The 124,521-nt window shown below is 34.9% G+C and overlaps 5 protein-coding genes across 6 annotated transcripts in view; 1 reads left to right on the top strand and 4 right to left on the bottom strand.

Moving 5' to 3' along the window:
• The window catches only part of LOC123535108 (heat shock 70 kDa protein 12A-like), a 7,466-nt gene extending 2,547 nt beyond the window's left edge, over positions 1-4,919 (bottom strand). Inside the window, exons 1-4 of the mRNA XM_053520543.1 lie at positions 4,847-4,919; positions 2,060-2,362; positions 1,613-1,834; positions 1,016-1,172 (exon numbers count right to left, since the gene is read on the bottom strand). Of these exons, the coding sequence (XP_053376518.1) occupies positions 1,016-1,172; positions 1,613-1,834; positions 2,060-2,362; positions 4,847-4,849 (685 nt within the window). The 5' untranslated portion in view covers positions 4,850-4,919. The remainder of the gene's footprint in view (positions 1-1,015; positions 1,173-1,612; positions 1,835-2,059; positions 2,363-4,846) is intronic.
• A 23,675-nt stretch (positions 4,920-28,594) lies between these two features.
• LOC123534961 (heat shock 70 kDa protein 12B-like) lies at positions 28,595-46,213 on the bottom strand. Its single transcript, XM_053519854.1, has 5 exons — positions 44,068-46,213; positions 40,558-40,860; positions 35,568-35,789; positions 34,997-35,153; positions 28,595-33,252 (listed from the first exon to the last, which is right to left on the bottom strand). The coding sequence occupies exons 1-5, from the start codon at positions 44,110-44,112 to the stop codon at positions 32,162-32,164; spliced, it is 1,818 nt and encodes a 605-aa protein (XP_053375829.1). The 5' UTR covers positions 44,113-46,213; the 3' UTR covers positions 28,595-32,161.
• Positions 46,214-54,781: 8,568 nt separating this feature from the next.
• Positions 54,782-85,048, top strand: LOC128547352 (uncharacterized). Of its 2 annotated transcripts, none has more exons than XM_053519852.1 (2): positions 54,782-54,883; positions 81,768-85,048. In XM_053519852.1, exon 2 carries the CDS (start codon positions 81,774-81,776, stop codon positions 82,863-82,865), a length of 1,092 nt encoding a protein of 363 aa, XP_053375827.1. In that variant the 5' UTR covers positions 54,782-54,883; positions 81,768-81,773; the 3' UTR covers positions 82,866-85,048. The 2 variants fall into 2 exon arrangements, with proteins under 2 accessions (XP_053375827.1, XP_053375828.1); XM_053519853.1 differs by lacking the exon at positions 54,782-54,883 and adding an exon at positions 79,889-80,072.
• Positions 85,049-96,904: 11,856 nt separating this feature from the next.
• LOC123534493 (heat shock 70 kDa protein 12B-like) lies at positions 96,905-116,401 on the bottom strand. Its single transcript, XM_045316773.2, has 5 exons — positions 116,321-116,401; positions 105,483-105,785; positions 101,027-101,248; positions 100,450-100,606; positions 96,905-98,000 (listed from the first exon to the last, which is right to left on the bottom strand). Exons 1-5 carry the CDS (start codon positions 116,321-116,323, stop codon positions 97,810-97,812), a joined length of 876 nt encoding a protein of 291 aa, XP_045172708.2. The 5' UTR covers positions 116,324-116,401; the 3' UTR covers positions 96,905-97,809.
• Positions 96,914-97,606, bottom strand: LOC123533298 (heat shock 70 kDa protein 12A-like). Its single transcript, XM_053520542.1, has one exon. It carries the CDS (start codon positions 97,604-97,606, stop codon positions 96,914-96,916), a length of 693 nt encoding a protein of 230 aa, XP_053376517.1.
• Positions 116,402-124,521: the final 8,120 nt, after the last annotated feature.

The raw sequence follows: 124,521 nt of genomic DNA, 5'->3' as shown, positions 1-124,521 counted from the left end.
TCTGTCCATCCAGTCAAATCGTGTCTGTACTGGCAGAGGATGAATTTGGCGCCCTGAGCGACTGCCTTTGCCAAGGGCGCTATGAATCCGTAAAAGTATTATATACAAAATGTACTACATAGATATGATAGAGGGAATTTATATGAACTTAATCACCACCACAATATACCAGACCAATTGAGCAAAGCGCCTAACACTGCAAACGAGCGCGCACACGCCGGAGCAAGTCCGCAAAGGATTAGAATCTCTTGATGGATGGCAGAGTTATAGACCGGACACGAAAGTATAGACGGACGGATTTGACTGACGGATTGACAGAAAACGCAATCCTGTAGAATGTAAGAGACTGATAAAAATACGCACATACAGATTTTGATTTGTTTCGAACTGTAACTTAAACATGAGAAACTTCATGTATGAATAGTTATTATAGATACATATTTTCATAATATTTCGTACATGTATTACGAATATGTATTCACGTTACTGCAATTATTAGAGAGCAATGTTTCATTGATCTAACTTGTTAAACTACATCTTAGCGGGCGACTTTCTGTAGATCATCTAAACTAAACTTTATTACCAGCCCTAGTTGAACAGAAAATAAATTAGAAAATTGATTTGGATAGAATTTGTCTCTAAATACACTGCCTGTAACGAAACACGTGCAACTTTGAGTTTTGTAACACTTCATACTATTGTTGTTAAATATACATCGTTATGGATACAATTAACCATATGAAATAAATACTGTTGTGGTGCTACATGTATATCCGTATACTTTGACTGATAAAGAAACAAGGACAAGGGTCTAACAGGAATATACACGTTTCAAGAAAGCAACTGCTCCACTGAAGCAAACGGTTGTAGTGTACGTATGGTAATGAACACTTACAGTTGATTAAAAGGTTAATCTTCACTAGATAATTAATGTTCCATCATAAGCTATACGTTACTTTCAACAATAATATTTTCTAAATATTAGCTCTACAACAGTTTTATGAGTATATTATACCTCCAGCGTCGAGAATCATGTATTTAGTTCCAGCTGGAAAAGAGGCAATGGATACCCCTGTGGTGTCAAGTCTTTTATCAACTGATAGATGACGACAGAAAATAGAAGCCGCTTCAGGTTCAAGGGCAATACTCAATTTGTTGGCAGCAATTCCTGCCTAAAAACAAATTCACGCTATATAAATACATGCAGAAAAGACCACACTCTATTGCAGCCGTTGATTTAACGAATCTAAATAGTTTAAAAATCCTAATAGAGTGTTACCGAGGAATGAGGAGATATCGTTTTAAGAAATTTCTTTTTAACCCCTGTGTTAACTATTTAAAACTTAACTGAACTATTTGAACAACTTTAGAAGAGATGCATGCTAACTTTAATCAACTTTCATTAAATGGTTTCAGACGAATAGACAACGCCGGACGCGGATGCCAACAGCACAGCACCTTGAGCACCTCGTGAACTAAAATATATAAAACTGGTTACGATGTAAATCTTAATCATTTCATTGCTATGTTAGTGCTGTTACTGAAGATCTCCAAAAATGGAATCGAATTTACAGTCCGGTCTAAAGAACAATACCATAGGTAAAACTATCACCTGTTCTCCAGCCTTTCTCATAAATTGCTTCGCAGAGTCTGTCCAAATTGCAGGAACAGTAATGACCCAGTGCACTTCATCCTTCTTTATCACTCCTGAAATCCTATGTTTTATCACTTTGTGCATATCGTCTACCAGGAACTTTATTGACATTGCAAAAACATCAATTGCTGGTAACGTACGCCCCATTTCATCTTCCAATATCATGCCAGAGTCAATTTTCTGTTAAACCAAATAGTTTGTGAATTAGATTATTTTAAAAGTTTCCGTAGACATAAAACTTTAAATAAAAACTGCAGTTTAGGACAGTTTTACTCATGGTTGTCTATATAACACAATTAAGACCTTGACGTTCCTGACATTAATTGGTCATTTTCACACAGCTAAGATGATAATTAATAATACCTTTAAGAATACTAATGCATATTAAACTAACTTTCACCTAACCTCTCCTAGTTGTTTATGTAGCTTCATTTTAAATTTCTTAAAGTAGTAGTAATTTTCATGTTCTTCTAACTCTATTAGTTCCTTGTATCTGTTCTCAGCATCAAAACCGAAAGCTTCCAGTGTCTTGCCATCAGGTTTTATTAGTACTACAGTCGGTGTCTTCTCTGTAGTGAGTGCGCCGCCCGAATACCAATGTTTCACAAATCCTTTTGTTGGTTCAGATTCGAATTCGTGTGAAAATAATATTGCCCAGCCAGAATATGTCGTCCCAAAGTCTATTGCGCCAACTAAAATGCCGCTCGCCTAGGAATATTCATAATTACATATATATTTATCACTCAGTTCTATATATAAAGTTAATAAAGGATATCCATTGCTTTATGTTTGATATCTTATAGCTCTCTTTCAGAAATAAAATCGGCCTACATGTGTACATATTTTAGATAATACACAATGCAAAAAGAACTGGAAATGTCTGCTGAGGCTGTTGTTTTAGTTTCTATAAAACTTTGTGTATAGTTATGTGCTACGTATCAGATATCTGTTTAACGTTCCTTATATAATTTTATACCCCAGTCACACATACGGCGCGGATAGCTACATCTAGCTACGGACAGAAACGTAGTAATCCGTATCGATCCGTACCTGAGCCGTACCACAGAGTAGTCATTCGTAATAATCCGTAACAAAACGCGGTCAAAACGTATTCAAAACTTATTCCAAACTTGCAAGTTTCTCCAACTTTTGAACATGCACAAAAGTTTGGGCGAACCGTAGCCATTTTCCCGTACTAAGACGTACTGCTCCGCAGTTATACACCCACAGACTAATCCTATCCGCACCGTACCTCAACGCACGGACATATCCGTATGTGTGACTGTAACTTTACAGAGGTCATTTTAAAGGAGAAAACATTCTATGACATGAATTAAATCACTCCCCATAAGAAAATCAATTTTCAAATGTCATACAAACTCATATATCATAGATCTATTAGAAATTGTTTTGAACATGTGTTAAAAACAAGGACAAATATCCAGCATGGGAAGGTTCTCATATTAGAACTATTATTCAAGGAAAAGTATATCCCAAACAGTGATTTGTCGTTTAATTATATCATTGTTCGGAGTTTAGAAGAGAAATAATTATATCAAGAGGTCGCAGCTAAACGACAAACAATGATTTTATTAGAGCAAATCACTGTTCGGAATATATTATTTCGATTCTAACACGGTATCAAAGAAAATTATATATCCACAAAATAGACATCCGCCATATAGATCTATTTGCCTCTTTTATGTGGGTTTCTTTCTCTGTGTACTGCTATGACGTTTGGTGCAATGACGTAATATTTGTGACGTACAGACAGTGAATTGTTACATAGTAACATACAGTATTCAGCCTTCTATGTCTCACAGGAAAACAAGTCTGGTCATGTTAGTATTAGCAATAGTATTAAAAGCCTTTCTTAATATATCAAGTGGTTATATTATTATATAAAGTGCATACTTCTTTATATAGAGTAATTACGTCATTATATAACAGTGCACACTTATATATATATAAAGTGATTTTGTCATCATATAAAGTGTAGAATAATATAACGATTTGATATAAAGAAGTGTTCATTTATTATAATGGCAAAACCACACGATATAAAGGATATCCACTTCAAATAAGGACAGAACCACACTATATAAAGAACAATTAACTTTATATTTATATATGACCACTCAATATAAAGTAAAAATCACTCTATATAAAGATGTATCTATATTTCTGCTTATAAGACAGCTAATGCTTTCCATACTATAGCGTAACACTGTGTGGTTGATTTTGTTTGAAAGACTTTTGAACGGAAGGAGACATCAAAGCAATTTGGGAAGATATAATTTCTGACATTTTCTATATATATATCTGTGATATAGTCTAAATAAAATTTTACATCAATATCTTTTTAGCTTTTAAAGAATAGTGTTATATTCGTAACTTTGTTAAATGTGTAGATAGAACCGCTATGTCGAAATCTTATTTTGTCATAATGAAATAATAATTTCGTTAAAACGAAATCTTCTTAGGTTATAATTCGTTGAAAGGAAATCTTATTTCGTAATAACGAATTTAGATATAGCTATATTCTTTAAAAAGAAACTTTTTTTTATTTAACTAAATTGCGTTTATTTTTTTTAAAGATTTCTTTTATTTGACTAAGTAACGGTTTTTGTTTGTTTCAGAAATATCAAACAGCTTAAGCAATTTAAACCAAACATTAGTTAGTTGTCCCCTTAAAAAAGAAATTCTAAGTACATAAAGGGTCATAATTTTTATCAAATCATGTCAGAGTTATGGTTCTTTGTCTAGTAGTAAAGTGGACATAAACCGAAAATTAAACCAACAAGTCCAAGTTTTCTAAATACAAAAAGGGTAATAATTCTGATAAAATGCGTGTGAGAGTTATGTTTCTAGGCTGACTTCTTACCTAATGATAATCAACAAGTGTAAAATGTTTCAAAGCTATAGCTGTAATAGATTTTGAGAAAACAAAAATCTTAACAAACGCCGACACGGACGCTGGCGATCTATTGACGACAATACCTTGATTTTTTTTCTTAAATCAGAAGAATGAAAACTTCATTGAGTATTTTCTTTAAGGGGCTCCGTAAATTATTACTTTATTTTTACGGCTATTTTTTAGTTCCCAAATATGTGTCAAGATTTAACCCAGTGTGAAGGTAAATACAACTTTATTAACATTTATTTCTTTTAGTGTTAATTAACCGTATTCACCATTTTCTAAGCGCTTATACACTGTACATAGTCCCCAGGAAGTTAATAATCCCCAGGAAGTAAATTAAACAGCACAGGTGTACTTTAGGTCAGATGGAAGTTACTAACTATGCTTCTGATTGGTTGAAAAAAGTATATGGTATTCCGCGATGTTTATTTACCATGTAAAGTGATCTCCCATTGGTGTAAAATATGTTGGATATGTTTGAAAACATAAAATAAAACTGTAATCCATGATTACTGGCTAAAATAATATGGAATGATGCATTTCGTGTGAGAAATATGCATGTTTAATAAGTAGAGCATTTTCACGAAACATAAAAAAATATCACTTCCGGACTATGTACTCCAGTCCCTAGGGCTGTTCCGTGTGCAAAAAAGGTCCAGAACTAATTTATACATCAAATGTGTAGTGGAATATCTCAGCTTTCAGAAAATCTTGGGTGCATTTTCCGCATCATGGTATGTTTTTAAGAAATCCAAGATGGCCGCCAAAATTTTTGAAATACACTAATTTTCACTTTAAGGTCCTTATCTTATAGAAATACGAATGGATGTTTATCCTGATGTACTAAAACAATAGAGAACACATTTTGTCACTGATTTAAACCCATTTTTGTCAGTTCTGGAGACATATATCGAAAAAAGGAAAGAAAGAAAAATATCGTGAAAATTTCACGAAAAAATAGCAAAAAAAAACAACAAACAAACAAGAGCTGTCGGAGGACAGCAACGCTCGACTATTAAACAGCCTTGTCAATTGAATGAATACAAAAGTTGAAAAAGTGCGTGAAGTTTCAATCCTTCCCCATAAGTGGATACTGAAATACCAGCTTACATACAAAATCTTAACCAAGATTTTCTAAGTCGAAAAAGGGGCATAATTTTGTTAAAAAAGCAAAATAGAGTTATGGAACCTGTGCAATATAGGTCAATTTATCACAGTGAATAAGTGTGTAAAGTTTCAATCCATTCCCATAAGTGGTTACTGAGATACCAGCTTACATACAAAACCTTAACCAAGAATTTCTAAGTCGAAAAAGGGGCATAATTTTGTAAAAAAGCAAAACAGAGTTATGGAAACTGTGCAGTGTAGGTCAGTTTATCACAGTGAATAAGTGTGTGAAGTTTTAATCCATTCCCACAAGTGGTTACTGAGATACCAGCTTACATACAAAACCTTAACCAAATCGGGACGCCGACGCCGAAGCCGGGTGAGTCCAATAACTCTACTATTCTTTGAATAGTCGAGCTAAAATTGGATATTGTTGTAAATTTTCATTTGTCTTTTTAAAAGTTTCAATGATAGTGACCAATGTTAGTATTTTTTTAAATTCGACAATATTTTTCATTACCTTTATACCATTTGTCTTGTATAATGACACCTCATTGTTAGCCTATGGCTAAAATAAGTGGGTGAGGTAAATTGAAGTTTTGCTAGGAATACACTTACCGAAATGTATGAAATTTCCATGATGGTTTTTCTTTCCTTAGAATTGTAAACACGGTGTTTACGAGGTTTTTATTGTAATTTACAAATGTGGAGATAAAAATCCTATATTTTGTAAAAAATAATTGGTCAGTTGTCATTGTTGCCATGGTAACAACAGTTAGATAACGAACATGCCATTATAACTGTTCAGGTGAGTTTGTTTTCATGAGAAAGTTAAGAACAATTTATATAATATTGTTTAAATGACAAAAGATCGAAAAACTGTTAGATTCATGGTAGCGAGAATGCGAAAGCTCATTCAGAAGTTTATAGGCAGTCGGGCAACTAAATTTCGGACAACATTTAAATGTATGTTGATAGTTCATGGACACTAATGTCATGTTTACTATCCCCTTACATAGCACTTTGCTGAAATGATCTGATTAAAGTCATAGCTGCCATATTAAACTATAAAAACTACAGTGCTGCATAAATAGTTTTGGGGTTTATGTTTTATATGTCTTTTTAGCAGAAGTATATAATGCAAATGTTATAATGTTTTAAAAAGTATACCCTAAAACATTACTTCTATACTTTCATACCAACAGTGTAAGAATAATTATAAAACGGCCTAAATATTAAAGATTGCTTAAAATTCAGTAATAAAATCGATTTGAGGTAGGCCTATCCTTTAAATGATTTTTGAGACGCACACAAGTTCAGAATTTCTATTTTCAATTTATTGCATTCATCTGGCGTTTAAAACATTTATTATGCATATAAATGTCAACACATAATCACGGTGTATTACACCAATTATTTGACAATATATACGTACTTCCATGTACATGACTATCATGTACAATACAATACCAGTTGTGTACATCAAAACATTACATATTTAAAGTACAAACATTGTTCACAGACTTGCATGAATACTGCTACAAATTTTTTTGGCATTAGAGTAAGTGCTTTCAAAACCAAAAAATGTTTTTGATGCCAATTCGTGGGTGCGGGTTACAGTTTTTATACAGGTAAAAGTTTTGTATAGTGACTAGTGATGTACAATGCCATTCATTCAGTATATTTCACATAAATTCTAATTTACTGTACGGATAATATACGTTTCTTTGTGTATTAACATCTAGTCTATCGAGCCCGAAGGTCGAGGTCACAAACATCTGCCAAGGGCCTCTGCAGACGTTAATACACAAAACAAAAGTATATTGTCGCTATTCTTGCATTAAAAAAACATTACACGACGACTAAATGCATTGTTTTTGTATGTGATGATTTTACGACTCCGGTACATTTTTTAACCCTTACCCTGCTAAATTTTTATAATGGACTGGTCCGTCATTCAATCTGGACAATACCATTTATTATTTGAAGGGGTGTTAACTCAAAATTTACTGACTGAATAGCGAACAGTGCAGACCATGATCAGACTGCACGGATGTGCAGGCTGATCTTGGTCTGCACTGGTCGCAAAAGCATAATCACTTGCCCCCAGCAGGCTAAGGGTTAATTACCATTCTGTTGTTCTTGGAAACGGTAAACATGTTTCAAATATTCATAACCAGGGCCCAGAAACACTTTCAAAAGCTTGTAATGAAGGTTTTTATCCATTTTTTTTCATTTTGTCATTATTACAAACATAAACTTACCCATATTTTTACATATCACTTAAAAATTTGGTAAACAGGAACACAATTTCAAAAATAATAACTTTATATTCGAATTATTTTGAGTAAGGATACATTTAGAAATGAATCGACTCCGACTTCTAAAAGGGGGTGTAACAAGGGTGGAGCGAGAACGTACATTTTTGGTGGTAGTGCGTTTGGTTTTGGTTACTGATACAGCAAAATATACTATGGATTAGATTGGGTCTTTTATGCTACAAGAAGAGAATATTATGGAAGAATCAAGACGCAGATACCAGATGTCAATCTGCGCAGAAATACATATACACATCCGTGACAAAGCATTTCAATCAAAGCACTGAGAGTACTGATGGGGCGGTGCATTTCAGCTGTTTTTGTAACATTCTTAGATGAAAGTCAAATATTGAGATAGGAACCTGTGGTTTGCGCAAGAGACTTCGTCTGACTGACGATGACACTCATGCCAAATATAAGATAGATTGCATGATAAAATGTGAAACACCATTTTTATCAATTATATTCAAAAAGTTTAATAAATTCAACGTGGATAGTCACAAATGTAAGATGAATTCATTTTATCACATGTTAGCCTTTCTTGTCGAAACACCAAATATTCGACTTTCTTCTGCTATATAAACAAGTCTATTTGACTGACGTCGCCTATACTATAAATCACGTCAATGTCAAAGCTTTATTACAATAGTGTAGTATCGTTTTTATTTAATGGCTGTATTACACTCCTGCAACGTCAAATATGTAATAAATCGAGAATATTAGGTTACTGTCATATCAATTTAAATTTATTAAGCGAGTCAGAGAAAATATAAACAAGAGGGCCATGAAGGCCCTGTATCGCTCCCCTGAGCTACTAACCTAAAGATTATCAAAATTAACATTCTGACCAAGTTTCATTAAGATATGGTCATAAATGTGGTCTCTAAAGTGTAAACTAGCTATTCCTTTGATTTGACCCGGTGACCCAGTTTTTGACCCGACATGATCCAAGTTCGAGCTTGACCTAAAGATCACCAAGATTAACATTCCGACCAAGTTTCATGAAGATACAGCCATAAATGTGGCCTCAATAAGCGTTTCCTTTGATTTGACCTAGTGACCGAGTTTTTTACCCCACCTCACCCAAATTTGCATTTGACGTAAAGAATATCAAAATTAATATTCTGACTAAGTTTCATTAAGATATGGTCATAAATGTGGTCTCTAAAGTGTAAACTAGCTATTCCTTTGATCTGACCCGGTGACCCAGTTTTTGACCCGACATGATCCAAGTTCGAGCTTGACCTAAAGATCACCAAGATTAACATTCCGACCAAGTTTCATGAAGATACAGCCATAAATGTGGCCTCAATAAGCGTTTCCTTTGATTTGACCTAGTGACCGAGTTTTTTACCCCACCTCACCCAAATTTGCATTTGACGTAAAGAATATCAAAATTAATATTCTGACTAAGTTTCATTAAGATATTTTCATAAATGTGGCCTCTTTAGTGTAAATTAGCTTTTCGTTTGATTTGACCTGGTGATCTAGTTTTTTTTATTCTAGATGACCTAGATACAAACTGGACCTTACGATCTTTAAGATCAACATTCTGACCAAGTTTCATGAAGATATAGTCATAGATGTGGCCTCTACAGTGTTAACAAGCTTTTCCTTTAATTTGAACTGGTGACCTAGTTTTGACCCAAGATAACCTGATATCAAACTCGTCAAAGACTTTATTGAGGGTAACATACTGGCCAAGTTCCATTAAGATTGGGCCCAAATTGTGACCTCTGGAGTGTAAACAAGCTTTTCCTTTAATTTGAACTGGTAACCTAGATTTTGACCCCAGATGACCCAATGTCAAACTTTTCTAAGATTTTATTGAGGGTTCCATTCTGACCAAGTTTCATTAAGATTGGGCCAAACATTTGACCTCTAGAGTGTTTACAAGCTTTCCCTTTGATTTGACCTGGTGACCTAGTTTTAGAGCTAAGATGACCCAATCGAGAACTCATCAAAAGTTTTATTAAGGCTAACATTCTGACTAAGTTTCATTGAGACTTGCTCAAAAGTGTGAAAATTTCTGCGTGATAACTGTTCAGATTGGGAAAAAATGCCATTTAATTATGGAAAGAAGTTGTTAGTGTAAAATAACTTATGGTGTCCTAAAAGTTGAGGGCATCTACAGCGCTATTTAAATCATATCACATTTAAAACAGTTATTCATTTTCAAAAGATATTTGAATAACGAAACATGAATATCGTTAGCATTTCGAAACTTTTTTGATTTTTTAGTATCTAAAAATGAACGAAATTATTAAGTATTAAAAATTCTAATCCCATACACAAACAATGTAAAATTATTTTTTTGCCCACCACCAGATAAACAGGTGTTGATGCGTGACGTCAGGGTGATCTATCCTATTTGATAAGGAAAGACTGTGGCTACAAACAAAAGTTGATTTCTTTCTTAATTAAGATTTAATTCGACATGGAAAAGGTTGTGAAACCAAAAATCGGTCAAGTGGTTTACGGAATACCTACCGGTAAGTTATTATCGATTCTGAAAATGGCAAATCGACAGGATACAGTTAATTGGAGTGGTATTTGTTGCACAAACAATTTGTTTTTCATTGTACACTAATAGAATGAGGTCCAATTGATTGGATACCAACTTGTAAAAATGTGCGTTTTGTAATTATTAAACCGAATGCGACTGGAGCCGTACACCTGTTGACTTTCAAAGAACAACTACCTTTGACGATGTAATTTAATGCTCGTTCATGATCATCATCAAATACATTCGACTACCCAGGTGTGGCAAATTCAATTGTCCGTATTGCCCAGGTTGTCCCAAAGCTTGTACGGACAAGTCTAATTTGACTAGAATTTACTAAATAACTACTATACGGACAAGTACAAAATAGCAACTGACAAAAAGGACAAACAAGTCAAAATCAGATTTTGCCACCCCTGCTACCTTGCATAAAAATCTGAAGATTAATACGTCAAACCGTTACAGTGTACGAAATTCAGATTTGAATCAACTAGCCCGTTCGAGCTACCCGATTGGAAATTTTCCAAGCCCAACACCAATTTCACTAGCCCGAACTTTAATACCTTAAAATACATAATTTTTGCACCATATAACATTTTGTTTTACAGACATCTCTATGCATGTTTGAAGTAATAAAAAAGACATACAGTACATGTTTGCCATGTTTTTGAAAAATTTTAACTCTAAATACTCCAGTCCAGATCAGCATCGTCAGAGTCCAAAAGCATTGGACATGACACTCCTTGCCAAAACAAAATCTAAACTGTTACGCCCGATTTTTTAGGATCCGCACTCGCCAATTACTGCAACTCGGACTGTTGACAATTTGCAAGATGAAATAACGAGTGCTGAATACACATTTACACACACGCTGATAGCATAATTTAAGCTCCGCCTACTGCAGGTACTTGTGAGATTTTTGCGAGAAGTATGAAAGCTAATCAAATTATCCGTTACGCTAGAGGTGATTGTATTCAGCCAATTAGCGCTGCGGTTACGTCTTTGACACTGTGTTTGATTGTCAACACGTGAGAGTGCAAAACCAACAATAATTCCATAAGCGTTTCTCAGTCTGGATGCAGTACTCGTTTAATTAGCATGATTTTTTAAACAAATTAGGAAAATTCGGTAGCCAGGTCGGGCTTGTACCTGCGGCAAATCGGTAGCCCGAGCTGAAATTTGGTAGCCACGGGCTGTCAGACTACCGCGAATTTCGAACACTGCCATTATCTATCTATAGATAAATTATTGAATAGAGCCTTTGAAATAAATCAAAAATATTATAAAATAAGAGTAGTCCAAAATATTAGATGTGTACATGCTCATTTTACCTTTAACATTCATTATTTTATATTTCATTTTTAATCTGCATCGGCAATGTTGCACACCATGTTACACAGCGATACATACAGTTGAAAAAAAAACAACTCTATATTTATACATGAAAAGTAACTTTTATTCTGTAATTATTCACATATGCAGTTGAAAAAAGGATTATTTTCGGTGTAAGTAGTGTTCTTTCACTTCGGATTGGGTTATGTTGTTCGTAATTTGAAGAATAAAGGCAACATGATGTGTGTTCACTTCTGGCTACATGTTATAAATGGCGATCCGATAAGACCGGACATAACCGATAGACGTCAAAATGTTAAAGGAAGTGTCTAGGGGTACGGATCCGTACTACTAGACAAGCCTGTTAGGAGTTTTCTAGGGGTACGGACCTCCTTTTTCTAGATATGTAGGGTTATTTATATCTTAAATTTTGTTGAAAATGAAATAAAAAATAAGACTTAACCAGTGTTCACTTAAAACTTGGATCTAAATGGTTTACAGATACCAGCATTCACCCGATGTTTACCTTCTGTTTCAAAACCTAAATAACCGAGGAACTCCAAAAGAATACACTGTTCCGTGCCGATAAGTTTGTTGTAAAATAAACTGTTGATAACAGATAAATGAGTGCTTGTAACCCTTTAATGAATTCTATTTGAAATTCAGCAGAAAAAAATAAATTAAGCATAATAATATGCACCTATTTATTTTGTTATTTAACAAGATATAATGATAATCGGCACGGAACTGATTGTATAATAATCAATTAACCGACATTAAGTAAAAGAAACTGTTTGTGAAAACGTCCACGGCTACCAAATGTGTGGAAAACATAAATACCCTAGGGGTTAATTATCATAAAAATAGTTTTTCCCCAAGATATTTAACTTTTTTTGTTTGTTTAATCTTTATATATATATATATATATTTTTTTTTTGCCAGTTCGAATCATTATGATTTATTCGGTGTTCCTCGGTTATTTACGTTTCGAAAGAAAATGTAACAAATCGGGTGATCGTTGTTAACAGTAAACCATTTAGATCCAAGTTAAAGGTGAATTCTGATGAATTCTTATAATATTTTGTTATTTCATTTTTAACAAAATTTGAAATGTAAATGACCCTTAATCTCTAGTAAATTGGAGGTCCGTACCCCTAGAAAACCCCTAACAGGCTTGTCTGGAGGTACGGATCCGTACCCCTAGACACTTCCAATGTTAAATTATGTTATGTCAGGTCTTATTGATAGACTAAAAATATGAGCTGATAAACAAACGCTAACCTTGTTTAGCTTTTTGCCCGACCTCTCTGTTCTGCTTAACATTCTTGAATAATTTTGATTTGCTGCCATGCAAAATTTTGTCCGAAGTTCAGTTGTTTACCGAATTACCCATCTTCACCAAGCAAACAAACGACGTGACTTATACACACGCCATTACGCCGCTTGACAGAACAAATAGGCAACCCGTATCCTCGATGATTTAATTCAATAACACTGCATTCCAGATGCAATATCTTCCTAATTTGAATTGCAGAAAGCTAAAATCCTGAACAAATGCTAACATGAGTCACTTTCCGTTTCCTCAAGCGTTTCCGTTATAAAAAACTTTTATGTAGTAATTGCAAATACGGTATGCATACACTATACATTTGTACCATGGTCTCACGAACCTAATAAAAGTCCAGTTTATAATAATAATCGCGTAGATATGTTTTTTTGCAGTTATTGGAAAGAACAAGATGGCGTCGTTTTAAGAAAAAAATTAAAAAAGTAGTCCGCCCGGCTACAAGTCACTGACTTGTATATATTTTTAGAACCAAGTGGGGTTTTCCCTCATGACGTCAGAGTGTAAAAATAGTCTGGTTTACCGGCCCCTCCTTCACTGTCGTATTAAAATACATAGTGCGACGGGAACCAGACAAGTCTAAAATAACCGCAATATAGGTCATATTCATCCGCTTTGTTTTAGGTGCTCTTCTTTATGAGAGGATGTAGAAAGTGGATGCGCTTTGCCGTTTTGCACTAAGAAGTGACGGGCTTTCATTTTTCCGTCTTAATTCCATTGGAGGCGGAGCTTACGCACCGCCCCAAAAATAAAAATCATGTATTAACAACACGTGAATTGCCTTGTTTGCACACGATTTTTCTCCCGTTAATACATGGGCGGATCAAGTAAAAAAAAAGTATTTTTTATGCAAGCATCACAAATTAAACATGTATTAAAACTCACAACACATCTGTATTATTGAGCCACCAGTAACATATATAATATAGAATCTCACGTACTTGTTTAACGAAGTTGCAATGGTATAAGGTTATCACAATCAGTTGGGAATATCAACTTATCACAGTGTCATATTAGACCTTTCTAACTTAAACGGACTTCGTAAACGGAATGCGTACTATGGAAATAATTGGGGGTTTATAATTGACGTTTTTAAATTTATTTGATGACATGATTCCGAAATTACGGTGGTATGTTTAGGACATGCAATTATTTTTTTAGGATTAAATTATCTTGAGCGATCAACATCATATCTCGTGCGCACGACATCTTATCTTGAGCGATCAACATCTTATCTCGTGCGCACGACATTTTATCTTGAGCGATCAACATCTTATCTCGAGCGATCAACATATTATCTTGAGCGATCAACATATTATATCGAGCGATCAACATCTTATCTCGAGTGATCAACATCTTATTTCGTGCGCACGACATCTTATCTTGAGCGATCAACCTCTTATCTCGAGCGATCAACATATTATCTTCAGCGATCGACATATTATCTTGAGCGATCAACATCTTATATCGAGCGATCAACATATTATCTTGAGCGATCAACATCTTATACATCGCTCAAGATAATATGTTGATCGCTCGAGATAAGATGTTGATCGCTCAAGATAAAATGTCATGAAATGTTACCAATGTATACACAGCAGTCTTCACAAAAAACTTTTCAAAGTACTAGTAATAGTGCAAATGGTAGGCAATATAATGCCTCCTTAAGGAGGTAACCGGTCTACGCCTGTAAACAAAGGTTTTTATATATCAAAATGTTCGTAAGGAACTGTAGATTATAGAACTGCTTGATGCAGTTGCAATTTCTGTGGTAGATTACCGATATTCAAGATGGCGTCCAAGATGGCCGCCAAAATAGATTGGTTTACATTTATTTACTTTTCCGTGTAAAATAATAGCATACATTATGTTATGAAGCTGAAACGGACTGGATAGTAAGATATAAATAAGATAAATGCAGTAATATAGTGAAAAGAAACAAATAATACTATAATTAAGAGATCTCAGCCCAAAAACAGACAGAAATAGTACATTTATAAGGGTTTCCAAAAGGTTTTGTTCTATATAAATTCAATATTGCATACATACATTAACTACAGATGGTCACTTTAAATAATACTTCTTTAACATTTTTGATTTATGGTACAAAACATACATTTACTCTCCCAGCTGGTTATTTATCCGTGTATTTGACATAGTTAATTCCCCTGTTACAATTTTTGCCATGAAAAAATCTGAGAAAGAAAACAACTATAAAGTATTACGCGCATAAATAATTTCTTGTAAGGACAATCTTCTTTTAAGAGGAATGTGCATAATTGAGCCGTGCCATGAGAAAACCAACATAGTGGGTTTGCGACCAGCATGGATCCAGAACTGCCTGCGCATCCGCGCAGTCTGGTCAGGATCCATGCTGTTCGCTTTCAAAGCCTATTGCAGTTAGAGAAACTGTTAGCAAACAGCATGGATCTGGTCTGGATCCATGCTGGCCGCAAACCCACTATGTAGGTTTTCCCATGGCACGGCTCATATGTAGATTTTGAAATGAATTAAAGAGCCATACCTTGTTCATACAAAAGTTGTGGCATGAACAAAAACAAGAACACCACCATTTTCAGACAATTAAAGGTATGGCATTCTTCGTACGAAGTACAAATAAAAGTCATATGTAACTCATACATGTATAACTCTAGAAACTAGTACATTTATACAGAAACATTGTTGTAAAAATCCAAACAGTCTAGGAGGGCTTGATACCATTTTTTATGTATTTGTCAGTGAGTAACTCGATCCGTAGTAGCTTTTGATCACTTTTTTCTTTGGAACTGAAAACCCAAATTGCCTAAAATGTCTAAAGGTACGTCTAAGGATAACTTTTAAAATCTAAGAATAACTCAGGTAATTTGCTCAAGATGTGAGTGTCACGGCTTCCTATGTATCTCTCAGATATCAGGACAAACGTGTTGAGGACATCAGCTATGATCGGTTTTACTTCTACTTTAAGCAGTTTTTCTGTTTGTCTTAAGAAATCTCTGGATGAAGCATAAATGCTTTGTTCTTTGGAAGAGTTGTGTTCATGGATAGTATTGCAGATAATAATAAACTGTCATAGGTACATCTGCAGTATGCAATAATACATTAATGTGAGACATTTCTTTGTAAATGCATGACAAGCTGGAGTACTTTTCTCATCTGTTTTATACAGCAGTAGTCTTAGTTGATACTGTTTCCCTTTTCCATCCATGGCATCACATTTAGTATTCAGTTTCAGTGTGTGTCAGATAAACATGCTTTGCCTTCCATTTTCTATTCTTTTAGTGATGCTGCATTTGTCAGGAGGTCTGCTGTTTTATTTCCAAGTATATAGGCATTTTCTGGTGTTCACACAATTCCAACGTGGCAAACTGTCTTGGAGTTCTTGATTGCACATTTTGATATCTTGTATTGTTGTATAGTAGTTGTGTGTCTCCCAACTAAGTTGAAGTATACCATTAGCTGAATATATCACAGAAACTTTATCCAAGCTGTTTCCATATATACAACTCATCTTTTCAAAGAAACGCAGAAGTGAGAATAGCTTACAGTTCTCCAAAAAAGCGGTAAATAATAGTCACCATTATTGATAGCAGTTTTCACTATGATGTCAAGTCGTCCTGGACTGGCATGCTTGCGATGAGCCAGCACTACATATTCTTTCCAATATTGCAGGATGTCCACCATCTCTAAAATTCCTAATTTTGCTAAAATCTCTAGAAAAATTATCTAAGGGAATTCTTAAAATGCCCTATTTTTCCCCTAAGTTCCTGCTTTTTGATATAAATTGGAATTTGGGAAGTTTTTTATGGTAAATATGTTTTAATGTAGTTTTGTAGGTCTTGTTATTCAGTGCAACAGTTTTATCCAATTTATAGACAACTGACCAGTAGTTCCATGGGTTCAGTGCATGTTGTTGTCTGTAACTATATGATAGAAACATGGAAAACGTGAATTCTGAATTAGGTTTATATTTTAGTAAAAGTTCTTAATTTTAGCCAGAAAATATCCAGGAAATCATAATAAAATCCTAATTTTAGCCCTAATTTTGGTTTAAAATTGCCCTTATGTCCTAATTTTATGTCAGAATGTGCCAGACAGCCTGAATATTGAGATATCCATCGGTAAGGCTGCAGTTAAAAGTTTTCTATGATGGTCACTTTGGAGAAAGAATCTTCATGTACAACTTCTTCTTGGTTACAATTGCTTCCTTCTTGTCATTTACTTATGCAAGAACACTCCACACTCCTTATGCCTCCATCTTAACAGGAGATTAATATTATGAATTGTTTTTACAATTTTTTACCACCAACTTTCCATAAGCTTGCAGGATGCTTCCTTAGATGAAGAATTCTACATGCCAAGCGAGATTTCGAACCTACACTGGTGATTGTTTGTGGTGGTGGGATGGGGATGGGTGTATGTGTGTGTCTGTGGGGGGGGGGGGGGGGGGGTAGGGGAGGTAAGTGATTTGAAGTCGACAACATTAACCAATCGACTAAGGAAGTTCTTATTCCAAATTACATGTCTTCTTTATTTTAATGTCTCAATTTCTGTACTGTATCTTCTTTTTTCTCTTTTTGCTGACAGATCTTAATTTGTTTTGACAAGTTGAATTCCTTCTGCAGGTGTTTAAAATCAGGCCAGGGTGCAGTTCGCAGTTCATATATTTTTACGTTCAACAGGGTATGTTTCAAGACAGAAATTAAACATAACTTCTACATGGTCTTGATTGTTTCTTGGTGATATTTATATCTACAATGTCCAATCATGTGACCTTGAAGTACAAAACTGACTTGACCAAACCAAGTATGCAACGAAGAGAATTATAATTTTCAAAGGTGCTTAGCGGCAGCTGTAAAAAGTCTCCCCACACTGTTATATTTTCTGTTCAGTTTTAATCAAAGAGTCCATTTAAAGATTATGTATGATAGAGATCCGCTTTAGTTAGATGTGTCAGGCGTGTTGCACATTTCATTTTCTCATTAGAAAACTCAGTCACATGTTTTATTATTTTGCTTTGTTCTATGCTTTCATAAGATCTTCTTATCGAATCTATTAATGAAGCAATAGTAACAGATTAAATATAGATACCAACTTCAATATTGTGTCATGTAAATGTTTTTACATATATATTAGTTATAAACACATATTCATAATGGTTAGAGACAGACGACTGAGTAAAGATAGAACTGTAAACTGTTGAATGTAATAGTTTAGTCTATCATCTTTAACAGGTTATCTCCCGGTATCTGTCGGTTTGTCTTCGAAGTCTTGAAACAAAAATATTATTCAATTTGGCAGCCATTATGAACACCATTTTAGGTATTAATAATGTTCCATAAAAAGAACCCTTTTATCATCCTCTTGACAACATACCATACATTTTAGTGCATTTCAATAAGATATATACAATTTATATACAATTTAGTACTCCTGTATATCCACAAGGCTCCATATACAGAAATTTAACAATTTTCGGCGGCCATTTTGGATGCCATTTTGAATATCAGTTATATACCACACATGATGCAATTGCATCATGCAGTTCTGTAATCTAGAGAGTGAAATGTGTAAATACATTTCCAAAGGACAGTATTGATTATTTGGTAAAGGAATTATTACTAGTGTGTCTACGAAGTCTTGAAACAAAAATCTTACTCAATTTGGCAGCCATCTTGAACGCCATTTTGGATATTAGTAATGTTCCATAAAACAACCCTTTTATCATCCTCTTGACAACATAACACACATTTTAGTGTATTTCAATAAGATATATACAATTTAGCACCCCTGTATATCCGTAAGTCTCCATATACAGAAATTTAACAATTTTCGGCGGCCATTTTGGACGCCATCTTGAATATCAGTAATCTACCACACATGATGCAACTGCATCATGCAGTTCTGTAATCTAGAGACCCTAACAAACATTTTGGTATATAGAAACCTTTGTTTACTGAGATAGACCGGTACCTTGTCAGATATGCTTAGGTATTTGCAGCAGTATAGCCAGCCGGACTACCAACATAGCAGAAATTACTAGCCCCAAAGGAATTTTGGTAGTCCGAACAGTAAATTATTAAAGGTGTATTTTTTATTTGTTTGGTGTCATTTTTAAATTCTGTGTGATATTGTTTGATATTGCTTATTGCATTTTTATCATACATATGCAAATATATGAACATAACTGCAAAACAAGCTTCTTTTCTTTTTATTTTGGTTCATTATACATTTTATTCACAAGAGAACATTTCAAGTATCGAGTTGATATAATCCTCACTCATGTCACACTCTGACTCATCTGATGGTAAGAGTTTTATTCATGAAATGTTATTACTTACCCATGATATTTGATTAAACATACATTTGTAAGTTTGTTTTTTTTATCTGACCCCTTTTATATATAATTAGATAGATGTGTATATTTTAGTAGAAACATTTGTTTACTTTACTTTTCTATTTTAGTAAAGGTCACGCTAGGTTAAACAGACTGGTTTTCCTTCTGCTTCTCGCTATGGATAATTCAGCGCAAGGAACGCTTAACCAGTCTATTTCCACTGGTGCACGTAATATCTACACTCGTCAAATACGGTGCGCCAGTAGAAAACTCACGCTATGGATTTTTTTTGGTAATTTTATACGTATTCTCTCGATTTTTTTACTAGCCTCTCGGACTAGTAACCTAGAGACAAATACTAGTCCGATCTAGGTTTTTACTAGCCTCGGGCTTCGGACTAGTGGCCAAATTCGAAGACTGTGTCACAGGTATGTTAAGTATGTGAAATGCACATATGTCATTGCGGAAACACCTACTGTTTGACAAGTAAGTTAATATATCTTATTGTTACAGTAATCGTTAAGTTGACATCAGTTTGTTTCTAAGATTGTATAAGTGTGTATCTTTGATAAAATGATAACATAACATGTGTAGTGTATGTTACATATTTACTGCACTATAATTTATATCTTATGGTAACGTATTTAAAATCACTGTTTGGAAAAATACATAACCTGCACACCAGCAAACTCAGGCAAAAGACTTCTTATGTACAGGGCTTAAAAATGTATGCATTCTATAGGGTGGGGCAGTGTCAGTTTGATCATAAAGCTCTATAATGGGCGCTAAAGAGCCAGTTTCCAGAGACACTCTAGTTTGTCTGTGGCTAATAAAAGCTATTTCGTTGGTTGGATGGTATTCTGGAGAGGGAATGGTTGCTGGGACACGAAAATGCAGATAAGTTTTATAATTTTCGTTGTTGTCATGCATAACAATGTTTATTTTGGAACAAGGAAAACACTTGTTGTTTAACGTTGCATAACTATTCATTCAAAACCTCCAGCTCTGTGCACATGTATGATTATTAACGACTAGACAATTATCATGTAGCCAAGACATAATTTACTGTTATTGAAGATGATCAAAAATGCTGGCAATGATAATAATGATGATTAATATACCGAATTAATGGGGACTACACTCCTTGTTCAGTTCCGTGGCAGTTTATCCACTTTTGACAAGTAATTGGGGAGTTCAGTTAGTCTAATTTATTATAGTTTGCAGCGCCTTTTAATACCTGTTTACGCATTTTAGCTCGACTATTCTTGCTCGACTATTCAAAAAATAGTCTAGCTATTCTGCTCATTCCGGAGTCGTCGCCGGCGAAGGCGTCGGCGTCACGCCTTGGTTAAAGTTTTGCATGCTAGTACATATGGCTATTATTTAAAGGCATACAGCTTTGAGACTTTTTTATCATTTTTCTAGGCCAATCACCAACTTCACTGGGTCAAGTCCCATAATTCTGACATGTACGAGTGTCCCAGAAAATCTCGAACTTTTTTTTATTATTTCTAAAATAAGCGACGCATAAAATAATTATTTTAACTGATGATATTTCAATGTATACTAGACAGGACTATATAGTTTAAAATTAAATAGCTCTCATATTATTTAAGTATTCTTTAAATAATGGACGGCAGTCAGTGGTAGTCGGCGCAAGCTTAGTTTTACTATTACAAAAAGAAGCGGCTTCCATTTAAAATCATGTAACTTACCCGATATACATCTCAGCGGATTAAAATTTATATCGACGTTAATTGCAACGTGTGGCATGTTATTATGTTGCGTTTCAAGTCTTTGATATCACTTGCTTTAAAATAGTGATGTAATTTTGAAAGTAGCGGTCGCACGCACTTTTAGAAATTGCGACGTCAGATAAGTTCACGGAAGTATTAATAAAATATTGTGTAGGTCGTGGTGCGACTCCTTCACAAACAAAACGGGAAGTGGAAAATTCTGAAAGTCGGTCAAATGTAAGCAGGACTGTTGTCTTTACGTGGTGCAAACGTTGTAAAGAAGGTTTGGCTAGTGATTCAAAGAGAGGGTGACAAAGTGCTTTTAATATTTTCTCGTATTTTGGCCAAATTTCGCCCACTTTTTGATGTATAAAATTCTGGTTTAATATTTATATGCAAAACTAATGCAGATATTGAATTGAAACTTCACATGGGTCTTCAGGTGATAGCATCGAGTCCCATAACTCTGACATGCATTTTGGCCAAATGGTGCCCGCTTCTGGAAAATCCTGGTAGAAGTTTTGTGTGCAAGTACATATGGCTATCATTTAAGGGCATACAGTTTTGAAGCTTTTTTTCTTTTTCTAGGTCAATTACCAACCTCACTTGGTCAAGCCCCATAACTCTGATATGTATTTTGGCCATATGTAAGTCGATATCATACCAGTTTATCATTAACGTTATCAGTCAAGTGTCAATAACACTATCCGTAAAATAGTAACGTTTGTTATGTATGTTGATTTATTTGACCTTTAATTGCGTGACTTATTCATTGCACCCCGAGATTTTTAAATTTCTTAAATTTATCACCTATCGTGAATTTGAATGAAACTCTTTCATGTTATTGTTTTATAACATATTTAAGTATCGTATAGTTTTAACGATCTGTTGATTATATTGAAGAAATGACAAATCAAAGACAACTGATATGATTAATTACACAATGTCAATACGTCAAAAGATGTAAGATACGACTTGTTAGTACGCATACACATTTAATGTAATAAAACAATAGTGAATAAGACTATGTCGTTAAGAATTTACAACAGAATTGGCCAGTTTATTTCGAAAGTTCTATTTGGAAATAAACAATAACTCCTTCTACTTCTATGTAGACAACATCAACTATATTATTTGGAAATTCATATTTTGTCATTAATATTTGTATGACTTGGTCACCGGTTCCCAGGGTCTGCTATGGATAATGTGAGGTGTTGCACATTCCATTACCTCTCATGAACAGACTTGAAGTTTTGTGCGTAAGTATATATGGCTTTCATTTAAATGCATATTACTTTGAAACTATTTTCTTTCTTTTTCTATGTCAATTACCAACCTGACTGGGTCAAGTCCCATAACTCTGACATGTATTTTGGCCAAATTATGCCCCCTTTTGGACTTAAAAAAATCTGATTAAAGTTTTATATCCAAGTTACTATCTCCAAAACTATAGTGCAGATATTAAATTAAAACTTCACATGTGTCTTCGGGGTTATGAGACTAGGTGACAGTATCAAGTCCCATAACATGCATTTTGGCCAAATGATGCACCCTTTTGGACTTTTGATTTGATTTTGAAGCTGTTTGGAGCTGCTTTTCATTGATAAATATTTCAGGAACTAAATTTTAAAAAGAAATGATAATAATATAGTTATGATAATATTAATTAAAATGCGTTTGAAGATGGCCGTCGTTGTCGGCAGATTTATGTCATATGCTACGGATCACCTACTCCTCTCTGTTTGGTGTTCGAACCATGTTCAGGGCTAAATGCAGAAGGAATCCAGCTGGCTTACAAAAAAAAATCGATTGTTCTACTGCAGCATTCGCTCTTGTCTTTTGTCATAAATTGTTTCTCATACGAGCAAGGCTGTTTGTCAAAGGACATCTGCTGTAACCTCAGTACGCTGCTATGAAATTGCAGGTAGTCAGATGTGAGCTCGAGGAGAGTATGGTGTCAAGTTTTATACTATTTCTGTTCGTAGCATTGAACCTCAATGACATTGAAACTCATTGAAACTCATTGAACCTCATACTAGTAGACCAGGCATTGGCTTATGTTTTGATACATATTAAGTCATACAAATAACTTTAAACTTTTTGACTTTTATACTTTCTGTTACCTTTCATCTAGTTTATTAAGATGTCACAAGTTATAAATGTTCTTATTTCGACAAGTGCTTTGTTTTTACATTTCAGTACAAGAAAACATGACATCTAGACCAGATACAAATTTCTTTTTAAAACTCATTGAAACTCAATGAACCTCATACTAGTAGACCAGGCAATGGCTTATGTTTTGATACATATTAAGTCATACAAATAACTTTAAACTTTTTGACTTCTTTACTTTCTGTTACCTTTCATCTAAAGTTTATTAAGATGTCACAAGTTAAAAATGTTCTTATTTCGACAAGTGCTTTGTTTTTACATTTCAGTACAAGAAAACATGACATCTAGACCAGATACAAATTTCTTTTTAAAACTCATTGAAACTCAATGAACCTCATACTAGTAGACCAGGCAATGGCTTATGTTTTGATACATATTAAGTCATACAAATAACTTTAAACTTTTTGACTTCTTTACTTTCTGTTACCTTTCATCTAAAGTTTATTAAGATGTCACAAGTTATAAATGTTCTTATTTCGACAAGTGCTTTGTTTTTACATGTTTTTACATTTCAGTACAAGAAAACATGACATCTAGTTTCAGATACAAATTTTAAGATGTCTGTTACTGTAAGACAGAATCCAGATGGAACTTCATTACAAATGTTAAAAACCGCCTTTTTTAAATCTTGAATCAGTGAAGGTAAGTTATTCCTTTATGTACTATTAAGCTCATGTAATTAACATATACATGTAATTCTAACAAAGAACTTAAAATAAACATTTCAACTAATAAATAACATTCTGTGTGCTGATTGGACGAATTCTATTTCATAAAATATTTAGTGGTCCTGACTCGATACACATTCGACCGCATGTGCATTTCGGTATGGCATAATACATGCTTTAACCTATGCCATATCGAAATGCACATGCGGTCGCAGAATTTGAATGGCGTAAGTGGAAAATCATAGTTTTCGTCAAAACGAAAAAAACTGTCCATGACAGATACGCCCTTCTAATTCTATAGAAATAACAGAAGGGCGTAAGTGGACCCTTCAGGTACAAAATTTAAGTGCAGATACGCCCTTCTATTACTATGATTCTGAAAAACTTGTAAACTTTTTACTTTCGCCCTTTTATTATTGGTGAATTTGGTCAACACAGCAGTTTAACAATTTTTTAAACAGGATTATGCCCCTTGGTATGTAGTTTTTAAAAAATGTATAATTCATAAAGGGTGTAACTAACACTTACGCCCTTTTTATTCTGGGGCGTCGAATTATAGCAATTTATAAGTTAAAGCAAATAATGAACAACTCGCATCAATTTCCTATCAGCTGTGAATGGAGGAATCTCTGCATATTGCCCGTTTCTTCTTGTCAGTTTATAACAAAGGCTTCTGCCTCTTTGCGTTGCCTGTAAGTTTCTATGCAATTTATCTAGGGATTTTTTTTTTCATTTCATGTTCATTTCTATAACTTTTAACATGCTATATGCCATAATATCAAAGAAATAAAGTCGCGGCCATTTCCCATATGCATCTAGCTCATGGTGTTTGTTTTTTGTGAATGCTAATAAGAATAGTGTTAGAATATTTGTACTGACGTGGACCAACGACCGTCATAGATATAGTGAACCTCATAAAATCTTTGTTCGAAACCGATCTTAAGTTGGTCCTTGCAATCAAGACTAGGCAGCCAGCTGCCTTTGGCAGCCGCATGGGTTCATTCCTTTGTGGGCTGCCTAATACAGGTTTGGCTGTATTTTTTTTGTAATTGAGAGGTTGCGATTTTGTACTTGTGCTGATACGCATACGTGTATGTTCAAGGAGCTAAAAATATCAGAAAAACAAAAATAATTAACATAAAAGTTATGTGCAATATGTACAAGGTATGTATCAGGTAAAGATTATCTGATAGTCTTTGGCAAGCACTGAATATTATGTATACATAATTCACATTTAGACATTTATTCACATTTTGTTGAGCATGTGCATGATATCGCTATCTCTCTATTACTAAGCATATTGCCTGCTGTTCATAATAGGTACTACCATCAGCAATAAAATAAGTTGATGTCGGAATTTCTAAATGATCTGAAGGATATATGTTGCTGTAGTAAATCATCATTGCTGCAAAGCTTAATTCAAGGTGGCAAGTTGTATTAATAATTTATTGGGTAAATTTATAGACCTAAGGAATTCAGAAACTGACTTTCCTAATTTTAACAACTAAAATAATCCAATGCCCGTTTAGGCGTATGGCTGGATGCGCTCTCTTGATGGAAAACCGAACCTATCACAGCTAACTTCGCTGGAAAAAAACTTTTAGTCACATTTATGTCCAAAATTTGTTCAAAAGGGTTTCAACCATTTCTGTATAGAATTTAAGATAGAATACAAACAAACTGAAATCTACATGTCGCCAAAGATCGACAAAAATGATAATATTGCATGCTCATTCATAATTTTTGCTAAGTTAATCTGTTGAAGATTCGGAACTCAGCATTGCTTTGAAACAAGACTTCTACAAAATTAAAGTAATTAATACTGCATCAAAAGAAACAAGCTTAAAGATCTTCAGTTTCTCAAGATCACTGACACCTTTAAATTCAACAACAAAAATGATACCAATATGTTCCACCTAAGTATCCGATTGCACAGTTTATAGTAAACCCTTCTTTTGTTGACTTGTTCAGTGTTGAGCTCTCGTACATTGCATTTTTCGTATCTTTACTTCCTAATTTTAGAAAAATAACACTGTAAATTGTTTCCGAAGAAACTGTTATTCTGGATGACATTTGTTTTTTATGTCGATAGATGATGCAAACGATAGGCTTAATAACCATATTGGCTGCCGTGGTATGTTGTTTAGTACGTTTCCTGAATGCCACCAATACTATAATGCTTGCATTTTAACCTAATGCTAAGACGAACCTTTCGTTGTCAGTAGTAGAAGTTAGCTTACAGAAATGTTATATACGAACTCATTTACTAATCTCTTTATATTTTTATATAAAGAGTCAGTCTTCTAAAGCCCAAGTACTATGCTGTCTAATTTTTCACCTAATTTGGAATAATTTATTTTCGTTGGCATGAGTTTTCGTGGTTTTGACAAATACGGCTGTTTGTCTAGGATATGACTTATCAGGTTTCAAATTTGGAACATAAAATGAATGGAAATTTTTCTTTTTCGTTGTTGTTAAATTTCGTTAATTGACTCAAACACCAAATCCACGAAAATCTGCCACTCACGAAAATCAAGGAGTCCACAGTATTTTCGCGTGTAACTCCGGTTTCTCGAGCAATCTTTTCCAAAATGTTCAGTGATAAGTTGAACACCTCTCGTAGAAAAGAAGGATAAAGCGAACAATAACGTATGTATGTATTTGACTTTTGACCAGATCACTGACCAGATATACTTGCGAAATTGAAATTTAAACTACACAGGAATGACATGATCATGTTCTACACTTTGTTATTACAACCTGTCTTTAAACAGTATACATGTAACTCGAAACGAAGGTATATGGTGGAATCAATAACAACGCTTATCAGTGTAAATTTATCACAACAACCTTTCGGTCTTCTCCTTCAGCATTGCAAATACAGATATTAACAACGGACGTCAAAAAGCGAAAAAAAATCAAACAATGCGTATAATAAAAAAACAACACTCAAGATGCATACACAACGCGTAAGTACAAAGTAAGCACAAGGAAATGCATTGATGCAAGGATCAAAGACGCCGCCAAGTGTTGTGTCTGAAGTACATTTATTGCAATATGAGAAATCACCTAATCATTACTTTATTAGTCTGACTGGCTACAAGTTATCAACATTAGCACATAAAACAATATATGTTATAAACTGTTTAAAACATGAAGAATAAACATGATAGAAAAGTTTTACCATGCAATACAAATCCTCTACCTGCAATGACATTAACATTGCGAGTAGGTGGTCCCTTTACATACAAAATTAAAGTAATTATTTCACTAACTAAGGTCACCTCCTGTGAAAAGTTCTTATATGCAGGAGCGTGTGTATGAAGTTTCACAGAAATGCAGTTTGTTGGGAAATGAGGAAATGGTGAAATTATTTCAAAGTTGTGGTTCACAGAAACCATTATTTTTATTATCATGTAATGTAATGAGTGTTTTCTATTTACTGATGAAGTTTTATGGATCTTAGTCACCTACATTATAGATTTCAGAATGCAGATTATACGCAGCAATTTACTGTTTCCGTTGCCAAAAACAACCAAAAATTTTGTCCAAGAAAAGAATGATATAACATAAATAATCTCTATATTGCCCCTATTCACAAAGCATGAATCTTTCTTATATACTTTTGAATATCATAGAATTCATTTTTTTTTTCGGACGAACGATAAACTTGAAGTCCTCGTTGAATTGTAAGGTTACTAGGAGTATGTCAGTGTCTAGATTCAAATCTAATATTACAAGAAATTTAGCAAGCATAATAACCCACTGCCAAAGTGTAGAAAATATTTCAATGAAAAAGTTTTGTTTTTTTTGTCAGGAATGGACAAATACAAAAACTATCTATTAAATTAAAAAGAAAAAAGAAAAAAGAAGCAAGTAACAAGATATAATAAAACCAGAGCAACTGACTAGTCATATAAGATCAATGAACATATAAATTCAACAAGGAATTCTATTTTAAAGTCACTGATGCTTTGATAAGTTATCGTCCAATGGCTTTTGATATCAGCCAAATGCTCTTCAGCCTATTGCACACCTTATTTGACAGTGTATATCTGTAAACAATGAGAAGATCTATATGACACATAAGCAAAAAAAAGAAAGAAAAAAGAAAAGAAAACAAACAAACAAACAAAAACAACAAATAGAAATAGGAATTTGCAAAAGTGTGCGCATTCTGAAATTACATCACTGTACCTATCAACAAAGAAAATAAGACAAAAGGTTAAAGATAAGTTAACAGTGGCACTTCCTTCGTTCATTTCAACATATCTATGCTTATTGATTCCTTTATTTACTTTGTAAATACGTTTTTTATCAAGGATTTTTTTATGCAGTCAAATTGTAATTTTCGGTATATTTTTTTAATATTCTCTTCGAAGCTTACTGCAAGATTATTGTATAGCACACGAACGCTCCCTTGTCCAGGCGATTCACGCATTGCAGTTTGGTATATCTGCGGTGTGTTCTATTTATAGAAAATGAGATAGGTAAGTAGGTCATGCTAAGAATAGAAATAGAAAACTTGACTTACAGAGTAATCTCCCTTATCAATAAATCGGATCAACATTTTTGACGAAATTATAAATAAAAAAATATGTTCTGCTCTACAAATAAGGAGAGGAAAGACAGATAGCATTGTTTTAAATCACATAATAAGTTGCATTACATATATATTTTATGTTTTCTTTTTGCCATTTTTTTGTTTATTCACTAAAATGCGATTTCAAATTGGTCATTTCGTCCCCCCTTTTCGGCCCCCCTTTTTAAAACGTATTTTTGAAAAAAAATCAAAGTATAATAAATTAAGACGGTTTTTTCTTTCAAATAAGTATATTTTATGCTAAAAATGTACATAAGTTTTCGTTTGTTTTAAGAACTTTTTTGCTTTAAAAATGATCGATTTAACAAGGAGGATTTTCTGGGGTTTTTTTTCTTTGTTTTTGTAAGTCTGCTATGTTGGATAACATGATTGCTGTTTAAATGTCCGTATTTGATGCTGCTTATTTTCAAACTCTTGAATAAGATTAAACTTTTTTTATTAAACTTTTTTTTTATAACAAATACTTTCCTCACTCCAATCAACTATTAACACATTTATTTCTACTAGGGGAAAATTTTGACACATTTCATTCAGTCAATCAACAACTTCTCATGCAATTAAATACCATTAACACCTTCCAATCAGCCCAATCAAGGCCTTTTAATGTGATTAATAACCTTTAACACCTCGTATGCAGGTATATGCTCATTCTACTTTTTTTTTAGAAACCACTGTCTCCCTACTTTTGAAGTATTTAAGTATTTCTTTTTTTATTTTAATGACAAAAATGGATAAATAGCATGTTGGTTATTTTTAGTAAAACATATGTGACAGATATTAGTTGTTTATTTATTCTTTATTTAATTTCTAATTAAAACTTTCTTTTATTATGACCAGAGGTAAGGATTTATTGCTCTCTCTATTCTTACTATGATTTTTAAAAAGTTAATTAGATTTTCTAATATATTATATTTAAAATACTAAGGGCATTGTATTTATTTTTTCATATTTTATTTCAGTTAATTGTCTTATATTTTCAGTATATTTCTTTTACTATTTTATCAAACCTAATTATTTAAAGTTAATTATTTCTAATATAACTCCTTCAAAACTCACGATGATTTTAAATAAAAGTTTTCAAAGTCAAAAAAGCAAAAATGCCTAAAATATTAAGGGGGACAAAATTTCTAAAAAGGGGAAGAATTGACCAAAAGGGGGACGAGTTGACCAAAATCGGGACGAGTTGACCAAATTTTATCATGAGGGGGACGAAATGACCAATTTTGGGGGACGAAATGACCAAATCGGGGACGAGTTGACTGGGGACGAGTTGACTAGGGGACGAGTTGACTTGATACCAAATGTATTGTGCAATATCGTTGATCCTTTTACAAACTATTCACTGTGTTCAGTTTATCACTCCGATACTATTCATTACCATCTTTACAGGGTCCGAAATAAAAGTGTATCCCATATACTCGACACCGCCTTCAGGGCGGCGTCGAATTATCTTGAATACATGTATGTTAGCACATATGCTATACTATACTTTACCGTACTATACTATACTGTACAACTCTTCTGTTGTTTCAACGAAAGAAATATATACAACATCCTAAAGGAACCACACTTGCTTGAAGATATTTGCAGCGTGCATAAGGCCTAAAAAAATTCTTTGTTTCCGGTAACATGCTCAAAAAAATTAGGGTAGGTAGGTAGGAAAATTTTTTTTTTTTTGGAATTTTTTTTATTAAGGGAGACTTTTCGGAAATTATTTTTGTGTCAAAAAATGAATACAAATAAGGGGGTTATGCCTTTAGAGCATCAGGAAGTGGATTTTTCACATCACTAACCATGTTTAAAGCATAAAAAGTGCAGTTTTGTCAAAAAGTTGAAAAAATTATTCTCCAAGGCCATAAAAACATTTAGGGTAGGGACAAAAATTTAGGGTAGGTCGGGATACCGGAAACAAACACTTTTTCTACGCCTAAATGAACTTGAACGTGTGGGTTCTAGTCAAAATGCACCCCTACTCCCTGAAGTAGGAAAAGGCCTTAAAACTCAAATTTAGCGTAATCCTTTTGATCTTTTCGAAAATTATATGCTTTTTGTCTGTCTATTTTTGAAAACAAACCAAATATTAATCGACCTTTCAATCACTAAACACATATTACGGTAGCTGGTTACGTCTTTTTAGTCGTTGTTTTGGCAGGTAGGAGTTTTAAATAAAACTCGGAGTGTAGATCAGACACCTAGTCAAATTTTGTACTGGTCCTTTCACAAATGAAAACAGTTCCACCATTCGAGAATTTTAATATGTTAATTCAGACCCGCCGTTTCATATGCGAGAGGAAAATGTGTGTTCAATTGAACCTTCTTACTTGAACATTTAGGAGGAAATGTCGTTTGAAGATTTTTCTATTTTTAGCTTTGGTGGCCCCCTATGTGTAACCAAGCGGAATCGTTTGAACAACTTTGGTAGAGGACCATCCAAGTAACATCCTCGCAAAGTTTCGTCAAAATCCATTCAGTGGTTTTGGAGGAGATGCCATTTAATAACAATTGTTGGCGACAGACGGACAACTTGACGGACGGACGGCGGACACAGCGTGATCACAAGACCTAACCATGAGTACTGAGCACTGCTAATTTACAAGTATGGACATGGAGTTTGTGTGATGTTCAGAAATTTCAATTCTGTAGAAAGCTATGTTTTCTTTGAATATGGAAATCACCAAAATAGCCAATTTTTTCTACCCTTTCAGTGGCCCTTAACTCTGGAACCCATTGTGAAATATGGCTGGTTTAATAAAGGAACCGAGATCTTATGGTAATACAAGTTGTGTGCAAGTTTAGTTAAATTCCAATTATAAATGAAACCGCTTTTGTGCAGACAAACCAAAAGAGCCAATTACTGGCCCTTTCAGGGTTCCTAACTCTGAAACCCATAGTGGAATATGGCCGGTTCAAGAAAGGAACCGGGATCGTATGGTGATACAACTAGTGTGCAAGTCTGGTTAAAATCCAATTATAAAATGAAACTGCTATTGTGCAAAAAAGACTAAATAGTCAATTTCTGGCCATTTAAGGGGCCGTAACTCTAGAAACCATCGAGGAATATGGCTGGTTAAAGAAAAAAAGGAACCGAGATCTTATGGTGATACAAGTTGCGTGCACTATACTCCACTATCGTGAAGACAACAACAAAAAAATAGCCAATTTGTGCCCTTTCAGGGGTCTTAACTCTAGAAGCCTTCATGAAATATGGCTGGTTCAAGAGAAGAACCGAGATCTAATGGTGATACAAGTTGTGTGTTAGCTTGGTTATATCAAATTATAAATGAAAACACTATCGTGCAGAAAAGAAATTGTTGACAGACACACGGTGCACGATGCACGATGGACGACGGATATCATGTGGTCACAAAAGCTGACCTTGAGCCTTTGGCTCAGGTGAGCTAAAACATCTGAAAATTTTGAATGAAATGACCTAGATTTGATCCTTTGTATCTCTATGTTTCAGTTATGTCTATCCGAGAAAGTTTATTGAAGATTTTGTCTCCTCTCCTGTTTTTTCATCTATGCCTGTCACTTCAATCTCTGTGCCGCTAAAAGTAAGGGAAAGATTCACTGCACGACTTAAGTCCCCATCGTGATCAGGCAGGTTTACTGACATTTCTCCGACATATTTGCACCCGACATCAGTATACTGTGGATCTTTAAGCTCGGACGCAAACACAGGGAACCTCATTGACTTTTGATCCCTATCCACAGGAGTATATTGGTGAGTGACTTGGGGTTCGCCAACTTTGACAACTTGGTTTCTTTCGACATGCTTATGAAACACATGTTTGCATTCTGGTCCAGAATCCTTCATTACTCGCTTACTTTCGGGATGCTTACCTTTAATAAAAGTAGTATACATTTCCACCCCATATGTATACTTTAACACCCTTTCCGAGATAGATTTTGGACTATGACCGAAGATCAACGCACCCCTCATTATAGAAGATGAAGCTTCTGCAGGTATTATGACATCAATACCTGGAAATGAAGATTTCACCTTCTCTTGCAGCATCGGCGACTCCGAAAAGCCTCCTACCATCAATATTGCCCTAATGTCGCGAACAGCTCGATCACGGAGGAGATTTTCAGTATGTTGAATAGTTTTTGACAAGGATGTATCGAAGAGCTTCCTAAATACTTCTACGTCAAACTTCATTTTGTCGCCAACAAAATGAACATTGTTCCCATAAGAAGAAGACTCAACAGCTTTTGCCAAGCTTTTTCCGCATTTTCTTTCGTAGACTTTGCATATAGACACAGGAACCCTCATTGCAACTACTTTTTGTTCTCGCTTTTGCTGTTGTCCTTTTGTATTCGGCATTTTTGGACTCACGTTTCTCTTCTTAATTTCAAAATCACGCCAGAGGTCCAGCCAGTCCTCCGTCTGGTCTTGTTTGAATTCTTTGTAAACATTCTTGCCAACAATATCAATGAGCAATTTTTCAAAAGCTTCATCAACAAGAGTTCCACCCCAGCCACCACCGCTTGCAGCTTTTATCTCTTTGACTGTGCCAGTAGGCTGAACTTCATGAACTGTGATATCTATTGTTCCACCTGAAATATCAAAATTATCTCTAGAATTGTATAAATAGTATTATTAAATTTCACTTCAAAAGAAAAGATTCTTTGAAAGTGTCACCATTTGAAAAATAAAGGCTGAACTGTATAAATTTGGATAACTCACACAGTGGGATAAAATAAGCCAGAAATTCAAAATCAAAGGAGGCGTTGGTAAAATCTCAAGATATTTTTGGTGTGTAGATCGGGGAAGGGGTGTAATGTAGAAGTGGTTGGTAGAGATGTTTTGTGCGACAGCGATGACGGAATTCTAAGGCAAACGAAACTGACTGTTTCTCTTTCTTTTGTGTGTGCGTGGCGGGGGAAGGTTAACATGTGTGGGGTTAAGTAAGGTGGTTTGTTGCACATCTGAAATCACTTCAGCATCACACACCTTTATTCCAAGTTTAAAGTCAATACCTTAAATAGTTAAATAGTTTCGAAATTGTGCACTGGACATAAAATACAAAGGAAAGATTTGAACTCAATTTGTGACCTTGACCTTTGACCTACTGATCAAGCACATCATCTGACTGCAACCTCCCTACATACTAAGTTCGAAGTCAATACCTTGAATTATTATCAAGCTATGATCTGGACACAAAATATGATAGACAATTTTGACCTTGCTATAAACCTGAACTTTTAGCTACCAAACTGGTTCATGCGCTAGAATACTAAGGCAAAAAATTATAAAATTGATTTTGATAGGTGAGGAGAAGGGAGGGGGTGGGACTATTGCACTCCTTAAATCACATCATCTCCACCTATCTATATTTCAAGTCGATACCTTAAACGGTTACCTCGCGCACCTCAAATCACTTTATTGTCACGCATCAATATTCCAAGTTAAAAGTCAATAGTGAATAGTTTTGAAGTTGTGCTTCTAACTTATATTCAAAGGACAGATTTAAACACAGTTTCTGACCTTGACCATTGACTTACTGACCAAGTTCCTGTGTTATACACATCATCTCATTGTCAGCTACCAATATGCCAAGTTCGAAGTCATTGCCACCTACCTATATGCCAAAATTTTAGTCAATAACTTGAATGACTATTAAGTTATGCTCCGGACACAAAATAAGAAATACAAATTTGAACTTTGGGCTCCATGACTTTGAACTTTAACCTACTGACCTGGTTTATGTGCTCTGCACATTGTCTTATCGTCATCTACATATATGGCAAGTTTAACGTCACTACATTGAATTATTATTAAGTTTTGCTCCGGACAAGAAATACGACAGACGGACTGACAAACGGAAGGACGGACAGACGGACGCACGCGCCATCACATAATACAACTGGCGTATGAAAGTGCTAAATCAATAAGAAATATGTCCAAGTCTGGAATTTAACTTGGCAATAAATCGGCAATACATACCGTCCAATACACAAAGGAGGATTATATAAAGCTTTACAATTAAGACACTTTACCTTCAGTGCTGGAAAAAATAGTAAAAACCACTAATTCTCGTGTGTTTCCACAGAATTTACAGCAATAATTTCCTGATACCTTAATATTTTCTATTTTGTTTTTGGTCGTACGATTTAGAGGTCAGTCCCTTTAATTGTATATGGCAAGGTAAACGTCTCTTTTTGTAATAGGCAGATATGTCAGGCTTTTATATGATACAAAAGCACCGGCATTGTCCAATTTCTGTCCAAAAGAAATAACATGCTACTTCTTCTAGTGTTTTGTTTCTTTAAAATGACAATAGTGCGAAACAAAAAGTACCTCCTGCATCGAGAACCATGTACTTAGTTCCGGCTGGAAAAGAGGCTATTGCTATGCCTGTAGTGTCTACTCGTTTATCAACTGATAGATGGCGGCAAAAAAGAGAAGCTGCTTCTGGTTCAAGCGCGATACTCAATTTGTCAGCGGCAATACCAGCCTGAAGAAATACATATTTAGAGCAAAGTTCTTGTTAATTGTAAATCTTACATTTATTCTGTATAGTTGATGTTTATAACAAACTATACATAAATATAAAGCAATAAAAACGGAATTAAGATTAACACTCAAAAGAGATTGCAGTACACAAGGAGTATTAATAAACTTTTTTTCTTAACTTTTGAACGAGTTTAATTTTATATATTTACACTTTATCTGTCAGAATTATTTGATAAGGAAAAATAAAACAATTCATAGAAATTGGAACACAAACAATACAATATCTTGATTAAGAAAAATGAAATATTTACAAAACGGTTGACTACAACTGACATGAAAGTTAGCATGTTGCACAAAATACTATTCATATTCCATGTGGTTTAAGTTTAAAAATGAAGTAAGGTAAGAATATTACATTTTCTCCAGCTTTTCTCATGAATTGCTTGGCGGAGTCTGTCCAAATTGCGGGAACAGTAATGACCCAGTGTACCTCTGACCTCTTGATTGACCCTGCAATCTTGTCCTTAACCACTGTATGCATATCATCTACCAGGAACTTAATTGCCAAGGAAAATACATCAATTGCTGGTAACTTACGACCCATTTCATCTTTCAGTGTCATGTCCAAGTTGATGTTCTGTAAAACGTATAGTTTGTCGGATTATTTCAAGTAATTGTGAATCTTTGAAAGAAGCAGTAGTTTCATACTCCTCTTCGTCCACTAATTATAGTTTTGTATAGTGTTTAATCATACACGATTGGTATATACCGTGCGCAAATGATAGCAAATTATCATGCACAGCAAATAACCTAGTCCGTGTGTGTATATAAATTAATTAAGACAGTTGTGCTATGTGACATTTCGTTTTAAACATGTTTTAGTAAAATATTTGATCAAATTTGAAAGCGTTATTTCTTGATGCGTACATGGCGCTTAAAATCACGACGACGTGACGTCAACATAATGTCGTTGTGATGATTCAAGCATTATTAGTTATATTAGAATTGTAATTGATATGAGTAAACATTTTGTTCACTGACAACCAAAAATATGTTCACCTACATTGCACCAGACCAGGAAGAAAATGCTATTGTACATGTAATACCCCTCCCCTAGGTATACTATGACGACCATAGTGGTGATCGGGAAAATATACTTTCTCATTTCAATCGCGCATTTCTCACCTAAAACGCGAGAGTTAAGTAAATTGTTTTTTTTTTTTTGTATATTGAAAGAGTAGTAATACGTGCACCAGTCACATTGTCTCACAGAGAAACTCTCCGTATTTCATACTGTCGTCAACGTTACATAAAAACTAGGATGAACTTCCCTAAGTTCCGGTCTAAACAACAACATATATTGTCATTGTCTGATGTGAAATTGTATGTCAATCGTCGTTTCAACTACACTTTTATGCTAGCATGTGAATGCTCATCATAAAAGCACAATGTGTTTTTATTACTAAATCATCAACACAAATGCGTACCACAGTATGATCAGAATCATTTCTAAGACGCCCTTCAAACATCATTTCTAGTTTTATTGTACGACTGTAAATAATGCACTTTTTGTTTTTTTGTTTGTTTACGTTTCGCCTAACACTATGCAGGAAGCCGTGTCTTCTAGACTGGGAGTTAACAGGGAAGTTCATACAAGGTTATGCTGCAACGATGACGAAAACATAAAGTACGCGGAGTCTCTCTACGGACGATGTGACTGGTGTACGATGGACGATAAATCATCACAATACCCATTTACTGAACTGAGTTTTATGTGTGAAATACGCGACTGAAATGGGTAAGTATATTTTCCCGTTCATGTCCATGCAAGGTTCTTATAGTATACATAGAGGTAGGGTATAACAAAATCTATAAGAAGATCCTTTGGAAGCACAGAAAGGAAAGCAACCAAGCAAAATAATAGCAGACTCGGTTTGTTCATGAGGAGTAATGGAAAGAGCAACACCCCTCAAGCCCCCTAGCACCGGCTTAAGCGGAACTCCATAACAAGGATATTGAATGGACTTCATGATCCCAAAGGACCAGAAAATATAACAACACTGAATCCAATATAACATGTATAGTAGCATTTTCTTTCTGGTTTGGTGCCATTGAACACGTTTTATGGTTCCAATAATGATCTGTCAGTAAACAAGATGTTAAAAAAAAGTTCACTCAAATTAAATGACTAATGTTCATATCGAAGTGCTCAACTGTCCTGTTTTATGATAAGCAGCATATGATAAGAACATTATTGTTATCATGATTGTTATGGTTGTTATTATTTATAACATTTAAACAGTTTTCACATTCACGTTATACATCTATATCTTCTAACGCATCATTTTTCATTCAAGTTTTAAGATTTCTGTTCGTAAAGGAACCAATTTATACAGTTTATACATTGTTACTCTGAAGGTAAATATTTTTTCTACATTAGGTATTTTAGCTAATTTGCATAAAATGAATCTATGCTGAAACAGGCATCTCTGGAAACAAGATATAACTAAAACTGAACAACATGATGAAATAAACTGTGATCAACAAACTTGTGATTATTTGAGCTATATCATATGAAAATGTAAAAATCTAGTGTAAATACTTATTTGTAGGAGCAATCTGTTTGTAACGTACTTAGTTTATACATAATTTATTTTAGGTCGATTGTGAAGCAAGTTCTACAACTTATAATAATCACTCTCGACACCTCATTCCTGATTGAATCCATCGCCACGAGGGTATGAGAGAAGAGGCCAGTTTCCCTTTTAATGCTGAGCACCAAGCAAGGGAGCTACTGGTACCATTTTTCACGTCTTTGGTATGACGCGGCCGGAGATCGAACCCACGACCTCCCGCACTCGAAGCGGACGCTCTACCACTAGGCTATCGAGGCGGTACCAATTTATGGGTTGTGTGTATGTATGTGTGTGTGTGTGTCGGGGGGTGGGGATTTAACACGAAATTAATATTTCGCGTAGGGGCCTATTCTATGTAATATAACTAAAGCAGTGTAAGTGTAAGACTCAATGACGCTTTTCTCCTAAATTCTACATAAAACGGACGGAGGGAGTGGAATTTTGTCTTGCAGCTTTCTTAGTCGTGCCCTTAAAAGTTAGGCTCTAGGTGCTCTGACTTCAGACAAGTTGTTGAGTACATTGGTGTAATTATACGTTAGATTTACCTTAATTTCATGTTTTACTTAATATGGTCTGGAATGTTTTAGCTAATGTTAAAGCCTTTGTCAGCGTGGATTTTATTTACATTGTGTTGTCTAACTTGTTAAAAATAGGGTAAGTGCGAGGTTGACATGCCCTAAACGCGTTTAAACCCCCAGTTTTCTTTATATAGGTTACTGACCGTTCCAAGGCGGTGCCCCTATTTTCAACTGGTTTTCTGTCTGTCTTGTATTTTGTGTTGCGTATGTTGTCTTGTTTGTTGTTAGCGTTTTTTCCTCCTTCTCCTCACTCCCCCTATCGCCCTTGCAATTGGGCTCCCTTGTTTTGGCATCTCCTCCCCTTTTATTATTAATTAGTTTTCGTGCCCCCCCCCCCCCCTCCCCCTTTATTTTGGCTGCCGGAATCCTAAGGCGGTACACGATTTTTTCCTGCTTATATGTGTGCGTTTGTATGCTTGTGTGTCTAAAGCGGTGCCCTACAGTGTTGTTGTATCTTACTTGTCTGTTTACCTATATTAGTTAGTTGGGTGTGGTTGTGTGTGTTAATCTTTGGTACATAAATGTCTGCGCTATTATGGTTTACGTTGTACTGTAACTGTAATTAAGGAACGTAGCATTCCCTTTGTATATTCATCCTTGTTCTACTTTCCCCTACAAACTCCCCCACCCCCTTTCCTCCCCCTTTATCTATAGCAACCCGTCTGTAATATTTTTTCGTTACAGTTTCTTTTTTATGTGGGCCTACATTGCAAATGCGTGGCTCTGGGGCTGTGTTTTAGTGCTCTGTGCTTCCGAGAAATCTGCCCTTACCTATTATCTTTTGTAAAAAAAAATCATTTTTCCACCTTTCTGACATCGGGCCTTAATGTTTGTTTGTTTTAGATTATGCGCCGTTTTATTTAACAGTATTTCAGTTATGTAACGACAAACCAGTTAACCTAACCAGTGTTCCTGGATTCTGTTCACCAATACTAACCTATTCTCCGCAAGTAGCTGCCTACTTCCCCACATGACCCAGAGATGGATCAGGACGAATGATTTCAGATGCAATGCCTTTTGTGAAAACGTCACGGAGAACATTTGCCTCGCCTAGGGATCGAACTCACGACCCTGAGATCTGTAGATCTGCACTATCCCTTTTGTGCTAAGTGGAACAAACCTTAATATCAAAATTCTATAATACCCTGCTAAAGTAACAAACCATTATATTTTGTGTTATATTTGATAACAGAAGCTTCTTTGGAGGCAAACAGAAGTCTGCAACTGATGCATGGTTGTACACCTACCCATAAAGCTAGGAAACTCGTAATTTGCTTCTCAGGCATTTAGTGAACGTTTTAAATTGGAGATATTAATCTGATAAAACACTTTAATGATATGTTGTAACAGAGGAGGCTGCTAGACCAAAAAACGCGTACAGCAATACTGTAAGGGTCAAAATTTTGAAATTACAGTCTGTCTATTTTCTATGCGAATTTTTTATGCGCAGCTACAAAATCTTCTTTAGCGACTCAGAACGGACATTAAATATAGCATTTCTGCCATAAATGTGCTCAAATGCCAAATGCGAAAAATCTCTAATAAACTCTAATTTATATTCTTGCGTTTGGCAGAATGACGATATATATATACACATGTATATATATATTTATGATTTTGTGTTTTTGCTATGAAATAATCTTTTAAAACAATGCAATAAATAAATGCAAACTTTTGTGACTTTTTAAAAATGGGTACAGATCGTAAAAAAAATAAACTTATATGATTCCGAGCTCTGATTTATAATTCATACTGATCTGTCATAAACAACATATTGTTTTAAATACATTTGACAAATTTCAAAATTATATTATCACTCGTTGTAAAGATATTTGCAATTTATCAAGTGTTGCGTTAAAACATTTGTAAGTGTGTCTTAATAAATATTTATGTCAAATGTGCTGACCCTGAAATGCATTTTAGTTAGCAATTTGAAATGCACTTAGTCAGCATAAAGTGCTTACATAATGACTAATACCTAACCATATAAATACCCGTATTTCTAACTTAACAGATTTCAAAATATTTGCCAGTTATCGATAGACAGGTTTGAAAATCCATCAGCACCATTACTAGTAGTTAATTCCATAAAGCATCTCAAGTCTGCTACCAATATAAAGTTTGAAAGACATACGTTTGGAGGCGGGGATCAAAACCGTCAAAAAAGCGAAAAACAATAATTTGGTCTAACCTCTCCTAGTTGTTTATGAAGCTTCATTTTAAATCGCTGAAAGTAGTAGTAATCTTCATGCTCCTCTTCGTCTATCAATTCCTTATATCTGTTTTCAGCATCATAACCAAAAGCTTCTAGTGTTTGACCATCTGGCTTTATCAGTACCACTGTCGGCGTTTTCTCTGTGATCAGTGTGCCACTCGAATGCCATTGTTTCACGAATCCTTTCGTGGGTTCAGATTCAAATTCGTGAGCAAACAATATCGCCCAGCCAGAGAATGTAGTCCCAAAGTCTATTGACGCGACTAAAATATCGCTCGCCTAGGAATAATATTTAATACGATTAATATATACTATACATTTCTATTATAAAACAAAATCAAGTTCTCTATTATCAACACTTCATAGGATTTTATTGATTTTCAAAAAGTTCAATCGTCTTTTTTAAATTTAGATATCCAAATATATTGTTACGTAAGCCTATGAAGGACCGTCAGTTTTTACTATCTTGATGCAACATTACTTGCAGAAAAAAAATTATTGAATATTTATGTTGTTATTGTTTCTTCGTTGCAATGAAATATATTTTGTATAGATTAAATTGTTATGTAGTAACATGGTAATACATTTCTATCTTTGGTGACTCAACTAGTACATACACTGTTTTGAATATGGTATTTTTAAAGATGTCATATGGGTAGCAAGCCCTTTTGTTATTTATTAAAGGACTACTGTTACTGTCAGTGAATGCTTAAAATGTAAAGATGTCTCTTTAAGTTTTAAAGTTATCACTTTAAGACAAAAAAGATATATTTTCAGTGCCAAGAGATAGCATTATAATAACTAAGAGATAAGACCTATATCTGTATAAGGCTCTTTGGGAATATCTCTTTCCATAAAAGTATTTTAAAGCTAGCATTTGTAGAAGAAGAGAGCTCTCTTTTGTTGGAAAAGATAGCATTTGACATAAGAGCTAGCAATATTTTAAAGCTAGCCCTGAAGGCAAAAGTGCTAGCATTGCAATTTAGAGATAGTTTGAGAACGTAACGGTTGGTAGTATTTTTGAAAGAGAGGGCCAAAAAGTAATGTTTACAAAAAATAATTGATTCCCTAAGAAATAACATGACAGGCCAATCAGAAACGCTCAGAGTAATTTGCTTCCGCTTCTAGCCGTGGCGAAGGGAGCAGTCGTTATCTTTCCTGCCTACTTCGGAACTGAAAAAGAGCTATCTCTTAACTTATTCAGGCATATATTCTTACCTTACTTAAGCCACAATCTCATCCGTTATTTGCAGTTCAATCGAAAGCTGATTAGAAAACTGATAACTGATTAGGGCCATTATGCAAGACAAACTTACCAAAAAGGAAATACATGTCGATAATAGATTAAACAAAGGTAAGGATAAATTTTCCGGAAGCAGAGAGCACCCCAAACAAAGCCATGCATCGCAAAGTAGACCAACAACAAAAAGAAAGTGTAACTCAAGAAATATATATAGCAGACGTGTTGCTTAAAAATTACAACAAGTACCTTTTAATTATATGCAAAATACAAAACAAATGTATAGATAAAAGGGTGGGGGTGTTGGGGAAAGTAGAAAAAGCAAGGATAAATATTCATCAGGGAAAGCCACGCTCCAAATCGCAGTCTCACTTCACCGCAAACCACAGCAGCGTAAATACGCATGTACTAAAGACACACACAAACACGCGCGCGGGCGCGCGTGCATACACAAACACACACACGCACAAACTGACAAGCAAGAAAAATACGACACGTGGGCACCGCCCACGGACAACCAGCGGCGGAAATTATGGTCGGCACCTATCTTCGCTCATAGTAAAAGCAGAGAGAGCGTAAATGCAAAGGGAAATGGGGAGGGAAGAGGAAAGAAACACCAACAACAAACAAGACAATAACATGAAATACGAAACGGACAAAAAAAAGAGACGAAAAAAAGAGCATCTCCTGGGAACGGTCAGAAACCTAAATAAAGGAAACTTGGGTCCTAAACACGTTTAGGGCATGCCAACCTCGCACTTACTCTACTTTCAACAAGTTAGACAAGACAATGAAAATGAAATAACTCTCCGCTGAGAAAGACTAACATTATTGATAAAGTACCTGATTAAATACACTAAGGTCAATCTAGATATTATTACATCAATGCACTCCACAACTTGTCTGAAGTCCGAATACCAAGAACCTAACTCTAAAGAGCACGACTGGCAAACTGCAAAACAAGTTCAACTTCCTCCGTCAGTTTTTGTAGGATTTAAGTGAAAAGCACACTTTATTAGTTATCGCACCTCAAATAAGAAAGCTTAGAGGGGCCAATCACCAACCTACATTCCCATAGTATTCGGGGTGTGAAAGAACAAGGTTTAGAAGTGTTTTAAGGTTTGTGTTATATTTCTTTAAAAGTTCGGACGATCTGTAGTAAAATTCAGTGCAAGCCTAATCTCCAAAGCAATAAGTAAATGTATAGATAAATAAAGGCCATGCAATTTCTTGAAAAAGTAATAAAAGCTGCCGGATTTAAAATTCCCAACCCACTCGTGTCGGCTACTTTAAATTTTACTGTGGAATGTCATTGTCTTGAAATTCATATTTGTTAGAAATATAAATGTCTCTTGTTTGAGGAACTAGGCTTTTGTGGTTAGATATTTGGCCTGAAGAGCTAATTACAACCTGGTAGTTAAACATGACGTACTTTCATGGCTATAAATAAAAGTTAAGCAGAAATCGAATCAATAAAATCAATACTTAAGTTTTAAGCAATGTCAATCTGATTTAAAACATATCAAAAGATAATAGATTAGAGATGATTTCGTAGTGGGTACGTTTGAATATAACTTCCTTATCACGAAGAAAAAATGTCGTAACGTTATTATTTGCTACCAGTTCTATTTGCAAACCAACAAACACTGTTTTGGTTAGTACGATGCTCCTTAACAAACTCTTTAATTATAGATAGTACATTTCGTATTTTTAACATTGTTTCGTATTTATATAATAATACTTCGTTTTTAGGATATAATATTCAGTTTTATCATAGATATTCTGTTCGTTCTTAGACAAAAGAATCTTTCAAAAATACGATATTTCATACTTAATGCAGTATTATTTCGTATGCACGAAATGAAAAAAAAGAATGTTATATCTAATTAAAATACAAGTTATTTCGCGAATCTTTGATCCTTTTGATGTCTAGGAATATGGCCGGTAAAATATTATTTATCTAAGCGTAAAAACTTTCTGAAATAATCATTACAAAATTTGGCATGATCAACATAAAATTGTCCTTCAGAAGAGTTGAAATTTTCATAATTTTGAAGCGTAATAGCTATAAAAAGTAAGTTTTGTTTTCAACGTGCCATGAAAATTTGCAAAGAACAGACATCTGACATTTCTGTATTGTTTGAGAATTTTAAAGGCCCTGATAATATAAGTTCAAATAAAAACATGGCCAAGATAAAAAGTTAAAAGCAAATTTCTTAAACGATACAAAATATAAATACACTCACCATTTTACGCTCTGCGTCAAAATGGCTGCCAGGAAGTAAATTCATTAGTGCGGATTCTATGAAGAAGAAACGAAACTCTAGGTAAAACTAACATTCTATAAGGCCATGCCAATCAATTAATGGTTCTTCGAAATCACTTCATCAAAATTTTCATCCTCGAGAAATAAATCACTCGCCATCGTGTACAGAAAAAAATATAAAACGGAATTTAAACACTTTTTCAACTTAAAATGCGCCCTGGTCTTCTACTGAGATTGGGCTATTTCTATTCTATCCAAAGGTAACAATTTCAGATTTTGAAGCAGAGCAATTACATTTGAAAAGTCAAGATTACCCTTATCCATACTCAGTCTTTCAAGACACGTTGCTCAGCAGGACCAGTAGGCACAAGTTATCATAGTTATATAGCAATGATCACTTTGTATAGATAAACTTGTAACCTAAGAACTGTAACTCCGTTTAGGGTTGTTATGTTTAATCATATCCTTAAGTTATAAAATAATGAAACTATGTGTTCGGAAAGAATAACTGCACCGGAGATTCAACCTAAGATTCCATCAGTAGGCCTAAGAGATAAATGACAGGCATTGACTTTGGTAAAATAGACTATGCGAACTATATATATTTGTATTTGAAAGTTGTGCTTGTGCAGATCTGTGGATTCAGTCAGTAGGAGCAGGATCATTGCTCTTGCATTTGACAAAATGACATTTATTTATTTGTAACGAAATAGTAACAAAGCTTTGTGAGTTTCAATCATTTCTTTTGACTACGATTTTACCTAAAAATGTAAAAAAAAAAGAGTCGGCAAAAGATGGCTTAAGTTTACAAATGATCTGATCTTTATTTATGCATACTATAAGCAATACAATTAATTTAAAGCTGTGATGCTGAGGACAAATGTAAATTTAGCATATTCCATACACTCAAACCTGTAAATTCATACATTTGAAACTATGTTCACAGACTGTCTATAGATATACACTAAAACGTTATGTGTTTTTTTTTCTTGTATAATCTAACTTTAAGTTTTCACAGTTAATCATCCTTAATTAAACCTTGCTTGTTTGATATTTAAGTGACCAGATACTATTTTTTCTATCCTACTTTTGCACGTCTCTCTTTGATGATACAACATTTACAATTATTTGTATTTGTGCCTCTCTTAGGTCAATTGAAAATTAAGCTTTTGCAAGATTATATCCCAAAATTATTGATTTTGATTTTGAAGTTATAGATCTACGTATATATTTTGTTACTACATCTATTACTACATTACTACAACACACTTTTCACCTTTTGGTCAAATCCATTTCATTTCAATTGTCGACGTTTGCACTTATCTGCATATGTTACAGCTGTTAACTGCAACAATTGAGATTGGCAGCAGTAAGAGCATTTAAATGCTACAACTGGCAGCAGTTAGAGCTGTCAAAGGCTGCAACTTGCACAGCAGTAAGAACTGTTAAAGGCTACAACTTGCAGCAGTAAGATCCATTTAAAGAAAAAAATCATACAGCACCTGCCACAGCAGTAAAAGCAGTTAAAGGCTTCATTTGGTAGCATTAAGAGCAGTTAAAGGCTACATCTGGTAGCAGTAAGACCACTTGGATGCTACAATTTGCACAGTAGCAAGCAAGAGCAGTCAAGGGTCACAACTTCCAGCAGTAAAGATCCGTTAAAGGCTACACCTGCCGCTGCAGTAAGAGCAGCTAAATGCTACAGTTGGTAGCATTAAGAGTAGTTAAAGGCTACAATTGGTAGCAGTAAAAGCAAAAGGCTACAGCTGGCACAGTTGTAGCAAGAGCAGTCAAATGCTACAACTGGCACAGAAGTAAGAGCGTTTAAAGGCTAGGACTGCCACAGAAGTGGGAGCAGTTAAAGGCTTCGATTGGTAGCAGTAAGGGCAATTAAAGGCTACAACTGTCCAGCAGTAAGAACAGTTAAAGGCTACAGCTGCGTCAGCAGTAAGAGCTCTTAAAGGCTACAAATACCAGCACGACAGTTAGAGCAATTTAAGGCTACAACTGGCAGCAGTTAGAATAGTCAAAGGGTAAAAAAGATTTATCCCCAAAGAAAAACATACTGCGGTAGATCTAATAATTATAAAATTTTGCATGACATAACATTGTTTGTTTGTTGTTGTTGTTTTTTTTTTTGTTTTTTGTTTTTGTTTTTTGTTTTTTTTTTTAAGAAAAATCTTAAGCCGACATGTAATTAAACAAAAAACAGATATCTGAAATACTTGTATCATTTGAGAATTTAAACGACCTGATTGTATAAATCCATTTTATAATGTTCGAATAAAACACGAAATATAAAAAAAAACACATCATTTCAAGACTGGTGTGTCAAAATGTCCGCCAGGAAGTAAATCAAATCGTGCGAATTCTACGAAGATAAAACGAAACTCCAGGTAAAAGTAAACATTCTGTAATAAATTGCCAAATCATGTCAAATAGATTAATTAAGAAAAACATATCTTTCACTAATATGACTAACAGGATAGGGGTTTATGTGTGTTTATTCAAACTTGAACATGTTCATAAACCCGAGTTTATCATCTTGGAGGGCAATAATATATAATACTTTGGATTTAAGATTTAGCCTTACGTACATTTTGAGAAAAAAAAAAAAACCAAATCATAGAAAGAAAAGTTTGTTTCACATGCAAATTGAACATGTATATTGATATACACAATAACTGTCAAATATGTATTGAATTCCGGAAAAGGGTTGCATAAAGGGCACTTTCGGACAGTTTAGCACCTTTAAAAACACACCATTTTCAAAGAACTGTTACAGTCAACTCGCCAATAGAGAATCACTGCCAACAGAGGGTCACTTGAAAATAAAATGTGAATCTCTCTTATACATATTAGAGTATACAATGTTTAAGTACTCAGTAATATAAACTTATCACTTAGCAATTATTACACAAAAGAAGATGGATCTAATCTAATGAGTTTGAGTTCCATGAATAGATAACTCTTGCAACCATGTTTCCTGACTTGGATTTTAGCACTCTTGAATTCTTCGAAGTAGAATAATTTTGAACATACCTCACAGTTTCTTAGATAAAACCACACAACTTTGGTACCATTTCGAAGAGTGAAACACACACTTTCATAGGAATAATATGATTATGAATTTTAGATTGACTTTGACGAAAAAAAGTGCCATCAAGCAGAGGCGGCCATTTAGCTAATAAAGGATCACCCATATCAGGGATAATCAATAGATTGTTAATTCTGCTTAAAAATACAAATCAATGGTTGATTTGATTTTATAATGGTTTGAACTGACAAATTTAGATTAATGAATAAGGTTCTGTGCATCAGTATTTTAATTTTAGTTTTAGATATAGTTGGTGCTAATTATGATTAGAAATACAACTGTGAAAACTAGCGCTATATTCCTTTTACCTGGTATCTCCCGTTTGAAATGTAAGTATACTGATTCTTATTATATTCTGCCTTGAAATGTTTATTTCCAATACCACAGTCATGTTTTGTCAGAAAAAAGACTTTTTAAATGGATAGAAACTATGATAAACTAACTATGTGACCCCCTATTGGTGAATCGGACAGGTTTAAATATTTCATCATAACTTCATACACAAAAGATAGATTCAAATAAATCAAACATTTAAATCAATGTGAGCAATAGTTTTAAGTGTTAGTAAGTTTAAATATCATGAAAGTCTAAACAGTATTCACCATGTGCTAAAAGTGACGATAGTGACCCGCTATTGGCGAGTTAGCTATCTGTATGTCAGAATGTCTGTTTGCAAAAAAATGATATGAAAATTTATACAATAATTCAAGTCTAAATATAAAATTTATCAATCTACCCTCTACTGTATACCCTAAAATCCGCTATACCCTAAAGCACTGTATATTTTGATCTACATAATGTTTGTAAATAAAATGAAATCCCAAAACTGTTTATACACTGGTATGCAGACTGACAAGACCTTCTGACATCATCTAAATTTCTATTTCAGTAAATATATGATGGGAATTTAAAAAGCTGGATGTTTTTGAAAATATAAGGTATATGTACGACAATGCTCCAGGGACATGTACAGTATTATTACAACTGTATTATTATTTACAGGCTATATAACACTTTTATCTATTCCAATTTTTTAAGTTTCATTTAGTACATGTGGATGGATTTTACACTCGAACTTGGAAAAAATTACCAAAGCTATCTCAGCGCACACTGCGGTACAGTAAATCTACTGTAACGGAATCGAGAGAAAAAAAAAACAAACAATATTTATTTCAATTAAAAGTTGAATGCCGTTTTTTTTTAAAGCTACTCAAATTATTGATCGATAAACTTTTTTTCTAATTAAGGCTGCAATTTAAACTACATTTGCAAAAATAAGAGTAAAAATCACTAAATAAATAAAAAAAATATCACTTACCGCTTACACGCGTTACCTCTCCTCAGGTCCGCAATGTGACTGGCGCTGAAAAAGATTGTCACGAGGTTATGTCTCTAGACAAAAATGTGTGACGCAGGAGGCTTATTACGGGTTTTCTTAAGAATTGAGATCATTTCTTTCCTTAAAATTTGAGCTATTTCCAAGCAAAAGTACTCATTACCTGTAAACTGTAGATATAAACTTTTATGCCAGATTAAATAACCAGAAATAACGGGGAATGAGGAGATGGGGAAATAGGTCATCATAATACATACCCTTTAAGGAACCTCAACTTGTTTACCTGTGAATTGCCAAATGAATTCCCCGAAAAAGGAATGCACCAAGTGACACTGACCTAAAACAGTGCAGTTTGCAAAATCGCAGAATTCAAATCCTTTTGCAACGATAAATCTAGATTTCATTTATGCGTCGACAATAAAATATTCAAAATAAAATTTCCAAGTACATATTCAATGAAGGCAGCAATCAGTAAAAAAAACCCCGGATTTTGCAATAAATTACAATCAATAGATCTAGATTTACAACAGATCTTGAAAGGAAATGAAATTTCCAAGAAACAATAAGGAGCTTTTATTTAAATCATTCCAATTTAATTACTAAAACTGGATTGACCTGGCATGAAATAAAATGAACAAACCTGAATAAAATATCATTTCCATTCTATTGCACAAAAATAACAAGAAAACATTTCAGTAGCTATTCCAGAACGCCGAATCTGTTTCAGACGACGAGCCATGTCCGTTCCAGAACAGCTAACTTACTCATTCCGGAACGTTTAACTTGATCATTCCGGAACGCCTAACTTACTTACTCCCGAACATGTACATTAGTCCTTCCAGAATGTATAACTCGTATGAGCGGGTTAGACGTTCAGGAACGTCTATTATATTTGCTAAGTTATGAATGACCAATGCAGGCCAATTACTGCCGGAAGGTCTAAGTTAGCCTTACTCGTAAATACAGGTAAGTGTTCTAGGAATATCAAATGTAGCCGTTCCAGTACGTCTAACAACATGCAATGGTGGATGTCCCATTACTTATACACTCTTTGCAGATCAAGACCAAAGGAGTTATCTACCGTATAAGAGAGCTCGGGAAAGATGGGTAAATGACGACTCGATGTCCTTATAACAATGCGTATAAACGGGAAAGAACGGCGGACAATAAGCAGTTGCTTTGTGTTTTGAATTAATCTAAACGCTATAGACTATAGGAAAGCTTATAAATCCCAGCATTATTGTCAGCTAGTAAGTATTAATAGAGGGACTCCTCTTTCAAAATAACCACTATAATTATATAAGAAATACCAGTTATAGTCTGTTGAAAAAGTCAAACATCTGAAGTCTATATTTAATAATAAGTCTAGAATTAAATAATACCCTGTTTTAATAGAAAATCTACAAAGAGAACTCCCTCAGAAAGACGCTATAAGCATAGACTCATCTTGTTCTTCAAAATGAAATCGAATTTGACCCCAACATATCTGTCTTCTCACGTTCCTGACTCAAGTGACACACGTTATAATTTAAGAAACGCAGACAACATCCACGGTATACTCGCAAGAACGACACTTTATTTTAATTGAGCAGGTTCCAATCACGTGTAGTTGAAGGCAAAAATGAATTTAATTCATTTTTGCCTTCAACTACATGTGATTGGAACCTGCTTAACTGTGATATTCGTTACTCTCAAACACTGTCTTGATTCAAACGAAACTTAAACAAGTGACGTACACCAATGTACTATTACGCTGGGGACAGGAAGTCTCAGGTTCTCCATACACGTCTCCGTACTAAATACAGTTCACTGAATTATCACTTGTTCTTTAGAAATATTTCTCCTACACCATTATGCCAATGTGGCAAAATTGAAACTAATTATCATTTTTTTCTTTGAATGCACACTTTACAATGATTGCCGAAACGGTTTTCTAAATAATCTAGCGAATTTTGATATTGACTTGGATACTGTTCTTTTTACCTTTCTGATCAGGATAACATGACTATATTCTTCTACGTGCATTCCTTCATATCGGACAGCAAGAGATTCTTATAAGTCAAATGACCCTATTCTTTAAGACAAACTTCAACACTTCTATCTTTATAGTAAAGACTATCACGCAGTAGATATCATTTCATTATTATTACTTCACCCTTCAACACCTCTATTTTCTTGTATTAAACCTTTTTACGTCTTTGTTTTTCTTTACAATAAATACTGAATTGATAATCTATGTGCATTTGTTTTCAGATAACATTATGACAACAATTTTTTTCCTAGTCCCATTTTAGATATAAACTTATGTCTACAAGTTAATTGTCCGCGCAGGAGAAGAATTCTATAAGACTTGCCTTCCATTCTTATCCTTTCTTAAGTTATAATATTCACTGTACATACGACTATGTATCAATATATATGTTTACTATTTGGGAATAAATATGTTTAAAAAAACTAAAGGTTATATTGTGCTACATTTCTCTTTGGGCTATTTTAGATTAGCATCCGCGCGGCGGATCATGGTATTGATAAGATACAGAAATTTGTTAGACTGTGTTACTTTCATTGTCTTACAGACTTTAGGAGTGTAAGAAATCTGTACGCTTGTAATTGGTTTGTTAATTGACAAGGGACAGTTTTGCATTTGGCCCTGGTAGGTTTTTTTTTTAATGAAAAAGGTAGATGTCCTGTAAAGGCCTTTATATTCAACATGGTTATTTATGGTGTTTATAGAACTAAGAATTCCTGCGTACGTGTAATTATTGTGTAAAATAAATAAACAAAATGCTTCAGTCGAAGCTCCTAGTTCCGTGTAGGCGGCCGGGTCTAAAATCTTACCTGAGGTAACGGAAGTCACAAAAAAAAATAGAAACGGTCATCCATCCATACAGTTTCCGCTCAAATCTGCGGAAAAAGTAAACAGTTATGAGACAATTTTCTTCCCACTATGATTATTTTCGTCTTTTCAAATTCTTTAAAAATATACAATGATTGATATGCGGTACAGGTTGTTTGCGCAAGGTGTGCATTCTGGGTCATTTTGCTTCAAAATTTAGTGTCCTGAAACCGGAATTTTACTCGTTTTTATCATACAAACAATGGAATCGGCAGGCTGAAAATGTCACCTGATGAATATATATATGCAATACGTCCGCTCAAAACTTTCCACAAATTTCTCAAATTTGGAGTTTTAATGATTTTTTTCGCACTGGTATTAACGCAGATTCTTGGAACTTTAAAATTTATTGTCCCTTGCCCCCATAACTGACGCTATATTGCTAAGACAGATCAGTGGAACAGACTACAAATGGAATCAGTTTCAATTCCGACTTAAAAAGTATTTTTAATCTTTCCCCTACCGATAGATAAATACCCAAAAAGAGCTGTTGTTTTGGAATCATTATACAATTAGCTAATATTGATACAACAAATATTTGTTATAACAAATACGCCAATATTGGCCATTTGCTTTCCGGTGTAAATTTCAGATTTGCAAAAAATCCTTTCGAAAACAATACTCCGGGATTCTTCTTCAGAAGTGTCTCCTTGATCTTGACAAAACAAAGCACTGGAAGCTAGTTTCCGAGATTTTAATTACTGAGTAGTCATCTCCTTGTTGTTATTACTGTACAGTTAGTATGATGGTTGATAGCTTTTACGGTAATCTGATTTTTTTTGTAAGTTTGTAGTTACGAGTGATCTTGTCTTAGTCATGGTCTTGCGCATCAGCGGTAATAATTGTCAACATTCCACAGTTATAGACATCAAGGACTAAAGTGAGTGAGATATTGATAACTTGTTCATCTGCGTTCAGCTCTGCGGAACCCATCTCTGTTACTCACTCCAATGACGTATACTTGACCTTTGACCTTTTTATGCGAGAAAGTTGTCACGAGCCTTGATTCACACTCTAATGGCTTTTACTGAAAGTCTGTTAAAAGCTGGCATGAAACCACAACCAAACAAAGAGGGTTTTTGAATTATCTGACTTTAATGGTGGTATTTAATAGGCTGGTATTACTGAGTGTATACATTTGTCCAACTGACAAACATGATCTGCAATGAGCCCCTCGCTGTCAGCACTTTCAGTGCTTTCATTACTTGACAATCGTACCGTACTTTCAAAATTAATGCTGGCAGTAGATAACCAGTTCGTTCATTTAAGAGGATTTTGGACTGTGCGACCATTAAGCCCTCCCTCATCAAGGAATCTAGACACCTTTGACACGTGGCTAAATACAGTATAGTCTCTCAAATCGCATCAAATCTTAAATCATTGGTCTTTTAAAAACTGTGTTGATATAGAAACAGATCAAATTCTTTCACAATTCTTAAAACTGGAATATAAGGGAGATTGTATTGATAGGGTATGCACAAAATTGTGTTTTGACATTGATTATCTTTTGATTTTCAGTATTGTGTTTTAATATTTGGCTACGGTAATGCATTTTCCGTGTGGAATCTAATTTTTGATATTATGGACTACACGACTAAAATGTATGTGTATATTAATCGTTTTCTTATACACGTATGTTTCCTCGTGCAGTGTAATCCAAATTCTAACACTTTTAAGATTTTCTTTATATAAACAAAGAAGGATTTTACCGTGTGTTGTCTTGTCGACGATTAAAACACATTTCGCAAAATGAGCTACATTTGGCTATTTCGCCTAAAAAGGATTCCAGATTAGAATTCCTTTCTGTTGTAATTCGAACATGTTAGAATGGAAATAGAGTTTGGCTTTCGTGATTAGATTACTACGCATCTGAACTCAAAACCGTGTATTATTTGCCAACAGAACACGCAAAAGTAAAATCTATTTCCCAAATTTAAAAATAGTCCAATATTAAAAAAAAATGTCGCTCGGGACATTGAATTATTCACGTTATCGGTCTACCAGAGGTCTCATTATTTAGACTAGTTAAACCCACAAAACGCTCTTGCGCTTTGTCAATCAATATAACACTCGATATCTGTTTTTGTAGGATAACAAAAGGTTATGCATACAAATAGTACTTTGCAAATCTTTCGTTTAAAAATAACTTGCCCTATAGCAAGTTTTCAGAAAATATACCGATATGTTTTGCTGAAAATGATAATCACGTGCCTCTGATTATTAGCTCGACTATTCGAAGAATAGTCTAGCTATTCTACTCACCCTAGCGTCGGCGTCATACCTTGGTTAAAGTTTTGCATGCAAGTACATACAGCTATCATTTAAAGGCATACAGCTTTGAAACTTTTTTTTCTTTTTTTTTTAAGGTCAATTACCAGCCTCACTGGGTCAAGTTCCTTAACTCTGACATGTATTTTGAGCAAATTATGCCCCCTTTTGGACTTAGAAAATCCTAGTTAAAGTTTTACATGCAAGTACATACAACTATTACTAAAAGGCGTATAGATTTGAAACTTTTTGTTTCTAGATCAATTATCAACCTAACTGGATCAAGTCCCATAACTCTGACATGAATTTTGAGCAAATTATGCCCCCTTTTTGACTTAGAAAATCCTGGTTAAAGTTTTACATACAAATTACTATCTCAAAAACTAATACAGATATTGAATTTAAATTGTTTTCGGGGTTATAAAACTAGCTGATAGCATCAAGTCCCATAACTCTGAACTGCATTTTGGCCAAATTATGCCCCCTGTTGGACTTAGAAAATCCTGGTTAAAGTTTTGCGTGCAAGTACGTACAGCTATTACATAAAGGCATATATCTATTTGAAACTTATTTTTTTATTTTTCTAGATCAATTACCAACCTCACTGGGTCAAGTCTCATAACTTTGACATGTATATTGGGCAAATTATGCCTCCTTTTAGACTTAGAAAATTCTGGTTAAAGTTTTACATGCAAGTTACTACCTGCAGAACAAAATTAATGCAGATATTAAATTGAAACTTCACATGTGCCTTCGGGGTTATTAAACCAGTTGATTGCATCAAGTCCCATAACTCTGACATGCATTTTTGGTCAAATTATGTCCCCTGTTGAACATAAAATTTCTGATTAAAGTTTTGCAAGCAACGGTTACTATCTCCAAAAAAATCTAATGCAGATACTGAATTGAAACTCTTTAGATATTTTAACATTTAGGGTAACATTTTCCTGCTTCTGGGACAATAATTCGAATAGTCGAGCATTGGCTGCCTTACGGACAGCTCTTGTTTGTAGTTTAAGTCATTCAATTGATAACGAACACCAACTCGTCCTATAACGAATTTTCAGAAAATATACTGATCTGCTTTTTGAAAATGATAATCACATGCCTCTGATTATTTGTAGTTTCAGTCATTACATTGGTAACGAATACTAAGTCCACTTTTTGCTTATTTGTGAGGAATAAAGCCACAGTAGCATGTAAGTATTGATAGTTTAATCCTGTTTGCTATATGAAATGACACGACATTACATAAATTTCGCAATTAATGGTTTGATTCTGAAAAATAATAAGAAGTATCAGTTATAGGAAATAACTTGATTGGTTTAAATATACTTAAAATATATCATTCTTTTTCTATTTTACCACCATGTCGTTCTTTGCTATTCCCCGATATTGGTATTGCGTTGCGCGTCAGTCTGTTCGTTCGTCTGTCCGTGTATGCGTTCACCCTTGCGAGTGTCCATCCGTCCGAAATTGAAAATATTTATAATTGAAAAATCATTTTAGTTAAAATTGTCAAACCTCACATAATTATTTAACATATGACCTTTGCTCACATATAGCATTTTCCCTTTTGATTTAGTAAAAGTAAATTTTCCACAAAATAATTGGTACTTTTTTATTGTATTTAAGAAACCTATTGATGGATCTTAATGAAACATTGGTGGCTCATGCGCAACTTTCGTCAGTATCACCTCAGTAACTTAAAGAGTGATTGCTTTTTAAATGTTTTGCAATCCATACTAATCCGTCGGTGGATCCTAAAGAAATGCACATCTTTCGTCACTGCAGATTGATTGTCTTACATTCCCATACAAAAATGGAACCCAAGGATGGCTATTAATGAAATTTAATACAAATATAAATCACTGTAGAGCTGTTAAGCACATGCATATTTTTGGCACTATATGTTTACTAACTTAAAAAAGTTATTTTCTTTTTTCTCTTTCGTTAAGTATGTTTATTTCACACTTTACACGCATCATCAGGCCAGGCACATCCTATTGTACATAAGTTGTGTATAATTTGAAAATAAGATATCTTTCAAAATGAAGTTACGCCATTCACAAAACAACCTATTCGGCTAGGGATACTTGAAATGAATTTGCTTGTTCATTATGATTCTTAAAATATAGCATCGTACTTAACTGTAAAATCAATTACTATCAAGATTTTTTACTACAGTGTTAGTCAACATTTCTTATACACTGAGTAACAGAAACTATGGAACTAAAATAGGCTACTTTCGGTTTGGAATCTTTATATGCCATAATGTCATTGAAGGACATGCAGCTTTTTTTGTTTGGTCTTATATCAGTAATTCATCTTTAGAAGTCTAAGTAATTACAATGAGTATCTTAATTATCATTTGAAATCTCCATCCGTTTATATATACTAGCATTAACTTTATTTCGTTGAACAATTGTTCTTTATGGGTACGCACGAGGAAAGAGATGGAATGTCAGATGTTGCTAAATCTAGTTTAGAGGAGACGGACAATATTTCCGGAAATTCCGATCATGATTTTACGACAAAAACATAGAGAGAAGATTTTTGTTTCATCGTGGAGGATAAGAGACTTTATGTAGCAAAACTCATTTTAGCTCTTGCATCGCCTGTATTCGAAAGAATGTCCTGTCAGAGTTCAAAGAAAAGGGAGAAGCCGAAATGACATTACCTGGAAAGAAATTCGAAGAAATTCAAGAGTTCCTGCGATGCATTTATCCGAGTGTAATGGAAGCTGTTACCATTAAGAACGCGTATCAAGTTGTTGCTTTGGCGGAAGAGTATCAAGTGGTCACTCTCAAATTAAAGTGTGAAGCATGTTTCCTGAGCAGTATCGATGAAAATTCCTCGGCAGAAACTCTGTGTAGATTAATTGACATAGCCTGTCTATATTCTTTGGATGATTTATTTCACAAGTGCACTACACTAGCAGCGAGCAAGTCTGTATCCGAGCTTAACGAAACAGAGGAAAAAGCTACAATTTCTCAGAAAGGAAAAAATGTTATTCATCGAGAAATAATCAATAAGATGGAATCGACGCAAGTCGAAACGAATCAGATGGTTGACGACCTGAATAAAGAACTACAAAGAGTGCTGGTATTATACAGTAATCACCGCATGGGGATACCGAAAAACGAAAGGTTAAGTTTTGATGATTTTAAAGATTGGAACGGGTCAATTGTGTTCTTAAAGATTGATACGAGCAAATATAGACCGCTTTTTAATTTAGGTGAGCATAAGTGTGTAGTAGATATACGTGGAACACACATAAATTTAGAATTTAACTTTACAGATGGATATTTTCGGCTCTATATTAGTGTCCCTGAAACTGAAATACAACAATCCAAAGTCAAGCTCATTGGAAAAGTTGTAGTCCTTAATGGACTGAAAGGGAAGGAAGACTTTTGCAAAATAATAAAAATGGAGCTTAAAAGAAATATAAAATCATCGAATGTTGCAATTTTGAAAGAAGAGATTGCACTTGGCAATGAGGGATTAATTTTTCACGGCGAAATGGGTGTTGAAGTTCACTTGCTTGTATTGAATGAGAATGTGAAGTGAAGAGAAGTGAATGTCGTTAAGCTAAATATACAGCGACATGCAGTATGTTGGTATTATTGAAACTTTCTTAACAGATATTTACGTCTGAATCTACCGCGTCAAGCGGTCATACTTTTTAACTCGACTATTCAAAGAATAGTAGAGCTAGTGGACTCGCCCGTGCGTCGGCGTCCGCGTCCCGATTTGGTTAAGTTTTTTATGTAAGCTGGTATCTCAGTAACCACTTGTTGGAATGGTTTGAAATTTCACACACTTATTCACTGTGATAAACTGACTTATATTGCACAAGTTTGATAACTCTATTTTGCTTTTTTAAAAAAATATGCCCCTTTTTCGACTTAGAAATGTTTGGTTAAGGTTTTGTATGTAAGCTGGTATCTCAGTACCCACTGATGGGAATGGATCGAAACTTCACATACTTGTTCACAGTCATCATTTGACATGCACTAAGTAAGTCTCATAACTCTACTTTGCATTTTTCAAAATTATACCCCTTTTTTCACTTAGCAGTTTTGGGTTAAGTTTTTGTATGTGAGCTTGTATCTCAGTATCCACGAATGGGAATGGATTAAAATTTCACACACTTGTTCACTGTCATGATCTGACATGCACTATGCAGGTCCCATAACTCTATTTTGCATTTTTTCAAAAGTATGCCCTTTTTTCGACTTAGAAAATTTTGGTTAAGGTTTTGTATGTAAGCTGGTATCTCAGTACCCACTGATGGGAATTGATTGAAACTTCACACACTTGTTCACAGTCATCATCTGACATGTACTGTGCATGTCTTATAATTCTATTTTGCATTTTTCAAAATTATGCCCCTTTTTCGACTTAAGAGTTTTTGGTTAAGTTTGTGTATGTAAGCTGGTATCTCAGTACCCACTAATGGGAATGGATCGAAATTTCACACACTTGTCCACTGTATTGAGCTGATAAATAATAGATTCAGTACGAGTTTTTCTTCAAAGATGTCCTCTTACAGACGTAAGAAGGCGTTTCGCTAGGACGAACACCAATATTGTCCGAGGCGAAGCCGAGGATAAAACTGGTGTTCGTCCGAGCGAAACGGCTTCTTACGTCTGTAAAAGGACACTTCTAAAGGAAAACGAGTAACTGTATCTGACTTATACGACGATAATTGTACAGAATATATTAATGAATGAATAAATAAATAAATAAATAAATAGAAATATTTTTTTTCGAAAGATAAACATTAAATTATTATCGTGTGTCTTTCTAAATATACTGTATCAGCTAGTGGTATAACCCGAAATATTCGAGTATTCAAATTTCAAACGGGTGGCTGTACATGTGTTTGTACATTGGTATACATCACTACATGATATACAAGTTCTTAAAAATGACAGACGCTTTTTTGACGAGGAAACGAACGAACAGGACGAAATCCTAGACCTCTTAGTACCATCCCTGACTGTGTACATTGAGGCATCGGAGCTCCGTTGCTGGATGTGTCATTTTGTAATGTAGGTACGATATATTTTATCTGCTCGTAAATATTACGTTTTAACAGTTTAAGGTTCATGTAAAGTGTTTGAGACCCCCCCCCCCCCCCTCTACCCCTTGGGTAAATTTTCATTTTGGAAATTATACCCGACAGACCCATAATATTCATAACATAAACATGTTTATATGGAGTTGTTCAGAAGAAGTAGAAAATACTTTATATAGAGGTCACCTTGTTTGGTAATATTGATATGATCATCAATAAGAGTCTTATTAAGACATCGTGTAATTATCAATTTAACATATACTCACAGTACAGACTGTAATCTTGTTTTTTGAAACCATCATCTGTTTATGTTTCAGTCTATCGTTGATTATCACCAGCCATAAAATGCACAATGAACTGTATTTTGACAAAATAACAAAACACTAAAGCTCATTGATACAGGTTATATACTGGTTGTTTGCAGAGACTCTAGAAACCAATGTTTATACTTTTATCTACAGTCATCTGTTTTCACGACATCAGTTTTGTGTTGAATTTTCACTATTTCTTCTTATTCCTGGACTTGATCTTTTTTCATGCATGTAGACTTATTAATTCTGCATCATTTTGCTGAGTAATTTAGCAAGAATCCTTCGTTTTATGATGTTATAGCCTTCAAACTTTCTAAGCATTAATTTCACATGTATTAAATGTCAACAGGAAGCTGAGCTGTACTGATGCATTTTGGGTTTGTTTACTTGTTGACAAGACAATCAAAGTACTTGTAACATTATGTATCATCTGCAAAAAGCCTCTGTAAACCATTCTAAGGTACTGGAATTTCATAATTTAAGTTGTTTTTGTTGAGAAAATCACATTTTCTCAGTTCTTCTTCTAGTTAAATATTTTTAAGTAAGTTCTAAGTAATTTTACCATTTATGGTTGATGGCTATGGTTGGCACCAACCATTTTTGTCTGCAACCACCAACCAAAGCGGTGGATTTAACTGTTTTTAACCATTTCAACCACTTTCTGGGTTGTGGTTGAGCCTTTAGTATAAAAGGGTCCAAATTTCGACCATCGGGGTCACTTCAGTTCAGAATAATAAGCAGATAGGCCACATTTTGCTTATAGTGTCTTAAGAGATTTTCTCTGATCTATAACAGTATATAAAAATTCAGACGTTTCAGTGGAGTAATATCACTGTAAGCAACTTTTATTGGATATTTGGAGTAATTTTACATACCAACAAATTTGAATCATTTATGGGAACATTATACATATTTTTTAGCATAAGTTTTTGGCTATTTTAGTACAATTCTGAATGCCATGTTGTTAAGTGCACATGTACTCATCTTTGAAGAAGTATGGAAAGCCTGAACTGCCTTAATTATAATGCATAAATACATTGTTACTTTATAAGTTTTAACTGTTGAATTAAATACACCTTATGGTCGTTCGAGTCTTATATGTATGTGAACAGTGTAACATTTTCTGATGTCATTTTGAAGAATATTACAAGTACATACACGAATAAACTCAATTAACTGTTTATGCGGTGTTATTAGTTATTCGCCTGATATGTTAGAACTTTAATTAGTTGACTGACCAAACCCTTCACACGCAAATTTATTAACAGCTCAAGGCCACATCTAGCTACAAACTACTACGCTACCAAAGGAACCATCAAGTAATAGCAAACACCCCCAGCTAGCTCGTAACATTTTTATGGTGGCAGCGGTGGGATCTGATAATCTAACTCTGTCAGATCCATGATCGAACCAACGTCTAGAGAAGCTTTTTATACGCCAAACAACATGAATGATATAAATTCAGTTGATAGCGAGGGCATCATTAGTTTTCACAGTCATGAACCGGACGCCGAGTTAGACAGACACGGTGCATCAGTTAAGTTTGAGACAGCTGATGAGCTTTCAGATGCAGGTTCTGTATTAAGCGATAGGTCACAAAGAGGTCTAAATGAGGAGAATGAAAATGTCATATGTCAGGTGTCAGATATGATGAGCGGTGTAACGAGTGTTCTGAAGGATGTAGTTAAACAGCTTCAAGAGTTGAAACAACCTTTGACAAAGCAAGCCTCAAGTTTAAACACTGCTGATCATGATAGTGGAAATTCAAGTAGTTTCCCAAGAAATCCATACAGAGAGTCGACTACCGAAAGGGTACCATCAGGTACTCAGATACATCAAGTTATCCGGCCAGCTAATGGGGTGTATAGGTATGACACCAGGCAATTGTACAGCAATGTTGATTGTGCACAGCCTACACCACATTCTCAACCGTACCCAGTTCATAGGTCAGAGATCACTAATTTACCAGCACCACATCATAACTTGGCTCATGTCCCTTATGGTCCCCACGATAACAGTCAGGCACAAAATTCCCTTTTCTCTAGGTATGAACCATATTATTTCTCTAGATCCTTCCCTACACAATATAAACCAGAATAGTAGAGGTGATTTCCAAAACGTCTCGTACGAAAACAGCAAAAGGTCACGTGATATGAATCACGTAAAAATACCGTCCTTCACCGGGAAAGAGGAGTGGTTAGTATGGGTAACTCGGTTTGAAGCGATAGCATGTAGGATGAGATGGGGAGACGATGAAATGCTGGACCAGCTCTTGCCACGAATTTAAGGACAGGCCGCACAGTTTGTCTTCTCGCAGCTCCACCCCTCAGTACTGCATAGCTACAAGAACCTTAAGAGTGGACTTGATAATCGCTACCGTGTCATTGAGACTCCAAGGTTTTTCGCTTCACGTTTTAGCAAAAGATCGCAGAAAGTGGGAGAAACAGCAGAAGAGTTTGCTGCAGAGCTGAAAGTTCTCTATGATAAAGCGCATGGGTATCGCGACAGGAAAACTAGGGATGAGGACTTGGTACGAAGATTTCTTGACGGCCTCAGAGATGACGACATCCGATTTGATGTTGAGTATAACAAAGAGCCAGTGACAGTTGACGAAGCGGTGTTTCACGTTGTCAATTTCATTCAGACAAGAAACATCAGAGCTCACAGAACCAAGGAAAATCTTAGGCGAGCAAGTGAATTTAACGAACATGACGAAACAGCCAGTCCAGAAGAACACACCAACTCACATTCCAATAAAATCCAAAGTGTCGCGCATTACCAAAAGAGAACCGAAAAGGGAAAAAGCTCCTACAGAGAGAAACCAAATGAAACAAAGGAGGACACAAGTAACACAGATAAGCAGCAGAAGATTCTGGAAGCGATGCTGGACAGAGTTGAAAAACTAGAGAACAGATATAAAGGCAAGCAAGAAAGAAATAGCCAAAAAGGTGGGCGTAAATGTTTTGATTGCCATAAACTTGGTCACTTTGCACGAAACTGCCCAGATCGAACCGAAAACCAGAATAACAAGACAGAGTCGCAAGACAGTTACCAGCAGGCCAAACGTCAGAATCCTTTAAACTTCAGGGGACCGACTCTTGCGGCCAAAGGGAGGTCCAATTAGAAGCTGAGTGTTCCGGCCAGTTTAATGTAACAGACAAGGTTGAACAGGGGCAAGAAGATGTGACTGTCAGAGAGAAGGCCAGGGTAAAGAAGTGCAGGGGAATGAGTGATGGGGTGTACGTCAAAGGTTTTGTAGAAGACGTGCCTATAGTATTCACTGCTGATACCGGTGCTTCAAAGACAGTTATATCTTCAAAGGTTTTCAAAAGTATAAACCAAGGGAGACAACCAGCCCTAGAAAAATCATCCTGTTTGATTGGAGCAGGAGGCACACCGATTCAAGAGTGTGGCAAGGCAAAATTCACTTTGAAGCTTTGGACCTTTAGAGATAACTAATGAGGCGATCATTGCTGATATAGAAGATGAGGCGCTTCTGGGGTATGATGTTTTAAAGGGTCGCGAGCATGGAGCTGCTGATATTTTGCTAAGCAAAAACAAAATAGTGCTTGACGGTGTGGAAATCCCATGTTTCCAGGTGGGCAAGAATGATAAAACTAGGAGGGTAGTTGTTGCTGATGATGTGAACATACCAGGGCAATCAGAGATGATCATTGATGTGTATGTCAGTAGAAAGGAAGAAGATGATTTTGACCATGAAGCTGAATACCTGGTAGAACCTTCAGAACATCTGGCAGAGCGATACAAGTCGGCGATGGCCTCTACACTCGTCAACATAAATCAAGCGCCCACGTGCAAGGTGAGGGTGTTAAATCCGTTCCGTGGAGAAGTCTCCCTGAAACGAGATGCTGAAATAGGAAAAGCTGAGAAGATAGAAAGGATAGTAAATGTCATAGCAGAGCAAGAGAATACCAGCGAGACTGAAAACCAAGCACAGGTGAGAAGGGTCGAAACAAGGTCAAATAAAGATGATGGAGATATGCAGTTGCCTTTTGAGCCATCAACTGAGGAAAAGGTCCCAAGACATCTTCATGATCTTTTCTCCAAGACCGTTCAAGGTAGATCTGTGAAGGAAAAGCAGGCCATAGCAGGACTTTTTGTAAAGTACAGCAGCACCTTCTCAACTGACGAATGGGACATTGGGCTGACGAACCTGATAGAGCATTCTATAGATACAGGTGACGCAAAGCCCATAAAACAAAGGCCAAGAAGAGTGCCTCTTGCTTTCGCTAACGAAGAGAAACAGGCTATAGAAGATCTACTTAAAAAGGGGGTTATCCAAAAAAGCATGTCACCTTGGGCAAGTCCCATAGTACTAGTCCGCAAGAAGTCAGGGGCAGTCAGGCCATGTGTGGACTACCGCAAGGTCAATGGTCTAATAAAACAAGATGGTTTTCCTTTACCGAGAATACAGGACCGCTTGGATGCTGTATCCGGGTCTAGCCTTTTCAGTAGTTTCGATCTAACCAGCGTGTATTTTCAGATACCGCTGAAGAAAGAAGATGTTCCAAAAAGTGCCTTTGTATGCAAGTATGGATTATTCGAAATGACGAGGATGCCATTTGGATTGTCAAATTCCGCAAGCACCTTTCAACGTACAATGGAGTTGTCACTTCAAGGATTGAAGTGGGTGACATGCCTGGTCTACATCGACGATATCATTGTATATGGGGCTAGCTTCGATGAACACTTGCGTAATGTCGATGAGGTGCTTGGGCGGATTAAGGCAGCTGGAATGAAGCCCAAACCCGACAAGTGTCAGCTCTTGCAAACAGAGGTTGTATTCCTAGGTCTTGTGGTGTCAGGCAAAGGCGTAAGCCCAGATCCTACAAAAATATTGCCAAGATCGTGCAATGGCCAAGACCTAAAAATGCAAAACAAGTTAAGCAATTTTATGGAACCGGATCCTACTACCGGAGGTATGTGAAGGATTATGCCAAGATTGCCCGACCTCTACTTGCGCTAACCAAGAAAGACGCTTCATTTTATTGGGATGAAGCATGCGAATTGGCCTTCGTTCAGATAAAGCAAGCCCTTATTAGTCCAGAAGTAATGGGATACCCATTTAACGATGGAGGCGAGTTCTTCTTGGATGTTGACGCATCTGGATTTGGCCTGGGCGCCGTGCTCCATTAAATGCAAGAGGGTCGAGAACGAGTGAAAGCGTATGCCAGCAGAGCAATGAATAAGGCAGAATGCAATTACTGTGTCACAGAACAAAAGCTACTAGCAATTGTCTTCTTTGTGCAGTACTTTAGGCAGTACCTATTAGGTCGTAAATTCACTGACAGAAGCGATCATAAAGCGTTGACATGGTTATTCAGTTTGCAAGAACCTAATGGCAAAATCGCAAGGTGGATCGAAATACTAGCGCCTTTCAACTTTGCAATACAGTACAGGCCAGGGAAACAACAAGGCCACTGTGACGCGCTTTCACGTTGCGAAAACCCACGAGATTGCACATGCAGTAGCATAGTCATGACAGAGCCCCTTGTATGTGGTCCCTGCCGTAAATGTCGGAAAAGGGTAGAAGATATGCATGGTACGATACTTTGCGCCGCTCCACCTGCCAATGATACTGAAAACTCTAACACCCAGTCTGCTATACGTAGTACATGCCAAGTAGCAGGGAAGAGCACCGACAATAGTGCACAACCAAAGCGAGGCAATAACTGGTTAGCTCTTTGTCTACCCGGATCAATGGTCACAGCACAACAGAAGGATGCAGACATCAGGCTAATCGTCGATGCCTTAACTGAAAGCAAAAATCCAACAAGTAATGACATGTTGGGTAAGAGCCCTGCCGCACAAAATTATTGGGTAATATGGGAAACACTGTTGCTCACAGAAGGCGTCTTATATAAGGCTTTCAAAAAGGCAGATGGCACCGACGAGTACATGCAGCTGATCCTACCGCGAGAATATCAGAAGATGGCAATATCCTTGGCGCATGATTCATTAACCGGAGGGCATTTGGGTGTAAAAAAGACCAAGGCCAAGATCCAAACCCATTATTATTGGTTTGAAATGAAAGATGATATCAATCTGTTTATAAGGGGATGCGACATCTGTGCTTCAGACCGGAAACCACAAAAAGCTCCTAGGGCCCCCCGAGGACATCTTTCAGCTGGAGCCCCTTGGGACCTGCTAGCAGTTGACTATGTTGGCCCATTTCCTATGACGCCTAGGAATAACAAGTATATCTTAGTCTTGACTGATCATTTCTCGAGGTCGAGGTCCTTGCAGTTCCTAACCAGTCTGCGGAAGAATGTGCAGCCAGAATCCTTAATGATGTCATTGCCAGGAGGGGAACACCTCTAGCAATTCACAGCGATCAGGGAGCATCATTCGAAAGTTCCATTTTTAAAAACCTTTGCCAAATGCTGCAAATAAAGAAAACTAGATGCAGTGCACGTAATCCGCTTGCCAACGGTCAGGTAGAAAGGTTTAATAGGTCACTACTGAAGATGGTTAAAGCTTTCCTTGTGGGTGAGCAAGATCAATGGGATCTGCATCTTGGGTTTTTGGCTGGTGCCTACAGGGCAACCCCAAATGAAGCAACTAATCTTTCACCGAACATGCTTACATTAGGAAGAGAAATAAGACTGCCAGCAGACCTTATTTTCGCCCACTTGGCAAATGTGCCAAGATAGACAGGAAGGGTCGTGTGATAGGTCACGTCTTGAAACACCATGTGCCATTCGATAGGGTGCCTTTCTCCTTCTCACTCTGCCTCTTCCGCTGCCAAGAAAAACAATCTTTAGTTGACCACCTAAAGAAGTATTCAAGACATCGGGAGGAAGAAGCCAGATGCGGTGTTCCAGACTATGCAAAAATCTTGAAGAAATCGTCTAACCCATATAATGTCGAGGAAGACATGATACAGTTGACTAGGGAGGAGTCGCTCAGGTGGCTTGCACGGAACTCTCTACCGGAGAACCCAATGGACGATAGTGATGGCCTATTTGAAGAGGAGGATGAAGAAACCATAGTCTCAGATGGGCGTGCTCTGCCAAGATGGCTTGTTGATCTAGCCGCTCCTCTTATATCTAAGCCCCAGAGCATAGGCTACCAGCCGCATACCATACTGTCGACACAACCCAACTTCACTTCAGCCTTGGGGCAGTATCAAGTAGCACCTGCCCAGCAGTCGCATTTTGCCATAGCCCAAACGGAGTACCAGGCTCCACCCATTCAGCAGCCAACATTTGCGCCAGCCTTGGCACAGCATCAGATGACACCCATTCGGCAAACCGTTTCATCAGCGTCAGCACAGCACCAGATGGCACCTTTTCAGCAGCCAACATTCACATCCGCCTTGGCACAGCACCAGGACCAAGTAACACTCACTAAGCAGCCAACTTTAGCCTCATTGAAGCATCAGGGAACATCAACATCCACACAGCCCCTTGCTACTGGCATGACTCGTAGTCAGATTTCTTGCTCCTCAATCTATATTATACCTGCGTATGGTCTGGACCTACCACCAACAAATGCAAGTCCAAGTAACCAGCAAGTTACACAACTTGATACTATAAATTTCAGCGATCTTCTAAATTCTAGCAATCTGGATAAGCTAACAACAACAGCACAATCATCTCCTAGTCAAAAAACATCAATCAGCACACAATGTCTCGACGAAAATGTCACTAACATTCTCCCAAGACTGATGATTCCTGAAGCTGAGCAGAATGACCCATTACTACAGGATGTAGAAACCAATAATGACGATAACCAGCCACCCACAAAGAAACAAAAATCTCATAATTCTCCTTCAAATACACCGGAACCAGAAACTCAACCACAGCATGGAAACTGGGTGCATGATATTGTAAAGGCGATACAGGAGGGTACCACACTGATAGCCAATGCAGTCCAGGCTAACGCCCTTGCAGTAAGAAGCAACGCGAGGGCCATGGAGAAGGTTTCGGAGGAGCTGAGCAGAATGGAACGGAAGCTGCACTTCATGGAGAAGGCAATCTCACAAACGAAGAGCGGCGACAAGGAGAACAAAGCCAAGGAGAACAAAGCTCCACAGAAAAAGACACTGAAAAGCGTGGTCGTTAATAAGCGACACTGAACATTTAAGTCACTAAACTTTTCCGATAAATTTATTTTAGAGTGACAACCACGTTGCAACTCAACTTCATGTTTGAAATGTTTGATTTAGTTAGGGACTGTTGACAGAAAAATGCGTTCCTGAAATTTAGCGTTTAAAGACATTGCCGAAATGTATTGTCAAAAGAAAAATAACATTTGAAGTTTAACGCGTTTTCATTAAATTAACTAGAAATATATCAACGTTTAAAGACATTGCCGAACTGTGTTTTACTGTGAAAAGAAAATTTACATTTCAAGTTTAATGAGTGCTCATGACTTCAGAACTGTTATATGTGCTTTTAGTTCAACTTAGAGATTAGTATGGCAACAGGAGTTTTGCAATAAAAATCTGGGTGGGGGATATGATATGATCATCAATAAGAGTCTTATTAAGACATTGTGTAATAATCAATTTAGCATATACTCACAGTACAGACTGTAATCTTGTTTTTTGAAACCATCATCTGTTTATGTTTCAGTCTATCGTTGATTATCACCAGCCATAAAAAGCACAATGAACTGTATTTTGACAAAATAACAAAACACTAAAGCTCATTGATACAGGTTATATAATGGTTGTTTGCAGAAACTCTAGAAACCAATGTTTATACTTTTATCTGCAGTCATCTGTTTTCACGACATCAATTTTGTGTTAAATTTTCACTATTTCTTCTTATTCCTGGACTTAATCTTTTTTCATGCATGTAGACTTATTAATTCTGCATCATTTTGCTGAGTATTAAATGTCAACAGGAAACTGAGCTGTTCTGATGCATTTTGGGTTTGTTTACTTGTTGTCAAGACAATCAAAATACTTGTAACATTATGTATCATCTGCAAAAAGCCTCTGTAAACCATTCTAAGGTACTGGAATTTCATAATTTAAGTTGTTTTTGTTGAGAAAATCACATTTTCTCAGTTCTTCTTCTAGTTAAATATTTTTAAGTTCTAAGTAATTTTACCATTTATGGTTAATGGCTATGGTTGGCACCAACCATTTTTGTCTGCAACCACCAACCAAAGCGGTGGATTTAACTGTTTTTAACCATTTCAACCACTTTCTGGGTTGTGGTTGAGCCTTTAGTATAAAAGGGTCCAAATTTTGATCATCGGGGTCACTTAAGTTCAGAATAGTAAGCAGATAGGCCACAATTTGCTTATAGTGTTTTAAGAGATTTTCTCTGATATATAACAGTATATAAAAATTCAGACGTTTCAGTGGAGTAATATCATTGTAAGCAACTTTTATTGGATATTTGGAGTAATTTTACATACCAGCAAATTTGAATCATTTATGGGAACATTATACATATTTTTTAGCATAAGTTTTTGGCTATTTTAGTACAATTCTGAATGCCATGTTATTAAGTGCACATACACTCATCTTTGAAGAAGTATGGAAAGCCTGAACTGCCTTAATTATAATGCATAAATACATTGCTACTTTATAAGTTTTAACTGTTGAATTAAATACACCTTATCGTCGTTCGAGTCTTATATGTATGTGAACAATGTAACATTTTCTGATGTCATTTTGAAGAATATTACAAGTACATACACGAATAAACTCAATTAACTGTTTATGCGGTGTTATTAGTTATTCGCCTGATATGTTAGAACTTTAATTAATTGACTGACCAAACCCTTCACACGTAAACTTATTAACAGCTCAAGGCCACATCTAGCTACAAACTACTACGCTACCAAAGGAACCAAGTAATAGCAAACACCCCCAGCTAGCTCGTAACAATATGTATTTTGTCTTTCAAAACATGTACTTCAACTGTCCACATTATATTTTGTACAAAATATCAAACTTCTTTTTCAAACATATTTTTTCTCTAAATTTGTTTTTGTTGTGTGTCTTACATACTGTAAACCTAGAATTGTTTTCGCGCTTTTTAAATTAGCGCCTTTCGCGGGTAGTATATTTCCGTGAAATTAAATAGCCGCGAAAAACTCTGTTCTAACAAAAACGCGAAAGATTCTAGCTTCAGCTTATATAGATCGCTATAAAATGGTTTTGTGCTTACACATACCTGGATGTTAATCATTCATATTCTAGCACCGTAATTGTATAACGTGAGTGCACAAATCCACATTATTTCAATTGATTTACAATTTACTTATTTATGAAGCAACAGCATTTTCAATATCGATCCGTATGACAAGCAGGGAATGAAAACAAAAACAATATGCATCTATCGAACAACATAAACATGCAATTTGCAGTCGGCAGCCAATACGATATATTATTTGTAAGTAAAATATTGTGTCTATTTCTGCTAAGTGTGGATTAATCGCCTATCTAAATGGCAAACAAATGACAGTGTAATAACAGCAATTTACTGACTGTCAAAAAATGGAGGTGTGAATAACCGTTGATATGGATGAAAAGGATTAGGATGCATTTATAATTGAAGGATACAATAAAACTAAATGTTTTCGAGAATACTATAAATGCAACTATGCAGTGATACTTACCTTATAATACTAAATATGTTCACTTGCGACTTCATATTCGCGGGATTCGCGATGGATATCATTCCGCGAAGATTTGTATCCGCGAAAATGTTCATGTTTTGAAAAACGCGAAATATAGTATCCGCGAACATTTCTAGGTTTACAGTACTTATCTAGGTACTTCGGGAAATGGAAAATAGTTTACTTTTATATTTGTTGAAATACTGCAGTTTTTTCGTCAATTTGACAGCTCTACTCTCACTTTCATTTTGAAATGTTTGCATTTTTTAAAATGTACATGGTTTGTAACACTTTCAACCCCCGGAGTACCTGGACAAACATTTTAGACGCACAATGATAAGAAAAGTAATGACAAAATACTTTTGAAAAAGAAGTTTGATATCTTCTACAAAATAGAACATGAACAGTCAAAGCAGATATGATATAAGACAAAAATGTGTTGTCCAAAAGGGAATAACCTGTCTTAATAGTTTACTCTATTTATTATGAACAATTTGGTGTGTTCTTTATAATAGACCAAGGCCTATGCGGCGTAAAAAACTAAAAACAAAAAACTCACCCGAGGGGTGGTTTCAAAAGACTTTACTTGAACCTAAGTGAATTTAATCTTGGACTTCGTAAAAGGGGTCTATAATATCTGTTAGCAATACACTCGCCTTAAATGTTTTTAAAACAGCCTGTTAAACGGAAAAAGGCCACAAGTGGTAAAGTGAGCTATGTAGGCTCACAAAAAGAATGGTTACTAAGCTCACCTGAGCACATAATGCTCTTTAAGGATCGATGAATGCCTGCTTCATGTTAACATTGATTACACTCTAATATCACCCTTGCTAAATCATTGTGTATCTAACTTGAACACAGAACTCAAACGAATATCACCAGGCAGTGTGTTATTTATAAACAAATAACAAATTGTTTACTCTTCTCGTGAGAAATTAAAAATATTTAGGGCCTAATATAAATAATATTTGATTAGGTCTAGAAAACAGCTGTTTGTTTTCGCTAAGGGGCTTCCGTGGCCGAATGGTTAAGGTCGCTGACTTCAAATCACTTGCCCCTCATCGATGTGGGTTCGAGCCTCACTCGGGGCGTTGAATTCTTCATGTGAGGAAGCCATCCAGCTGGCTTACGGAAGGTCAGTGGTTCTACCCAGGTGCCTGCTCGTGATGAAATAATGCACGGAGGGGCACCTGGGGTCTTCCTCCACCATTAAAGCTGGAAAGTCGCCATATGACCTATCATGTGTCGGCGCGACGTTAAATCCAACAAAATAAATAAAATAAATTGTTTTCGCTAATCTTTTGGTAATCTGTGTTCCTTTAATAAAGTTCGGTTATGTTCTGTTCTGTTCAATAAGATTGGATTTTTCTTGTAAATTTACGTTCCACAAGATTATTAGTAATTCTAATATGCTTGTCTCTGTTAAAACAAGCTTACGCTAGAATGATATCACGTTAACGTGCGGTGACGTCAAAGGTTTTGTTACCACCAAAAAAGAGCACTACTACATTTGATCTATTGTTTTAGTTTAAGGACATATTAGAATCGAAATAATACATAGCAAACCATGTTTTAACACTATTTATACACTCGGGCGGTAATACGTCGTACAAACAAGTTCTGCGCATGATTGACAGGAAGGCAACAGTACGACGGTGAAGGACGAAGATGCGATGCCATCGGACTGTTGTGTTATCGTCATCGTACTATCGCGCTTCGTCATCGTACACTCGCACTTTCGCCTTCGTAGGGAGCAGGCGCTGGCCTTAACGGAACACCATAGTTTTCACATGGCGCGGCCCAATTTTTAATTTATCAGGTATTGCAGATGTTCTATGCTGACTGCGGTCTAAAGTTATCATTGCCATTCTGTTTATAAGTTGAAATTAATAATTTTTTCTTGTGTTGTTTAAAAAGCTTTATTTGCATTACAATTCTAAAATATTGATACATTCAACAGAAGATAGCCAAAAATTAATTCACCTTGGTTTAAACTTTATTTCAGCAAGTTTGACATACATGGTATACAACAATAAATACATGAAATTAATGGATCGGAAAACAGGTTATTTAAAACTTATATAAATTCCTCTCCATATATGAAATAACTACAAATCATCAAATACAACATTGTCAGGAATCATGGCTAGAGATAACTAATTTTATATGACAAATAAGAATTATATAACATAGTTTTAATGCTATCTGTTTCTACTGAATTTTGTAAAATAAAAAGGAGTGTTGCTTGAACCAAGTATATACTCACGGTACCGGGGTGCAAATCGACAGAGCAGGGCCGAATTAGGTAGTAAACCTTTTTGTTGCGAGAATGTAACGCTGAACATCAACGATTACAGATTTATTCTGCTCGAAAGAAAGCCTATCGTTGCCATTGAGAGGATTGTTTACTGACAATGGACAAGGAGTATTTAAGAAAAACCTTTCACGAATTGTTTGATATTTAAGACAACGAAGCAGGTAGTGATCGACAGTCTCAGTGTTTCCACATGTGCAAAGAGCGGATTCAATTAAAGATCTTCTTTGGATGTCATAATTCAGAGAACTGCACCCAAGACCCAATCGAGTATGTAGAATGTGTCCCTTTCTAGAGCCGCAGTTAAACAGAGGAGAAGATTTAAATAAGTTTTTGTTTAGTGCTGATTTGAAAGCTGTTAGGGTAGCTGCTTCTTTTGTCGTTTGTGGAAATGCATTCCAGTCACGGATTGTTTTGGGCAGAAATGAAGAATTGTAAGACTGTGTCCTGGAGTTTACACTTCTTATGTTTCTTAGATTGTAGCCTTCATCGTTAATTTGATCACGACCTGGAATGAGATCAGACATGTAAGATGGAGATAGACCTTAAAGCATTTTGTAGAATAAGATGAGACGATGTTTTTTCCTCCGCTCTGCGAGGGTCTCCCACTTCAAATCATGTAATAGCTTCTGGATATTGCATAATTTTGTTGCACCGGTTACTATACGAGCTGCTTCGTTATGAACTGCCTCAATATCATTTTTCAGAGCTTCACTACAGTATTCCCAGACAACATCTGAGTATTCAAGAAGAGGGCGAATGAATGAAAAATACATTCGTTCAAGGCTAGAGCGGTTAAGCACAAATTTCAGCGACCTCATTATTCCAATCCTCTGCCATGCTTTTTTCAGTATGATGGAAATATGGGTTGACCACTTCAGGTCGTTTGAGAAAGTTAGTCCAAGATGTTTATGAGTAGATACCTCTGTGATTGCTGCTTTGTTCATAGATAACGTTGGATGATGTGGTTTGGAGTGTTTGCGTGAGAAGACCATTGATTCAGTCTTTGATGGATTGAAAGGTACTAACCAGGACTCAGACCAAGAATCAATACTTTGGAGATCTGAATTTAAGGTAGTTGATGCCTGATTGGGATTTTCGACTATTATGTACAGACTGGTGTGGTCAGCAAAAAAAACGAATGCTAGAGTTGGTAATAGAGACAATGTCGTTGATATAGGTCAAAAACAGAAGAGGTCCGAGTATGGACCCTTGAGGAACGCCAGCATTAATCTGAGACCAACTAGAAGAGGCGTTTGCATAGACGACACGTTGTTTACGGGACGACAGATAGGAAGAAATCCACTGAATAAGTGAACCCTTTACACCCAGTGAAGACAGTTTCTGTAAAAGTCCACGATGCCACACCCGGTCAAAGGCTTTAGAAATATCGCAGAATACTGCACGCACTTCCTTTCCTTCATCAAGGGCTCGGCAAATATCATTGTAGATAAATGTAAGTTGGTTGACGGTGGAGTCGCCCTTAATAAAACCAGATTGAAAAGTTGTGAGGAGGTTGTTGTTGACAAGGTAGTTGTAAAGGTATTTATGGACACAGCGCTCCATGAGCTTGCCAAGACAGCTGAGTAGGGATATTGGACGGTAGTTAGATGGTTTTGACGGATCTGACTTTTTGAATAATAATAATTCACCTTGAAAACGGACATTCTTACATCAGGCATAGGTTATGACTTCGTTTATGATTTTTTACGTGCAGGTAGTTAACTGATAGAGTGCGTTCATACAAGACAGTTCTATTTATAAAGTGTCCGCTTACAACCGTAAGAAGACACTTTTACTCTGCTCTGCTGGGGGTATAGTCGTATAAGCACTATACAGGTTCCATAACCCGACTTTACCATTTTTACACAATAATACCTTTTTTCGACTTTCGTATTTATTTAATTGACAAAACTGTTGAATGGTCGAGCGTTGCTGTCCTCCGACAGCTCTTGTTCCTACTTCTTCCTACTTTTTTCAAATCCTGTTTTTTTCCTACTTTTTCTCAAAAAGTTCCTACTATTCCTACTTTTCATTCCAAAAATTAGTAAAAAAGAAAAACTGTTTCTTTGCTAAAGGTTTATAAGTATATTTGTAAGATAAATGTGTCAGTCATTGTGTATTACACTAATTAAGAACTCTGCATTCATCTTGATCAGACTCCATGGGCTCATACTGCCTGTCTACAGTCATTTCTTTGAGTTTCTTGATAAGATGTGCAGTGTACACTACAGAACTGAATCAACCATTCCCAATGATGGCATTCCTGAGGGATACTTTTGTTTATCCCAGTTTTGGCTGAGATTTGATCTTTTCTTCTTAAAAATATATAAGTATACATATTATTATTTTTATCTTAAACATAAGAAATAAAGTTATTCTGGATAGTTGTGTTTTTAAATTCAAGCTTTTAATTCTTTACTGGGAAAAATAACGATTTTTCCATTACCAGTATGTCAATCAATAGAGACATTCTGGAAGTGTGTTAGAACTTTCAAATAAAAAAAAAGAGTAAGATATTTTTACCAATTATTTTAAGTCAGATATTGAATTTTAAAACGCCTACAAGCATATTTTTTTATTAAGGCGTAAAAAAATTGTTTGTTTCCGGTATCCCGACCTACCCGAAATTTTTGACCAGACCCTAAATGTTTTTATGGCCTTGGAGAATTAATTTTTTTTAATTAATTAATTTTTTTAATTAATTTTTTTCAACTTTTTAACAAAAAGTTGTAAAACTGCACTTTTTATGCTTTAAACATGGCAAGTGATGGTAGAAATCAAATTACTGATCCTCTAAAGGCATTACCCCCTTATTTGTACTCATTTTTTGACACAAAAATAATTTCCGAAAAGTCTCCATTAATAAAAATATTTCCAAAAAAAAAAAATTTTCCGACCTAACTACCCTAATTTTTTTAGCATGTTACCGGAAACAAAGAATTTTTTTAGGCCTAAATTTCAAAATAAATATGTTTCAAGATCAAATTTTAATTTATCTTCCTTTATATTTATCTCATTATGTCAGAATTCTGATTTCTAATTATCTTAATTTGTCAGAATGCTGATAGCTCATGACATCATTTTAATTCTGTTATTACTGACTGATGATTATGGCTGAGAAACAAAACAATTAATAGCTTTTTAAAATGCGTATATTAACATTTTTGAGTAATTTAAGTACATAAGTGTAATGAAGGATTAATTAATAGGTATGCTGTGGTGAAGGTTTGTATCTTGTCATTTTAACAGGATACTAAAGTAAGCAATTTTAATGACTGAGAGAATAGACTAGAATATAATGCCAAATGGAAAACAAAATTTATTCCTATGATGGAGAAGCTAGATAACAGTGGAAAGAAACTGGGAACTCAACCCTACTGCTGCTGAAATGTTTGCTATCTTCTAACCTTTTTAGCTCATCTAATGTTTTGAACAAAATGATTAGTTATTGTTATCATATAATTGGCGTCAGGGTTGGCGTTGGCCTTGCCTGGTTAGTTTTATGTTTAGGTCAGCTTTTCTCCAAAATTATCAAGGCTATTGCTTAAAAACTTGCAACACTTGTTCACCATCAATAGCTGACTCTTGACTCTGTAACTCCGTCATGCTTTTTGCAAGAAGTATGGCCCCTTTTGGACTTAGAAAATATCAGATTTCTTGGTTAAGTTTTATGTTTAGATCAGCTTTTCTCCTAAACTATCAAAGTTAATGCTTTGAAACTTGCAACACATGTTAGATAGTTGCATGTATTAGACTTGGTGACTGTATTGCTTACTTCGTATGTACATAGATCTATATAAGCTCCAACAGTACAGTTTTTATGAATTTTCAGTTTGAAAAAGGATCATGTACACAACCATAATGCTTAATACATATACTGCTTAGCTTACATTATTTTAATTTGAAACCATGGCCAGTCAGTAGTCTGTATAATGAGAAAATGTTATAGCTATTGCTTTGTGTAAAATGTATTTAAGTGCTATTTTGATTTATCATTATGTTTTTTGTTAGATGTTCTAAATTCCTTTAACTAATAAATAAATAAATAAATAAATAAAAACATTTTATGTTGATGAATGTACAAGTAGAGTCTTGACAAGATGAATTGCAATCTGCCAGGTATAGTTGTGAGTACTAAAAACAGTTCAAAGCTTTAGGCAACACCGTTTAATATTCCTACTTTTTACCAAAATATTCCTTCTATTTCCTACTATTTTTCTACTCTTTTGCTGAAACTGTTCCTACTTTTTTCCTACCTTTTTCATCAAAGGCCACTTGACAGCCTGCAAATTAAGAATGAACAGTTGAATTTCTTTATTTTTACTCCACAGTATTTTGCGTGAATTAACATTGTAGATGCGTTTTTTACATATTGTACAGTCTACACAAATAAATACTAACGAGAAGTAGATGAATTATTTTGGTTTACTTCAATTATACTAGTTTAAACAAAAGCACTTTTTGCAATTGAAAAAATAGCCATAAATCTGGACGCGCGTACTGCAGTATATGTAATCTGTAATTGTAACAGTAATTTGTTAATTAAAATATCCGCAGATGTTACATATTTCTATTTGAAACATGCGTAAATATTAAGTCTTTCCAGGCAATGACAAATACAAATTCCAACCATTTTACATTGTCATGATTACCTGATGGAAAGTGATTGCCAGAATGTACTGCAATGGAGTCTTACTGGCATGATGCGTCAACTTAGCATCAGAGATCTTTTGGAAATCACGTAATGGCGCGTAACAGAAAAATCAAGAAGTCACTCAACTGTTGTGGATAAATATACAGTATAATATATAAAAACACGAGTATTCTACTTCATCATCATTCACTCTCACTCTCTCTCTCTCTCTCTCTCTCCCTCTCCCCCTCTCTCTCTCTCTCTCTCTCTCTCTCTCTCTCTCTCTCTCTCTCTCTCTCTCTCGTAGTGTGTCAGAACTGTGGTCATTTTTATAAGTTAGAGAATTAAATGTTTCGTTTCGTTTGATATTCCCGGCTTTACTACTGTTGCAGTTAATGCCTTGCAACTCAAACATTTGTTTAAGAAGTCAAAGAACCATAACTCTGTCTTGCATATTGTTAAATGACAGACACTTACAGACAAACGTAGAATGCAATCAAACACAATCATAGCAGACTCTGCTTGACTGTGTCTATGGCATGTCAAACGTTGCTAAATTATATATGTATGTTATTATTATTGTATGTTTGTTATTGTTATTCAATGTCTTGTCATTCATATTCTAAAAGTCATTATTGTTATTCTATATTTCGTTATTCTTATTGTAACAATAACAAACATACAATAATAATAACACACATATATAATTTAGCAACGTTTGACATGCCATATGTGTCTGTTCATGAGAGGTGATAAAAGGTGCAACATCTCTATCTCACGCCCTCTTAGTCCTGGCTAAGCGTAATTCTATTATTATACAGATATTGAATGGCCTCCATGGTCACAAAAAAAAACAGAAAATATAACAACACTCAACAGATTCCTGCATGTGTGTGCAGCTAATTCTAATTTAAATTTGTAAAATATCTACAAAAGTGTCGATGTGTGTGCATGTATACCAAAAATGAAATGATGATAAGAAAAAGAAAATAACGGCAAAAGCAGTCAGTAAATCATACAATAGAAATTACAACATCTGGCGAAAGGTTACATTCATGTCAATTTATGTATTCCTCGGTCATTTTCGGACACTTTTATTATTAGTTGCTAAAATCACTTCATATCTCTTGTAAGTAAATGTAGCGTACGTTTTAAAATAAATGAGATTCACCGTTTATATAATGTTATATGCATTAACCTTTGAAACTACATGTATTATAATAAAATGGAAATGTTTAATGCCTTTAAATAAGTTACGGATGCCTGATTGTTAAAGAATATGTTAATACGGAACTTTTCCTTTAACTTTAAGATTGTTAAATACATCGGCTTTCACAGTTCATACATTCGAAAATTTACAAAGCTATTTTTCTACGAGATACTTCGTTCTACCGTTTTGCGGAGGGCAACTGCTATCATAAAAACGTGGTCTCTATGGAAGAAATAATCTGAAATATAATCATATTTTATAACAGGACCAATACGTTAGAATATGCGTGGACAGAATGCAATATACAAAATAATACACATGTACTTTGTGAATTCTAAAATGGTCCGTGCAATTCAAGTTAGTGTATGAAAAATTGTTGCAGTCTGGAGAATTTTGTCATGCTAATGTACAAAGACATTTTTTCAGATAGTTCTTGTTGTAATAATATACTAAGTTCTGATATACCATTTACGGCTATTAAAGATAAAAGGATACTTAAGATTACGGTCTTGGCAGGGTGAGGCCGCCCGTAAATATATCCCAAAAATATGTACATGTTTGTCTGTATTATACAATACCGAAACTATTGAATTTTCAGTGGTATTTCATTTCATGGCCAATCTAATATACTTTCTTCATGATCTATTAGGTACCAAACGTTCTTTTGTGCTCAAGGTAGTCTGTTCGATCGTTTGCATGAAAAAAAGAAGAGTCCTTAGACAAAGTTTACAGTAAGACATTGATACTTTCTGAAACTAAATAACATTCATGGGATATCAATCTAAATCTCTCCGACAAAAACTTTGTGGTGTAAGCGCATTATACATCTATATGGTTCGACATACTCCTACTCAGCCTGAACACTAATGCACTGAAGACATGTCCGTCCATGAGTCTAGGAACAACTTCAGCCATTCTTTTCTGTTTGCTTAGTTATACTACATTTGTAATATATTTAAGGTTAATTTGAGAACTTTGGAAACAGGTTTTACAAGTTTTATTAATCAATCCCGACAACATATTCCAGTTGTTATTTATCGCCATATAATTATCACCGGAACAGCCCATATTTTACAAGGTCAGACATTGTACACTCACTTATCAAAACATTAAAACGTGCTTTAAGGATAATCATCGAAAGCCATATTGTACCATGTTTTCTGTTTTCGTTATCTCACAATCTTATTTCTTTATTCAGTTCGCATAATCAAGCAATATTTAACTTACACTTATTGTGCAAAAAGGACTATTGTTGCAGTTCATCAATGATCAAAACATTAAAAACTGTAAAGACTTAATCAAAGCAAGTCTGCTACTGTTTTGCTTGGTTGCGTTCTATGCTCACAAAGTATTGCTTATTCTTTCTTTAAGTTACATACATCAATCAAGCTTAATTTATTACTTACACTTATTTAAAAAGCTTGTTAAGAGTTATATGGACAAAAAAAAACTTGATAAGATTACAAAACATTATTGATACTTCTACAGATCTTGATGCCGATGAGAAAGGCGACAATTTGCGTAAACAAAATCTATCTTGGTAATACGTATGACCAAGTTTAAACATTTCAAGAAAATATCTTTTTTTCAGTTCATTTCTTCATTTAATTAAACATGTACAATCACATACCAACTGAAAGTTTTTGTTCAATATCCGTGGACGTTCACACAATCAACACTCCCCCGCCCAGACACACACACACACACACACACACACACACACACAGATAGATAGAGAGAGAAAGAGAGAGAGCTAGCACACGTGGGCAAAGTGAGCAACTTAAGGAACACAATGGACAACCGCCTTGGAACGGTCAGTGGCAAAAACACCACTGGGGAGCTTTAACCATTTTGGTGAACTTCACTATTACCCCTGTCAGGGTAATTAAAATCTCCGCCAGCTGAATCCCTAAAACACAAGGACAAAAGTCCACAAGGATGAGCCACATTCAAAAAACGCAGCCGCCAACACATATCAGAAAACTGCATGTCATGGCGCACTGTATATACAAGGTGTCGTATTCATATATAGTGCGTATACAGGGGTTTGTTATTCATTGCATTTGTCATGTTCATTTGAAAAATTGATTTACTCTTGAACGATTTTTCTTATCAACGTAAAATTGCAAATATAAAGAGATAACCTTTAACAGTTCGCCATTTAGAATCGATTAGGTAAAGAGTAAAGAGTGGGATTTATAAAATTATAAATATAGCCTACAGAAATAAGTATGTTCTTTTTACTTTGTATATATTTGTTATGAGTTCAGCTTCCGGGAGCATTTGTTTGTTGTTGTTTTTGTTTTTTGTTTTTTTGCACGTTTCTAGTTCCGGATCAATCTAATCTTATAAAGGTTGATGTACAGGTCAAATAAATCAATAAGAAAGTGGCTCTGCGATTGCTTGAGCGCGTTGTGCAAAGTTCTTACTGTGTCAAAGCCTGAATTCATGGGGAACAGAACTTCTGTTTTAGTAAGTCAAATATCAAAGCGCTTAAATATGACAAATTGGTAAATGCATAATTAAGTAAGGTTCTTATTTACGTTACTGGTAATTATACGTAGGAAGTAGCCCGTTATCTAGAAAATACATAAGACCTGACTTTAGAAGCGTAACAGAGTACCTCCTTTTTGAAGAGTATTCAATTCCTACCACAAACCTACTTTTACTGCAATTCGGGGGGGGGGGGGGGGGGGGGGGGGGGGGGGTGGAGGGAAGGTTCAAGCCCTACTGGGACCAAATTTTTTCCTTATTTTCCTTTTTTCTAGTAAGTTTTTACTTCTTTAAAGACTTATAATTGATTTATTGTACACATATGGCGAAAAAAAATGATAAGCGATTTCTTGCTGTTCAAAATGAATTTACTACTTAAACAGAAGGGGTAGAGTTACACATCTTTAAAAATATTGAGTCACATGCGGTAAAAGTTATCTATTTTGCTTTCACTCTTTAGATTACATATCGTGGAAGAAATTTAGGTCGGTTTTACGTCTGCTCCATGGTTACTTTTGAACGAAGTAAGCAAAATTCAAAACACAAACACAGGATTCAATCTTATTTTTTCAATGTTGAAGTTAGAATTCTGTCTCATTAAATCCGTTTACTTGAGCCACCCTAGACAAAAATGATATTGACATTTTTATTGTATGTTTTATAATTGTTTACCAATAGTTTGAAGTTTCTTTTATTAAAATTAATGGTAAAATGAGTTCTCTGCAAAGGTTTTGGATAGTGGCCATCACTTTGAAATTTGTCTCTACTTGAGCTTGAGGAGGTACTTTAAGTTATACAAAAATTTATAATAAAAAAACGGCACGGTAAAAGTTGTTTAAAACTTGCAAAACAGTGCGGAACACGGTCACCTTTAAGAAATGAATGTATGTGAGGCTTATCGAGAGATAACACTTTTTGCTTGGTTAAACGTCGCGCCTACACGATAGGTCATATTGTTAGGGTAAAGGAGATTCCCAGGTGCCCATCCGTGTATTATTTCATCACGAGCGGGTACCTGGGTAGAACCACCGTCCTTCCGTAAGTCAGCTGGATAGCTTCATTACCATCGAGTGAGACTCGAATCCACTCCGGTGTGGGGCAAGTGATTTGACAGCGGAGGACCCTTCATTTTAATGCTACTCAATGTATGTACTGTGTAATACTGATGCAATTAGAACATGGATGAAAAGGAAAAATAGATCAACAAATCTGCTTAAGTTTACAGTATTGATTATTGTATAATATTTAATGTCACTATTACGTTTTATAATTAGATGCACAGAGTAGGCCGACAACGTTGTAACTTTATTTCGTTAGCGTGTTAATTAAGAGGTAATACTAATATATTGAATTTAATAGTTTTTATCAGGCTTTCATTCTGAAATCATTTTATAATCTTAAATAAAAGTTGCTATTTATATGTATTTTTAGAGGAAGATGTCAGAAGCACAAGTAAACATCGAAACGCAACTTTCCAGTCCTGTTGAAGAGGAGCCCGTCGATTTTACGACTAAAACATGGAGAGAAGATTTTTGTTTCATTGTTGAAAATAAGAAACTCTTTGTTGCAAGAAATGTTCTAGCTTTGGCGTCGCCGGTGTTTGAAAGAATGTTTCAGGGGGAGTTCAAGGAAAAGGGAGAAGCGAAAATGGCATTACCTGGAAAGAAATTCGAAGATGTAAAAGAGTTCCTACAATGCATTTATCCAAGTGTTTTAAAAGATGTCACCATCAAGAACGCGCATAAAATTGTTGCGTTAGCCGAAGAATATCAAGTGGCCGCCTTAAAGTCAAAATGCGAGGCATGCTTCCTGACCAGTCTCAGTACGAAAACATCTGCAAAAGACATTTATAGATTAATTGACCTAGCTTGTCTTTATTCCCTAGATGATTTATTCCAAAAGTGTACTACTCTGGCAGCAGAAAAAGCATTGGAAGATCTTGATGAAGCAGAGATCCAAACTCCAATTCCTTCTGCGGCAAAGCTCGTAATTCAACGAGAAATAATTGATAAGATGAAAGCAAATCAGATTATAACAAGTCAGGTAGTTGACAGCTTAAATGAAGAACTGCAAAGGACGGTTACATTAAACAATTATCATCGTGCTGATCTACCGAAGGGCGATCAACTGAGTTTGGACGACTATAAAGGATGGAGTGGAACAAGTTTATTTTTAAATATTGGTGCAAATAAAAATACACAGGTGTATATGCCAGAGGTATGTGGCATACAAATAGCCGTAGAATTTAAATTCGCAACCAGGGGCACTTTAGTAATAACACTTCATGCCCAAAATATGAAGACATCGGTACTTGAGATCTTTGGGAAAGTAGTATTTGTCAACGGAATAAAAGGAAAGACAAACATGTGCCAACCAATACAAACACAACTTTATGACGGTCCATGTAGAGTTGTAATCAAGCATGGTGATATCCTACAGAAAGAAACAGAGGGATACATCTACCACGGTAAAATGGATGTTGAAATCCATCTTTTTGCACTGAAAAAGGACAGTGGCTATGTGTGTTAGTCTGCGACGTAAAGTGGCGTTTTAAAGTGTTATAAATATATATAGATATATTTCACTCTTATATTTTGATAATCCACTGAAAAATATGTTTATATATATTCAGTGGAGTATCAAAATATAAGAGTGAAATATATCTATAGTAATTTCACAGTGAAAATAATAAATACTTTATTACATACTAACTGTTGCACACTGTCCTCTGTAAAGCTGGTGCTCTATTGTCCGTTTTGATTTGCGCTATTTCTGTTCCAACTTGCGCCTTAAATGTTTAGCATCTTGAAGCTCTTGTGTATACCAGGGACAAATTGGTCTCTGGATGATGGTATTTGTGCGCAATGGTGAATATTTATCAATAATTGATGCAAGTCATTGTTTGTATGTGTTAACTAACTCATCAACATCTGTCATTTGCATGATGTCATTCAAAGACTCAAAAGTTCAGAAGATCCCCTTTGAATGAGTAAACATCAGTTGCCCTAAGTTTTCTAAAGAAAACATTTTTTCTCACTGGTGGAGGTCTGGCAGCCTTTGCTATCGTTATCTCTTGTAATGACAACATCCGGGATGTGTCCATCGACGTGAGTGGCTTTATTACATGCTGTCCAAAAGTACTTAAAAGGTTGGCTGTGTGTCTGTCAGTTGGAATGTCAAAATGAAAGTTTAAATCTCCTACAATGATGATTTGTTTGTCAGTGGCAGCAAATCTAAATAAGAAATTGGGTCATTTATTCTCAAGAAAGTCCCCTGTTTTAAGGCCATTTCCTCGGGATGGTGGTGGTCTGTAAACGTAAACTAGAGGCAAAATGAATTTTTTATGCTCAGTCGATGTATTCGAAATTTTAGGAGTTTTTGTTTAATGTTGATGCAAGAAGGCGGACAACTATTGAAGTTCTATTTATGATTGCTACGCCTCCGCCACGGCTGCCATTATAGCGGGGGAGGGGGGGGGGGCGTACTTGATTTTGTAACTATCTGGAACAAGCTCACAGCACTGCCAAGCCAAGTTTCTGTAACAACAACTACATCAAATTCATTTGAAATGATATAGTAACCAAAAAGAGAGTGCTTAATTTTTAACTAATCTCGGGTTGATACTACACATTTTAAAAGAGGTTTAAATTTTATCTAGAGAGGGAGGTTTACGTTGTGCATGTACAATATTCTTTTTATTTTGTTGGTAGAAGGCACAGCTGATACATTACTTGCACCATGACGAGTCTCCTTAAGTATGAGATTGTCTGAGATAACTCATGATCGTTATTGAGACTGACCCCTTGATCTGAAACTGTTGAAACATTGCATGTGTTCTGTGAAACTATACGAATTGCTTGCGGTAGTTTCTGTAGATTTTCTTTGTTAACTCCTTCATTTATGTCCCAAACACGCCATAATTAAGGAATTCCCCCTCGGTAACCCCTGTACTGAGCAGAACTTGATTGTCCAAAGTTCAATAGGCCTAACTGTTTTAATTTTGATAATAGTAGCTGATCTGACTTTTTAATATTGGTTGACTGACGTATAAAGGAAGATCACATCTATTGTACTGTAATCCCTGCATTCTCTGCTAAGTGTTCACCATCTGTCACGGATATGGCTGGAGGCATGTTTCTTGATTTGAAAATCCAAAATATGACACTAAAATGTATTAAAACTTCAAATTTCGTGCAAACCACTGTAAAATTCTTCATAAAGATTCTTCACTAATCTATTCACAATTCCTTCATGTACAATCTTGTCAAATTCCAGAATTTTTAGTGAAGTATTTTCAGCTATACACATGAAAATATTATTAGTACAAAAAAATGAAGCCGATACATTGGCATATAAAGGCAAAAATACCTTTCTACTCGGATAAGGTAGTATCATGCCAAAAAGATTCAAAAAATCTTTTCGAAATCACAAAGCATGTTAGATGCTACAAATCATCTTTGCCAAAAGCTGCATCTTCCAAACAACTCGCATAAAACTTGATTCACTTCTTCATAAACAAAAAAGACAAAATACGGACAGACATAAAATCCTGTTCTGTATCCGACATTTCAGATGACACAGAAACACAACCACCAATGGAGGACTGTCTATTAGTAAACAGCTCTACTAGAATCCGCATTTTTGTCCTATTTTTGGCTATATAGATGTATCGTATGTAATATTTATGTTATTGAATTAAAATAATGTGTAAGATAAAACAGCTTCAGCTTTTCAAGATAAACTGAGCATTATGCCAGTTGTAAAAAAATTATTAAAGTAGTTCTGCACGTTTGAAAAACCGGAAGTGATGGCGCAACGTCTTTTATCCGGAAAACGTAGAATGAAGCCTGGATTCGGCGTACGGAAATAAAAATCAATTTATGAAGTAATGGCAACCTGTGAATTGATTTAGTAAAATGGCTCTGTTACTATCTTTCTAAAGTTAAAATATCATATGAAAACATATGTCACACGTTAAGTAATTCAAAGTAATGTCTTAAATATAGCTTGAAATGGGCAGTTCACTTTAATTATGGCCAAATTCATCAAAAGTAAGCACACGGACCTATACATTTTATTTCACAATATTATAGGTCATATGTTTATTTATCTTTGTGAGAAGTTTCATTAAAATATACATTTTAGAAAAAAATCTATTCGCGAAAATTTTATGAAAGTTGCGATTTTCCCATAGACTCCCATTATGAAAAATTGCGTAATATCCACATTTTTCATATCAGTCTAGCAAAAAATCAAGCACACGACCCTATCTTTTTTATTTGCTAAATTTCCTAAATAAATTCCGAAGTTTTGAAAAATCAGAGTTTAATCAAATACTACATTGTAGAAAAAAAATCGACCCAAAAGGGCAGAACTACCTTAATGAAGCAAATAAATTGCTGTAATTACCTTTGGTCACCAGTGACCGGCTTACAGGTTTATTACGTTTTGAATATTTGCAATGGTAATGTTTGTTTGTATTAGGTTTAGAGTCCAACCGTCTCAATTTGTGTCATATGACGATATTTCCAGCTTTTGATGGTGGAAGAAGATCCCAGGTGCCTTTGGTTTCAAGCATGGAAAGGCACCTCGATAGAAGCACCGACCTTCCATAAGTCAGCTCAATACTTCATCAGTGTAGAATTCTACGCCGTAAGCGTGGTTTCCAACAACGTCGGTGAGGGGCAAGTGATTTGTGATTCAAAGTCAATCACCTAAAACATGTCGGCCACGGAGATCTTTTTAAAAGTAATAAAGGTTTCGTACTTTGTTCAGCTATATGGAAACATACGTAATGTTTGAGTTTATTCAATCATGTACACTTTTTAAAAGGAAAATTTTAAATATCTGAAATGACATAATCGTACGAAAAACGTTAGAAAATGTCAAAGCTTTAATGAACTATGTTTTTTTCTATACTAGTGTATACAGAACGGGAATCCCGTGCGATCGGAAAAAAGATTAATAGCGACATATACCAAACTGTTAGGCAATGTCTTAAGGTCACAAAAAGACATGTCGCCAGTCCGAGTTCCACGACCGGACCAATCAAAATGGCGGCCAGATTTGAAAATATAACTTTTTTTTATCTTAAAATTTACTTACATTACACAGCAAAATTTCATATTATTTTCTTTAATTTTCTATCCTGGAATATATGCTGTCATTGTAATAACAATATTGAAGTACAGAAACAATTAAATGATGTGAAATAATCAAAATATATTTTACCCCACCCACTTTATTTGAACAAATTTATTTCTTGTTGAATATATTTGTTTCGTGCAGGCTTTACCATTACAATATACGAGTATCATAATATTCCAACAATGGCGTAGTTTTTATATGTGTTTTAAACTACCTAAAAGTGATGTATACATGTCATTTTCAATATATATGTAGCCTGTAATTGAACAAACCTCATTCTCTGCTATACATAAACATTATTCTATACCAACTTGCCGGCTCAGCATTTGTATCGCGTTGAACTGAACAATGGTTTTAAACACCCGAACTTAACTAAATGTAATGATTAGCATTCATGCAAATAAACCTCTACCTTCGTTTCCGGTAGATATGATTTATATTGATAGAATTCTTTTAAATGTTAGATTGGTAGTTTCTATAGGATCTCAAAACTGTATTGAACAAAAATGGAGTCGTTGAACAATACACTTTCCTTAGTCGACAGTTTTCATTGTTACTGTCATTTTAGAATATTTCGGCCATTTTAGGCCAATCTGTGGCATGCAATTCGCAAGACGGAAACTTTTCATGATAGGTATCAAGGCTGGGTGACAAAGCATTTGCTATTGTCTGTCATTCTGATTTAACACTTGAAAGTTCTAACGTGGACTACGAGGCTTGTACACGTCCAGCATATCGACATTGTACTTGGTAGAATCATTGTGCATGGCTTTGTATACATGTAAGTGTCGAGATTTTGAACTCAATTCGGTGCTGAACCGGAAGCCACTGCAACTCCTTCAAGACTGGTGTGATGTAATTGTACCGCGGAGTCTTTGTTATGATGCGGGCCGCTGTGTTTTGTACACATTGAAGATTTTGGGGTGTATCTTTGGAAATTCCATACAGCAGCATCTTGACACTTACATGTATACTAAGCCATGCAATGATTCTACCAAGTACAATGTCGATATGCGGGACGTGTACAAGCCTCGTAGAGACTTAAGGTCGGCAAATGGCCCAGTGTCTTTGAGTGTTCTGAGGAGTCGAACGGTAAAGTATGTTGACAGAAGTTTCAAACATGCAGTTCCAAAGCTCTTCCAGCAAGCATCAAGAGATTCAAGCTTACTGTCCGCATTCAAAAAATCTCTGAATACATGCGTTTCCATTTCTCAGGATTATCTTTCAGCAGTTATTCTAATTTAATGGAATGACAAGCAAAACGTTTAGCTGAAAGGATGTTCATGGAAAATTTATTGACTGAATAGCGAATTCCGCAACTGGATCGAGTTATGACGTCATCAAAATGGCAGCCATTTCTAAAAAATAAATCTGTCATCATATTTAAATGATTGATCAGTGTTGTTTGATTTTGATGCTAAATGTGAGATTTTTGTTGTTTACATCGTATACACATATTATCATCTCGAATTTTGTTATTTTGAATAAAAAGAATTTCTAAACTATATTATGCCCAAATTTCATATCTGAATATATAAAACATTACCATATAATATCTATGTGATTGTAAAATAAACATGTTTGTGAATAATTTTAAAATACTACATACTAATAAATGTGCAACAAAATCTATAAGGAGATCCTTTGGAAGCACAGAAGCAACCAAGCAAGGTTATAGTAGACTCGGATTGGTTGAGTCTCTTCATAAGAGGTTACAAAAAGTGCAACACCCCTTACGCTCCGTTAGCACCGGCCTAAGCGGAACTCTACAACATAGGTATTGAATAAACTCCATGATCCTATTAAACCAGAAAATATAACAACCTTGAATCCAAGTACCGGGCGCCACACACGCACAGTATGAATATGTTACGCCACCAAAATATGGAAGTTTGTTTGGAACAAATGGTTGTTATTATACAGACATGTAATTGAGATTCCAGCAAACATATTTAGTTTATATATTTATTAAGGTTAAAAATGTTTGATGAGGATTTTATAGATTTAAATCAATATGCAATGATAACATATTTACGTGAGAATAACACAGCTTTAAAGGAACATGGAATAAAACAATTGTTTTGATAAAGTCATTTCTATGCTGTATCCTAATAAAATGTAAATGAAATACTAGTATAGAACTCCGTTTGATAATAATAAACTTACATATTAACTGAACACAATGTTAAAAACAAAAAACAACTGCATACAAAAAACACCATCACCTCGCTGGTGCTTGAACTCACACTAATCTTTCTGAGTGAGTGAACGCCTTTCTTTCGAATGAATTCTTGTTTTTCTATTTAATTCAAGTGAACACCACTATAGAACAAAACACAAAAATAGGTATAACTATATATAATTTCACATTTACATTTAATAATTACTTTCTACTTTCGTTCCTGTTGATGTGACATTCATATATCGGCCCTGTTCACCCATCTAAATCGATGTGTCGTGAAACCCTTAAATCATGAAATGTCACCTGTTTCATAAAATAGACATAGCATCAAGTGATAAAATAAGTATAACTATATATAATTTCACATTTACATTTAATAATTACTTTCTACTTTCGTTCCTGTTGATGTGACATTCATAAATCGGCTTTGTTCACCCATCTAAATCGATGTGTCGTGAAACCATTAAACCATAAAATGTCACCTGTTTTGTAAAACAGACATAGTATCCAGTGAAAACTGACATGATGTCTATGGGGCATTTACAATCGTTTCAGAAATGTTCTAATCTCTGAAAAACATCAATAAATTTGCTTCTAACATTTTATTGAAAATAATTTAACTTCTGTTGTAATTATCTTTTAACTAATATTGTGTTTTACCTGTAAAGATGTTTATCAAAATGTCTGATCACACCGAAACTAGGCCCCAGGATCACATCTTTACATGATATGGAAAGTATGTATCATATGGTAAACGTACGGTGATAAAATGTGTGCTAGCGCTTATACAACGGTCTTTTCTACTATTCGATAACGCATCTAATATGATGATCGGGATATGACATGATAGACTGACTTTGCATCTTGGTAAAAAGATTGTGATAGAACCGCGGCATGTAAGGACACAGAGGCTCGCGCTAAAATCAGGTACGAACCGATTGTTATTGCAAAAGCGGTAGAGTCAAATGTGACTGAAAACAAACTCCCCTAGTACTTACTAGAAGTTCTGTTGATACTTTCAGGGTATCAGCCTGTTTGTTTTCTGTCAAGAAGGCGATCGCAAATATTAGTTGTTCAAAGAGACCAATACTCTGTCGGTAATAATACACTTCAAATACGTCTAAATTCGGCAACAGTCAAAATAATCACACAAACTTCAGAAATAGAGTTATTGTCGATAAAAGGAATACAGTGCAACCTCTGCAGAGCAACACCCTTTGGGAGATGCAGATATTGACCTCTGTCGAGAGGTTGTTGCTCTACAGAGGTTAAACTGATAGTAAATTTCAGCTATGGGAAATTTTGATGATGCTGTTGTGAAGAGGTTTTTGCTGTACAGAGGGCCGCTCTGTAGAGGTTGCACTGTACATTGCAACTCAGTTTTTGGACGGAAAGTGTATTGTACAAGAGCTTTCCTTTACAGCTATATACTTTAGAAAAAAATAGTGTTACAGGATCTGTAACCATTACTGCTGATAATCAAGATCTCTTTTGGAAGTCCATACCTATTTTATTGCACGTTTTCCACGTTGGGTGATTCTAAGTCCTTCCGCGGAAAGCAAAAGTGATTATTTGAACATGTCGCAAACAGTCTCGTTCTCTCCTCGTCACAGAATCTTAGGTGTTCGATCATTGCATGAACGCAAACACCCACAAACCTTCTGCAGCTGTTCGTGGTCATAGCTAATAGCATTTACAACTTGCAGTCGGTGTATTATGCAATCCCTTCAACATTAAGAAGTCTACTTCAAACACATCAAAATAAGATAATAACCAGCCAATAACATAAAGCAATCGTTCTTTACTTAAGGTAAATATATTTTAAAAAAACTTTGTAAATGGTCTCCATATGTTCTTAGCCGTTGAAAAATATGATTTCAAGGAAGATACTTGTGATAGCAAAAGCGCTGCCATAGAACTATTATGACAATTCTTCAAAAATGTATAAAATTATTCACGTTTTTCATCGTCTGCTAACTATTTTGTCTCCAGTTCCCGGTAGTTATTTTACCGCGTTTTCTGCTTGCAATTCACGATTTTCTCATGTTTTCAGTGCACTATATAAGTGATTGTTAATTGATATTCTTCACTCGAGGTTGAATATTTGACAGCATAACAAGTATTTTGATTATTTGTTTATTCCCTCCCACCCACCCTAACAGACATTTCAAGTTTCTTAATAGTTATTGCTGATGGCTTGTATCTGTATTCGAATATCAAAGACAGATTTGACTTTTTGACTGTGATTTAAACAAGAGTAATCATTTAGTTCTAGAGAGATTCCTCAGGTCAGACATTACATCTCCTTTATGTTCTGATAGAAAATAAGGTTCACAGTTACGTACCTTATATTTCAAGGGTCTTTAGACATGAACAGTTCCTTGATAATTATTATTGTTGAGTATTCATGTATTGCTAGAACTTTAAAGGCAGATATACATTTAACATTATATGAGAACATTTGAATTCTTCATGCCAGACTCGGTATCTACATTTAGAAAAGTAACATTCGCAAGTACGCATTTAATTCGATATCTATATATTTTATGCTGTTTTTTCCCATGCAATGTTATTCTTTCGTTATCAAATGGAAATTGCCGTTATCCTCTTTTGAGCTAGTTTTCATTTTATTTTTGATTTTACCTTGAAAGAATGTTATGTTTAACACATTGCATATTTTTCTTATTTTGTGGTTATTCAAAGAAGCTGAGAGAGACCAGAATTGCCATCTTATATGCTGTTTAATTATTCTAGATGAGTTCAAGCTATTACATTTGGTTCATTCGGGACCTAATAGAAAGCACATTTTTACAGTTTAGATTTTCATGTACATCTGATTGTATGTTTGCCTTAAATTTTGATAGTATGTTTTCAGGCTGAGTGGTGTACAAAGATAAAGATAACCACATTTACCCCACTTCTACTGGTCGATCATCAACACATCGCACAACATCGTACCGTCTGACATTTGCAAGACAAATATATTCGTATTTTTTGTACATTGGAATGCTGTCAAATACTAAGACCTGTATCCTATATTTGTGTTTGTTGTTTTTTTTCAGTTAGGAACATGAAATTAGTGAATAATTGATTTACTCACGACATAGAGTGAGTAATATAAGATATTGTTTGCAAGCCCTTGACCATTGATAAAATTATCTTAGAACTTTCAAGTGTTAAATCAGAATGACAGACAATAGCAAATGCTTTGTCACCCAGCCTTGATACCTATCATGAAAAGTTTCCGTCTTGCGAATTGCATGCCACAGATTGGCCTAAAATAGCCGAAATATTCTAAAATGACAGTAACAATGAAAACTGTCGACTAAGGAAAGTGTATTGATCAACGACTCCATTTTTGTTCAATACAGTTTTGAGATCCTATAGAAACTACCAATCTAACATTTAAAAGAATTCTATCAATATAAATCATATATACCGGACACGAAGGTAGAGGTTTATTTGCATGAATGCTAATCATTACATTTAGTTAAGTTCGGGTGTTTAAAACCATTGTTCAGTTCAACGCGATACAAATGCTGAGCCGGCAAGTTGGTAAAGAATAATGTTTATGTATAGCAGAGAATGAGGTTTGTTCAATTACAGGCTACAAATATATTGAAAATGACATGTATACATCACTTTTAGGTAGTTTAAAACACATATAAAAACTACACCATTGTTGGAATATTATGATACTCGTATATTGTAATGGTAAAGTCTGCACGAAACAAATATATTCAACAAGAAATAAATTTGTTCAAATAAAGTGGGTGGGGTAAAATATATTTTGATTATTTCACATCATTTAATTGTTTCTGTACTTCAATATTGTTATTACAATGACAGCATATATTCCAGGATAGAAAATTAAAGAAAATAATATGAAATTTTGCTGTGTAATGTAAGTAAATTTTAAGATAAACAAAGTTATATTTTCAAATCTGGCCGCCATTTTGATTGGTCCAGTCGCGGAACTCGGACTGGCGACATGTCTTTTTGTGACCTTAAGACATTGCCTAACAGTTTGGTATATGTCGCCATTAATCTTTTTTCCGATCGCACGGGATTCCCGTTCTGTATACACTAGTATAGAAAAAAACATAGTTCATTAAAGCTTTGACCTTTTCTAACGTTTTTCGTACGATTATGTCATTTCAGATATTTAAAATTTTCCTTTTAAAAAGTGTACATGATTGAATAAACTCAAACATTACGTATGTTTCCATATAGCTGAACAAAGTACGAAGACTTTATTACTTTTAAAAAGGTCTCCGTGGCCGACATTTTTTAGGTGATTGACTTTGAATCACAAATCACTTGCCCCTCACCGATGTTGTTGGAAACCACGCTTACGGCATAGAATTCTACACTGATGAAGTATTGAGCTGGCTTATGGAAGGTCGGTGATTCTATCGAGGTGCCTTTCCATGCTCGAAACTAAAGGCACCTGGGGTCTTCTTCCACCATCAAAAGCTGGAAATATCGTCATATGACACAAAATGAGACGGTTGGACTCTAAACCTAATAAAAACAAGCATTAACATTGCAAATATTCAAAACGTAATAAACCTGTAAGCCGGTCACTGGTGACCAAAGGTAATCACAGCAATTTATTTGCTTCATTAAGGTAGTATATATTTCTTGAAACCTGACTAATAGATGGTTGGTTGTTAGAAGAATATGTATGTTCTTAAATTGAGTTTCAATATATAAAATGATCGTTTGGCTATATGGCTAGATGCGCTCTCTAACTGGAAACCAAATATATCACAGCTTACTTCACTTGAAAATACAAATATTCATATTTATGTCCTCAACTTGTTCAAAAGGGCTTAAAACCATCTCTATATAAAATTTAAAATATAATAGATAAAGTTAAAACCAACAGGCCGCCGAACATCGACAAAAATAAAAATGTTGCAGGCTCAAAGGTGGTCTTAATTTATCTGTTGAAGATTCGACATTGCTTAAAAACAAGACTTCTACAAGTAACAAGTACCGCAAGTACAAGCTTATAGATCTTTAGTTTCTTAAGATCATTGACAGATTTTCGTACATAGAACTACCGCAAATACCCATATGTTGGAACATATGGCCTCATCAGAAAAAAGCAAAGTTTATTCCATGGATCCGACTGCACACTTTATGAACTTGTCCTTCGTTTGATAATTTGTGTAGTGTTGAGCTCACGTACCTTGCGAATTTTCGTTAACTTGCTTCTTATTTTTTTCAAAAAATAATAAGGTTTAATGTTTCGGAATAAACTGTTAATCTGGATGATAATACTTTCTGTAAGTTGACAGATCATACAAACGGTATACTTAATAACCATGCGACTGCCGAAGAACTTTTTTTCTGAATTCCAGCAATACTATAATATTTACTTTTTAGCATGGTGCTAAAAACGAATTTTTCGTTGTCAGTAATAGAAATTAGGTTAAAGAAATGTCATTTACTATATTTCATAATTATTATTATTTTGATATGAAGAATTAGTCTTCTATAGCCCAAGTTCTATGCTCTCTAATGTGTTGTCTCTTACTGGAAAATAAGTTCATTGGGTATGCACGAAAGTTTGCTGTTTTTTCAAAACGGCAATTTGGTTGGGATGTGAATACTTAATTTCAAATTGTTCCGTTGGAATTTAATTTCGTGGATTGACGTGACCATAACGTCCACGAAAGTAAAATTTTCACAGTATTTACGCGCGTAATTTAAATTTCTCAAGCATGCCTCGCAAACATTCTAATTTCAAAATGTTTGTTTATAAATGGAACATCTCTCATAGATAAAGCGAACATATATATAATTTTTTCAATTTGACTTTTGACTAGATCACTGACAAAATATTCTTGATAGTTAAACTACAGAGGATTGATATTTTCATGTTATTTCAAACTGTAGGCACTTTTATTCGAAACACAACAATATCCTTGTTTCCCTTCGATCGTATATGGTGGATGAATCAATAACAACTCTTATCTGTATCACATTATCACATCAACGTTTCAGCTTATGCCTTCATTAGGATTTAAAATACAAATATAAACAACCGACGTCAAAAAAATCTGGAGTATGTTAATACACATATCATACTATATCATACTATTTGGTTATTCAACATTGTTCTGTACTCGTACCCAATTAGGAAAACCATATTGGACCCCCTAGCGGCTCGTCAAATTCACCTTTCTAAGCTGGGTACTCGTCCAAATATATCTCGTACTGTACAATACAATGTTAAATAACCTTTTTTATATCTTTTTTATTTTAGTTTAAATTAAAATGATTCTTTGTGACTTTTCTGTACTTTCAAGACGCATTTATCAAACTCTGTACATAGAGCGCCTACTTCACCATATTCACATTCGGAACGTTTTCGCGCGTTTTGGGCTTTATCGTATGTTTAACGTGGGACTGTTGAACCATCCAAATACGGAAAAAAATATAGGGGTTTTTTTTCGCACGTGTGTCCAAAACGGTAATATTTTGTACGGTCACGTGTTGCAAATAAACGTTTACGATTGGATAAATAAAAGAGATATATAGAATGAAATACTATACAACAGTTCTGCGGTTTCAACAAAGAAAGTATATTTTATAGGTTTGATACAACATCCGAAAGAAACCAAACTTAATAGATAATATTCGCAGCGTGCAAAAATTGAATGTGAACCCGTGTTTTTTAGTCAAAATATCCCCTAAAGTAGGCAAAAAAAGCCTTGAAAATTCTAATTTTTGATCTCTTCGAAAACACAACGCTTCATATCTGTACTATTTTTGAAAACATGTTTGAGACCAAAACGTAATCGAACTTCCAATTGGTAATCACATATTTGTTCAGCTGGTTACATCTTCTTCATTGTGATTCTTGCAACTTAGGAAGCTGGTCTTTCGATAAACAGAACTCAGGAACTTATTCAATGAAAATATCTCACACGTTCCAGAATTTTATTTTAAAGCCGCCATTTTTATCAGAAAGGAACATTTTTGTTCAGTTCAACCTTCTTACTTACAATTTTACATCCGACCCCTTGCTACTACTGGTGTATCAAATACCGATATATTTTTTCAGGTGTCTGCATAGCATTACACTACAATACTTGGATCGTTAGTAAAGTTTATTAGCACTCAGCTATATTGTTTTGTTTTGCTTTTGTCAAATGACACCACTGACGCTTGCGCAGTTTCAAAAATAATCAGAGATATTGAAGTTTAAAAAATTGCCTTATTAATTGTATTATCTTATGATAAATGAAAAATTGAGGAAAAATCATTGTTGCGGAAAAGGTGAACCAAAGATTAATTACAACATTTAAGAATGTTCAAATAGATTTTGACATTGAACCAGGATGGTCATTTTTCTTTTCAAGTTTGCTTATAATGATTCATATTTCTGATATAATATTATCTGGTGTAATATATATTCTGAAAAGTACCTTATGTAATATTAACCATGTCGCATCCAAAAACGTACCCAAGACAAATAAAAAGGACGTTCTTTACAAAGAAAATGTATTGAAACAACATGAGAAGAATTCTATAAGACTATGTTTCTTTCATTCTTATCCTTTCCTACTTATCTTGTTCAAACTATGATGTATGTATTTAATTTGTACATGTGTTACTGGGAATAAAATATGTTTAAACTAAATATTCATTGATACCTATTCAGCATCCCTGGAAAATTCGTACTCTAATTTCAAGATGTCATTACTTTAGCATTAGCAAAGGAAACCCGCTATTTCTGGTATTAGCAAAGAAAAGCCGCTATTTATTGTTTACATCACAAATTAACTTTTCTGATTCTCTTCTATAATCTGTACTAGAATAAAATCTTAAAGAAAATAGAACGCAAGCAAGTCAAATTATTGCATGCACGATTTGACTGTGTATGTTTTTAGATGAAACGTGCAACACCACTGACTCTCCATAACGCCGAAAGACTGACAAAACAAACCAATACCTTAAAATATTTGGAAATTAAAAGCATCAATTAATTTAATCTTATCTGTGATCGCAAATATCTATGCAAGATTAAGTAGAGTGATTTTCCTCTTATTCAGTATGCTTTTCTTACTTAAATGTTGCTCTCTAAATCCCTTAGAAGTCAAAACAACTCCCAAACACATTTGTGCTAGGATGATAATAATGCAAAAACATCTAAAAGTTTGAATGGAATAACATAGATTTTCTAATGTGTTCCTTTGTGTCTTTAGGTTTTTTCTTATTATAGGCGAATTGTCTATCCTAAAAAGTTAATTGAAGCTTTTGTCTCCTCTCCTGTTTTTTCATCTACGCCTATCACCTCAATCTCTGTCCCGCTAAAAGTAAGGGAAAGCTTTACTTCACGACTGAAGTCCCCGTCGTGATCAGGCAGGTTCACTAACATTTCTCCTACATATTTGCACCCGACATCTGTGTACTGCGGATCTTTCAACTCAGACGCATACACAGGAAAACTGATTGCTGTCTGGTCCCAATTCACGGGATGATAGGACTGAGTGACCTGGGCATCTCCAACTTTGACAACTTGGTTTCTTTCGACATGCTTATGGAAGACATGTTTGCATTTGGGTCCAGAATCCATCATTACTCGCTTACTTTCGGGATGCCTGCCTTTAATAAAAGGAGTTAACATTTCCACACCATATGTGTACTTCAGCACTCTTTCAGAGATAGCTTTTGGACTATGTCCGAAGATAAGTGCACCTCTCAATATAGAATATGAAGCTTCTGCGGGTATTATGACATCGATATTTGGAAATGAGAATTTCACCTTCTCTTGCAGCATCGGGGAATCTGAAAAGCCACCTACCATCAATATTGCTCTTAGGTCAGAGACAGCTAGGTCGCGGAGGAGTTTTTCAATATGTTGAATAGTTTTTGACAAAGATTCGTCAAAAAGAGTCCTAAAAACTTCTACGCCAAATTTCATTTTGTCGCTTACAAAATGAACATTCTCCCCATAAGCAGACGACGCAACAGCTTCTGCTAAGCTTTTTTGGCATTTTCGTTCGTAGACTTGGCAAAGGGACGCGGGAACCCTCATTGCAACAACTTTTTGTTCTGGCTTTTGCTGTTGGTCTGTTTGTTTAGGACTCACGTTCCTCTTCTTGATTTCAAATTCACGCCAGAGTTCTAGCCAGTCCTCCGTCTGTTCCATTTTGAATGCATTAAATTGTACACATTCTTACCAACAATATCAATGAGTAGTTGTTCAAAAGCTTCGTCAACAAGAGTTCCACCCCAGCCACCGCCGCTGGCAGCTTTTATCTCTTTGACTGTACCAGTAGGCTGAACTTCATGAACTGTGATATCTATTGTTCCACCTGAAATATCAAATTTGTCTCTATATTGTTAATATTGGCTTTTTACTTCGAAAGAAAAGATTCTTGGAAAGTGTCCTCGCCGTTAATTGTATATGGCGAGGTAAAGGTGTATTTTTGTAATATACAGTATTATTCTATACCTATTTTATCCATCCAATCGCGAACGTTCATTTGCAACACGTGACCGTACAATATATTACGGTATTTGGATGCACGTGCCTACAAAAATCCTGTATTTTCTGTATTTGGACGCACGCGCATACAAAAAATCCTGTATTTTCTGTATTTGGACGGTTCAACAGTCCAATGTTAAACATACGATAAAGCCCGAAACGCGTGAAAATGTTCCGAATGTAAATCGGATGAAGTAGGCGCTCTATGTACAAAGTTTGATTATGCGTCTTGAAATCTGGATTTAATTTGAGTTTTTTTTTTTGTTTTTTTTGTTTACAACACACAAAAACGATTCAAGGGATAACAATGCTATCTGATTTAGATATTAAAACGTTCGTTAACAATCAAAAACTTACAAATACAGTAAAAAGGATCATCAGATGTTGGAATATTTGAAAAGTCGCTTAAAGAAGAAACCTAGAAATTGGTATCAGCCCTGACTGTCTGAATAGCTACCTCAGTAGTTTTTATTTAACGGTTAAGAAACAAAATGGAGAAGATTATGAATGGCAACGGACGGGCGGTCAGCATCCAAAACATGTCTGCTCTATAATTCAGTTTGGTCGGATCTTCACCAAACTTGCTGACAATGTTTGTGGGCATTACATCTCGGCCAATTTCGATAACCAGCCAAATTGTACAAGGCACTCTTTGATTATAGTCCTTGAATTACTCGAAAAACGGGGAATTTAGCCTTGTCCGCTTTTTTAAGTCGAACAGTTTTCATCCGATCTTCACCAAACTTGCTTACAATGTTTTTGGCATATAATATCTCAGCCAAGTATTATTACCACCCAAATCGCCAAAAGGCTGTTGTAGGGAGGTTGCACCAATACTTTTTTATGATGATACGCAGAAAAAACAACATTCAATGAATTACGTATATTACGTATGAAGTGAAATAAATATAGAATAAAAAGGTTATTTAAGGTCTAACATTGTTCTGTATAATATATATTTGCACTCATACCAAGCTGGGAAAAACTAGAAAAGGCAGGAATACAATATTCAGCGAAACATTATTAATTTAAACTATCATTATAGTAAGATAAAATAGATATAGAATAAAAAGGTTATTTAACATTGTACTGTACAATACTAGATATATTTGGACTCGTACCCAGCTCAGAAAACCATATTGAACTCGCCTAGCGGCTCGTCCAATATGGTTTTCTCAGCTGGGTACTCGTCCAAATATATCTCCGTATTGTACTGAGCAATGTTAAATAACCTAATATTATTACATGACATTAATACACCTGTATTGTCAAATTTCTGTGGGAAATACATGTACCCTCAAATAAATCGTGACAAATGGTCATAATTGTCCATTCCGACTAGTTATAAAACGTTTAACAAGTTTCTTATTGTAATTATTTCATAGGACACTGAGAGCTCTGTGGTTAATTGATGAGTCCAAAAATCTTCAACAACTTGTCTCGAAGTGGTGACTATTTCTTTAGGGCCGTCATATGACATTCTGTAACTAGGTTAATTGGTTTATTGCTTCTTAACTGACTTTTAGGGTGTATCCAACACAAGGGACAAGTCAGAGAATCTTTAGGTTTCCACCATAGAGAGATCTGTAAAATGTCACCTGATATGTTTAAGCGTTATCATTTAACATTCTATCTAAGTACCTATCAATCTTGTCTTTAAAGAGGCACCACAAAAGAACTGTATTTTTTTTGTATTTTCATGATGATAATTATACATGATATGCATGAAAAATATGAGATACTCAAGAATTTAGTTTCAAGTTGACAGTGACATTTATAAGGCCAAGACAATGTGTTTAATGTCTTAACATTTTATTGAATTAATGTAGTAATATGTACATAAATCAGTGTATTTAGTTAAATTTCAGTCACATTTTGTTTCTACAGTGTAAGAAAGTTATTTATCTATATTCTAGGACTGCTGGGACCATTACTCGATTAATCGGATCCGATTCGATTACTAGGTGAAACCGGTTTCAATTTTGCAAAAGCGCTAATTGCTCTCAAAAAATAAACATTCTACAATCCAATCCCAGTAAAATGTATGTTACTTCACATTAAATCTTTGGCAGCAACATAGACCCGCGGTATATTTCAGCTAAAACACATCAACATAATCAATTATCCGTAATTTGCCTGCAGTGATATATTTTAAAAAATACACAAAAATATGACTAAACTTCAAGAAATGCATTATTATAATACAGGTAATATACAACCATTCTTCAAGTAATTAAATGAATCCTTTTTTAATTATAAAAGGGTTACAAATGTACCTCCTGCGTCAAGAACAATGTATATGGTTCCAGCTGGAAAAGAGGCAATGGATATCCCTGTGGTGTCCAATCGTTTTTCAACCGATAGATGACGACAGAAAATGGAAGCTGCTTCTGGTTCAAGGGCGATACTCAATTTGTTTGCAGCAATACCAGCCTGAAGAAATGAATATTTAGAGCAAATTTCTTGTAAATTGTAAATCTTACATTCATGCTGTCGTTGCTGTTTATACAAAAAAAACTGTACATAAAAACATAGAGAAATAAATCGGAAGTAAGATTAACACTCATAAAATTAAAGTGCAGAAGGAGTATAAACATTTTTCCTCAATTTTTGACGAGGTCTGTCAAAAATAAAAGGTTAAAAAAATAAGAATTCAAAGATTGAACATTTTGGAACAAAAATAACACAAAATCTTGATCCAGAGAAAAGATTTATTTACAAAATAGTTGGCTATGACTGTCAAGAAAGTTAGCAAACTGCATTGAATACTGAATCTTTAATTCGATTCTATGAGTTTTAAATTGAAGAATGTATTAAATTCATATAAGATAATGACATCGGTAAGAATATTACATTTTCACCGGCTTTTCTCATGAACTGCTTGGCGGAGTCTGTCCAAATTGCAGGAACACTAATGACCCAGTGTACATCAGACCTCTCGATCACCCCTGCAATCTTGTCTTTAACCACTCTATGCATATCATCTACTAAGAACTTTATTGCCAATGAAAATACATCAATTGCAGGTAACATACGACCCATTTCATCTTTCAGTGTCATATCCAAATTGATATTCTGTAAAACGTAATAGTTTGTCGAAATATTTCAAATGATTTTAAATCTCTGATAGCAGTAGTAATTTTCATGCTCCTCTTTGTCAACTACTTATAGTTTTGCATAGTGCTAAATCGTTACCATAGTTTATCATTACCAAATAAAATATCAATAATAATGTAGCATTTAAACAGCTATTGATATGGATAAACACTAGCATTAGATGAGTAGGTAATATGCATGTTGAACAAATGGTAACTAATATTCCATCGTGCACCAGTCACATTGTCTTCTGAAAACCTCCACGTATTTTATGTTCTCGTCAACGGTACAGAAAATACTTGGATGAACTTTCCTATTTAACTTCCTGTTTAGACGACAACATATATTCTGATTGACTGATGCGGAAATGCATGTCAATTGCGCGCTTGAATGTGTGTATGCAAAATGAACGTGCAATGTAATTTGTTTTGATAAAATAAACAATACAAATGTGTTCCACTGTATGATTTCACATTCAAAATCATTTCTAAGACGACCTTCATTCATTATTTGAGTTTTAATGTACAACTGTGAATAATGCATATTCTATTTTTGTTTGCTTACGTTTCACCTAACATGTACACACGGCAGGTAGTTCAATCGGAAAATTCATACAAGGTTTTGCTGTAAAGTTGCTGAAAACATAAAATACACGGAGTGTCTCTGCGATAATGTGACTGATGCACATAGGAAGATACATAACCACTTGTTTAATATGCATAATATCCACTTACTGATCTGCACGTTTTAAGTTGAGAAATGCGCGACTGAAGTGGGTAAGTATATTTCCCGTTAACGACCATGGTTCGTATTCGAGCGTCCTTCAAAAAGTTTTGTCACTAATGGGCTTCCGTAGTTTTATCCAAGGTATTGTTTAAAACGCTTTATTGTACTGGAATGGTATATCCAATAGCTAACGATATCCGTTTATTTCGTGCAAATTGCTTTTCAAATGACCGAGTTATTTTAAATTGAAATGCATGCAGTCATATACACTGACCAATTTATTTGTCATATTGTGAAATGGACGAAAAGAAATTCGTAGCTATATATTTAATGCCACATTAGGCTTCATATAGATTCAAGGCAGATATTTGATGAATTGTGTGGTATATATGGACCTCGGACCATTTTAATGCGCACAGTTTGTAGGTGGGCTAAAGCTGATAAAGCTGGGAAATTATCTGTTAAGATGATACCCGTTCTTGTAGGAGGCCTTTAGCCTCTGTTACCAACGCAAGCATCGCTGCTGTGAAGGCTTTGGTCGAACAGGATGCGCGATTGTCGGTGAACGATATAGCCAGCTGTACTGGCATATTAGAAGGCATTGAACAAACAATTTTGAAAAAGCATTTGGACCTGAGAAAGGATTGCGCTAGGTACCTCATTTGCTAACTGAGAAGCTAAAGAAACAACGCTTTAAATATGTCCAGGACCTTTTGATAACACACAAGGGCTGTGATAGTCGAGATATTTCTAACTTGCTAACGGGTGACAAAACCTTGGTGCACATGTCTGAGCCACAGAGAAGGACTGATTATAAGCAATGGAAGCGAAAAGATCAGAAACGCCCCTGTATTGTCAAGAGAACCATAAGTGCAAAAAAAGATGATGTTCGCAATTTTCTTCAGTTCTAGTGGGCCAGTCGTTCAAGTGCCTTATCCATCTGGTCATACAGTCACTGGACGATTCTACAAGATCTCTGTACTGAAGAAAGTGAAGAAGTTATACAAAACTGAAACTGAATAATTTGATTAAACGCCTATTTTTATACAATGATATATTCAATGGCGTTGTACATGCAATATGATAATAATTATTATTATCATTATAACAATATTAATAATGACAATAATAATAATGACAGCCTTACTGTAACAAACAGTCATGACTGCACTTCTTCCCATGAAAGCATCACATGGTACGCCCAGACGAGCTGCATATAGAGACAAAAAATTAAGAACTATCACCTGCTGTTTTCGCATTATAAACAGTTATCAAAAAATTTAAAACAATGTTGCAAAATCTCTGAAATACAGTGTCTTAAGATTTTTTTAATGTGTCAAGTGATTTACTTTTGCGTAGTTTTAACGGAAGTTCATTCCAAAATTTTGGACCAACTGTACAGATACTTCTATCATTGAATGTTTTGCACTTGTTGTATGGAACAACATAACGACACTCAGAATTTTCAGACGATCTCAAACCGTGTCTACTAGGAATATATTCTGTAAGAAATTCTGTTAAATACAGAGGTGCTCTGCCAGTGTGACAGCTATACATGAAAGAAGTATCTTGAACTCAATTCTTGCTTTCACCGGCAACCAATGTAAGTGGTACATTGCTTGCTTGGAACTGTCAAAATTTCTCCTGTTAAGGACAAGTTTTGCGCACCATACAGTATGACATTGCAATAATCCAAATATGAAATAACTAGAGACAAAACAAAAATTTCATTGGCTGCTTTTGTTAAGTATTTTCGGATGTTCTTAATTCGTAGGTAATTCAACATGGCTTTACGACATTTGCGATTTACATGATCTTTAAAGTTCAAGGTTTCGTCAAGAAATGTACCGAGATATCTAATCGTGTTTTCACGTTTGACATCATCACCAGCAATGTTAATGGACATTGTGAAACATTTGTTCAATTGAGGTCTGCTACCAAACATAATAAATTCAGTTTTAAAGTGTTCATTTTCAGTTTGTTTCTATTCATCCAGTCATTGATTATAACTGATCACTTTTCAAGGTCTCCGATCGCTTGTGTTCTACGGAAACTGATGTAGGACGAAAGCTTTTATCTGCCATATTATCGTCAACGAAACCGTAGACTGATTTTGGAATGACAACAAAAAGAGTTCTAGCATAGGTGAGATACAGCCACGAACCAAGGCAACTGCCCTGGGGCACACTGCATTTAAGATGGCGGTCTGATGAATATACATTGTTGATATTAATCTTACAAGTACGAGGCCTTAAATAGGAGTTTACCTATTGAATAGCTGTATCACAGACGCAATATTGTGCTTTTAGGACATACAGAAGAATGCCGTGGTTGACAGTGTCACGTCCAAGCAAAGGATGGTCAGTAGCCAATCTTATACACAGTAACGCTTCCTCTCACAAGTGCGAGGTTGTTAAGTCTTTTTTGCTTCTCAAAAGGTGGAAGTTGTAAACCACCCGCCTTATTCACCTGACCTGAGTCCGTGACTTTTTTTATTTCCAAGGCTTAAGAAAGGCAGTAAAACTGATACATCTATGAATAAAGATGTTTCATAAAAAGAAGGTTCATTTTTATATTCAGATAAAGCCCAGAAACTGTTTAAAATTAACTGTTAGAATTTTACCACAAGGTCCAGAATCTATATTTATAACAGGTCAAACTTATGAACTGATAGTCTTATTAACCTTTTACAATGCATGAACTCGTTTTTCGTTAAACGGTTTCACATCTGGCTGCATGGTATCACATTTTGATACGCCGCTCCAAATCTCAAAACAGGGTTTCAATATGCATAAGACGGCGTCAAGTTTTAAAGAATCGTTTCATTTTGCACGAACTCATGTTGCGTTAAACGTATTCACATTGGACTGCAAGTTTTAATTCATCGCTCTTATTTACACAAAGCAGTTTTTAATATGCATTAGACGACGTCATAAATCATTTTATTTTACACTGCACATACTCAGGTTGTGTTGAGCGACTTCACATTGAGCTGCATGGTAACATTTTTTTGTCGGATGATTTCATATTACGGTGCATCGCAACAAGTTTTTCAATGCATCGTTCCATGTTTAAATAGGCAGCATGAAGTTGTGTATAAAATGGTTTTAAAATACTATTCGTAAAAATTTATTGGACGGGATGGAGTTTTAGACTAGATGGCGTTGAAATTCATAGTACTGACTGACTTATTAGTGGATGGATTGTATATTTACTAATTTTGGCGATAATCGACGTCCAGATAAATGTTAATTAGCATAAATTTCTTACATAACAACTACACTGTAATACCTAAATATATAAATACCCGTATTCCAAGCTAAACTGATTTCGAAATAATTGCCAGTTATCACTAGACAGGTTTGAAAATCGATCAACACCACAAAGGTTCTCAAGTCTTCTACCAAATATAAAGTTTGAAAGATATAAGTTTGGTGGCGGGAACTAAAAACGTCAAAACAAGCAAAAAAAATTGATTTGGCCTTACCTCCCCTAGATTTTTATGAAGCTTCATTTTGAATCTCTGAAAGTAGTAGTAATTTTCATGCTCCTCTTCGTCTATCAAGTCCTTGTATCTGTTCTCAGCATCATAACCAAAAGCTTCTAGTGTCTGGCCATCTGGTTTTATCAGTACCACTGTCGGCGTTTTCTCTGTGATCAGTGTACCACTTGAATGCCATTGTTTCACGTATCCTTTCGTGGGTTCAGATTCAAACTCGTGAGCAAACAATATTGCCCAGCCAGAATATGTAGTCCCAAAGTCTATTGATCCAACTAAAAGGTCGTTCGCCTAAGGATATTAAATTTTAAATACATATTATATATGATTCCTGTCATACAAAATAAACAAGTATTTATTATCAACACTCAATATAGTCTGTGGTGAATTGTCCGAAAGTATGAGTTTGTGCCTTTTTGCTATATTTTTAACTTCCAACACCCGGTTTCTCAAAATCTATTGGTTCATTATTTTGGTGCCATCTTGATTTTAAAACGGCAATCACAAAATATGTTATTTTTTATTTTCTTATCAAAATTTAAACTACTAACAGAATGCATTCTTTTAGACAAAACGTGCTGTATGTCTTATAAGGTATGCATTTGTTTCTTATAATATAAAATAAGTTAAGGTAATATTAGTGTGTAGTTTTCAAATTTTTTTGGGGGGTGGGGGAGTGGGGAGGGGGAGGCGTCGGGGGGGGATAAAAAGGGAGATCATTACAAAATGCGATATATATGTCCAGATATTTTAGAATGAACATACACAATAAGCTAAATAAATCAAATGCAGTTGTAATATACACAATACTTTATTCTAAAACTTAAATGAAATAGATAGGAAAGACAGAGAAGTGATTTTGTAGTACGTAGTTGTAATCATTATCAAATTATTGCGCACTTTGTAGTGTTATACTTTTATTCATTACATCAATCTCGGAGCAATGCATGACTGAGTAGTTATAATACTTTGACTTTCGTAGCTCTTGCCAAGTTGAAACCCTTCAAGGGACTTAGAATTCTCTCCTGTAAGGTAGCAATCAGCGGACTTACCGAATGGTAATGGTACTACCAAGGTACCTTCCCATGCCTTTATTAATGCCGTGAAGGGTCACTCGGGGCCTCCCCTTACCATTCAGAGCAGAATTATCGCAATATTTCTGAACTGTTTTGGTGTGGCATAAAACAGCGAAACAGAATTTCATGTCATAGTTATTGAAGACAATCGTATGCTGTACATGTATGTTTAAAGTTTTACATCACCACGACACAGTTTAGGACAAAAGACAGCTTTTTAGCTTTGACTGTTAAGAAACACTCAAGGTGCCCCTCTGGGCACTATATGAGGCACTCACATTACGGAAATATAGATTAAAGATGTAAAATTTCTGAGCTATGTAATGTGATATTTAATGAGTTTACAGTAGAAAGTTACCTTGCTATCCATGCTTTAATGGCTTCGGGTTAGTAATACGTACAAGTAGTAAAATTATTTACATATAACAGGGTATTCAACTGATAGGATAGTTACACCCTATTAATTGTCATACTTAAGTACCCTTTTCGTTAATACTTAGCAAATTTATAAGATACTAAATTAAATGAGATTGAAATCATCAAATCACGACCGAATACGTATCAAATGCTTCCATGTGTGAAAAATTTAACATTTTTAGTTAAACTGCGTGTAGTTATTTTCATTTCGTCTGATATCTTCTTTAGCACAATGGATTTTTAGTTCATATAGATATTTGAGACTATAATAGGCAGACTTATTATTTTCCAAATTTAGATGCAAGCATGTTACACTAACTAGTTAATATGCTGAAGTTTGACTATTGACAATGCTTGTTTTCGTAATGCTGTAGACAGTCTATTAAAGTCATATATTTCTATCATACTTAAACTTATTTATATGTTTACGTTGTCCTAAACTTATCATGATCTATAACGGTATCCAAAATTATTACATTAGGTTTAAATTTATAAAGGTTGTTTGAAGATAATTTGCCGCTCGTACATATGTTAATGGAGAAAACACAAAACACTTAATTTATATTATTTTGTTTGTGTTTTTGCCTTAACACGCCATTTAATGCAGTCAAACTTTTTGTTGTCGACTAATTTTATACGACGTTAAAAGTTGATATAATTGGTTTTATAAATTCTATTTCCCGGCAGAATTTGTCTCAACGTGAATTTTTTCATCAAAATGAATAATCTTCAAATGTCTATGATACAATCATTGAATTTAAATAGTTATCAGCATCTTTAGGTATAAATCATAAACTTACATTTTACAAAAGCTTGCTTTATTCTTATATCAGTTTGCCATTTTTCAAATTTTAACAATTTACCGTGCTAAAATTGAAAATGGATTTCAATCATAGAAAAATTCAAAGTATACCATACCAATATGTTTGATAAACTCATTTACCATTATTTTAAGAAAGCTAAATATGTAAATCATTTTCACTTGTATTCTGTTTTCTATGTTGCCTCAGTCAAATTTAATCAGCAATTTATAGCATGAAAATGGTGGGTAAGGAATGCTTGTTTGTTTTCAGAAATTTTGTTTATCAATTTTTAATACTTAGGAGACTAATTAATACCTTAATCTCCATGTATATCAAGTAAGCTTAATATGAGACTTTCGGTTTAAACAAATTTTAAGTGTGTAAACCTATTACATTAGTAGAAACACTTTAACATAAGATCGATTATAATTCTCGACTTTTCCTGAATCAGAGTTTGCAGTAAAAGGGCTTAATGTCGGAATTGAAGCTAACAGAGCGTTTGTCATTATGATTATACCTTAATGAAAAATATCTTTAGTTATAAGAGGATAATACTTTCTGATTAGCTGGAGATTCTGTTTCCCAAAGGTTTAAAAACATTTGAAAGTATCTTATGTTTCTAACAGAAGCCTTTATGCAAGCTAGAGAATTTGAGTACAAATAAATTTGGTAAAAGAGCTAAAAATGTACATTTTCAAACATAGCTGAATTATCAATACATATGATAAAGCTCGAGTAATTAGCGTGGCTAGTCGTGGATGAACAGTTGTTTTTTTACTATATGACTAAGAGGCATTTCAAGATCATTATTATTCAGTGTATTCTCTTATGCACAATGTTATCGTTACTTTTTCACGAGTTCATTGTGTGATAACAGTTAGGATTTTATCAACCACAAACTTACAAAGGAACATGCGTACATTTATTTCAAGGTATAGTAGTGGAAGCAAGAGACAAAAATTTTCCTCTTCGCAGTCCTATACAAAAAACAACAAAAATATATTAAATTATTTATATCAGACCGTCTCTTTTTTTTCAATAAAATACAAAAATTATAATTTGGGTGGGCATTATCTGAAAGTATAAAAGCTGTGTTAGCATTGAACAGCGAAACCATGCTTAAGCAGTGTTCTAGTAAACACGCAGGTTGTTGAAAAAAGACAAACACACACACGAACAACCAACTGTACAATCAGAAAAATAATTCCGTGATTTTCTCTATCTTGTAACAAGAGTAATGCAATGACAGCAGGAAGAGTTGTACACCTGTCACATCAAAAATGTTACAAAATACAACGGCGTAAATAGAATTGAACGATCATGAAATTTGTAATAAATAATACTATGTTCAACCGTTGCATGAAATTACCACTTTCGTGACAAACATGTGAAATGAATATACCTCTGTTTGTATTAAAGATATTTAAAGAGATGCAAGTGATAGACAAATTCAATTCTCTCCGTTTTGCATTATTTAAGAGAAAAGCAACTATGTTATCACGTCATCAATAGTAAGGTTGCGGGGTCAATCACAAACAGACTGTTTCTAAATGTCGCATGTTCTTTTGAAATTTTCAAAACGTAAATAGCTTTGCTATTTTAGCAAGTTTTAAACAATTCATAGTGCGTTGTTAAGAAAAATTTGAAATGTTTAGGTTTTGTTTTCTTAAAGTCACGATCTGAGAAAATTTCAAGTGATAGCCATCTCCAAAATAGTTTCAGAGAATCATTTACCATTAACTTCTTAAAAAAGTAAAATAAACTATTGGTCTTGAAAAACAGTTAAAATAACATGTCTCTATTTGCATTTTTTTAATGGTTGCTAAACGAATAACGGATTTAAATGGACGAATTCATACTTCCATAAATAAAATATGGTCGAAACGTCTGTAATCTTAGTTTAAATTCTTGCTTAAACCGTTTAACAAAACTTATGGAGTAACGTAAGATGGTACGTTTAACAATTCTTTCCTTAAGAAAATTCGAACGATGATTTGCTACCAGTTCTATTGCGAACTGTTATACGACTCTAAACTAATATTTTTAAAGATAGTAACTTCCCGTTTTTAATGTAGTAAATTTCATTTAAAACCAATGAAATTCAGTCTATTAAGATATTATTTGTTCTTGAACCTACAACCACTAAGATTCGAAGAAGTAGTTTTCGTAGTAATGGTAATATTCTATTTCAATAAAGGATGTTTCTCTAGTTAGTGATTTCTAACTTATGTGTTAGAGTGTATTTAAAGTTTTTAGATAACGCACTATATCTGAATAATCATTTTGAGATTTACTTTCCTCAAAAGAGTTGAAATTTTCTATTTGAACGTAAAGCTATAATTTTGTTTAAGTAACAGACTCTTGTAAAAAATGCTAGATTACGAATTTGAGCTAAAGGTGTATGTAGGTTAATGTTCGAGAAAGAGAGGCCAATAAAAGTACACGTTTCAAACATAAATGATTCCCTAACAATAACATTTGCAAGCAAAAGCTCAGAGGTAAATTGATAGTGCGATTCTAGTAAGGAACATAAACCTGTACTAACATATAAGGGCATTGCAATCATTTTAGTTTTCGTACCATACCTCAACTTAGAAAAATATATCGACTGCAGTTTCAAATCGAAAGTTCATTAAAATGATACAACTGATTATATTATGGCTAACGAGATGTCTATCCAAAAGGAAACAATTCACATTTTGAACAGTATACTAGATGGAAGCCCGGAGCACCTCCATCATAGCAGACATGTCAAGTAGACAACCAGAAGTAAACTGTAACGAATAATTTAAACATGACTTTGCTAAAAACGAACCAAGAAGGTATCTTTTTATTTTTAATTGCAAAATAAAAATGTAATAATAGTAATGGTGTTGGAAATAGACTAAGTAGTGAATATTCACCTAAAGCCATAGACTAAAACGCTTGACTTTGCGCAAACAGCACGTGAATCTAATGTATCAAGTAAATCACAAGACAAAACACACTTACAAATCAAGTGTGCAGCAGAAAATTGGTTAGGTCGTGGCCAAGATTATTGCTGGGCATCTACTTTTTCCTTTGTATGAAAAGCGACAAAGCGAGCCGTAATATGACATGAAATGAAAATAAGGGGGGAAAAGGGAAGACAATGACCCAACAACATAACAAGACAATAATTCAAGCATCGAAAGGACAAAATAGGCAACATCACCCAACGATCTGAAACATACATTATGTAAAATAAGAATTAAACTGGGGTATACAACGGATTCATAGAGCCGTGGTATGCGACAACTTTTAAGAGCATGACAAACACACTGTTTTTAACAAAACAGTAAAGAAAATGAAATACCCGCTCTCTCTGAAGTCCGACTACCAAAAAACCAAATTTAAAGCAGAAAAATAGCCCAGCTCGCCAAGACAATTTCGAATTTTAATCGATTGGCAGTGGTTTAATAACAAATCATCTTATTAAGTTACCACTATCAAATTAGGTATAAGCGATTGACGGGCTAATCTCCCTTAAACCGGCCTGGTCATTGAACATGTTTGCAAATGTATATCTTTTAAAATTTTACATATGATTTGATTTAAAATAGCATTTGTTCTAATCTTTATGAATCATAAACTACAAAGCCATATATGCTGTGGTGTAATATAACAAGTTGTAGAAATGTTTTAAGGTTTGTGTTATATTTCTTTAAAAGTTCGGACGATCTGTAGTAAAATTCAGTGCAAGCCTAATCTCCAAAGTAATAAGTAAATGTATAGATAAATAAAGGCCATGCAACTTCTTGAAAAAAGTAACAATAACTCGTTGTCTTGAAATTCATGTTTGTTAGAAATATACATGTCTCTTGTTTGAGGAACTAGGCTTTTGTGGTTGAATGTTTGGCTTGAAACGAATAACCTGGTAATTATAAATGGCGTACTTTCATATCTATAAATAAAAGTTATGCAGACAGCAGAAAACGAATCAATGAAATCAATACTTAAGTTAAGCAATGTCAATCTGGCTTAAAACGTATCAACAGAAAATAGATGAGAGATAATTTCGTAGTGGGTACGTTTTAACACATTCCTTATCACGAAGAAAAATGTCAAAACGTTTATTATTTGCTACCAGTTCTATTTGCACTGTTTAGTACGGAGCTCCTAAACTGATATCCTTTTATTATAGATAGTACATTCCGTTTTTAATGAAGTATTGTTTCGTATTTATTAAATAATATTTTTCATTTTTATGATATAATTTCAGTTTTATTAAAGATATTCTATTTGTTCTTAAACACAAAATAATGTTTCGAAAATACGATATTTCGTACTTAACGCGGTATTATTTCGTATTTACGAAATGAAAAAGAATGTTATATCTAAAAACAAGTACAAGATATTTCGTGAATCTTTGTCCGTTTTGGTGTCTAGGAATATGGCCGGTAAAACATTATTTATCTGTACGGGAACACATTCTGAAATAATCATTACAAAATTTGTAATGATTTAACATTTAATTGTCCTTCAAAAGAGTTGAAATTTTCATAATTTGGAAGCGTAATAGCTATAAAAAGTAAGTTTTGTTTTTAACGTATCATGACATCTTGTAAAAAAAGATATCAGATATATCTGTATTGTTTGAGATTTTTAAAGGCCCTGATAATGTAAGGCCTTTATAATGTTCGAATAAAAACACGGCCAAGATAAATAGTTACGAGCAAATTTCTTAAACGATACGAAATATTTCTACACTCACCATTTCACAATTTGCAGCAAAATGGCTGTCAGGAGGTAAATTGAATAGTGCGGATTCTATGAAGAAAAAACGAAACTCTAGGTAAAACTAACATTTTATAAGGCCATGCAAATCGATTTGTAGTTCTTCGGAACCAACTCATCAAAACTTTTATCCTCGAGAAAAATATGACTCGCCCTCAGGTACAAAAAAGTGAACAGAATTTCAAGTTAAAATGCACCAACTTGTTATAATTATGGCCCTCTACTGGGATGGGGGTATGTCTATTCTCTCAAAAGGTAACAATATCACATTTTGAAGCAGTTCACTTAGATGTGAAAAGTCTCAGGGTAGTCTTACCCATACTCAGTCTGTCAAGACACTTTGTTCAGTAGAACCAGAAGTTACATGTTATCATAATTTTAAAGACATTGTCACATTTTATAGAGAAACTTGCAACCTAAGAATTGGAACTCTTTTTTTACTTGTTTTAATTTGTCCTTAAGTAATAAAAATTAATGAAACTATGTGTTAGAAAAGACTAAGTTCACCTGAATATTCAACCTAAGATTCCCCCAGCAAGAGCTAAATTATAGGCCTTGACTTTGGTGAAACATACTGTTGGAACTCTGTGTTATATGTATCCATGAGGTATATATCATAAAGACGTAAAGCTTTACAAGATTAAGTTGTGCTTGAGCAGATTTAACATTTGGTTAGGTCAGTAAGAGCAGGATTATTGCTCTTGCATCTGACAGGCATTTATCTCTTTGTAATGAAATAGTCAGTAACAAAGTTTTGTGAGTTTCAGTCATTTCTGTTGAATATGATTTTACCTGAAAATGCAAAAAATAAGAGTCGGTGAAAATGGCTGAAGTTCACAATGACCTGTTCTTTATTTATGCATACTATAAGCAAGACAATAAATTCAAGCTGTGATGCTGAGGACAAATGTAAGTTTAGCATATTCATACACTCAAATTTGTAAATTCATACATTTGAAACTATGTAAACATATAGATATTTACAGACTGTCTATACCACTTTCATAGACCTGTGTATGCTACACAGTGGTATTATAAGAGTCATGACATTAAAATTGTTTTTAAAAAAAGTATAAAAAATAATGAAAAAAAACACCGCTCTCTCCGTGAAAATATACACACCTCTCAAAAAAATAAAAATTGTGAAAAACAGTAAAATAAAAATTACACCCTCTCGCTCCATTTTTTATTTGAAAATTTTCCGAACAATTAATCAGATTGGAGTGGCCTTATGAATAACCAAATCATGTCGTGTAGTTGGACAAAGAATTACCTTTATCTATCACTAAAATATTAAGTGTTTTTCTTGTATAATCGAACTTGACGTTTGCACAGCTAATCCTCCTTAAACCTTGGCCTCTTTTAGGTCAATTGAAAATCAAGCTTTTGCAAGATTATATCCTAAAATTATTGATTTTGATTTTGAAGTTGTACGTAAATATTTTGTTACTACATCTATTACTACATCCCAAATACTACAAACATAATTTCGCCTTTTGGTCAATGTCATTTCATTTCAGTGGTAGGCGTTTGCACTTATCTGCATATGTTACAGCTATTAACTACAACAATTGGCAGCAGTAAGAGCAGTTAGAGGCTGCAACTTGCAAAGCAGTAAGAACAGTAAAAGGCTACATCTTGCAGCAGTCAGATCCGTTTAAGGCATCACCTGTCATGACAGTAAGAGCAGTTAAAGGCTGCAACTTGCATAGCAGTAAAAACAGTTAAACCCTACAACTTGCAGCAGTAAGATCCGTTTAAGGCTTCACCTGTCATAGCAGTAAGAACAGTTATGGGCTACAACTTGAAGCAGTAAGATCCGTTTAAGGCTTCAACTGTCATAGCAGTAAGAACAGTTAAAGGCTACAACTTTAAGCAGTAAGATCCGTTTAAGGCTTCACCTGTCATAACAGTAAGAACAGTTATGGGCTACATCTGGAAGCATTAAGACTAGTTAAAGGCTACAATTGGTAGCAGTAAAACGACTTAAATGCTCCAATTGGCACAGCAGCAAGCAAGAGCAGTTTAAGGCTGCAACTGCCACAGCAGTAAGAACAGTTAAAGGCTACCACTGGAACGGTAGTAAGAGCAGTTGAAGGCTACCCCTGGCAAGGCAGTAAGAGCAGTTAAAGGCTACAGTTAGTTGCATTTAGAGCAGTTAAAGGCTATAATTGGTAGCAGTAAGAGCAGTTAAAGGCTACAACTGGCAGAAATAAGATCCGTTAAAGGCTACCTTTTTCACAGCAATAAGAGGCATTAGAGGCCACAGTTGGTAGCATTGAGAGCAGTTAAGGCTACAACTGGTAGCGGTAAGAGCAGTTAAAGGCTACAACTGGCACAGTAGCAAGAGCAGTTAAAGGCTACAACATCCAGCAGTAAGATCCATTAAAGACTACACCTGTCACAGCAGTAAGAGCAGCTATAGACTACAGTTGGTAGCAGTAAGAGCAGTTAAAGGCTACAGCTGGCACAGTAGCAAGAGCATTTAAAGGCTACAACTGGCAGAAATAAGATCCGTTAAAGGCTACCCTTTTCACAGCAATAAGAGACATTAAAGGCCACAGTTGGTAGCTTTGAGAGCAGGTAAATGCTACAAGAGGTAGCGGTAAGAGCAGTTAAGAGCTACAACTGGCACAGTAACATGAGCAGAAAAAGGCCACAACTTCCAGCAATAAGATCCGTTAAACGCTACACCTGTCGCAGCAGTTAGAGCAGATATAGACTACAGTTGGTAGAAGTAAGAGCAGTGTACGTCTACAGCAGGCACAACAGTAAGAGCAGTTAAAGGCTACACCTTTCGCAGCAGTTAGATCAGCTATAGGCTACAGTTGGTAGCAGTAAGAGCAGTTTAAGGCTACAACTGGCACATCAGTAAGAGCAGTTAAAGCCTAGGACTGTCACAGAAGTGAGAGCAGTTAAAGGCTTCAGTTGGTAGCAGTATGAACAATTAAAGATTACAACTGCGACAGCAGTAAGAGCTGTTAAAAGCTACAACTGGCACGGCAGTAAGAGCAGTTAAAGGCTACAATTGGCAGAAATAAGATCTGTTAAAGGCTACATTTTTCAAAGCAGTAAGAGGTATTTAAAGCTACAGTTGAGAGCAGTAAAGGCTACAACTGGTAGCGGTAAGAGCAGTTAAAGGCAAGCGGTTAAAGGCCACAACTTCCAGCAGTAAGATCCGTTAAACACTACACCTGCCGCAGCAGTAAGAGCAGCTATAGACTACAGCTTGTAGCAGTAAGAGCAGTTAAAGGCTACAACTGGCACAGCAGTAAGTAAAGTAACAGCCTAGGACTACCACAGAAGTGAGAGCAGTTAAAGGCTTCAATTGGTAGCAATAAGAACAGATAAAAGCTACAACTCTGACAGCAGTAAGTCTTAGAGCTATTAAAGGCTACAACTGACAGTAGTAAGAATAGTTAAAGTCTCCGATTTATCCGTATAGAAAAAACATACTGCGATCATCATTACATTTCTGCCAAGTGTTGAAGTTTCAGGTTCTAAAGGGTAACATCGAAATAAGTCTTGTTTGTTTGCTGGGATTTTTTTGTTTTGTTTGTTGTTGTTGTTTTTTTGTGTGTTTTTTTTTTCAGAAAAATCTGTAGCCGACATGTATTTTCTGGGGAAAAACAGATTTCTGACATACTTGTATTCTTTGAGAATTTTAAACGACCTGATAATATAAGCCCTATTTATAATGTTCAAATGAAAACCGGTTGAAAAAACAAGTCTCTAAAACGATACGATATATATATATATAAAAACAAACACTCACCATTTCATAACTGGCGTAAAAATGGCCCCAAGGAAGTAAATTGAATTGTGTGGATTCTATGAAGATAAAACGAAACTCCAGGTAAAATTAAACATTCTGTAATAAATTGCCAAATCATGTCAAAAAGATTAATCAATAACAACATATATCTGTCACTAAAAGGATATGGATTCGTGTGTGTTTAATCAAACTTGAACATGTTCATAAACCTGAGTTTGTTTTCTTGGAGGGCAAATATATGAGACTTTGTCTTACGTACATTTTGGAAAAAAAAATCAAACAACACCAAATCAAAAAAAGAAAAGGTTGTTTCAAATGCAAATTGAACATCATATAAAACATGTATATTACTATACAAAAAAATTGTCAGATTACTGATATATATACTGAATTCAGGAAAAGGGTTGCATAAAGGTGTCACAATTTCGGACAGTTCAGCGCCTTTAAAAACACACCATTTTCAATGAACTGCAATCGTATATTTTTATTTCTTAACAAACGGTATTTATTTCAAAGGGGGGATTTTTTAGAATATTTGAAGTATCCATCATACGGGACAGTATGGCAGAACGTATGTGTTGGTAAAGATGTTGGTCTTTTATCAAATGTTTCTATGTTTTGAAGATATACTCCTAACCTTGAGTGACTGGAAACTATTTTTCTGTCCTAATTTGTGAACGTCTGTGAAGACGAATTTTATAAGGTTATCTCCCGTTGGTGTTCATTCATTTGTATTTTTACCTCTTTTATGCCAATTGAAACTATACCTTTTTCCAGATTATATCGCAAAATAATTGGTTGCATGTCTGCAGTTTATAGCTACATCTCCGTTTCATCCACCGGAGTACTACACTGCATATTCCACGCCGGTAATCTTCAGAATCATAATCAGTCGGTCATCGTACATATTTGTCTAATATTACTGCAAACAAACAATCAGCGAATGCTTTCACAGAGTTGATGCAGAATTAAACAACGATTAGAGACATACATGATATTACGTGTAACGACCAACTATTTGCTTCCTGTTCACTTTAGAAGTTGTACAGGTGATGACATTTTAGCTGTTTTGTGCCATCGTCGTCATCGCGTTCCTGCAAATGTTTTCGAAGTCACGAATTGTCGGCGTCAATCGATTAAATATACATTTAACGTTTCAATTTATCCCTACAAAAATGTTATGGGAGAGTGGTTTACAATGGAGAGGCTGCAGTTTATTTTGTCACAAACTGAATCATAACACCAAATAAACTTACAACTGGCAGAAGCAAAAGCATTTAAAGGCTACAATTGGCAGCAGTAAGAACACTTAATGACTACATCTGATAGCAGTAGCTACAACTGGTAGCTGTAAGAGCACTGTGAATTTGGAGTGTGGCTTTCCCTTTTGAATATTCATCCTTTTTAGGTCGGTTTTTCGAAGAAAAAGTAGAGCTTTTGCAGTCGTCCCGGCGTCGGCGTCGGCGTCGTTGTCGGCGTCCGCGTCGCCGTTGGTTAAAGTTTTTGATAAAGTCAAATATCTCTGTTACTATCAAAGCTATTGACTTGAAACTTGAAATAATTATTTACTATCGAAGTCTACACCAGGAGAAATAATCCCCATAACTCTGATATGAATTTTGACAGAGTTATGCCCCTTTATAACTCGGAATTTTTCAATTAAAGTTTTTGATTATGTCAAATAGCCCTGTTACTTTCAAAGCGTTTGACTTGAAACTTAATATAGTTATTTACTATCAAAGTCTACACTAGGAGAAACTTATAATAGCTATTTTATATCAGAGTCATCACCACTTCACCAGGAGAAACAATCCCCATAACTCTGATTTGAAATTTGACAGAGATATGCCCCTTTTTAACTTAGAACTTTTGGTTAAAGTTTTATATAACATCCAACATCTCTGTTACTTTCAAAGCTATTGACTGAAACTTAAAATAGTTATTTACTATCAAAGGCTACATCATAAGAAACAATCCCCATAAATCTTGAATTTGTACTGGTAGCAGTAAGAGCAATATAAGGCTACAACTGGTAGCGTAGCAGTAACAGCATTTAAACGCTACAACTGGTATTGCAATTAAAGGCTGCAACTGTTGCTATTGTAGCGTTTAACTGCTCTTACTGCTGCAACTACTAACTGCTCTCATACCATTGATTTATACTTAGAAAAGTGCAACATTTTTTTATCAGATTTCGTTTTGTTAAAGATCTTTTTCTTATAAAAACGCCAATCTAATTTTTGCAGGCATTCTATCATGTAAATGATTATAGTATTAGTGCAACGTTAGTCAAGTATCTAGCAAAGAATATTCTTTCTCAAAAATTCATTTGACGTTTTAATGAAAATAATAATAGTAATAATAATTATAAAAGGCATATGTAATTAGCTATAAGCCGTTAAACAGATGGTCCTCAGTAACATACAATACAAAGATAGTAGAATTTATCAGTATCAAAGATTGTTAAACGAAAAACATGAATAAAACAATGTATATTGAACAACTAATCCGTAGTTTACATGGCTGATTTTTTTAAGTGTTGCATCTTTATTTAATACGTTAAGAAGGAAATACATTTTGGATAGGTCTCTATTAAACAGATAAAAAAAAACTGACCAACAAAATGATATAATATTTGGTGACTCAACGGAATAAATGTCAAATATATATAACCGCAACTACTAAAAGGGAACCTTATCCCCAATCTTTTCAAAAATGATTTGTCTAACACTTTATTACATATTTGTTCGGTAAAATCTCTGTCAGTTCAAAATTCGGTGCGCCATAATCATAATTATATATCACAAGTGATGTCCCTTTTTACACATTTGACAAACTATTTATCCGCATTTAATTACAATTATTAAACGATATCTCGAAAATTAGTATAATTTTAGGGGCATAATTTAAACTCCCTTTCGGGAAACGTTCAAATGTGGTGTAGCGGTAAATTCTACGCGGCATGCTACTGGTCTGTATTGGCTTTTAAATCTGGATTAACCTAGCAAGATCGAGCAAACTGTGTTTAGTTTATCGCCGGTATTTATTATCCCCCTTGACCATGTACTTCATCCTGGTTGGGGAGTTATTTAGATGCTGCTGGCTAGGAAAGCTGATCCCGTCTGTTCACAAGTGTGCTTTTTCTGTCATCACTCTTGACCAAAGTGCTTATCCAGCGGTAAGTGAAATGGGTCTTGACTATTTGCTAATGGAGGAATCAAAGCTTTATCTTTTGCGAAAGCAGCGTGTCTTGGGGGTAGGGCTTAGCTTAGAAAAGCTAAGCTTTGCCCCTGTAGCCATCAAGCCGGCGTAAGTCGATGCATGCTTCAGTTCGAGTTGAGTTGGTGATAAATAATTAAATTAACGTGTCTATGCAATTACTTCCCCTCCAAAAGGGATCCTATGAAAGCAAGCCATATCCACAATGTGGGCAATATAAAGCATGAGTGAAAATGGTTCCCATTAACGGTTTGACCTACAGTCAATTAATGCTCAGTGGACTAACCCACACATTAAACAATAGGCGATAAATATATTAAAAGTGAGTACTCTGAAAGTGACTAGTGGTACAAACTTATTGACATAAGTGTTTGCAAATAAATAACCAAAAGTATTGTGCAGAAGGTAGTAAACCGTTGCAGTTTGAAAATATTACAAAGAGAAAGCTTCACAAAAACACTGAGATTTCAGGGTGGGGGTTAAAAAGAACAAACAAGTTATTAAAGTTTCTGAAGGCCGATGCACCATGCTAATTGCCAATGCCGATGGCAAACACGAAATAATACATTTCAGATCATAATTGCATTTATCTTCTCTTGTAGAAATAAATTATGTTATTTTTTGGTGATAGATGTGCACTTATTTTCATGTTGTAAGAGATGACTTGTCCGCTATTATTCAACATCAACTGTATTCCTTCGTAAATGTATAAATGTATACGCTTGGCGGTAAAAATTACGAGAAGTCAATGCATATATTTGCCACGCCCTCGAACCAGTTTGCTTGCTGAAATCACTGGCACCAGGCCAGAAAGAAAATGCCTCTGTACATGTTATACCCTACCCCTAGGTATTCTATAAGAACCATGGTCATGAACGGGAAAATATACTAACCCAATTTAATCGTACATTTCTCAACTTAAACGCGCAGTTCGGTGAATGGGTACCTAGTATATTGAACAAGTGATAATTTATCTTCTAACGTGCACCAGTCACATTGTCTCAATATTCCATATTGCTGAGATTATCAGCATAGTTCATGCTTTCGTCAACGTTACAGCAAAAACTTGCGTGACCTTCCCTAATGGTCTAGAGGTCACGGCAGTGTGCACATGTTAGGCGAAACGTAAACAAGCAAAAACAGAATTTAAAAAAAATCACAATTTTACACTAAAACTCGAAATGATGAATGAAATTCATCTTGTATATGATTTTTAATTTGAAATCATACATTGGACTACATCTGTTCTGTTTATTTTATTCATTTTGCACATTTATGCTGCATTTTCACATATTAGCGAACACGTGTAGTAAAATGACGATTGACATACATTTTCACAACAGCCAATCAGAATGGTTTTGTAATCTAGAACGGAACTTCACCAGGGAAGGTCAAGCAGTTTTTTTTGTAATGTTGAAAAAACTATAAACTACGCGTTGTTTTTGTGAGATAAGAAGTATTGAAGAAATGTGACCGGTACACAATGGAAGATAAATTACCACTTGTTTGATATCCATAGTACACATTTACCGAACTGCGTGCTTTAGGTATGAAACGCGCGATTGAAACGTGTTAGTATATTTTCCCGTTCATGACCATGGTTCTTATAGAATACCTAGGAGTAGGGTATAACATGTACAGAGGCATTTTCTTTCTGGTCTGGTGCCAGTGGCTGAAATCGTCCGAACAACATCGATAGAAAAAATGCTGTATAATTGCTACTTCGAAGAATGAAAATTATACTGTTACGTTAGTTGGATGGTATTTTGGAGAGGGAATGGTTGCTCGTACACGAAAATTCAAGTTTTATATTTCGTTGTTGTCATGCATCACAAATTTTATTTTGGAACAAGGTAAAACATTTGTTGTTCAGCGTTGCATAAATCATCGTTCAAAACCTCCGGTTCTGCGCACATGTATGATTATTAACTGGCAACTGGACAATTATCATAGAATTAAGGCATAAGGTACTGTGATTGGGAATAATAAAAAATGCTGGCAATGATGATAACGATGATTAAAATACCGATATCAAAGGGGGAAATTAAGGGGACTACACTCCTTGTTCAGTTTTGTGACACTCTTATATTTGTCGCTTATCAACTTTTGACGTAGTACTTGGAGAGTTCATTTAGTCTAATTTATTATAGTCTGTAGCGTCTTTTAATATCTGTTTTAATACGCATTTTTAGCTCGACTTTCTACTCATCCTGGCGTCGGCGTCGGCGTCGGCGTCGGCGTCACTCCTTGGTTAAAGTTTTACATGCAAGTACATATGGCTATCATTTAAAGGCATATAGCTTTGAAACTTATTTTTGTCTCTTTCTATGTCAATTACCAGTCTCACTGGGTCAAGTCCCATAACTGTGACATGCATTTTGGCCAAATAAAGCTCCTATTTGGACTTAAAATTCTGGTTAAAGTTTTACATTTAAGTTACTATCTCCAAACGTAAACTAATGCAGATATTGAACTGAAATTTGACATGCGTCTTTGAGGTTATAACACTAGACGATAGCATCAAATCCCATGACTCTGACATGCATTTTGGCCAAATGATGTCCCCAGAGCATCCTGATTAAAGTTTTACATGCAAGTTACCATCTCCAAAACTAATGCAGTTATTGAATTGAAAATGTATGTGTCTTTAGGGTTATGAAACAATGTGATAGCATCAAGTCCTATAAGACTGACATGCATTTTGGCCAAATGATTGCCCCTTTTGGACTAACAAAATCCTGGTTAAAGTTTTGTTTGTTTGTTTGATTTGGGTTTAACGCCCTTTTATTAACAGTATTTCAGTTATGTAACGGCGGCAGTTAACATAACCAGTGTTCCTTGGTTCTGCACTAGTACAAACCTATTCTCCGCATGTAACCGCCGACTTCCCCACATGAATCAGAGGTGGAGGAAGAATGATTTCAGACACAATGTATTTTATCAAATCGTCACGGAGAACATTTGCCTCGTGCAGGGCTCGAACTCACGACCCCGCGATCCGTAGATCCGCGCTCTTCCAATTGAGCTAAGCTAGCGAGCTGGGTTAAAGTTTAATGTGCAAGAACATATGGCTATCATTTAAAGGCATATAGCTTTGAAACTTATTTTTTCTTTTTCTAGGTCATTTACCAACCTCACTGGATCAAGTCCCATAACTCTGATATGTATTTTGGGCAAATCATGCCTCATTTTAGACTAGGAAAATTCTGGTTAAGGTTTTTCGTGCAATTTAATATCTGCAAAACAAATGCAGATATTAAATTGAAACTTCATTGTATCTTCGGAGTTACAAAACTAATTGATTGCACCAAGTCCCATAACTCTGACTTGCATTTCGGCCAAATTATGTCCCCTTTTTAACTTAAAACTTCTTGTTAAAGATTTGCATGCAAGTTACTATCTCAAAAACTAATGCAGATACGGGATTGAAACTCTATAGATTTTCTAACAACTCTGTATGTTCTACCTTGGTCGTAACCGATCTTAAGTTGGTCCTTGCATCAATACTTAGGCAGCTACCTGCCATTGGTTCATTCCTTTGTGGGCTGCTTAATACAGGTTTGGTTTTATCTTTTTTGTAATTGAGAGGTTGCGATTTTTTTACTTGTGTTGGTATCCATACGTGTAGGTTAAAAGAGCTTCTCATGCAAAAAATATCAGAAAAGTAAAAATTATTCACATAAAAGTTATGTGTAAATGTACAAGGTATGTATCAGGTAAAGATTATCTGACAGTGTTTGGCAAGCGCTGAATATTATGCATATATGTAGACATTTAATTCACAATTTGCATGCGCATGTGCATGGTATCGCTATCTCTCTATTACTAAGCATACTGTCTGATGTTCATAATAGGTTCTACCATTACCAATAAAATAAGTTGATGTCGGAGTTCCTAAATGATCTAAAGGGTATCTTTTGCTGTAGTAAATCATCATGCAAAGCTTAAATCAAGATAAGTTTAAAGACCTATGGAATTAAGAAATTGACTTTCCTAATTTTAACATTTAAAATAGTCCAATGTCCGTTTAGACGTACAGCTCGCTCTCTCGATGAAAAACCAAAACTATCAAAGCTAACTTCACTGGAAAAAACAACTGTAGTCACATTTATGTCCAAAACTTGTTCAAAAGGGATTCAAAACATTTCTATATAGAATTTAGAATAGAATATAAACAAATGAAATCAACATGTCGCCAAAGATCGACAAAAATGATAATATTGCATGCTCATACTTAAGTTTGGCTTAGTTTATCTGCTGAAGATTCGAAACTCAGCATTGCTTTGAAACAAGACTTCTACAATATTAAAGAAATAAATACCGCATCAAAACAAACACGCTTAAAGATCTTCAGTCTCTCAGGATCATTGACACCTTTTCTTACAAAATTCAACAACAAATACCCATATGTTCCATCTTAGTAGTGGAACATAGCTTCGTCAGAACAAATTTAGCAAAATTCAGATCTGATTGCACAGTTTATAACAAACCTTCAGGAACTTGTCTTTCGTTTGTTGACTTGTTCAGTGTTGAGCTCACGTACATTACATATTTTCTATCTTTGCATCCTAATCTTAGAAAAATAACACGGGTAAAAGTTTCGGAAGAAACTGTTAATCTGGATGACGTTTGTTTTTTATGTCGATAAATCATACAAACGATATACTTTATAACCATAGTGGCTGCCGTAGTGTGTCATTTTGAACCTTTCCTGAATTCCAGCATACAGACATTTTGGATTTTAACCTAACGCTAAGGCGAATCTTTGGTAGTCAGTAGCAGAAGTTTGCATAAACGGAAATGTTGTATCCGAATTCATTTACTAAATTTTTTATATTTTTATATAAAAAGCCCAAGTACTATGCGCTCAAATGTTTCATCTATCAGTTAATTGTGTGAATATGAAAAAAGTATGTATCGAGGATATGATTGTTTGGATTTCAAATTTTAAACATAATTATTATGAATAGCAATTTTATTTA

The sequence above is a fragment of the Mercenaria mercenaria genome, chromosome 12 (assembly GCF_021730395.1).
Source record: "Mercenaria mercenaria strain notata chromosome 12, MADL_Memer_1, whole genome shotgun sequence".
NCBI lineage: Eukaryota > Metazoa > Mollusca > Bivalvia > Venerida > Veneridae > Mercenaria > Mercenaria mercenaria.
This window is presented reverse-complemented; position numbering and strand designations above follow the sequence as displayed.

Coding starts and splice junctions, on each gene's coding strand:
- LOC123534493 (XM_045316773.2), bottom strand. Junction 101,249..105,482: donor TTCATAAAAATCTAGGGGAG/GTAAGGCCAAAT, acceptor TACGTTTTACAG/AATATCAATTTGGATATGAC. Junction 98,001..100,449: donor CATTGTTCTTGACGCAGGAG/GTACATTTGTAA, acceptor TTGATATTTCAG/GTGGAACAATAGATATCACA.
- LOC123533298 (XM_053520542.1), bottom strand. CDS start 97,606: ATGAAATTTGGCGTAGAAGTTTTTAGGACTCTTTTTGACGAATCTTTG.
- LOC128547352 (XM_053519852.1), top strand. CDS start 81,774: ATGTCAGAAGCACAAGTAAACATCGAAACGCAACTTTCCAGTCCTGTT.
- LOC123534961 (XM_053519854.1), bottom strand. CDS start 44,112: ATGAATTTACTTCCTGGCAGCCATTTTGACGCAGAGCGTAAAATG. Junction 35,790..40,557: donor TTCATAAACAACTAGGAGAG/GTTAGACCAAAT, acceptor TACGTTTTACAG/AACATCAACTTGGACATGAC. Junction 35,154..35,567: donor TGAGAAAAGCTGGAGAAAAT/GTAATATTCTTA, acceptor GTATTTCTTCAG/GCTGGTATTGCCGCTGACAA.